The sequence below is a fragment of the Phaethon aethereus genome (genome assembly GCF_964289735.1).
Source record: "Phaethon aethereus genome assembly, chromosome: 17".
In the NCBI taxonomy this organism is placed as follows: domain Eukaryota; kingdom Metazoa; phylum Chordata; class Aves; order Phaethontiformes; family Phaethontidae; genus Phaethon; species Phaethon aethereus.
Genome location: NC_138593.1, coordinates 11,221,931 through 11,340,163, shown reverse-complemented (window position 1 = coordinate 11,340,163; position 118,233 = coordinate 11,221,931). Strand labels below are relative to the sequence as shown.

At 43.1% G+C, this 118,233-nt stretch overlaps 1 protein-coding gene across 2 annotated transcripts; it reads left to right on the top strand.

Moving 5' to 3' along the window:
* Positions 1-3,883: 3,883 nt before the first annotated feature.
* Positions 3,884-102,493, top strand: BCR (BCR activator of RhoGEF and GTPase; the record flags this gene model as incomplete). 2 transcript variants are annotated; one of them, XM_082007712.1, is made up of 24 exons in its annotated part: positions 3,917-4,175; positions 4,323-5,432; positions 53,842-54,026; positions 64,239-64,343; positions 64,864-65,049; positions 68,701-68,808; positions 70,522-70,582; positions 71,505-71,557; positions 71,910-72,050; positions 81,434-81,555; positions 82,756-82,924; positions 84,301-84,420; positions 85,358-85,433; positions 86,031-86,135; positions 86,982-87,056; positions 88,216-88,313; positions 89,022-89,153; positions 96,874-96,933; positions 97,071-97,180; positions 98,017-98,156; positions 99,611-99,745; positions 100,337-100,442; positions 101,496-101,658; positions 102,404-102,493. In XM_082007712.1, 24 exons carry the CDS (start codon positions 3,917-3,919, stop codon positions 102,491-102,493), a joined length of 3,909 nt encoding a protein of 1,302 aa, XP_081863838.1. The 2 variants fall into 2 exon arrangements, with proteins under 2 accessions (XP_081863839.1, XP_081863838.1); XM_082007713.1 differs by having other exon boundaries at positions 3,884-5,432.
* Positions 102,494-118,233: the final 15,740 nt, after the last annotated feature.

Sequence of the window (118,233 nt, the reverse complement as noted above, 5' to 3'; positions counted from 1 at the left end):
GGAAAGCACAAAGGAAACTAATTTTGGTGGAAAAATAAATGTAAATTTGCAAGTTCTTAAATGTTTCCATCTGATCTATGTTTTATCTATACATGTTAATCCATTCCTACAGCAACTTAATTGTTTTTGAACAAGCCTTAATATTGTTGAAACCAATGTCTGAAAAACTATTATCTCTAAACGAGGGTAGTCTAAAACACGATTTTTATACCAGTTGAAGTCCTCACAGTGATTATGGCAACAATTGCAGTGTCCACTTCCTTGTGGAATTTGCAGCTGAGAAATTGGATAAATGAAATTTGGAGGCAGTGTGAAGCAAAATTAAAAAGCAATTGTAAAAATCAATTTCCCAAAAGAAGTATTAATGTTATGCTGTTTCTTGTCTTAATAAGTAGAAGCTAATGTATTAATGAGTTCCTGTTTAAATAAGTATGCAGATCTCTGAGCAAAACAACTGGTAATGGATAAAAAGCCAAAGAAACAGTCATGTGACAAGCAAAGTTAATTTCTTACTATAAAAGCCTTTCCTTTTAATTTTTAGTGATAATGTTTCTGCCTTTTGAGGGATTATTTGACACTTAGGATATTACTATTTATATTCTTATAGGTCGTGTGATTCAGATCTTTCCTGTTGGTTCCCAGCTCAGGTTCATCTCATTGTGGTATGACTGGAGGCCGTTCTTCATCAATAAATTTGCCCCCTTCTGTGTCTTTTCAGGTTTTCATCGATAGTTAGAGGTCGTTCTAGGGAGTATAATATAATGCACTGGTGAGTGAATGCTATAAACTCCTCTCTGTATCGCATCCGCTGCACATGCAAGTTAAAACGAAATGTTTGGCAAGTTGAAGTTGTAGCAGAACCTGCATTTGGTAGTGGAGATGGTTGATGAGTTTCTTGTATTTTTGGCCAGAAGGTTGTTCTCACAGCAAGAAGCTGCCATTCTCTGAATTCTCAGAAGGCAAGTTCCCATTTTTCTGGGTTCATAGAATGATATAGACTGGATAGGACGTCTCAAGACTTAACTGGCCTTGTCAAACTCTACCACAGCTTTGTACTACAAAAATATGGTTTCTTAGTTTCAGCCACAGATTAATCAGAAATCATGTTTTATTTCTCTTTAAAAAGACTCCGTTTATGTGCTACCATTTTTTTTTTCTTCTTACAAAATCTCTGATTCTCTCCTGTGGGATCCTGCTGAAGAAACAGTTCAGAAGCGGCAGCTCAAGAACTTTTAAGACTAAGCCGACTGGCTTCTCGTTCCCGCAAGAGGGAGCGCTATGGTCACTGTAGGACTAGTTCCGTTTCGACTGAGAAGGGCTTTGCACTCGCCTGTAGGCCGGCAGAGGGTATGTGAGGGGCAGTCTGTAATTTAGCCCCCTCATCACAGGATTCCCAGTTTCAAATCCAGATACGTGTCTGCCACCATAGGCTTAATGAAATTTTGTATCCTATTAAAATAATAATCCGTTGAATTATTTCAGAGATCCCTTCCATTCCCACTGGAATTTCTGAGGTTGCAGTACTTCAATAAGAGGGTGCAGGTGTACAATTCACTAAAAGTTAAGTGTGCATACAGAAATCCCTCCTCTGACTCATCAGAAATCTTACTACCTCCAGGAAGGGCACAATTGTCAGAAAAGTAAACCCAAATAGAAAAAACTTTAGACTTAAAAAATCATAATTGTGAGACTTCATTAAAAGTAATGTATAAATTCAGAACATATCCCTATGATGTAATATACCTGTCATTATTATAACCATGCCAGTACAATCTTAAACTTCATATTACTAGAAATACATTGCATGTCAGAATGTTGTTGTTCAAACTGTTAATAAGGCAAACAAATAGCAAACACTGTCAATGATGAAAAGCCAATTTATTTTAATTCTGTGAAAGATTCAGATGTCTTGAAAGATTTATAGAGGTACTTAGTAAACGTATAGATTTTATTATGATTTAGATTATAATCTGTTTTCCATATAGGTCAGCCAAGGCCTGTAATGTGTTAAAAGCTGAGGAAGCAAGTGCAGGAAAAGAGGTTAAAGCCAGGAAACAAAAAGCAAGAGGGATGAACTATACATGATTAGCCATTTGTTACAAGTCTGACAATATCCGAAAATATTTTGCTCAGCATATAAAAAAGCATGAAGAGAAAGAGTGTTTAATGGATTATGAAACATTACCTATCTCAAAGGTAAGAGAGCTACTCCTGTGGACTTGTGCTTTTCATTCTTTTGGGATTTTATTAGTTCTTATTGGAGCTGTATTCCAACCTCTTTTCTTGTAACACATACCAGAAAAGATATACCTCACTGCAGATGTGAAAGAAGCAGGTTTACATATCTCACATTTTCCTATCATCCAAACAGTCACGATGGACCTTCAGGTGTATTTACCACTGTTTCAGAGGTTGAATCAGTACAGGGAAAGGACATAGGGCTTGAGCAAGATCTTGTACTGTGGTTTCAGAAGGAGTAATACTTAGCAGCCACACTTTTGTTTAAAACATTTGCTGCCCTTCACCTGGAGCTGAGGGGTGGGACTCCGAGTTATTGGGGCTAGGGTAATATACAGGACAAAATAAGACTAATGGCTGAACAAAGCAGCCTTTATTGTTAATATCATAGTGATTTTGGAGTACCAGTTGCCCATTACAGAAATCCAGCTTGTCATTTATGGGCAAGGGAGGAAGGATTGAGTGAGTGACAAGCCTACTACTAAACAGCGCTTGAATTCATGGGGTAAAATGTGACCTCTGAAGGTGAGCTGCATCAGTGCCTGGGGGAGAGTGTTGCTGCAACACAAGAGAGGGTGCAGAGACGTGCTGGTGTTTACACGTAATAAGAGGGCATGGATGTATGGACCAGAATGGATACCTCCGTGCACATAGGGAGAGTGTATTAGAGGTTCTTGCCCAGGCTTAGGTGTCGTCTGGCTGGCTGTGGTGATGTCCAGGCCTGTGGCTGCAAGTGAGAACAGCCGTGACTGTACGCGGGCTCGCGGCTCTACGCCTTTGTCTCACCGGCAGTCGCCCCCGAGCGCCCCGGGGAAGGGCGCCGGGCCAGCCCGACCCCAGCCCCGCGGGTCCCGCAGCCGGCCCAGGCTGCCCCTTTAAGAGGCCCCCGCGCCGTGTCCGTCGCCGCGCCCGGCTTCTTCCCTCTCCTCCCCTTCCGCAGCGCCGCGGTTCGGGCCGCCGCCGGAGCCGGGCCGTGCCGCGCCATGGGCAGCCGCTGGCAGCCGCGCCGCCAACTGCCGCCGCGCCGAGGGTGCTCCCGCGGGACCGCGGGGCGCTCGGGCACCGAGGGGTAGCGGCAGAGCTCGCCGCGGGACGCGCCGCTGTCTCGCCGCTCTGCGCGGAGGCTCCGGGGAGCGTGTGCTCTGAGGGACAGCACAATAGCCGGGAGGAGGAGACAGGGAAAGGGGCAGGGGGAAAGGAGGAGAGAGAAAGAGAAAGCACAACACGGGGGCTGGCGAGGGGAGGACGGAGCGGAGGACTCCTGAGCCTGGCCGTCTTGAAGACCGTGCGCAGGACGGCAGCGGCAGGAGGTGGGTGGGTGGGGGACGATATTTACCTTCCCTCCCCCGCCCCGAGCCTGCTCCTTTGTCTACCCGCTTTGAAGTGCTCTGGGATCACTGGGGTGGGAGCGTTGTTCGCTAGCAAAAGATCAGTCATGCCGAGCAGGGAGTAGCGAGCTTACGCGGGGCTGGGGCCGGCAAAAGCCGAAGGAGACGAGGAGGAGAGACTGCTCCGAGGATTGCCGTTTGCCTGCCGGTTCTCCTGCATGGACCGTAAAAGAGACGCATTGGGTTGACCCTGACGGAGCTGTTTCTGTTTCTGCTTCTACATGTGAGATCCAGTTGGTTTATTTTCTCCAGCCTCCTTCCTGTATTCTCCCCTTACGCCTGTATGCAAAATGGTGGACCCTGTGGGGTTTGTGGAGGCTTGGAAAGCACAATTTGCAGACTCTGAGCCTCCTAAAATGGAGCTGAAATCTGTGGGAGACATTGAACAGGAGCTGGAGATGTGCAAAGCATCTATCCGGAGACTGGAGATGGAGGTCAACAAGGAGAGGTTCCGCATGATTTACCTGCAGACTCTTCTGGCAAAGGAGAAAAAAAGCTATGATAGGCAGAGATGGGGTTTTAAACGTGTTTCTCAGTTGCCTGAAGGGGGTGCAGAGCAGCAGGTCCAAGACCTGCATCATCACCAGTCTGCTGACCAAGATGAATATGAAAAAAGCAAGTCACACCACGGGGAGGAAAAGTTCAAACCCAGGATACCCTCTTTGCGGAAGCTGTCTACCCAGAGCGATGGGTCAGACCTGTCGCCTTTGGACAGCCCCCATCATGGAGAGGGAGAGCAGGACAGGTGTAAGTACTACGGTGAAGAGAAGCTGAAGAGAGTTGTGGAAGATACGGAGAATCGCTGTGATGCAGATGGCTCTCCTTCAAAACACAGATCGGCTTCCACTCGCAGGCTAGTGGGATCTGCTGAGAAGGAGGGATCATTTGAACCTATTTCTAAGGAGAGAGGGAACAGCGCCAGTGTGGCAGCCCTAAGGTCCAATTTTGAGAGGATTAAAAAGGTTAATTCACATTCTTCTGGAGATAACAAGGATGTTGTTGAAAAGCCCTTTTATGTGAACATGGAGTATCATCATGAGAAGGGTCTAGTAAAGGTCAACGATAAAGATGTTTCTGATAAAATAAGCTCTCTTGGTAGTCAAGCCATGCAAATGGAACGCAAAAAGTCTTTGCACTCCCTCCCTTCTAACATGGTACCTAGCTTCAGTGAGTTCCAGAGGCCTGCTTACAGGGGAAGGTCCTCGGAGAGCAGCTTTGGCTATGATGGAGAATATGAGGATGCTGAACTGAACCCCAGGTTTCTCAAAGATAACCTGATTAATGCCAATGGCAGCAACCGCTCACCTTGGCAGCCCATGGACTTTCAACCCTATCAGAGTATCTATGTTGGTGCAATGATGGGGGAAGGAGAAGGGAAAGGACCTATTCTGCGAAATCAGGGCACAACAGACCAGGAAAAACATCTCACGTGGCCGAGGAGGTCTTATTCCCCCAGGAGTTTTGAAGATATTGGAGGAGGATATACTCCTGACTGTAGCTCTAATGAGAACCTTACCTCCAGTGAGGAAGACTTCTCTTCAGGGCAGTCCAGCCATGTTTCCCCCAGCCCCACCACTTACCGCATGTATCGGGATAAAAGCCGTTCTCCCTCCCAGAACTCTCAGCAGTCCTTTGACAGTAGCAGTCCACCAACCCCCCAGTCTCAAAAACGGCACAGGCAGCAGCAGGTCATTGTGTCTGAGGCTACTATTGTGGGTGTACGAAAAACAGGACAGATCTGGCCAAGTGACGGAGATTTGCCTTCTGGGAGATGTCACCAGGACAGCTGCTTCCATGGGGATACAGGTGTGTACCAGCTTTTTGTTTAGTCTTTTAAATGTATGGAGCAGGAAATAACATCATGGAAATGAATGGCAGAGGTTTTCTGGATGACCCTGGATGAATCGCTCTAAGGGGCCAACTGTTTAATGTGGGAAGTCTGTGGTTATTTTGTAGTTGTCCTGTTTTAGGAAGGTCTTGCAGAAGTATATGTCAGACTGCATTGTAGGAATACAGATTTGATTCCCGGAAGGGTTGATTCAGGCTTCTCTTGAGAGGATCAGTGGAGTCCCATGTTAATAAGTTCTTAAAGTCTCAATGTGAACACTGAGGTAAAAAGGGGCCAGAACTGTTCAGTATTCACCACCAGATCGTTCCCTCTCTTGCACTGAGGAGTAGTTAGACTCTACCTCAGAGGTGGTAGGGTGCCAACATGCTACAGCCTAAGGGTTTTGCTGGAGCTTTACCAATAATGATGCTGCTCCCACAATCTTGTTTTTTCCTGTCTGTATTAATTGGAGTGCTAGTTTCCATCTCGTGTCATTCTTCAATTAGAGCTGATTGGAGGTGATGATTGTGCAGCCCTATTCTTGAGGCTTTCTGCCATCACAAAGTGAAGGAAGAACTTGGAATATCAGGAAGCCCTGAGCGAGAGCTGTTAATGTGAATTTTAGCAGAGTAAAAATTTTTGTTTGGGAAAGAATGGGCAATGTTTGAACCCATTCTGATGTGAGCCATTCAGGCATGCAGGTGTGTCTGTGGAATTGCAGTGGATTTATAGTTGGTGGAAGAGGCAAATAGTTGTTGATATATGAATTAACAGAAATATGTTGATTCAGATAGATTTATTGAATGTATGTGGACATCTGAATCTATTTAGCAAGGCACGTAACATCAATAGTATCTTGTTCTAACACCAGTAGTCTTCTATGCGGTAAATGAAAAACAAATCCAGGAATGAAAAAAACCCCAGTATGGTATTTTGATAGAATTCTGTCATTCTAAATCTGTGAGGTACCTTGTGGGGGGTTTTTGTCTCTCTGAATCTGTTTGAATAAGGGGTTAACATGTTATTTGTCAATGTGACTGAATTCCTGAAGTAGTAGGTGAATTGAGAGGCCTATCGGAGATGTTGTCACTTTCCCAGGTTGTGTGAGTTCAGTGTATTAGTTCTCAGAAGAGTAACTTTGTTGGAAGGAGATGTCTGGTTTTACTTTCCCTGCTGATTGCTTTTTGCGAGCAATACTTTTGGGAGCAACAATGGAGGGAGAACTCTTCCCTGCCCTCCCTGCCATCCTTACATCCCATCGTTGTATTATTGGAAGGCTGTATGGTTTTAATGGACGTTCACTGTATGTGAAACCTCAGCACCCTGTCCTCACAGTGACTGCTTCCTTACCAGATTTTATATACATGCTTGTTTTCTGTTTGGGACTACTGCATTCTTATTCAGGTTTTTTTTTTATGAATGTGTTTGTATCTTACGGGTAGTACTTGCAATGCAGGGGAGAGGCTGGATCTTGTGCTGATTTAAACTGAGCTGCAGCCATCTGTCTGTGCTCTTGTTTATTGATGCTCTTTAGATGACTGGGAAGCCTTCTGGCAGTTGCAATTTTTGCAGAAGGAAACAAAGGGGGGAAAAAATAACAAAGGTTGTTAAAGCTTGAGGGTAAATTCAGCTTTCAGAAAGGCAATAGATAATTTTAATTTTAAATAATTTAGCTGGGATGCAGTGATTAAAAAAAAATGGACTGCTGAAAAGTCGGAACATTTAGAATTCCTGGTTGTGCTGGAAAGCTTTGTTTCTTGTTCCTAAGGATGACCACACAATTGCAGGCAAGGACAGAATGTAACTGATCCACCTTCTGCTTTCCTCAGCATAGGGGGTAACACGGCGCTTAGCAGGAACCTTCACCAGATGGCTAATCACTACTGTCTTGCACGTTAGCTGGTGGCAACTTTTTACTTAACCAAAAAGGCTTATGCCTTCAGGAGGACGGTGTTTCCGATTAATTCCTACTGAGCATCAGTTTATATAAATTTTCTTTCTTTCCTGATTAGGAAGAATTTTGATCTGAAACCAATTGGCAGAACTTCTTTTTCATAAAACAGACAAAAGGCGTGAGAGATCGCTGTGTGATTAGCTGGCTGGCTACCATTCCTGACTATCATGCTCTGATGCAGACTGTTCTCCATCACCATGTGATATGAAAGCAGTTCACAGATTCAGCCAGCTTTTCCTGCACCTGTGGTTCAGTCACTGGTTCTGCCAGGCTTCCCTGAAGTTGTGCTTGGACAGAGAGTGCAAGTTTGAATCACAGCAGGTTCTGGCCAGCCTTAATGTTAATTAGCATCAGGTGGGATTCGTTCAATAGTATTGGCTTCTTTGTGCATTCAGATTTTTGTATGCTTGCTGGCTCTGCTTTTCATGACTCTGGCCATAATAATGCTGAATGTGGTGTGGACAGGTGCGATGTGAACTTCCTGTCTGGATCTGCCGTCGCAGTGCGTCTTGAGCTTGACCAGCAGGCATGTGCTGTTTTGTCCAAAACTTTCTTGAGTTCACAGTCAAGTGATAATTTCCTACTTTTGTATTACAAAAAAAGAACTAGAAAGAGGTCACGTAACTCTAAAGAGAATGGTATCCATGCCAAAATTTGAATCTGGGGTCTTGGAGGTGGGTTATCAAAAACCTTAAAGCAGACCAAGGTAGTAGGCTTTCATTTTTTTCCAAGGAGCAAAATGAGAGCTTCAGGGTTGAGATTTGGTAATAACTGTACTTTCTACTAAATGTCCTTAATGGAGCCTGGGCAAAGATATTTATGACGAATTTCACGTCATGGGAATAGAAAAAAATCCTATCTTAACTCTGTTTTAAACTTGAATATTTTTACTATGATTGAGGAGTAAGAACAAGATCATTTTAAATTTGGTCTACTGTTAAACATTAGTTGCAGAAAGAGATAGAAGAGAAGCCACCTGTTGTGGATTTCTGCTTATAATCAAGGGGAGAGTTGCTTAGTGCCGTTACGCAGTGATGAGGCTTTGCAATGGCCTCAGTTGGGTCAGTTTTTTTAACTAGTATCAGTTTGTTAATTGAGGAGCACGCTGGAGTTATTGCTTGGCTTTATAGCTTGCTTCATAAAATCAGTGCATGCTCTCTCACAGCTCTGTGTGTGAAATATTTTATTTTCTATCTGCATGACAACATGGAAGCTCTATCTAGAGTCAACATAGATAATATTTACCTGTAAAACTGCTTCCTTAAAGGTGCCCCAGTGATGACTTCTGTTTGCTTGAGAGGACTTGATAGTGCTCTCCAGAGAGTTCTGCCAGGCATTCTTTATAGAAGGCTACCAACAGCAGTAGTGCTCAATATAAGGTCAGTTTGGGGATACATGTAATTTAATTCCATTGGGAGTAAAGTTTTACTTATTTTAGCCTCTACTAAGCGTGGGAGTGTTGAATGTCCCTTTCTGAAGAGCATGGAGCGTTCTTTATATTTTTAGCGAGTTTGATGTAGACAGAGGAAAGAGTGCTGGAATTTATCTGTGCATGTGAACTGCAAGACTCAAAATTCCTGTTATCTCAGTTGGGCAGAATGCCATTTTAATGTGCATGCTTAATTAGAGCTGTAGATTCTTCAGCTTTTGTATGCCCTAAATACCTGACCAGATAGGCAGGCATCTGAATTTCCTGCTTTTAAGGTAATCCTTGACGGTACTTAATTTTAAAGTCCCAAGAAAGCATGCAATATGTTGTCATGGAAGGACATTGTTGTGTACCAGTTTCTGCAAGGGTCTGTTCCTGAGTTGCTTTCATGTTCTGAGATCTTGGACAAGTTTCTTAATTCTGCACTTCTACCAACTATTGTATTCTGTGGAATTTACAAGATGTAATTTGAAAAGTGCTTTGCAATGTTTTAGCAGTGCAAAGACAGCTCTTGAGGGAACATGCCAGTGCTGTTTAGAAACACAACTTTTCTTTGAGCAGCTGAGGCAGACTGAAGTCCACTGTGTAGTGATTCTTCCTTCTGAGCATCTGAAATGTAGGGACTTTCATAATGTGCAGCTGGCTTGTTAATTGTAAGGGCTGCTGGCCACAGGTCCTGCTGTCAGTCTGTGACTTATATCAGGTGAGGAATGAGGTTTAAATTTTCTGACACTTGTTCAGTTCATTTTGCTATTACTTCTTAAACATGTTTTAATCCTTTGCTATGATGATCAGTGGATTTCCTAGAAGCACTGGTGACAAGATACTGTTTAAATGCCCCTCCCCCACTTTCCCCCTCCTTGCTTTCCAGCGATTTAGTGGCTTTTGAGATTATCAAGATGCTTGTGCTACCACTCCCTCTTAGTCTGGGGGAGTGAAGAACTCCCTCTCTTTCTCTGCCAGATTTCTCTTTCCCTTCAGCTGAGTTTAGTGAAATCTATGGAGTTTCTGCTTTATGTCCCCAGTGACTATAGTAGACTCTGTAGTCCTGTTTGTTTTGTTCCTTCTTCCACAAACAGGTTCTAACCTTTACCTCAGGTCTACCATAAGTAATGGCACGCAGATAGGCTTTATTTTTGCTTTCCTTAGGTTTACCTAGATCATGGAGTTTCTCCCACCTCAACGTTCAGGTTCTTCTGCAATCGCAAAGCACCTGCCTTTGAAATGAGAGTGTAAACCAACCCAGACAGTAGTTGTCTGATACTGGGAAGCCCTGAAGAGTGCTGATGTCACCTGATCTGTCTGTCTGAAGCTCATTTTTGTGGTCCACGATGGAGATATCGAAGTGGGACTGACTTTCCTATGGAGTAAGTAGACAGAGCGCTATGAATTCTGCAAGTAATGGGTTAGGTAGAAAGCTTATTGTCATCCATGCATAATTCCCAACAGTTTAAAAGTGGTCTGTCTGGCAGTAGAGATGAGCCCACTTTGTGCAGCTGCCATTGCTGTGTGAGGGCCTACCAGGAAGGCAGTGACCTGTGGCTGGGCATCTGAAATATAATACAAGCGCACACTTAAAGTTTGAGAGTGTTGTTGGAACTCAAGGCTAGGACCAAGCTGCAACAGAGCTATATGGATATCCGTGCAGACTAGAATGCTGTTTCGTATGCCAAAAGAGTTGGACCTAGGTGATTTCAAGCATAGTGATTTCACAGAGCCAGGGGCTAGAGCCGTAAAGCATTACAGTGAATGCCACACAACAAGATGATAATGCCTTTCATTTGAACAGGAAATGTGTAGGCAAGTGGAACCACAATATTAAGTCTGTGGCTCAGGGAGCTGCTCCTATGGTCCTTACTGACTCTGTTCAAAGTACTGAAAAAGCACTGGTTTATGGCCAAAGCAGTTGAACTTACAGATGTGTATGAACTGTGCACCCACTCGGCTTCACGGTTGTCAGCCTCTGTACAAATGGTTTCAGAGGAGAAAGACAGAGAGGTTGCTGGTTTTTTACAGAATTTTGGTCCTGCCCTGAGGAGTGGCAGGGAGGGTTGGGGGCATCCATGGGCTTACTGCCTGCCTCAGTGCACTAACTCCTCTGAGGTGGAGGCTTCTTTCTAGGTGGCTGAAGGAAAAAGAAGAGAAGAAGAGTTGAAAAACCTGATGTCTTTGTACTTTATTTTGCACTGGCTTCTGTTTCTGGATTAGAAAGCTTTTCAGCTGTTTTTCCCATGCAGACCCAAAGGCAAGCAAGGGAGTGAAGAGCTGAGGATGGGGATGAGCATGGTAGAATTGCTTAGGGTTTGGAACTAATGAAGGGACTGGGCTGGTGAAGTGAAACTAATTTCTGTGTGGAGGGACAGGTAAACATGGCGGGGAAGATGGATCTGTTGTTAGATTGGTATAAGCACTGACCATGGCTTATGAAGTGATTTACTTTGCATGTAGGTGATAGACTTTTAAATCAGTGAAATATGTTGGGGAGTGAGGTCTCCTCTGTTTTTTCATATCTAGCAAAGCAGTTGCACAAGTGTGTGGTTTTAACCTTGAAGGTTTTCACTGTTTATTGTAAGTATACACACCCTATGTACAGACTTCCAGAGGTGCAAAACTGCAGTGTTTTACTTTTGATTGTTGCATTTATGCTCTCTGAAGCTCTGTTTAGACAAAGAAAACTAGGAGTCTACTAAGTAATTTGTGGAATTAATTGCTCCACCCCCTTTCCTAAGTGCTTTCATTTGTCTAGTATCTGTGGTTTGGACATTTGGATAAAATGCTACGTACTGTGTTCAGCCACTCCTTCATTGAGAGCTTGCTTTTCACTGTCACCAGAAAGTTTCACTGAAGTGTGAGCAAAGGTAGTAAACTGAGCTGGGTGGAAGAATGGGGAGGAGGCATCCTGAGTAACAGACTTGGGAGGGGGAAAAATAAGGTTTAATTAGAAAATTTGCTAAACCTTCAAGTGTGGGTTAGGAAATGCTTATTTGAATACTGGGCAGCACACTATAGCTCATGATATTGACTCTTAAAAGAAGTGTTGGGGGAGGGTGATTTGTAATCCAAGTTTGGCTTTGCAGGCTGTCTGAAAGGTGGGCTGGAAAGGGAGACAGAAGCCTGTGAAGGTTTGGGTCCCAGTAATAGCCTGGAAACAGGTCTCTCTCTTCCAGTTCTAGCATGTCTCGCAGTTCCCTCTCTAATGCCCTCCCTCTCTCCCCAACCTCATAGGGATGAACAGTTGTCATGCAGAGGCAAGGGGGACCTGTATTTCAGCTTCAAGGAATTTTGGAGGTCAGTCCATAAAGGTTAATGAGGTGAGACTTGGCAAGCTGTTTGAGGAGAATTGCTCTGTTTCAATTACCATAGGGAAGCATATTGCTGTTCATGAAAATCGGACTGTTGATTGGAAGCACAACTTATCTTGAGCTTGTTTTCCCCCAGAGAAACCAAGACTAGCAGAGTTTTTTTGACTGTCTCATCTTTGATTTGTTCTGCCCAGTCAGATAAGCATGGAAGGAACAATAAGGACCTGATCCTATTCTTTCCCTGGTGAAATACCATAGACTTTAGTAATCTCTTGTTGGCACATGTAGGAAAAGAAAGGGTGTTCTGGTACAGGTTGAACAGCAACTTTGCTGTGCAGATAGAGGGGTAGACTGCAAGTGACAGCAGAAATGCTGGCATGGATTGGTTTGGGTGAACTGCATGTGAATGAAGTACTTCCAAAACAACAATTTGAACGTCTTAAGTTACAAAGCCGGTTTTGGCCAGCTCACTGATAAATAGATTTTGCTTTCCTGATATCTTTAAATTACATGTGATGTTAAAGTAACCGTAAACTGCAGGTAAATCTTTGAATGTTGATCCGTCCTACTGCTGAGGCAGTTTTACAAATCCGTAACTTCTCCAAACTTGTTTTGGCTTGTACTGTATTTGTTTTCAAACAGCAAAACTGTCCCGTGTAAGACCAGTGTGGTGTATTTCTGTCACAAAATCTGGTTGCAGTTTGCAAATCTTCCTGTTACTAAAATAACAAAAGCATGTCTCCCTTTTGTCTTCTTCCCAGCTGCCAAAATGGTATCTCTCAGACCCTTTCTTAACCAGGTTATGGCTGATGTAGTAATCAGATTATTGGAAATGTAATTGGAATCTCTGTTTCAGAGAAAGCTGTGCCCAAACATGGCAGTTGAAGCTGAGTTAGTTGCTCATGGCTACACGAATACACAAGGCATATGTGTGTGAGAATCTACAACAATTGCCCTGTACAAAGAGCGAGTTAGTGAAGTTCAGTCTGTTGGTTTATACTACTGAATTGGTATTGCAGGCTCTTTGCCTAGTTATCTTCTGTTATTTTGTTATTTGCAGTCATTTCACCAGTCCCTGTTGCTTCGGTTTGTTTTGGGCTTTTTTGTTTTGTGGAGAGAGGAATTTTTCTTTGAGGGAGAATAAATCCACCAGGACCTTCCTTGTTTTAAAAATAATATATAAAAAACCCCCATCCTTTTCTGGATCTTCTGCACAGGTTAGGCCTCACTCCGGACTATCCAAAAGTCCCAAATTACTTGCAGATTGGTCTGTGACAACAGGATAGTAACAACTGTAGCAGGCTGCTGTGGATCACACAGTATTATCTGAAATCTAAGATGACAGCTTTTGCAGTAGTTACTTAATAGTGAGCAATTCGTGTGTTTGGACTTGGCAGCTCCTCTGTGTTTGTGACCTGTCCTTGATGGTGTGAAGTGCACTGTGCAGCCTTGGCTCACTACGTCTGTTTACTTCTTAAAGACTTTAGAATATTATACTCTCAACACTGAAATGCAGCTGCTTTTCTGATGGGATATGTGCCAGCTATTATGTTATCAGAAATTATATACTCCCTTGGCTGCAAAGCAAGGTAAGGAGTGCCCATTTTGAACCCACAATATGGGTGAGGCTGGAGCAGGCTCTAGTTATTAGGATAGATTAAAAAAAAAAAAACCCAAACACGCACAAAAAGCCACAAAAAAAGCCAACAAAGCCCTCGTTACCTACAGTCACATCTGTGTGTTCTTTTAAAAAGGGCCGGCATCTTCCTAGAATAATCTGTTCTGAAGAAAAATACCTCATTCCCTGGAGCATCAGGCTTTAAACATGTCTGAGCTGCTAAAAAGTAAATGTGATTGGTCTGTTGTTCACTAGGGAGGTGTAACATACAAACATGAACTGTATCTGCTCCAGTCTACGATTGCATAGCACGGTATGATTTTCCCCAGGAAGATAGTAATGGCCTTTCAGCCTGGCTGGGCTCAGGGCTTCCCAAAAGAGATTAGGCTATGGTGCTTGGTATCAGCCAAGGCACAGAAAACCATGTTTCTGTAACTGTTAGCATCCAGCTGCCTCAGTTCATAGCAATCATCATTTTCGCTTCCTGCTAACCTAGTTGTGTTCCTGAATTTTTTTTTTTTATAATGGTCAGCACTGACATTACCACATGAAGCTTCAGAAAATAATCTGCTGAGAAAGTGAGTAGATCACTTTTGGAAGACTTCTGTGTGTTCCCCTGGTCCTTGCCCTTTACCTCTTCTGCAGACTGTCCCCTTTGTTTGAATCTTTCTAGGTTGAATGTTTGAGTATGGGAGGTCCCTTCCCTTTCCTGGGTGTCATGTATACTTCTTCCTTTACATTCACCTGACGTGGTCATTGGACCTCTCAGTCTGATAGGGATAAAATCACTGTCATCAGTCTAAGAAAACCTAGTAGTGCTTCAATCTGGCAATGTTCTATCATTGTCTTTGAGGAAATTGTGGTATTTGGATGACTATATCTGTCTTTGCTGGTTGTACTAATTACTTACGTGAATTTGTGGATTAGCTAGAAGAGAACATTTTGTTGTGAACTTCTATTGCAGTTCTCCTGTATAAGCCTAATTGTGGTGGATCCCAAGCCCAGTGCTTAGCTGTGATTAAAGGTGGTGTGCAGCCTTGCACCACATCAGTGACTGCAGTGATGAGCAGCACATCTTACAGTCTGTGCTTTGTTTTACTTTTCTTGGTTTTCCTGTAATAAAAAGCTGATAAGTGAAATCTGAATTGTAGAGAGGAAAAAAAATTGTGTCAAGCTGTAGTCCTGATGAAAATACATTCTTCAGCCTTGGGACATACACCACTTCTCGAGTCTAATATTGATCATCCATAGGGTCTCATACGGGGTATATGGATATCAGGAAGAGACTACTTTAGCTGAGTCCAAAGTATTGTCTCAGAGGTGCTCTTGGCTTCCTAACTTGCTGGAACAAGTATCTCTCTGCTCACATAAGCATGGTTCTCAAAGGCTTTCAAGAGCTGCTTCTAGCTGTGACAGAAAACTAGTACACTTAACACAAGCAATACGTTGGGGCTGGCAGTCACCTGTATAATAGTTTGGGTGAACTTTTTGTTCAGCCTTTTCTCTGCTAGTTTCTTTCCTAAGGAATTTACCCATAGGAATGAAGTATGCTGAGAATCACGTAACTAGTTTGGGTGCTCCATGGTCTGCTGTTGCCCTGTTTCCTAGGAGACCTGTGGTCCCTTGATTGTAATGAGATCAAAAGGCAGATGTTGCTGACAGAACTGCATGACAAGCATGTATCTGATCAGATGGAGGGTATCCTGGTTTTGACTGGGATAGAGTTGATTTTCTTCCTAGTAGCTGGTATAATGCTGTGTTTTGGATTTACTGTGAGAATAATGTTGATAACGCACTGATGTTTTAGTTGTCGCTAAGCAGCGCCTACACTGGCGCTGAAAAGTCAAGGGCTTTTTCAGCTTCCATGCTCTGCCAGTGAGGAGGTGCACAAGAAGACAGGACAGCTGATCCAGGCTGGCCAAAGGGATATTCCATACCATGTGATGTCATGCTCAGTATATAAACTGGGGGGAGTTGGCCGGGGGGCCACAGCTCAGGAACTAGCTGGGCATCATCAGCGGGTGGTGAGCAGCTGTATTGTGCATCACTTGTTTTGTATATTCTTTTATTATTATTACTGTTTCCTTTCTTTTCTGTACTATTAAACTGTCTTTATCTCAACCCACCAGTTTTACTTTAAAAAACAAAAAAACAAAAAAACAAAAAAACAAAAAAACCCCCCACATTACTCTCCCCCATCCCATCTGGGAGGGAAATTGTGAGCAAGCAGCTGTGTGGTGCTTAGTTGCTGCCTGGGGTTAAATCATGACAGAGGGATCTGGTGTGGGAGAGAGGGGACTATGTGTTTAGTCCTCAAGTATCTTCAGAAGAGCCAGTCTGTGCTCCCCTCAAGAGAGAGCATGGGAGCCACTTGCTGTCTTACACTTCATGCAACAGTTCAGTTTTTTTCAGCACAAGGGCCTTTGGCAGACCTGACTGATGGTCCCCATGCTCTTTTCTGATGAATAGGGATCAAGAAAATTTCCTGGTTTTCCTTGATATTTCAGGTGGAGTATTGAGCTACAGGACTGGTTGCTGCCTTTAATTGACCTGTTCTTAATGACAGTAAAGAGAGGCTGATTGCAATTTTGAGACTGTTTACATGGTCTGATGCTCTTGTCATTCAAGTGAGGGCTGGGTTCTGCTTCGTGTGAGTGCAGAAGCTCTCGTATCTTGTGAATTTAGATCAGGGCATATTGAAGAAAATAATTTTCCAGTTTCCTGTATTCCTAAATGATGTTTGAACACATAGCCCAGAGAATGCAGACCTGTCACTGCAGCCATTTAATCTTTGGAGAGGCAGTTCCTCAATTTGACTTCTGAATTTCTTGAAGGTCCTCCTAAGCACAGCTGAGCAGTTACACAAACCTGTAAGCCTTTCCCTTTGCAGTTGTTGAGAAACCACCCTGCTTTGTACAGAAATATATACATAGGCTTTATATATCCCTTTGAGCCTTTCTAATCCAAATTAATTTTGCAACTTCTGTATGCACTGAGTGAAATAGCTTTATATTAGTAAACTGATGGTCAAAGTAAGCTAAAGAGTTGGAGCTATTGGAGTACTACTTACCATGAAACCATATGAGAAACTTCAGGTTGATGCTGAACCCTCTGTACTTCAGTATTAGGGAAGAGAAGCTGATCTTGCTGCTCCTCCAGTAGTAGCACTTGTCCATCTTGCTGGCGGTAGGAATGGGCAGCACCCTGAAACAGAGCTGTAGCATCTGTAAGTCTTGGGAGGAGACAGTATTAAGGTGGGGGGACATGTATCCCAGGAAGATGTAGGAGATGGAAGGTTCTGTTGCAGCCTCTACGTCAGTGTGAGGGGTACATCTCAGCCAATCTCATCTCAGCAGAGTTTTAGTAGGTGGTTGATAGTATCATCATGTTTCTTCTAGTACCCCCCACTATTAGCTTGAGAGCTCCATGACAATATCTGCTCTTGTTTGTGTTCAATGTCTCTCACCACTGAAAAATTCTGCATTGTACTGAAAAGTTCCACCAGGGAGGTGAATGAGGGTGAGATAATGCTGACCTCAGCAGAGGAGAAAATCTAGCACTGCCTAATGTAAATAAAGAACTGGCTGTGCCTAGATGCAGCAGGTGCCTATACCTGTGCTGTGGAGGGCAGGCAGGTATTGATGCACCAAACTCTGATTCAAAGGGAGCTCCTTGAGTACATCCAGGGGAGTGGGGCACTGAAGCACCTCCGGTAAAATCCACCTGGTATGGTGGTAAAAGTATGAATTTTTACCATGCAGTCACAGAGCTGAAGTCAACTTGCCATTACCAGAGTTTTCCTGTATTGCTAAAAGGGTCAGGGTTCTCATCAGGAAAAAAATAGTATCCTAATGGAAAAGAGGTAGTTTGGAATAATCAGCAAGGAAGGAAGGAGAGAGCTTAATGAATTTTGATTTTTTTTGTTTGCTTGGATTACTGTTTTTGTTTTAAGTTGGACACACCAATGGCTACTTTGAAAGCTGTAACAGTATCTCAGGAAAGACTTGATCCAGGACTTGCTGATGTCAGGGGATTTCTAGTGACTGTTTTGCTGTGGCTGAAGCTCCACAGTACTAGCTGTACATTTCTATATAACTACCTGAAGCATAATTTCCCAAGATATCTTGATTTTTGAAGTGTGGGCTTGATCCCTGACTTCAAAAGAGCTGATAGGGTTTTCATAGGCCTAGGTTATAAATATTTTAAAACTTACATGCGTGCAGCGTATGCTTTCCAGTTCCAGTAGCAATACTGCAGATGTGGTTGAGAGCTGTCTGTGAGCTATACTGGGCAGGCAGTTCAAAAACCTAATTCTGTTTTAAGGTTTCTCTTACCTTTTGGAGAACTGTTAGCTGTCCACCCATGCCTCCTGGATGGGTGCTATGGAAACACTAATGCAGTTTGGAAAGCATTTTTACTTTATTTAATAATTATCTTAGCACCACTCTGCCTCTGCCATCTGAAGAGGCAAAAAGGCAAGGGAAAGTGATAAAATGGTATTTACATCAAAACATCAAATCTGCTTTTTTTAGTTTATCCAGTCCTCTGAGGTAGGACTCTCTCAAAATGCATTTGGTAGGTTTGTGGGTTGTTTTTTTTTTTTCCCAGTATGCATGGAGAGAGAAATATGTCTATTATGTTTTTAGAGTATCTGAAATGGCAGAAGAAGATGCCTTCCTTTCAACTGGGCAATTGTCTGCAACAAACTTAAGCTCTGTTACACCATTGTGTGATCTTAGCTGTTTGACTATGACTGACCTGTCACGTTTGTGTTCAGCAAACATGCCCTAGCCCTGACCTTGACCACCCCAAATTTATTCAGGCTTGAGCACTGATCTATACATAATTTGTTATGGTCTCACCGTCTGGTCAAACTAAAATACAAACTAATGTGATCTAAGCTCTGCTTTGTTTTGTGCTTGATGTGTAAACATAATAAAACTCATACTGCAGATAAAGGGTTATGCATCTTTCCACAGTTAGTGCCTGTCCTCCATTTCAGTACTTGTATGAACTCAGTATCTCCACTTAAAGCAAGGAAGGAGACTTGATTATCTGTTATGCAAATGCGTTCCAAATATGTGTGCACAAGAAAAATCTGAAGAAGAATTCTTGAACTTAAATCTTTTATTCTGTATGTGTTTCAGACTGGTTTCAATGTATGCGCAAATACGCACTGATGCAAAGATACAAGCACCCTTATAAAGTTCGACATGAACTTTGTAATAAGCTTTTACTTGTAATTAGATCCACAGCTGGTTAAGGAAACATTCTGATGCTAAAACTGCTTCTTCCCATTAGTGGGCACTTGCCACGTAGGGCTGATGGACATTGCCGGTAGCCTTGTTTAATAGTATTTGATAGTTGGTTGTTTTATGGTTGTGTTGTGTTTTGTTTTTTTTTTTTAAGGAAACCAGTCATTTGCAAGTTTTTTTTCAAACATATGTAAAGAATAAAAAGTGAACTTTAAAAGAAAAACAGCCTTGCATTTATAACAAGCTTTTATCTTCTATAGTGGTTTGCATAAATAGATTTCCAAGTGTTTTTAACAAGGAATTATGCAGCTCAGGCTTTTGAGATGTTGAAGCTCAGGCTTCTAGCTGAATTTTGGTGAGCCCCAGTGTCCTGGGATCCAATTTGGTGCATTTCTCCTGGATCGCGCTTCTTTTAGCTGGAAAATGGATTAACGTCCTCTATCTGTACATGTTTAGAAATGAGTTTAAATTCATATATAACTTTTAAAGGAAAAATACTGTAAAAAAGAAAAAAACAAAACATGAAAAAAACTCAGTTCTGTTGCTGGAGGCTTGCCCGTTCCCTGATTTCTAAAATTCATATATTTTCTTCCACTACCTCTTTCTTTCTTCTTAATTCTGTGTTCCTATTAACTCATTCAGTTTCCCCTTTAAATAATTAAGTTCAAAATCTGGGTTGCATTTGCCTACCTATGGCTGTGATTGGTTCCGCTTCTCTGTTGATCTCTTTTTCCACTTTTTACTTTTTTTGTTTATTTATTTGTTTAAAAATTGAAGTACAGGCTGCCTTGTCTTACAACATGTATTTGTATATGTCTTCCAGTATTTTCATATTATGCCCCTTGAGGCTAAGTCTTGATTTAAATTGTCTTTGGTGATAATGCTTCATGCTGTGGCATGCTGCCCTGTCAGTTGTGCCAACAACTGTTCATTTGTAGGTTCACACAGAGAACTGGATCAGGGAATTTATCTGTGGTGTTTTTTTTTTTTTTTCTCTTTTATTGTCTTTCTTTCCAAGCCAAAACCAAACAAAAATCACAAAACTCCCCAAACCAAAACACAGAACCCCTCTAAGCATGGATCCTATCCATCCTTCCCACAAATGTTTGTGTTGGAGCAGCAACTGATTGGTTGGTTTTGGAGGGGAGAGAGTATAACGCCATGAAAGACAATGTAAGCTTAAACCCGCAGTCTGTTGGGACTCTGAGGTTGTTAATTCAAATAACAATGGGAACATTAATGCTGAGAAATCATGTTTAACTTTAGCAATTTCACTTCTGATTAGCCGGCTGCTTTGGGATTTCAGGAAGAGGTCTGGGGTATCTTTGAGCAGGGTACCTCTTCCCTAGTCAGATGCTTTGCTTCTGCTGGGGAGGGGAGGAGTTGAGAAAAGGCAGGCTAAGGGCTTGCTGATGTTTGAAATAGATTTATTCTACAAAACAGACACTAAGTAGAATGCTAGAACTGGAAATGGGGGAAAATACGTATTTACAGTCAGTATTGTTTGCAAGACAGACCAGATGGCATCCTAGTCTATGTGACTGACTCCCTTTTCACTTGCCTGTGTTAAGTACTTCATGTTTTTAATTATTACATCAGCAAATACATTGACTGTTTATGGCCAGGAGAAAATGGAAAAGAACATACAATTATTCCTTTTTACTAAGGGTAAAAAAAGTCTCTAACTTCTGCTAAAAGATTGTTTAGGTCATAAGCCATCTGTGAGGAGGACTGTGTGGATGTCAGGTCAGCACAGCTTTTAGAGGAGGGTGGATCACCTTAAGTAAGTTGCATTTGGTTTCTAGGAGTGTATGTGTAAATGTTCGTGGGCTAAGGTTTCGTATTATTTTTTATGATGTAATTACTGTAATGAGACATTGCAATATTATATCTTACAACTACGTTGTATATGAATATTTTTCCTTGATGAGTATTTTTGGGGAAGAGGAGTTTTAGATGGTATTGCTAGGCCTTCTTATACTTGTTTGCTTTGAAATACAAAACGTCATTGTCCTGGCCTAATAGTGCAACTAAGACTTGTATCAAATAGCATGTTTTGCTTAAAAAGCTTAGTCTAGAACAAGGAGGGGCCAAAGGTCATCAGGAGAAAATCTAGGTAGCTTACAGCATTGAAACATCGTTACAGTTTTTCTTTTCAATTTTATTTAGGATGTTTATTTGACTCTCAGACAAGACTTCTATTTTTACCTGTGAGTGCCGGCTCTGCAGAGATTTGTGAGCTTTTCTGACTTAACCCTACTGATTTCCTGCCCATATAGCAGCCAGGTGCTAGATTTCTGGTTTGCAGCTTCTTTTGCTCTTTCGGTTCCTGTTCAGTCCACAAACATGGAAAAGAATGCCCCACCCTGCTGACTCATTGTGCCCAGAGCACTCCCTGTAGTCCTGAAATAGGATTAATACCTGAAGCAGTTTGAACAACTCAATAGAGATGGGTCTCGTTCTTTTCTGCTGAACGTCTTTTTAAAATAGCTTGTTTCTTCTCTTAGGCCTATCAATGTTGTCTACGTGCTCTACCAGGCCTCGGCCCCAAGGTGATTTCTTTACCTTGTATTCATTTAAAGGGCTTTTACAACAAATACAACTGTCGTAGAAATCAACTAGTATGTAGAATAATCTTTTTAACGTGGATTTAACTGCATTGTTTAATATGTCCTTGAAGATGGTTCCAAATGAAACCTGCTGCTGTCAGATTCTGTCATATCTCTGTATGCATACCAAGTGTGCCTGGGCGATGTCAGGCAGTGCCGTAGGCATTGGGGAGGGGTTGCTATTTATAGGGGAAAACTAGGAGTAGCAAACCACTTATGCTGTTTACCATTGTGCTGCCTACAACTTGGTCTATCAGTATTCAGAAAGTCTAGTGGCTTCTGCAAGGACTCAGAAGTTATTTCCCTGTTACAAGGGCAAACTCATGTTCTCCTGCCTGTTCTCTTCTCCACCTTACACAGCATGCAGTTGTCTAGTGGCTCACTCCAGGGGCAGCTGCGCTACTGTATGTATCCCTTTAGCTTGTTTTGCTTTGGGATCAAAGGACTGTGTGAAGGCAAATGTCAATTATTAATTCTTGGCTTTAAAAATACACAAAGTGACATACTTTTTCCCTTTGATTGAAGTAAACAGCAGTCTACTTCTTCCTGTCAGCATACTGTGCAGCCCTGTTGTAATGTCTCGGGTTTTCAGTTCTTGCAAACAAGTGCATCCTGCAAAGGGCCATATTTGGCAGTGAAATAGTCAGTAAAATGCCTGGAAAAGAACGTTACAACCTTGAGCACAGCCCTTTGGAATGTAGCAGGTTCCTGATAAGGCAAAAATTGGGTGGGTGAATGTTTTTCAGAGAACCAGGCCTGTGGAAAGGAATAATGTTTAAGATGTTGGGAGTCCTGTCTTTCAAAAAATCTTGGCTTTTTTTTTTTAAAGTATACTGAAATATAGTTTTAATTATATTAAAGTCTCTGCGAAACTTGTGAGTAGGGTCAGTTATTTATTTTTAAAAGGATAACTTGTCATTCTAACATTACAAAGTGCTGTTTTGGAGGTTGGCTTTAAAAAATGCATGTAAGAATCCTGTCTAGGGAGTGGGGAGGGGAAAACTCAGTCTAATATTTTTTGCACAAGAGGAAGGATACACACTGTTAAAATGGGATTTTTCTTTCCAAATCTTCTCTTGCACTATCGTAATGATATAGGCCAATTTGCTCTTGGGCTCTGCAGGTGTTTCAGAAACAAGGATAGATTCAACTATCAATAGCCTGTTCATCCAGGGAAACTGAGGCTCTGATAATTCCAAATAAAATGTCCAAGATCAGCTACAGATGATAGGTCTGGGATCTCAACCCTGAAATTTTGTTCTTAATTCTAGAACTTAATCTCTAAGACAGTCTCTACTACATACATCTCATCTGTGAAATGGGGTGGTAACATTGATGCTAAATAAATTTTATCCTGGCTCATCTCTGTCTGTGGTGGTTAGATAAGTATGGTTTAACCTTAGCTGTTTTCACCAGTTCTACTAGAGCCCTGCAGTGGACAGGGCCTAAAGGGAAAAGCTAGTTAAATCCACATAACCATCTTGTCTTTCCATTATTGCAGCCTTTTTGTTGGCTTATTCCACAGTTAGTTGAATGATAAAGAACCATACCAGTGACAACGACTTCTTTTATGTAACCAACCAAAAAACTATTTTTAAATTACTAATGAATGTAAATGTATTGAAGCTATAAAGTAGTTTGTGTGTCATTACCAGACTCCTTACTTGGAAGCTCTTCTGTCTTTGTCTTTCTCTCCAAAGATTTCTATGGCACCTAGGACAGTAGAATCCAGGGGTTTGACTTTTGTTCACTTACTACAGTGCAAGTGACACTTCTTTTTGCCTATAACTATGGCTAATGGAATGATACTTTGTAATACAGAAATTATGTGGTAGGAGAATATTTCAGGGAAATCCAGTCTATTCCTCCCCGAGTTTGCTTAAGAAATCAACCCAGCCTGTAGCTGGCAGCAATAAAGGAGACAGGAATTAAAAAAAATTCCAGTTTTCCTGTGCTACAGGATTGAATTCTAGACTAACTGGCTTTTCTTATTTACGTTTCTCCAAAGGCAGATCTGTATGTTGTTTTTTTTGGGAGGGGGAGTGGGCTGATGTTGTGTAGTTTTGTTTGGGTTTGTTTGTTTGTTTTTGTGGTGTTTATTTTTTAACTGCTTGGAAAAGTGCATTTACAGTAAAGGTCACTTGTGTTTCAGATTGATTTACTAACCAGTAAGTTCCTGCCAAAACAGTACTACTCTTAAATTTTGAAGCCCTCCAGGTAGGTCTCATTAACATTCTCTTGTAAGATCAGTGAGAGAAGCTGGTGTACTTACTGAGCAAAGGAATGCAACTGTATTGTGACTGTGGTATACTAGCGAAGCCTAGAAACTTTCAACGTTGTCTTTGCAGCAGCTTTGCCCAGGTTCTCACTGTGTGGCGGTCTATTTACACTCCTTGTACCTTCCCCCCCCCCCCCCCCCTTATTATTTCCAAAGTTCCTTTACTGGGCTCTCTGCTTATTCTCCCTCTTAAGGAGAACTTTAAAATCTTAAGTTGCTGATGCTCTGAATCAGCAGCTCCCTAAACTACTCTTTGTGGTGAGTCTGTTTACACTAATATCAAGAAATAAGGTGGTACTGTTCAAAGGAAAAAGAAATACCCAGCCCTCAGGGAACGTACCATCTGAGTGGAATAGTACCTACATACAGCTCTCTTGACTTTCTTGTGAATAACCCTGCAGTGTGAAGCCCTCCTGTGTATGCACCACCTGTTACTCATCACAGGCTTTTAAACCATCAGAGTGCACTCTGATGCACAGGCATCAGTGTGATAGACTTCCACAGTCACGCAGTTCGTTAGAGAGGACTAGGCTTCTATTTTGAGCTGGTGTTGGTAGGGTTCCTGCCCTTCCTAATGCAACGGAAGGGAGAACTTGATTTCTGCATGGGGGAATTGCTTTTATCTTCAGGTTTATTCTCCCTTTTGCCCAGCTTTGCAGTCTGAGCTGTCAGATACTGAGTCTAGTCTATCTCCTGACCCTTTGCTATGATTTTAGTTGCTTTTTTCTTGACCACTGAGACATATCCATTTTTTCAGTCCCATAAAGTAAGGTTACTTCTGCCCCATGCCTGGGAGCAGAAATGTATCTTCCTCAGAAGTGGCTGCAGTCATCTCAGATGCTGACTTCCCTCTTTGTTGACAGAGTTGTTTGTTGTGGTGTTTTTCTCCCTTCTCAGTGTCCTTTACCATTCCAGTCTCTCTTGGTCTCCTGTCTGTACATGCCATCCATGGTTCAGTTTCACGTGTGATTAGTTATCTCTTTGGTGTTGATCTCTCTATCCTGAGCCTAATTAAACCCTAATTACTTTCTGATACCTGGGTAAGAATCCTTTCTGGGTATGATTTGCTGCTGCATGAACCCACACTCACTCATTAGACTAGCTTAGCCACATAATTGAGCCATACCCTCAGCAGTCTTCAAAAACCAGATGCATTTTATTTCTGAGTCTTTGTGTCCTTGTCTCGACATTTTGTTTTTTAGTGTTTCCTTTCCTTACATCCCCTTCCCATCATCTGCTGCTAGTACAGTGCATTGTCACCTCTGGGGCAGCCCTGGAAATGAGACTGGGAGGAAGGAGGGGGGAAGATTGTAACTGTAGCAGCAGCCTTGGGGAAGCTGTGCATCATCTGAGTAGGAGCCTGTGAACTGTTGGAGGAGGCTAATGGACTTGGTGGGGTTGCTTGTAGCTAAAATGGTTGTTGTTTGTCCTTCATAGATAGCACATGTGTTTGAGAGTCTCAGGTGACTGACAGGAGTCAGACTATAGTAAAGAAGAATGTATGAAGGGAGAGCAAATAGCTTGAGATACCTGAAAGGGTGTTAAAACAGTAAAACTGCCCTTTATCCACTCAAAGCCAGTTGTTCTGTTACCCTGAACCTTTGATACCCCATGTGTTTGTTGTTCCCAGGGGTCACTGTACTTCTCCTATAAGTTGCAGAAGAGCTGCAGCTGTACTGAGTAGCAGTGTAGTTGTAGTAACTATACTGCATCTAAGTTGGTCACTAAGTACAACTTTCACCAAGAAGGTTTGTGAGACTGCCAGGGAATTTATAAGCAAAGGCTTAAGGAAAGGGCAGTAGTTCTGTGGACTGCATCCTTCTAAATTGTTGCCAGGACCTCCCCTTGCACCTTTTCCTGACTGCATTTTTCTGAAAATTGGGCACCCAGTACTGAGGTGTCAGGGAGACAATGTCTGGAAATCAACAGTATAACAAGAAAGGAATATCTGGGCTTTATGCTTTGGTTCCATCTCTAAAAACTGCTGTGGCACCATTTCTAGCTACAAGCTATAGGCGGGGGTTTTCCAGAACAAGTTGTTCGTGATGCAAAATGGACCAGCCAGAGGGGAACATAAGTAGCTGTCACAAACCAGGATGCATACATTATCCGTCTGATCTGTCCTGAAACGTCTGATGTCTGACCTGTCAAAGCCATCAGAATCTGAGTATATGCTGGAGGATAAGCTATATTTACAAAACGTCTTGGAGGATGTTCCAGGGAGAGGTGAGGTTGAGGGGGGAAAGAGGTGACATTTAATCCCTTGCTTGCTGAACCATAAAGGTTTGCTTTGTGTTGATCTGCTCCCCTGCACTTCCCTCCTACTTTAATGGCTGTGATGAATGACAAATGGAGGCAGAGCAGTGAAAACAGGAAATATAATCCCTCAGAAATAACTGGTGGGAAAGGGAGGGGAAAAACCTGTAAATAAAGGAATGCCTGCTTTCAAGGGGCAGCCCCACAGAGCAGCTAGTGGCTTGCCAAGGAGAAGGAGCTGCTGCTTCTCTGAGGTTACCAGGTGGTCATCTTGAACTCCTGGTAGGGAGAGGAAGGCCTAAAAGTAGGGGAGCTGTTGTCTGTCCTGTGTTGGTTTTGTTTTGTGTTTGCTTCTTCTTTTAAAAGAAGGTTTAGAACCACTTGTCTTGCCTTGACTACTACTTGAGTTTTGGGTGGGATGTCATTTATATTTCCATATTGTTTATAGGCTGCAGAGGCCCTCGGTTTTCTCTGGCTGTGAGAAGCTGGTGTTGCTTCTGTGTTGTCATTCAGTTATTTGAGAGCAGAAGGGGTGGAGGAGAGATGACTGCATTAGCTGTAGCTTTGTAGGGAGGCAGCCATTTAGAGTGGTTAGGGGCTGCTCAGCAGGAGCTGTTTTGACTCAGACTTTATCACTTTGCCTCTGGGCCCTGCTTATTGATTGCTACCATGTAAAAGGGGATGGGAGATTCCCAGTTTTGTTGCACACCAGCAGAGTTACTGTTTGCCAGAGAGTGGACGGAAGGAATTATGATGGGCACAACAAAAGGCTCTCTGCCTGTTGAGCGTTTCAGGAGGCATTGCTGGTTGTTGAAGTTTGCAGGTTACCACAAAACTAGATGAGTAGCTGTTGGAGCAGTGAAGCCTGCCTACCTAGAACGCTCCATTCCAGCCTCCCTCAGCTCCCATCAGCTGATGATGTTACTGGGGTCTGTAAAAGGCAATTTGTGTTCTGACTGCACAGAGTCCTGTTGCACTGTAACACAAGAAAGCCTGAACTGAACGGCATCCCTTCAGTATGGCATGGTACAGTGGAAGAAAGTGGGACTGTTGAGGGGGAATGTGCTTTGCCTCTTTGCACTTCTGTCATCTTCTCATGGAAGATGAAGATGATGATTTCCTTTGTAAATTGGTTTGAACTTTACTTAATGCAAAGGGAGACAAATCCATGCCAGAACTGCCTGTGGGTGTGGCTGAACTCCACCCCATGGCAGCTCTCTTCATTAGGAACAGCCAACAGCACTACAGAGCCCTGGCTGGGTTCACTTGTTCCAGTTAACTTGGGATGCCTTTCCTGAAGCATGCTGGGCATAATGTTTTGTTTGTTTTTTGTGGGTTTTTTTTTTTAAATCTGTATGGATAAGGCAGCTCCAGCAGCTGTATACTATCTCCTCTGTAATAGCTACAGGGATAAAATAAGTTATATGGATCGGTACTTTGAGCTTTTTATTCCAAACTGGAGCCCATGTTAATGGAAGAAGCAGTCTCACACCTGTGCACGTGAACTGCTAGGTGAAGTTTGATCGGTAGTTGCGTGGAATGTGGCAGTGACTTGGATGCTGCAGAGTCTGGTCTCAATAAAGCGATACAAGAAGGGTAGGTGAAAAATTGGATAACCTGCCTGTTTGTTTCCTGTTTTCTTATGACTTCTGTAGGTAGAGTATGGATCTCTAGCAGTGTTTATTTAACTGTAATTAAGTCAGTGTTAGAGAAATTTACCTGTGTATATTTTTAGGGAATTTCAGCCTTTTTGTAATGTTTGTAAATGTACCATTTGGGTGACTTTCTCACTCTGGCCTCTGTGAAACTCTGCTTCCATTCTTGACTTCCTCAGAGTGCTGGTGCTTATGTATTTGCCCCATCTAACCCCTGTTAATCCAAGAGTTTAGTGCTCAAACTTCCGCTGCCTGGCCTGCCTCTTAAGTTTGTAAGGGTACATGCAGAAAACAGCTGGTAGACCAGCTGACAGCATTAAAAAACAGAAGGTGCTGTCAGAGCTGAGCTGGTGTTAATTAACTGAGTTGTGCTGTAAGAGTGTATCTCTGTACTTAGCTTGAAAATTGCAGGATGCGCCAGTGCCTGAGAGGAGTGTGGTACGTCTACATTTAAGTTTCACTGCTTACTTGTGTTTTAGAGTGATAGTGATCGTTTAGCTAGGAACACAGAGAATTAGGGAAAGGTGCAGAAAATTTTCAAAAAGGGAATACATATTGTAAATGTTATCTAAGCAGGTTATGTTGATTCTCCTATTGTCCCTCTGACCATCACTATGTTAGTTGTGTGTACCATTTTCCTTTATGTTTTAAGGACTGAACTTGGAGGACTTGGCTCTGGGGCAAACTGTAGCTTTTCCTGCTGCTAAGATTTGCTTGCTGCTGCCACCCTCCTAACTTGCTGTATTCTGTTCCAGCTGGGGTCTGCCGAGAGCTTTCACCTGTTCAGCTGCTGCTCCCCTTCTGTGGCTTTTTAACTTGCCACTTGTTCTGATCCACCTGTTGCCTGTGGTATGGGAGCCTGCTGCACGCCCCATCGTGGTATCTGCATGCTAGCTGCCTGGCTGTGGGGCAGGACTGAGATCCTCCGGCAGCACGCCAGCGCTCGCATAGTGCTCGATGGCACTTTTGGTTTGTTCCAGTCGTTAGTCACCTGGATCTTGCCAAAGGCTGGCTGATGGAAGCTGTGGGTTACTGTGGCTGACTAAGATGCTTTGTCAGACAAGCTTTTCTCCTCTCCTTATCCCAGAAAGGCTGCAGGCAGGCTAGGTTGTACTGTGCTTCACTTTTTCTCTTTTAAATTCTCCAGCCTTAGGTGAACTTGGAATTTCCCCAACATTAAAAATTAGCCCTCAGAATAAATAACTGCAAGCTGAAAGGAAGGAGAGGACATCAATACATGGGCACCTGTGTCCTTGTTCTGTTGCCTCCCCCGTTTTCTTGAGTCCTTTTTTCCATGCTTGCTGATGCTCTCCCCTGGGTGTGTTAGGGGAGAACACCCTCCTGCCAGCCCCCACACCCCTCCCCTGCAGCTGCCAAATGAGAGAGGCACAAAAGACGTCTGTCTGCTCGCTTCGTGGGCGCAGCTGACAGCTCAGCAGTGCCTTAGAAACTTATGCTCTGCTACAGGTGCTGGGGAAGGGAGGGAGTTGGGGAGGGTAGGGGTGAACACTCTGGTGCTGTTTTCTTGGGGACTGGGAGGAATTCCTGAATTGTTATCTGCTGAAGTGAGGAGTAACAGGAAGGGTTCCTCCTGCCACGTACATACTATGAAGCCTTTGGATCTTTGGCCCTTTTCTGCCCAATGTAGCAAGATGAGATTTCCTCTGCCAGCTACACAGATCTCTTTATGAAAGAACTGTAGATGGATTTTAGAGTACAAGTGCCTTTGTCAAGGTTGTTGTGCATGTCTGGAACAAGGGCTATTTCTTTTTTGAGGGGAGGATTTTGGGGTCTCGTGTGCTTTACAAAAGTTCTGTGCATTGTCTCAGATGTGACAGGTACTCTGTCACTTGTAAATATTCATCACCTTCAAAGTGATTAGTGAAGGTAGTTTTGAGCCTTTCATAAGAAACCTGCCCTAGAAATACATGTATTTTTAATTACACATCCTGAACAACAACACTGTGAATTCTTCTACGCAAAGAAAGTCTATTTCTTTCTAGACAGAAAATGTCTTGGAGGCTGCACGTTCAGCTCTGATTAACAGCCACTTGGATCAGTTTGGAGTAAATTAAAGTGTACAGGCAAACTTTGTTTTTCCATTATTTGTTTAGATAGGGAAGGCTGGAGGGTCATGGTAAGTAGAGAGGAGTATGGAAGACAGAATACTGTTTTTGATCGTGATAGGGATGCCAGGAAGTTCTTTGTGTAAAGGCTGGGGTAAAGGAGCAATTATCTTTGATAATAGAAAGATTTTCTGTCTGTAGTCCTTGTGTTTAGGTACTGCAGAGAGTGTGCTATCTCCAGTTACAAAGGAGTGATCTAAGGGTAGTGTAAAGTGACAGAGAATTTTCTGTTTGTGTTTTAAGAAGAAAACTGTCACAGTGTTACATGAATATAGTTTGGATGTATAAAGCTTGAGGAAATTACTGCTTGGACAGACATTCACTGAAAGCTCTGAAGATGAAACAAAACTGAAACTTTCTTTTATGTTTGTTTTTGCTGATAAGCTTCATGCATCATCTGCCAAGAAATTACCATTCAATAGGAGTAGAGTGATGGCTGTCTGTCCTCAGGTACGCAGTTAATTCTGTAACTTTTGCACATGTGAGATCAGTGCCACTCAATATAACAGTATCTGTTACCACGGTTTTCTGGTTTTAGTTTAGTTTTGTTCCTGTCTCCCTGGCAAAACATGAGGTGGTTCTTGCATTGGCTTGATTCTTTGCTCCGGTTTACTGGTAACCACACCCAGAGTTCAAGACCAAATACACTTTACATTCCTAATTCTTTAACTGCTGAAATACTGGCCAGAAAGTGCCAATAAATTTGTTTTGGGGAGTATGGTTTTTCTGCATGAGTTGAAGTATCTGGGAATGCACTGTAACCTGAAAATCTAAACGTGTCATGTACACCTATGAGATCCTAAAAAAGAAGCTCTGCCTAGCATATTTGAAGCATTGTCTTTGTGAAACTCAGTGATTTAGAAAAGCCTTGTAGTGCCAGCTCTGAAATCCTATTCATGTCTCATGTGTTGACTTGTGCATGTGAACATAACAGAAACAAACTCCTTTTTGCTCAAAAGAAGTTGGTCTGCAGAGTATGACAGCATTTATTTAAGTCTGATTCCAGAATGTTTTAAAGCTAAATTGTTACAACTGAATCAGTATGTTCCCTTATGATGATGGTTACTTAGGGATAACCTTTTCATGGGAGACTGTCCTCTTTTAGCTGCAAAGCTGGATTTATAAATTAAAATTAATGAAAGAGCTTGATGGAAAGTCTGCATCTTTTGGTTTACTTTTCTGTAGCATTTCTTTGTCAGTGCAATCCTACAGCTTAATCAAGGTCAGGCTTCATACTGAAGCTGAAGACTGGTACGAGACAGGGGTTGTTTAATAAATTAATTGACTTTGGGAAGGCCTCAGAAACATGATTTGTCTCTGAGCAAGTGGCCAGACCGCTTGTGCTGGTACAGCAGGGCGGTGTTCCCACAGCGCTATCCAACTGGACTGGTGAGCTGTGACCTCTTCTGCCAGGAGCTGCTCCTTCCTGCCTTTTGGTGTCCACTTCTCTCTGGGAATGCAGTTCTGCTGTGGTCAGAACTAGGGCTGTAGAACTACCTACATAATTTCTTAATTCCATGTGTCAGGAGGTAAGCATATAAAGCATGTAATGTTGCCACTTTTTTTCCTGTAGTGATTTGTAATCTGTGAATATGCACAGACCTGTCAGCAGGCAGGGTTCTTCATTTGAACTGGCATCCATCCTTTTTGGTCTGTATTGCCTCTGGGGTAATTGTTTTCAGAACCATCTCTTTGCCACCCTCCCACTCTATAGATGTCTACTTAAACAGACTTGTGGCTCATCCATTGTCCCTTCAGCTTGATGCCCTTGTTGCCACTGTAAGGTGATATATAGAGGGAAAGAGGTTTTTATCACTTCAGTAATCCTCAAGTTCTTCTGGTGATGAAAAACTACTTCATGCTCTCCAGGAGGCTAATGTCTTCAGAATTTATGGAATAACTGTTATGACTGCAGCCGTAATAAGCTATGATTGCAGACAAATGCATGTACAAGTTGGTGGCTGACACCATTTTTGTGCATGCATAATATCCTTATCTGTGTTCTTTTGGGTAGCTGTTGCAGTCTGGTCATACTTGGTCTACTGTACCGATGTTGAGAGGCTCCTTCTATAGGAAATCTGGTTTTATAATGTTTTAAAAGTAAGATAGATGTACTGCTTTACATATGCTATAAAAGTTGTAGTTCTGACATTACAGTTTGCTGTGCACATTTTATAAAATGTTTTAAATGTCTTACAGAGTGTGTTAAACTTTTTTTTTGCATCACAATGTGCAAAATATTCTGTGGTTCAGCAGTAAGACTTTTTCTCATCGCTTTTATGAGTGCATAAAGTGTGAGTTCCTTTGAAACTCTTGTTTCAGGAAGAGATACACAATCTGATTCATTGACACACTGACGTTTTGGCATCCAGTATCGTCCATATGCATATAATTTGTTTAGTCAGCATAAGAGCTCTGACCCTATAAGTCTTTGGGACTGCATAACTTTTTCCTACTTACTAAGTGTGCAAGACTTATGTGAAGCGGTTTGGTCAGCTGGAGCATCATGTCTTCCTCTGCCACAAACACCCATGCAAATGTCATGAAGGTGAAAGTTATCCTTATTCAGGGCAGAGTCTGTGCAAAGGCTAATGTATACCTTCTCTTCCAGAGTCAGTGTAAGGAGGCAAGGGCTACTGCAGAGCTTCATGCAGGCCCTAATTTCCCTAAATATTTAATTGCATGGTGTAGGTTATCCATTGATGTGTGTGCCGTGTGATCTTCCTTATCTGTGCATGCTGCACAAAGTGTACTGCTTGTATAGCCCCTGAGCATACTGTGTAACTTGTCAAATCTAAACCAGTTTTCAATGATTTGCCCTAGGGTTACTCCTCTTCCCCACTGAAGGGTACTTCCCTGCTTATTTTAATTACAAGTGTTTCTTCATTCTATTTTAAATAAAATACCGTATCTTTTATTTTTTCTAATTTGACAAGCAGTCTTGTAGCACACGGGCGTGGCATTGATTGATAAGCAAATCCAAATATTTTGTTTAAAGTGCCTTATTTTACAGAAACATTTTAAAGAATCAAAATAGATCAAATGATCTGCCGATCTTAGCTGTGCCTGTTTGTACATACTGAGAGCATCTTGCTTTCTGTGGTTGTGTTTCTGTAGGATTGGTTTTGTTGTGTTTTAAATTGGATTATTTTGCAAATTACTTTCTTGTCTCTTAAGGAGCACATGCTCCAAAGCACTGGAGTGTGTGACTTTTTAGTGTTTCTTCTAACCATACATTATGACATATAGTCCCACTGGCTTCAGTAAAAAGAACTTTCTCAAATTAATTACAAGAATCTTTTTTTTTAGTAACAATCTCTTTTGTATTTCTTTGTCCAGGCCCACAAAGATCTCAAACTTTTAACTGGAGGAAAAAAAACAGTTTCTGAGGGAGATATCAGACCTGTAAATTTTTAAGCCCGCAGTAAATATTTCAGTGCCTTATGTGTAGGGATCACCTCAGGAGTTCAGATTAGATATGTCTCTGAAATGTAGACTATCTGCTGAAGATCAGTGCTGATGAGCATCCAACATAGGATTTGATTTAGCGGGAGAAACCAGCTTGGAAGTGATAGCATGGAGAAAATCTGCATAAAGTACTAGGCAGCATTTTGATGAACAGAGCACATTCTTCCAGTGCGGAAACATTGTCTCAGCTGTTTGACTAAGAATTTCCAAATGTTTGATAGTACAGACTTGTTTTCTTGCTTCTCATTTCTGAGACCTTATTTCATCTTAAGTCTAAAGATGGAACTCCAGTTTTATAATGGCAATTGCCATGCTGATAGCTGTCTTTAGGAATGTGGCAACAACTTAAAAGCATTGGAGAATGCAGTACATGAGCATAAATGAGAATCACAGTTGCTGAAATGGGTTTAGGAATTCTGTTAATCTGCTTGTGTATTTCTCAAAATGCCGTCTTTTTTTTATCCCTGGGACAAGCTTTTCTCTAACAAGAACAGCAGAGTGACATAGATACAAGATATGAAACAAAAGCAAATTTTAAAAGTGCATCTGTTCCAATATAGCTTGAGGTGATAAGAAACCAAGACTTTACGCTTCCATGCTGTTTGGAATACAGTTTCTTTGCCTGTGGGCAACAGCATATGCAGTTAAGGTGCACCAAGTAACTTCACACACCCTTCTTAAATCATACCATTGTATTTTGGGACAAAATAAGAGGCAGGACTTTGGAATTTCCTGGCATTTGTTGAAGCACTAGAACTACAGTATATTTTTAAATCCTCCTGCTCTTCTTTTTTTGCTCAGTCCCCTCTTTGACACTTTTATGTGTTGCTACTAATGCCTCCCTACAAAGGATGAGATGGCAAAGCTTCCTCATCTGTTAGACTGTGGTCTTCGAATTCCTTTGTGTTAAAAGGAATTAATGTGGCTAAAGGCTGGCTTAAAAAGCTTTGCCAGTACATGTTGCTCTCCAAAGAATGGTTATGCACATCAGCTTTTGCTAGGGAGGAGAACTAATTTTCTTTCCTGCGGAATTATAAGGTTTGATTACTTCCTGAGCGTAAAATAATGTGCCCTGTTGCTTAAACCCTGTTAGTGAGCTCAGACTTGCTGAAGAAGCATTTGCTTCTTCCAGTCCTCAACCTGTGAAGTTTTCGGATTATCCTTGCTTGTGTTCTGCTGGTAGAGAACAGGTGGAAAATAATAAAGCCCCTGTGCTTATCTGTGGTCAGCACTGACTGAAAAGGAGGGCTTATCTCTCTTCCCCATGTGTCCTAGAGGAAGCCAGGCTGAAGCAGTGAATCCTGGTTCTTAACAACAGGAAAACCCAGAATTGGACTTAAGGGGGATGATTGATTGGAGACAACAAAAAAAGACACCAAATAATTGGAATTGGTGTCAAGTGGCTGAAGCTATATTTGTGGTCTGCTGAGGTATGGCAGTGACCCAGCTGCCCTCCCGCTGCAAATACAGAGCTTCCTGAGAAACTACTCGGGCTGAACCAGCAGTCTGGTCATTTGTGCTGGAGGTCAAAGAGCATCACCCTACAGATTTATTTTTATTTATTTATTGAAATGTCATTCTGTGGAAGCATGCATAGCAGGTTCCAGCTCAGTGTAGACAGTGAGACTCCAGATTGTCTATATACAGCCTGTGTGTGTGAGCAGAGGGATATATACAGGTGCTGGGTTAATCTTTGTCTTTGTTAAGTTTCCTCATGTTGCAGTACCTTGACAGCGGATGTGTTGATGTATTCCAGAGCGTGATTTTAAGAGAAGTGGAGGATGTGTGAGAGGGATGCCCTCATACAATGACCTTCCTACCTGTAAGCTCTCAAAATAATAATGCATACATGTTCAAGAAGATGCCAAGTCAATCACTGTATAACCTTGTCCAAAGACTAGCTGCTGGGACTGGCATCCACGAAATCACAGATGAAGAGAGTGTGTAGGGGTAAAAACTATAAACATTATGAATTTGACTAATGCATTTTTTTTTTTTCATGCCCTTGCAGAAGCTTTGATTAAAGGGTTGGTAGTAGGAAAGGTAAAAGAGGAATGAACCATGGCATCCATAAAAGCTTCATTGCAAAACAGTATACTGTGGCTTGGTGATGATGGGGATATATGTAAGATTTTGAGGGTCTTGGTTTTATGTAATTCTGAAATTCTGCTAGTGTGTTTTGCTTGTTTCTATAGTAACTTAAAGGTGTATAATTTTCCTTTCCAGTCTCAGAAAGCTGTTCCTGAATGATGCATTGGAATTTCCCCTCTTAGCTAAGGACTGAATTATTCAATTGCAATGTAGACTATCCTAATTCACTTACCAGACCCGCCCTGCTATGAAAATAGATTTGTTGTGTATGTACTTTCTGGCAAGTGGCTAGCCTGAGAGAAGTTGAGTTAGTGTCACCTGTAATAACTGACTTTTAGCCAAAGATGTCCAAATATTCTTTTTTTTGTTTAAAGTTCTGAGTATAAGTAGATATTATGTCAGTTTAAAAATGGAGGAAGTCAAGACATTGCTGGATACTAATCTGGTTCTTTCTAGAATCTAACTGTTCGCTTCCTGAACAAAATACCCTGATCTCCTCAGCTGTTGTCTTTGTCTCATGTCCTGATAGTAATGAATAAAATAATAAATTTGGCACATCTGTACATTTTAGAAAGGTAAAAAGTAATGGAAAAACTTGGTCATTGGACAGCCAGCCGTATTTCTAAAATACTGGGGCTCATCCCTATTGCATGAAAGGAATTGCTGTTCCAGATGGCTAAACATAAAGGGATTAGATATACAGCAGGATTTTGTGCCTTGTATTGCCTTAGTAGCCATGGTGCCACGCTGTCAAACCTTGCAAAAGAGTTTCCTAGACACTTTTCCAGTGATTGCTGTGAATCACTTTTTTTTTTTTTTTTTTGATCAGGCTTTGTACATATGCAAGACACAGAGAAGTATATGTTTGCTCTGCCACTTCTCATGAATAATGAACTGCCCAAGTGATACTGGAAGTAGTGATAGGTTTTACCAGTTTCCAGAGCAGTCTGATTGCATTCAGAGCGCTGTAATGTCATAACTAATTGAATTTAAGTTACTGGAATATTCCTAATTTCCAACAGTCCTGGAGGCATGGAAAGTGCTTTTTGCTTTGGATTTCTTGCATGCCAGGACTTCCTTTCTCCAGCTGTCATTCTCAGAGAAGACACCTTCTGTTTGGCATCCTGTTCCTTGGACCGAATTCTCTGTTTGTCACCAGCTCTTCTACTTTTGTTTTTCTCCTCAGTTTAAATTTTTGTTCCTACCCTTGCAGAGAGGAGCTTACCGAAATTAGTCTTTAGTCCTCCTAATTCGCAGCTCTAGCTCACTCGGTGTAAATCTATTTCCTTGTAAGTTGGTTTTATCTGTTGTGGTGGAATTTTGATATAATTCTTATGTTACCAGGATCATCCATTAACTGCTGCCAGGAGAGGCATTAACTCACATGGATGTATAATCTGTTATGCATCTGACATTAGATGTGTTCTCCATGTAAGGAGGAAAAAGGTTTCAATTCCTCTAATGCAGTAAAAATCTCTGTAGCTAGGAGTTCCTGACCCTTTGGATGGAATACTGAAGGAGCATTCAGAAATTAGGAGGATTGTTTGCTTGTGCAGAAAAAAAGTTGTTTGATTGGTTTCTGTTTAAAGCAACTGCTTTTTTACAACTTCTATTTCAAGCCTTTTCTTCAATCTCTTCTTCCATTTATTCTGGACAGTACTGCAGGATGTCTGTGCTCCGTTTCTTGCAAGTAATGACATCCCAAGAAATATCACTTCTTTTTACATGTGCAAGCTCTTTTCATCACTGATTGAGAACCTTGCTCTGTAGGATCACTCTCATGGGCTCTGTTATTTAAAGAATGGAAGAGTGTTTGGCATTGGGTGCCATTGTGTATAATACTTTTTGTCCGCGGTATGAGAACAGAGAAAAATATTAGTACTAGGAACTGGGAAATAGGTTCAACTAGACCTGTTGTTGTGTTGTAATTAAATACATAAAATAAGTAGCTGTAGTAGTGGACTATGCTAGTTTTTAGTTACACATGGTGAAACTAAATGGGAACTTGTTACCACTTGAAGAAACTAAGCAGGAGGGTCTTGTCCAAGGTGGTTCCCTCCTTCCCTTATATTGAACTCAATAATCATGGGCAGTGGAGAGGCAGAGATTTAAAATACTCAACAACTCCTGACATAAAGGTTTTTATTCATGGCTTCTTCCCCTGCTGCTTCTCGCTTCCCTTAAATAGATATTTTATACACAACATTTGGGCCTATTAGTTGAGCTGGTTTTGGTAGGTTCAAAATGGGAACATGGTGTTTTGAGGGTAGGCACTAAACCACAAAACTGGCTGAGCTGATTGCATGGTGCCTAAAGCTTCCTGGCACATGATGCAGCCTTGGCCTCACATTGTTTGCAGGCCTCCAGATGTGGAGGGCTATGTACACGACCCTGTTGCGTTCTTAGGATCTCAGTAATGTGTGGACAGCATCCAGTAGGAAAAGTGGATTTTTAACAGAATTCAAAGGAGGTGAGAATCTTTACTGGATGTGTCCTCAAAGTTTCTTACTAAGCTGCGTAGCACGACCTTGCTGTGTTGCAGATCAGGTGTCCTGGCATATGTACAGCTATAGGGCGTAACATTCTTCTTTTATGGAAATGCTTGGGATAGTGAAATAGGAATATTCACATAAAAAAACTTTTCCAGCCTTAACTTCTTGGCAGAACTTGTGGGCTAAGCAAGAGCAGTCTGAGGTTCTTGGAAGATGCCAGGCAAGAAGAAGCTTTACGTACAGGTTAGAGAGAAGCAATGGGGACAGGCAAGTCTGTCCTGTCTAGGGGGCAGATTAGAGAGAAAACGCCTTTACTGGGAGAGAGGGACATTTTAGTTCTGGACTGTTTATATGCCTGAAAGATGAGTCTGGGTTTGAATAAGAAATTGTATATCCAGAGGGAAGCTTATTTTGCAACATAGCCATTCCAAGTTTTTGCTGAGAGGTGGATTTTAAACACCTGTCTTTTGAACGCATAAGCTTTCTTCATGCCTGCTAGTGCACATCTCTCCACATTCCCCAGTGTAAGGCACAGCATGATTGTCTGCGTTCCTATATGCCACTAGTATCTGCTGGTTGTTTACATGCACCTGGTGAGAAATGGCATCGATGAATAATGACCTTGTGAGACTAGTTCATGGGATGCCAAGACGTGTGATGGTCTCTGGTAAACACTGGTTCCACTTGTGCTGTTTGCTTGCCCTGGAGTGGAGGGGGTGGTGTCTACACAGGGGGCTCCTGTGTTTAAGGGGTGCTCTGGGGTTAAGCACCGTTTGGTGCACTGCTAGTAGCTGTAGAGTTAATACTGCCGTGTGACAAGAGGCCCTGTGACAGTAACTGCTTTTCCCTGATTCTTGAAGGGTGTTCATCCATAGTGGGTGCATGCTGGGTTGTTGTGTCTGTTACCTAGTGTCTGTGTCATCTCCTGACACCTTCTGCTGGGAGAAGTGCCAGCCTCATGTAAAGAGCCCCCTCTGAGAGTGGCTGATAGCCAGTAATCCCTTTAGAAAAGTCTGTGTGCTGTGAGACTGCTGTGCTGCAGATCCTGCTGTTACTAAATTTTGCATTTCACTCTTGGCTTTTTGCCAGGTCCCATGGGGAACTTGGTTTTCAAGAAGCAGTTACAGAAAAGGAATAGTGGCTGCTCTTTGCTAGGGGCCTATCAGTGCTCATCCGTCCCTGTGAGAGGGAGACAGCCATGGAAAGAGGCTCACATGTTAGGCTCAAATCTTCATAACGAAGACACAACAGCAGCAGGAATACTTTGTGGTACTCTATTAAAACAGTCCCTTGTGTGAGCATTTCAGGTCCTGAGACTCTCACTGCCTTTGGTCCTGTGACCCTTTGTACCTCTTTGCAGCAGAACAGCTGGTGTGCATGACTTCAAGATAACTTCAGGTTCAATTTATGATTAAATCTCCAGGCTTTGGAAGAGGGACCTGGTGGTTGTAAGGTCTTGGTGCAAGGTTGCAAGGTGGTGTTAAAAGACAGCTTACCCTTTATAAAATGATCAGTTGGTACTGAGCTCCAGCCTATTTTTATTTTAGTATAGAAGAAGCATGTTTAACTTCCTGTAGCTCCTTCTGTGTCTAGCCACTTGCCATCCACAAGCCCTGTGTTGCTGATGTGAAACTAACAACTTAGTTGTAATTATTAAGAGGAAGAAAGTGCCTGAGGATTTTTGTCATCTCTGTTGTGTGAAATGTATTTCTTGCATTACTACTTGATGTCATTCTCTGTGGCATCTTTAACACCTGTTGTTTTTATAGTCTACGCTTTTTTAATTGAAAGTTTTATTGGCCGAGGATCTAGGCAAAAATTTGCTCAGGTAGCTTCGGTCTAAGACTTATTTTCATTTATTACTTGGGCTTATGAGGTACCAGTGTGGTCCCAAAACTTTAACCCCACATCCTGTATCAGTACTCCCCTTTTAATTCACCTCCCCAAGATACCTTCCTTCTTTTCTATTTTTAATGTTTTTGGTTTTAGGAGGAGAAATGAGTATTTGGGACAGAAAAGGAGCCTCTTGATGATGGTTGTTGTTGTTTTGTGGTAGTGATGTTCTAAGCAGGATTTCCATTGGCACATACAGCTTTTGTAATAAAATATGTGCCCACAGTGCTGGGTGGGTGTATTTTATGAACAATATTAAATCTGTACTGTGGCATCCACCACTCTGAGGAAGTAAAACAAATTCCAGGTTAAGGTATTTTTTGGGTCTGTTTTCTATTCTGACTAAACCCAGCTCTTGGGGCAGGAATCAGCTTTGCACTTTATGTGAGTGGATACCCTGCTTGGCACGTGGGATAGCTAGTCCCATATAGCAACTTACATAGTATTTCTGTCTTTCTGCTGTAGTAATATTGACAGGAATCTTGTCCCACTAATTCTTCAGTTATCTCAAACCTGTTGAGATGCGAGTCTGTCAGTGTAGTTGTTGTTTAAAAATGCTGCTGAAACTTAAAGCATTAATCCAGGAAATGTAGCGGCGTGCAGAGGTTTTGTAGAAAACAGTTACTGTGCTGTTGAACAGTATCTGCTCTGTGCAGCTTGCAGTCTAAAACGTCAGAACTTCTATTTCAGGGCTGTGTCAAATTGCTTAAAGCTTTTTAGGGCTGGACCAAGCATCAACACAACATCTCTTCCAAGTTTCTGTAAAAGTCCTAGTAAAGCAGTATCTAAATATAGTGCTGATGTACAAGTGTTCCTTTATTTTTCCCCTGTTGTGTTTTACTTGCTTCTGGTCGTATGTTTATTCTGTTTAAAGAGGGTTAGGGTTTTCTCTGAAGTTTTCACTTGAAGTATTTGATTGCCTACAAACACTATGTGAAAGACAAGAGATTAAAATAAATAAATACATTTCCTATAAAAGGAGTGAAGATATGAGGCATCTAAGCTTTAGAGCCTCCAGCAGGCCACAGCTGTGCCACGTGGAGGAACGCAGCCATCCTTCTGGGTGTGTGCTCTGTTACTGGCACAAAGATAGCTGTACGTACAATTTACTCAGTTCAGAGTAAGTATCTGTGCCTGGCTAATCTTCTTCCTTTCCAAAATGGTCTTGTCAAGTCAAAAACCATGGCCTGGATCCTTTCCCTCTGATGGGAGGAGCATAACTGTGAGGATTTCTTCTGTTGTCAAGGGATTGATCCCCTTCATTAAGCAGTTTATCTCATCTAAGATTTTTGTCTGCTTCCGGACATGCCTCTGGACTATATAAGGAGTTTAGGTTGACGTCACTCCTAAATCAGTTGTTTGGGGGTAGGTGGGGTGAAACCAGCTTCCAGTGCAATACAAACTGATGTGAGTTTGTATTTCCCCACCTCTGTTAACTTGAATTGAATGAGGCCAAAGAATCATTTAGGTCTCTATTCTCTAAGGTGTCTGGTCAAGATGCTGAGACCATATGTGTACTTGTAATGTATTTGGGCACAAAGTTCTCTTAAGTCTTGCCTCACACAAAGGGCTTTTGGAAGCTCTGTGTTCAGTTTCACGATTTTGGATTTTGTCTCAAAAATTTGAGATTTTCCTCTTTGTAGCTGTAGGTGGTCTTCCTTAGGGTTTCTTTTAGTGGTTCTTGGATTTGTAGATTCTTTTTCCTGTCAAAATGCAGATTTCAATGTCAGTTCATGAACAGTATTGAATAGCCAGGGTTTCCACGACTGCTATTTAGGTGCCAGCCACAGGCATTCAGGCCCACTCATTGCTTTGGCTGAGCACAAGATGCTTTTAAGCCCCTTGTTTGAGCGCTGCAGTGACCAAAGGGATGAGTTCAGTGGTCCCTGACACAATGGGAGCTGGTTCTGATCACCACTTGCTCTCTGGGAATTGCCCGGGGCTGTTCACGAGCGGTTGATGGGGTGGTACTGTTGGTGGTTGGTAGCTCATGCAAGACAGCCCCTGTTCCAGCTACTCGCACTTACTTTCTTTTTTAATGCTTTGTTCTCTAGCAAAATGTGGCTTGTAAAGGGGGGAGGGAGGCGATCACAGGCTATTATCTGCTAAGTAGGTCGTAATTCTGGTAAATAATTGATTTCTTTTTTTTTTTAGGCTTGAAATCAGAAGCAGGTCTTAAGTGCCAGTGTCAGACCACTGTGATTATCAGTTCTTCTGGAATTTCAGTGCTTCATCTTGGGTTGTCTGGCTCTTTTGGGAGAGCGATGCCACTGGAAATAAAAGGAGAAAGTAACTCTAAAACCACATGGAATTTCTTTTGCTGTTATGTTGTTTTTAAAGTTTCCTTGCTTTGAACTAGCTCCTCCGGGGTAAAATAATTCTCTAGGTCTGCTTCTGGCTTGTGTTATCCTCCAGACTAGCTGCTCAGACTCTCTTTACCTGTTTTTATTAAGCAGTGGAATATGGGAATGAAAGTGTTAACAGTAGCAAGCATCATCATTGGCTGTGTCTGCTCTGTATGTGAGTGTCCATGTGTACTGGTTAATCTTTTAAAATCATATCCTGCTATGCGGACTGCCCAGTAGGAGTCTGGTGTGGATTCCTTGGGTTTAGCCTGTATTTTGGCACAGCCAAATCCTGTTCCCAGATAGTTGGGACAACTGATCAATCTTCTACTCTGGGGGGCGCATGTGTATATATATGTATGTGTGTATATACACACACTTGGTGTATATATTTTGTGTTTCTTGACACTTTATGTCCAGAGTGTTTCCCTAACAATCTTCCTTCCCCACTGGGGAAGGAGAAGGTCTTGTGCAGGAAAGTGGGGTGTGGGGACACCCCCCCCCCCCCAATCTGTTTTATTTTGTGATATTTTGGGAATGGGTCCTTACTGTTGACAATCCTTATCCACATCATCTGCAGTACAGCAGTAGTGCAAAGGCTTTTCTAGGGCCTGCAGCAGAGAGCTGTTTTCACAAGTAGGTCTCCTTCTTTGCCCTCTTCTCCTGCACCATCTTGATCTCAATTACAGCTTCTGAGTGCCCTTGAAGAAGTGTGTGTGTGCGGCAGTCACAGATGTCTGCACAGGCAGCCGGGCCCTGATCCTGCCTTGATCTGTGTGCTTCTGCATATCCATAGCTCTCCTTGAAGCATTAGGGAGCTGCAAGAGCTCAGTTCTTGGCTTTGGTGCCAAGTTACCGTATGAAACTACTTTGTGACTTGCTGGGCACAAGGACCAAAATCGTTTGGTTTCAGACCTACTGTCTGAGCAGGGGCTCTGCTTTGTATATACAAGTTTGTGTACAGAAGACAGCTATTGGGGGACACCATCATCGACATGTTGCATCTTAGTTGGGACTGCTGTGGTCCTGTTTTGCTTTGGATGAAATTCATTGGCATTTTCGTGCTTCCCCTTGGCATGGCTTCAGAATCACTTGTTGGCTCATTCATGCTGTGGGATGGCAGGGCGTAATGAAATGGTGGTGTAACACATCTGTGTTACCAAAATAAGCTCCCTCTTGTCCCATATTTTAATAAAATCTGAACAGCAATGAATCAGTCAATGATGCTGAAGTGTAAAACAGTATTGTTGGTGTCTGATGGAGTACACTATGAGCTCAGACTGAAAGGTCTTTCCTCTCAGTTGCTCTTCAGCTTCTCTGAGAACTCTGACCAGCACCACTGTGCTGCTGCTTCTTGAATTATGTTTTTCTAAATTTATTTTTCACAATCATTATAGTCAGAGGAGGACTTCTAAAAGCAGATTCTGCAAAAGCAGCATGCAGTTTGGGAGGAAAGGTGGTATGGTATGTCAGGTGAGAACTTACTAGCCCAGAACAAACCTTGACATGTGACCCCAACTACCTTCATCTTATCTAGTAGTTTCAAGGGAAAAGAGATGGGGAGTAGATAGTGTCTATTAATGCTGGTAGGGAGTTGTGTTCTACCTTCAGCATCTTCAATTAAAAAAAAAGAAGTTTCTATAACCACCTCGCCATGGTTTTGAATGACACAAAACTGTTGTTTCTTCCAACCAGATGACAGGAAGACACTGTGCTTGGGCAGCAGCTGTGTTCAGAAAAGGTTGTTAGCGGTGTAGGCAGAGCCATCTGCCTAGCAAGGCATTTGGCTTGGGTTGCTTGTTCTAGGCCAAGATAGTAAATCAATAGCTTATCTTTTACAGTGTAACAAGTAAGATGTCAATGGCTAGATTTACAGTGTAAACAGGAAAATGGTGGCTAGCTTTATTGGCTTCTTAGCTGCACTGGTGAGAAAACAAAGCAATATGAAGGGAAAAAAAAAAAAAAAAACAAAGCAACTCATCCTGAAAGAGGCTGAAGATCTTGAAACAGAACAGTACTTTTTTCAGGCATACTTACTGGCTTTTTGAATACCCTCTGCTACCTAGGGCTGGTCCTCCCATTCTCACAAACCTGTCAGTTCAGTTAAACTCTTGTTTTAACAAGTGCTTTCCACTCTGCATGGCAGGACTTTTGGTCTGCTCTAGTTAAATACAGGAAGTGGAATATATACACCGTGGGTTTTTTTGTTAACAGATTGTGCTGTGACAGTTGGTCCATTCTGTTTCTATTAATTTTCTAATCTCTTCTACTTTTGTGGAGACTCCTGTTGCAAATGTTGTTTGAAGTGGCTGCAAAACACAGAGACAACTGTAAGGAACAAAATAGTAAATAGTATGCTGATCATGGTTGGAATTTTCACCCATTCACCTGAAAAATGATAGATCCACACTAGGTATGAGAAGCAGCCCCCCAAATGTAGTTAGTACATGCACTTTCCTTTTAGGCTCTATTACTAGATTTCTTTTTAGAAATGAAACCAAGGCTGTAGTTTGAGCACAGTAGTAGTGCTGACCTGAACAGCCACACTTGCTCCATCCCACCTCTGTGCTCAGTTATGCTGATGCATTGTGTGGAGATGATCAGTGAAATGGAAAAGGGAACTGCTCTGGCTTATAAAATAAGACTCTTGCCAGTTATTTTTAGCTTAGCCAGCTCCTGCTGTGGTTGCTGTGCTCCACGCAAACATGCCTGTTATGAGACAGAGGGGAAGACATGGACAGGAACCTACAAAGAGACTAGAAACTGCTTGAATCCTAACTTTAGCTCTCCTAATGCAGCCCCTGCTTTTGGTGGAAAATAGTCTGACTTCTAGAGTCTTCTCCTTACAGCTATATGTGGTTCATTGTTCTTTACTTGTTTGGTTTTGTTTTGTTTTTAACGTTATTTTTAATGGAAAACCACCTTTTTTAAATAAAGAAACCTTTTCTCTATTTCAGTCAGCTTGCACCTCTGATCTAGTCAGTGCTCAAGCTCCTGTTGCCTTTGCTGCAAAGCTACATGTACTTATGGATGTATCTGCCTGTCCATGTATTTTTATACTGAATAAAGTCTTTAATCCTGAATGACCAGGCCTAAAATTTACTTTCTGCCTGTTAGCCTTGCAGTGAATGAGAACAGCTAAACTTGGTGCACAATCCTGAGTAAGGAATGGAAAAGAAAACTGGAAAGGCGTTCAAGTTTGCTCTGGGATTTACTTTGCCAAGAACATCCAGTGGCCTGACTGCCAACATGAACTGAACGTGGAAACCTTTCCAGCCCACCTGGGAAAACCTAGAACAGGAGAGGAGTTTAAAGACGTAGACGCTGGATGGAAAGAGATTCACTTTCTGCTCTCTCTTAAGGCAGGAATCCGAGAGGTATTCATCCATGTTATGGGGTGTTACATTGTACCACATGACTTAGTGGTAAACATTTAGGAGAAACAGTAAAAAAAGAAAAAAGGCAACAGGAGTTTCACTGTTTTGGGCCCTCGCTTGCCCTGTGAGTTGCATATTCTCACACTCTTCCTGGAATGGATGGTACCTATGTAATTCAGGCCTGACCAGAATTTCTCTGTCTTTACCTTTTGACAGCATATTTGCAGCCAGTCATGCTGGGAACATACTTCATTCATATGTGCCTGTGTTTACTCACTGATGTTTAGGGCTCTAAGTGATGGCTTATTAAAGCTTTTAAGTGCCTTGGAGGGCATGTAGCAGCCAGTAGGACATGAGCATTGTCAGCTGTTGTAGATCAATGTTAAAGTCTTGCTTTCTGCAGTATCTGTGGGTAACTTACTTTCCTAATATTAGTTACATACAGTGTCCTTGTTTATCCTAAAATTTACAAATTGCTTTGGAGACACCTTGTATTTGAAAGGCCACATCTTCTAAACATGTCACCTGTTTTCGTCCTAATCACAGCTGTTATCATAAGTTGGACTCCTCTGTCTAGTTTGCGGTGTGCAATGGTTGTGCTTCCCTCCCAGTATTTCAGTTTGATTGAAACTGATCCAAGTGTCAGATGTCTTAGAGAGATGGGAATTTACACCTCTGCTGCTCTTCCCTTGCTGACCTCTGTGGCATGCACTGTGTCAAAGCCTGGCTGAATGTAATGTGTGGATGACAGCTTGGTCTATGCTCCTTAGCATGTAGCACTCCATGGTTGCTAAGCCGGAGTTGTCTGAAGCAAAGATGAGCAGCAGGGAGGTTGTGCTGGCTGGCAGAAGGGGAATCTTTGGAATTTGCATGCTATGGTGCAGTCTTGTCTGGTCAAAGATGGACTCTCCTGGATGATAAAGGTTAGCTTCCTGAATTTTTTTCTCTCAGTAACCTTAGTGAGCAGTTCTTTCTTCCTGTGTGAGGATCCCTCAGTAGTCCCAGCCTTCACATCGTGGCTGGATCATGGAACCTCACTCTGCATGGGTACTAGGTCTGTATGAATGTTAAATCTGTCCCCAGAAAAATGCCAGTCACAGCAAACTGCTGTTGCAGTTAACAAGACTGCTACAAACAAATCAGGCCTGTCCTCTAGTCTCTGCATGAACTCTTCATGGAATATATGGGCAGATTAAAGAACTCTGATCTTCCTTTTTAGATGTTTAATGGTCTGGGTGTGACACACCTAAAAGATTAAAAGTGGACTGCAGTTAATTCACCTCCTAAAGACTTAAGGGTGCTGTCTGCTACAAGGATAAAGCTCATCTGTGGTAGAGACATAAGTTTCTTGGAGTCTGGTTAACATCTATGGCCTGAGATCCCCTGGGGGAGGGAGGGTAGAGAGAACCAGCAGCTGTCTTTCTGCTTCCATATGCAAAGTACATTGCTTTCTCCTTCTTCATATCAAAAATAAGGTGCAGTTCTCAATCTCTATGTCCACGAATACACATGCTCTCACATGCGTGCACAAAAACACACCCTTACCCTTAAAAGAAAATGAAACATTGGGTGAAATGTATGTGTGACAGATACTTGTTTCTGCAGCCGCTTAACACGCTGCAGGAAGATGACCTATTACAATGGGAGAGGGGGGGATGCAAACCTGAAATGGATATGGTGATTTCAGGAAAATCTGTTGAAGTTTTAGATTCACAGAACTCCTTTTTCGGTTGCTGTATAAGCTGTAGTTGTCATTTCAGTGTCCGGCTATGTATTTAGAAACCTCCCCTCCTGGGGTACTGTTGCCTTTTCGTCTTATTCCCTAAAGAGTGTTTCATTGCAAGTTGTCAGCATACAGCACACTTTCAGAGCCTGTTTCATGTCTGCCTGCAGAAGGGAAACTGCAGCTTGGCTGCAGTTAAACTGCTTGTTTAACTCTGCCTTGGTTTTGTATGCCGATGGGAGTTCCCTGTGGGTGGGCGGTGTTATGTATTTCACCACAATTCTACTTCTGCGCCCCATGCTCCCAAACAGCTTGTTCAGCCATGGTAAGCAAGATCATCCTCTGTGGACATGTTTCTTCTATGGCAAATAATGGCGTGCCTCGTAGGAGTCTATCAGTTAGCACTGATAGTTGGATTCTCTTCATGTGCTTAATGGAGAAATGCAGTTTGAGGCCATAGGCAGGCTTGGAGCGAGCTTTTCTTACTTTTTGCCTTTCTGTTTTCATGCTCATCTAATACTGAAGAATGAATTTGCAAACTGATGGGATTTCTTGTTGCTAAATGAATTGGTTTTGTATTTGAGTGGGGGCTTCAGGTTTCACTAAACATCTTTACATGTAAATGTACTGCCTTTAGATAGAGAAGAGATACAGAGCATGAAGGAGAGAGTTTGTTTTGAATCTGTTTAGCATCCTAGCAGAGCCTTTCTTCATGAATCTAAAAAGAATATAGCCACAGGGATTTGACATGGCAAACATATCTATTTTTTTCCTTTTGATAAGTGATCTTTGTTCTGGGATAGGCTCCTGATACAGGTAATCGGCATAATTACTGTTTTTGGAGCTCAGTTTTGTGCAAAAGTGTACAATGTATTGAGCGCACTATTTCCTGGTTTTGGAGATGATGATTCAGAAGGTGTCAAGGAAATAAGCAAGATGCTTAGTTTTCCATAGTTTAACTCTTCTGTTTTTTACAAAGTGCTGCTGTATTGCCTAGGCAACTGCATTCACAGCCCGTCCACACTGATGTACTTCTACATGTGCTCAGCACTGGGCCTGAATCCCTGATACTTCTCCAAGTAGCCTGGCCAGCGTTAAGAAACAAAATTACATGATTTTGTATTGTTTATCACCAAGCAAACAAAAGTGTGCAAAAGCTGGAGCTAAGGTTGGTAAGGCATATGTAGTAATTTAAAGGTTACCCAAAAAACCCCCCCAAAAAACAACAACAACAACAAAAAAAAAAACAAACCAAAAAACTGTTGCATTCTGGTAACTTATCCCCAAAGCAACTGTGTGTAAATCCCAGGAACTGACTAAGCTTCAGCCTAAAGGAAACTCAAGCAGTGTTTTGCTAATATGATATTTTCAGTTGCAGTACAAGCTTTTAAGTATACAGCCCTGAATCACCATGCATGTATCCTTTCAGTTTGGCTTTCTGTGCCATGAGCTAGATCAGAGAGCTGATCCAGCTTAGAAGGGAAGTGTCAAAGATATTTTTCTTTGAGCTGGCTGAGTTCTTTATCTGGACCATAGGCATCTGTGGGATTGCAGAACTAAGGGGATAAAAGGGGAAAGGGCCATGCAGTGGTTTATGGCTTGGTGGGGGAAACCTAAAACCCCTATTGCTGCCAAGACAATGCATTGTCAAACTATGGCCTCACACATTCCCTGGCCTAGAAACACACAGTCAGAGGCTGCAAAATGCCTTAGCTCTCTTCTGCTCTGCAGCTGCGGGAATGTTTTTGGAGTGAGTATAGACATTACAAACTTGTGCTAGCCTTGGTACCGTTTACAACAAAGCCACAGTGATGTGGGGCTTTGGCAGGAGGTGCAACGCCCTCTCCCCCTCCAGGATCCTAGGTATTTACTTAGGCAGGCAGGTCTGAGCTGCTGTGGCTTCGCTGCTCTTTCAGTGGGATTAGCTGGAGCACAGCTAGTTTAGGAAGCTTCTCTGCATGCTGGTGCTAAGCCCCTCAAGCAGCTATGGATGTTGTGATGCTGTGAAAGTATGACAACATGCGTTTGAACCTCTGTGTGGCCCTGGTGCAGCTAATCTTTTTTTTTTACTTGTAAGTTAATTTCTTTTTCTCTTGCTGCTTTCAAATTAGATCTATGACTTGATTTCGTATCCCAAAGAATGGATGTGGCACCCAGCAGGAAGGGTGTAGGCAACAGGACAAGGGAACAGTTCTGAGTGCCAGTGAATTTGTGACTAACTGTAAATTTGTTCGATTCTTCCTTATACCCCAGCCAGTGAAATTTTAGACTGTGAGAGAAAAGAGCAGTTTAGAAGAGGGGAGGGTCAGGAAAATGAGAAAAGGAATATTAAGTTTGAGAAAACCAAAAGAAAATGAAAAGGGGACAGAGATCAGAAAGGAGGTGAGAGGATGGAAGCAGTAGCTGGGGAGGGGATGGTAGAACAGACTCATAAAAGCTGAAGCAAAGCAAGGCCAAAGAGACCATTGCTGTCAGAACCAAAGGTGGAAGTAAATGCTTGAGGTCTTTAGTAGAATTGTGACTTGATGATGAGCCTTTGTAGTTCATTGTACCTGAAGATCATGCTAATGCAGGAGAAGGGTGTTGTTAAGGGAATGTCAGAGGGCCAGTAGAAATAGCTAGTCTTAAGTGCTGAGAGTGCTCGTTTCTGTAAGTCACAGCTATTCTTCTCTGTGGGATGGCATCTGTTACAGGTTACCCAAAGGGGAGGAGAAAGGGGGCCTGCTGGTGAGGTGAGAGAAGCATGACACATGTGGAGTCATGTCTTCAGTATCTCTCTCTGGTATTCTCTCAAATGTCTCAGCCCATCATCCTTGTATGCCTACCCTTTTTCCTTAGTTGACGCTTGTCAGCAATTGTCTGTTGTTCCTGTGTTTCATCTTTCTCTGGCTTTGATGTCTCGGTTACTGGTGGCTTACTGGCTGGCCCTAAAAGGAGACTAAGAACCCTCTTAATGTTCACCCTTACCTGAGACACTGGCTAAGAAACCAAGGGCTCTTGCTTGGACCCAGCCCAGCTGCTGTCCCCACTTGCCATCTACAATAGCAGCACCCAGAGCAGCTGGAAGTGTCTGAGTAGGTGAGCTCCTGCCTGTAATCTCTTTGCTCTAGTCTTTTTGCTCCCAGGTAGAGCCTGAACAGCCTGTGCAGCATTGTGCTGGGTTTAGGAGATCTGAATGAATAATCTAGTTTCCCTGGCAACAGTGGTCTCTTTAATCACAGAGATGCAAGTCTACCTCTGTTATTAGTGTTAAGACTTGAGTAGCGTATCTGGCTACAGTAATACTTTGCTTCTGTTGGGAGAAAATGGTAGAATAAAAGCACGAAGGGCCTTCTGCCTTGGAGATAATTAAAGTCTCCATAGGTGGATTTTGGTGCTGTATGCAGCAATAATAGAAGGAAGAGGGATTATAACTACTTCTAAGCTTTTTAATGTGTGAAGGATCCCTGGAGGATACAGAAATAAAGTTTTAAATTCTGTGTGGAGCTTTCTATGCACAGATCTCATGGCAGTCGGTGACACTGATAAATTCATTCCATGCTGAGATGTGTTATTTTCATTTTTATGGATAGGGAGACAAAGTGATTCAAAGGTAGGCTGAATCTTGTTGCAAAGCTAGAAATAAATCTCCTCTTCTGAGCCCAAGTCCTCTACCTGCCCTTCCCTTCAGTTTCAGATAAAGGTTTCCCTGTGTAGTAGGAGACAGAATATGTTATGGAAGGTAGAAGTGTGAAGCCTGCTTTTTAGCAGAAGAAAGTGAGGAAAGTGAAAATACTGTGATTCACTGCAAGCCTTTCTGCTAATATATTTTAGTCTGCATTCACTCCCCCATTAACAGAAGGGGAGCAAAATATAAATTTTGAAAGTGAGCTTTGGGAGTGAAAGAAATATTCCTGCCTTAATTTCTGCAAAGCAACATGGACTTGTTACTGCATGTGGGCAGGAGAAACAGGTTTGGATAAGAGTAGTTTGAAAAAACCTTCTGAAGGAAAAAGAACTCTTACCTGATCAAAGGCATGAAGCCTCCATAAGTGCCCAGTACTGATGTTCCTCCTTGGATAATGCCAGTGTTAAATTTTCAGTAATATCTCGCAGGCTTCTTGGGTTAGAAAGTTGCACAAGAGAGAGCTGATTGGAAAACAGATATCTGCAATGACATTATAAGATGTTAGTGTTTTGGGGGTTTTTTTTAATTATTATTTTTTATTTTCTATGGCATAAATAGTGCAGAGGTGCAAGGAGACACCCATCCTCCTTCCTATTTATAATTCTGGTTTCTGAAGTCAAAACAATCCCTTAACCTTCTGGCCAAACAGAAGACCATCCATCTTGTGTGTTAGGAGGGTATTTTTACTTTTTTTTTTTCAGTGTTTCCTTGCCTGTTTGTGTAGTGCAAGGTCGGGGCCATGCTGTCTTCTCTTCCACTTCTGAAAATTCCAACATGAAATTTGTTTGGTTTGCTGGTGTTGTAGACATCATCCAACTTTGGGATATCTAAAAATCTTTTGTTTGTGACTGAGCATCCTTATTTCAGCAACTCCCTTTCAAGCCTCCATTTACGCAATCAACTTACTAGGGTGTCTTCTAAATGGTTGGGGAGCTCTGGAAGATCCTTAACATCTAGACAAGAGTCCCTTCCCTAGAGCATGTACCACCTTTTTTTGTTGTTGTTGTTGTTCTTTTTTCTTTTTTCTTCCTCTCCCATTCCTGTGGTCTTGCACAATCTAATGAGTCTTTTGAGGAACTCGGAGAGTTTGAGCACAAGGTAATACCATGAGCGGGTGGGTGATATAAAATTCATTGAGCTTGTTAAAATAATACTGCCATGGTCCTTCAGCAGCCTAAAGGCCTCGTATACAGCTGTTATTTAGCTGGGTGGTATTTGGTACAAACTGAGACAGAGGCTCATGTCTACAGTGAGTTTATTGTTGGATTTTCAGTATATTGTTTGTGTAAATTCCGTAGACCGGCTCTCACTCCTGAATAAGCCACATGGATCAAGTTTTATTCTGTTCCACGCAAAGTTCACATCCTTTACTGGAATGAGTCATGCTTTAACTGAGTTTACTGTGAGGGAGGAAAGTGGGCTTTAAAATGTTACTCCTCCACCCTGCCTTAGTGATGTATAACAGGATTATTAGTATGCTTGGCAGCTGCTGCTTATTATTTTCACAGAACCTGGATATACTGTGAAAACAAGTAAAAATTGATTCTACTTGTGTTCAAGTGTGAATTTAATGTGTAATTTTAAACTTATAAGACAAAAAAGCTATTCTCTTTTTTGTGGCTTTGTCTTGCCTGCTACTGTAAAAGTGGACCTAGCTTATCTCCCTGTGGTTATTTTTCAGTTTTGGGAGAAGAGTGGCATTTTGCGACTTGTAACTGAAAGAGGAGGAGGAACTCCACCACTTTGTGTTCAGTGGCCCATGCATGGTGATCATTGTTACACACAGGACACTCCTGGGCATTGACAGGTTTTGCTTCACAGGCACATGTAACTTGTACGTAAGGTTGTCTCCAGCTTCTCTCAGGCAAGACGTATGTGATGCAGTGCCACTGTGTAGAAAGCAGATTTTGGTCTTCTGTGTATATTTCTTGTGCAGAGAGGTAAAAGACCTTTTAACCTATGGTAGAGGGAGCTGCTCAGTGTGTGTCCTTAATATAGATTTTTTGCAGAAACAGTCTCTGTGCGCAGCTATTAAAGATACCAGAACCAATTTTACTACTGACCTTTCCTGCAGAAGTTCATTGATATCTCATGCAATAAGGGTTAATTTGACTCTTCATACCACCATCCTTCTTGTTTGTTTTCTGGTTGTGGGTTTTGGGGTTTTTGTTTGGTTTTTTTTTTTGGAGGTGGGGAGAGAGGACAGGATAGGAGGGAGCCAGGTGGTGGTTTATTCCTTTGTTTAAGGAGTTAGTCTCAAAATTGAGGAGGAGCGGCAGCCAATAGGAGAGGGCCTCTTAGGATTTTATTTTTGGCAGTAGGCAGGTTCACTTGACACGTAAGACCTTTCTTTCATAGTCCTCTTGTTCCTGAGCGGTCTGGAAAGAGTTATACTTCTCCCCTGAGCTATGTATTATCTATGATTGCTAAACTGGCAGGGGCATCATCTGTTCCTGTTCTACAGAAAAAACAGGGTCTGTTACCCTAACCCACTACATTCCTAAACTCCGACTGCATAACTTTTATGGAGCCTGCAAAATAATTTATTTTGATGCTAATGCTTTTGAAGGAAAACTTGAGGGAAGGAGCTGTAATTAAATGAACACCAATGTTAGACATTAGAAGGGACTTTAACTTTTAGGACTTAGAATGAGTGAAGTGAATGTTTGGTGACAGCATGAGTTTAATTAAATTTACGCCTCCACTTGATCTATATTTAACTACTACTGACTCTGGGTTTACTGATAAGTAATCATAATAGCTGGGAGGCAGGCTGTGTCTTGGTTGACCAGCCTATCTCCTGTCCAGCTTGACTCTGACCAGACAGATTTTTCTCCTGTGTTTTACAGATGCTTCATTCAGTGGCACACCACCTAGCTATGCGTATGATGCAGACCGTGCTGAAGAACAGAGGCGACATCATGATATGATGCCCTATATTGATGACTCGCCATCATCCTCACCCCATCTCAGTTCCAAGAGTCGGGGCAGCCGAGACACCCTATCTTCAGGGTCTCTGGAATCTACAAAATCAGTGAGTCCTTTCCTGCCTTTTTGGAGTTAGCAAAGCCTTGCAGCTTTGCAAGGGGTAGACTGCTTTAACAGGGAGCGAAGATGGGGACTACCAGCACTGTAGGGCAGACTACCTAACATAATATAGCAGTGCCTGATCGATATTGTGTATTTAAAGCTAAATTGAGGCTTCTAGCTGATACTAAGCCCAAACTTCAGGGATGAGTGTTGTTTGGATGATTTTTAAGCCTCAGTTTTTCACCCTTTGTGAATTTTAATGGAGAGAACTGGTGATTAATTTCTGTCGAGAGAGTCTCTAAATATGAGATATTTTGGAAAGGAGACTCTGGGGAAAAAACATTCTACACTATGATGTTCATGCATCAGTGTATCTGGGTTGTCATTGCCTTTCACAAGGGAAATAAGAGTTATTTTGGGTAGGTTAAAGGCTTTGATAAAACATCTAGAATATAAGGTCTGTTTCCTTCGCCCTGTGAAAATGGAATGAGGGAGATTAAAACTGCTGGCTCCGAGGTACGGTGACTTTGGCTGGGAGCTGGCCACTTCTTATAGCAAATTTGACTATTCACTAAATAGCTATCTATATAATATAGCTATATATAATCAATTATGGTAGATAAAAAGTTCAGAACGGACCACCTAGCCTGACCTGTGGTTTGATGTGAACCTTCAGGCTATCTTGCTTTATTTTTGCTTCAGGTTCAGTAGCATGGCTAGAGCTTGGAGCTTAAGGAAAACTTCTATTTTTGTTTTTAAAATAGTCTTAGTAGAGAGTTTGCTGCTTGCCTTGGTATATAGCTATTGACTCTGCTGTCTTCACAGTCAAAATGTCTTAGTTTCAGCTTGAATTAATCTGTTTGACTTTCAACCTTTGTTCCTTTTGCTTCCTAGATTGTAGAGCAATTCAATCACAAGTTGCTGCTTCCCTGAATATCTTTGTCATCTGCAAACTTTCGGTTTCCCCAAGTCATTCCTAAAAATGCTTAATAGCATGAAGACAACTGTCACTTCCTTCCTACTGTATTTCTGAGAAAGTGTAGCCAAACAATCTTGAATTCCCACATTGTAAATGACACTTTGAAATCTGTCATTTAAGTGGTTTAACTTATGTGTTGGCTCTATATTGTTCTGTCCTATTAATTAAGATATCATGGGAGAAGAAGATGGATATTTTACAGATATCACTGTACATGTAAATCAACGCTATCACCTTTATCAGACAGTTTTATTTATCTTCCATCAAAACAATTTCAAGAGTCTGCCAAGTTCCACAAACCATTGCTACTTAGCATTCATTGTATACACTCTTCTGTTACTCTTTATTGGTTAGTGCACTATCCTATGCTTCCTTAATTTTTCTAGTATGAATGTTAGATTAAGAAGCCTATTTGAGGCAATGTTCTTGATCTTCTTTCTCATTTATAAAAATGCATTATCAAGATCCCTTAAAGCATTATCAAGTACATATATTGTTGATGTTTGCTTAATTTTATGTGACTCTAAAGAATGGAATCTAGTTAGCTGCTTATGCTTTAGTCTGTTAATTCTGAGATGCTTTTTTATCTTTCAGGGTGAGAATTCTTGTGATATGTAAGAGGCTTTTGAATGAAGAAATGATCATTAGTAAATTCAAAAGCTCCAAGAACATTTTAATATTGGCTTGAGATTTCCAGGTTATGTTTTTCAGGATGAAAATGCTATGTGGCTATAGATGGCTGAGAGTTATCTTCAAAGAACCAGTTGCCATAGTGCCTTGACTGAAGGCCTGGAAGAGACATTGCCTAATATTAAATCTTGTTCTTTATTTGTTTGAGTATTTCCTCATAAGCATTTAACAGTAATTAATTTCAAAGTTACCTTAATAATGCTAGAAGGCTGCCTTTTTAAAAATATTTTTTTAACATAAATAGATGTTTTCTTCTCTCTGACTGTAAAAAGATGTTTTATGGCTTCCAAAAGAAAGAGGTGTCCTGATACAGATTAGACTTTTAATTGTGAACCTCAACCACTTCAGTTCATCCTGTTTGTAATTAGTCCACAAATGACAATGCCAGTCATGAAGGATGGTCCATGACAAGGAGGAAGAGACTAATTTATATAGGGTGGCAGTATTTCCCAAACAAGTTAAACTTTGTCATCGCGAGTTGTTAGATGGCTTTTACTGTATTTGTGTTTTCAGCTGTAGTGGAAAAGTCATCAGTAACAAAATTAAGTGTCAAACACTGCTGACCCAAGCATAGAAAGTATGTTGGACCAGAAATACCAGAGTGTATGTCTCTTCTATTTTCTTTTTCACTACTCTTGATTAGCAGAAAACATTTTTTGTTTACATGTGTTTGCTTGTATAGTTGTCTCCTTTGCCCTTTTACTCCTTTCTTAGGTGCCTGCAATTACTTCTGAAAAATTTAGATTATCTTTATGAGCAGTGTGTCTGCTCTGTGTCCAGAGTCTAGAAATCAAGTTAATTGTATGTAACAACACAACACATGCACTATATACACCACTTTGACAAAATATTAAGACTGTGAAGTCATTCAGAAGTTTAGAAATTACTATGGTCATCCAGCCTTGCCTTGTGCCTATAGCCTTGTCTTGAATCTTTATAGTAACTTCCAATTATGCAATCAGGTCCTATTTTTGCTACGGGCCTCTTGCATTGTTCAGTGTATATAGTGAATGATACTCACTGGCTTCAATATTTTTTCTTGAGAGCTATGTGTACACTTTATTTACAGGACACTGCAAACTCTGCTCTGAGTACAAAAGTACTCATTTCCTTTTGGTGTGACCATTAACTCCAAATACAGTTGGAATGCTACACAGGTCTTAATCATCCTTGCAATGTTCCTGTGAGATGAGAGGATGGTATGTTCACTAACCACAGGTAATCAAGGCAGACAGATTATAGGAAAAGCATCTGCTGATTTTTGGGTGCTTAATGTGAGATGCGTAATGTTCTGCAAAACCAGATTCTGACTTTTAGTGCAGTTTTCTTCACATTTAAAGTAAAATCCCTTTAATTTCACTTGCAACCAAGAGTTAACAACACTCCAGTCAGGCACCCATTGCGAACAATGATTTATTTATTTATATAATTAATTCTAAGTAATTTGCTTAGCATTACACAGACATAGCAGCATTTTAGTGTGATGTTCATCTGCCTTATACATGAGACCAGCCTTCCTCTTGGAGACTGGGTTGTTGCTCTCTGTGTTGAGGGTATTTTGCTTTGACTTATTTTGTGGGCTTGCTCTGGGCTTTTTATTTTTATGCCAAGTGCTGACTATGTCCTTGCATCTCCTTATAGCACCTATAGCCTTTGGTTGGAATAGTGCATCAGGGTTCCACCTGGTCTACCCAGCCACCATAGAGAAAGTGCTGAGTGGCAAAAGCAGTGTCTCTTTCTAAAAGAGAATGAAGGGATACCCCCTGGACTACTTGTGGAGGGGCTTCATGTTGTTTCCTCAGTGTGTAGGGTAACTAACTCCTGGCACCTCATGTTCTGTGTTCCGGGAAGTGAAGGCCACCATTGACTTCCAGTAGGTTTGTGGTGTTCTAGACCTTGTCATTTGGGAACTGTTTTCCAATCTCCCCTACCACCTGCATCGTATAAACAGACTAAAAGATGCTGACTGGTCTGCCTCGAAACTGTACCACTTCAACCAACTCTTACGTATTCGTGTTCCACCTGCTATGTGCCCATTGCACAAACATCTGTTGCTATCCAAGGAGGGTGACAAGAGGTGCACCAGCATTAGTTCTGTCTGTGACCCAGAGAGGACATAATCAACAAGGGCTTTTGTAGTGTGGATCTCAGCATCCTCTGACTCATCATTTTTGTGGTAAGGAGGCCTTAGTGAATGCCTGCATTGAGCAAGCTAGGTTGTACCCCCTCTTCTGGCTCTTCCAGAGTCTCATGCTGAGATGCTGACGCGTGTCCTGGAATAAAGCCGATGCTTTTGCCAAACTTTTGACTGTTGCTCTGAAGCAAGCCTACAGGGAAGAGAGGAAAAAGGAGAAATAGGTTCCACTAAATGCTTAAGTTGTTTGTTTATTTAACTTGAGGAGTGATTTAATTTTCCTGAACCTTGCTTTCTGTAACAGTTGAACTGTTGTGATTGAACTTTCCAAAAATTCTGGAAAGCTGTCTTGGAAAATGTCAGCCCAAATGTTTGCCAAATAAGACAGTGCTGGTAGCTTCAGAAGGTGTCAGACAGTGTTTGCAATTAATGGTGATAATTCACTCCCAGAAAGAGAGAGACTGTGTCTGTCTTCCTCATACAGCTGGTGTGAAAAGTGAAGATGCTTGGGTAGTTAGAGGACAGAAGGAGAGCTTGCTACAGGGCAAGCTCTTGCTGGTGCACAGGGAAGTGTTGGGACATATGGAAAGTTAGTGACTGACACCCTTCACTAGAGAAGAGTTATTGCCAAGAACTTTGGAGTGGGTAGCCTGCAGTTTGGAGGCTAAAGAGACTGAGAGAGGATGGGAAGCTTCAGTCATGATACTATTATAGAATCATAGAATAGTTTGGGTTGGAAAGGACCTTTAAAGGTCATCTAGTCCAAGCCTTCTGCAATGAGCAGGGACTATTGCTGCTACTGAGGTAGGGAGAGGTTACAGCAATGGGAAGAGCAGAAATAAGAAAGGCCTTTCCGGATCTGCTCCCCAACAAAGCCGGGCTCAAAGACATGTGTGGGGCTGGGGGTGTGGGGCTCTGTGAAGGTGGGCACAGGGCAGTCAGTGGAAAGGTAATGCTGGTTCCATCCCCCCAGGAAATGAGGGGAGTCACTTTCCTAGAGTTTAGAAGATAAGGTTTTTTGCCAAAATAGATCTCTCCAATTCTTGTATATATCACTCGCAGCGAGGCTGGAGGGCTAAAGCTGAGCGACTAACTCCTGCTTTCTGTTCTGTTTGGAGGGGAAATTGGCTAGTACTTAGAGATTTCCAGGTGGAATTTCTCTTTCCTTTTCAGCTGTGCTGTCCATGGTTGGTGCAGCATTAGCAGCCGTTGCTGGTCCTCAGACCGGATTCTTTTGTTCTCGCTGTCTGCCAGCTATGTGGAAAGCAGTGCTGTGGCAGAGCAGGTTGTGGACTTTTCTCCTAGCTTCGTCCCAAGGGGATCCAGAAAAGTTGACCTTTGAAGCTACATCAATAGACAGGATTACTGCTCTGCTTGGTACTATTGCTAGCTTGTCCTTCCCTTTCCAGCATTTCCAAATCCTCTCCGTTCTTCCTCTCAATATTTGGGTTTGTTTGTTTTGTTTTACTGTCACTTTCCCTTCACCACCCGCAACAGATGTAATTTTTCCTTTTTATTCTCTAACTCTTTGCTCCTTAAGGGCTCTGCCTGGATTTACAGCCGTTCTTGAGGGGAACTGGCACACCAGTACTGATGTTATAAATAATGCTGGCTCCTCTCCCTGCTCCTTCCCCTCCCTGCATGGAGCAGGGAGAGGAGCCAGCATTGGCTTGATTAGAGAATTTGCCCTGTTTTATATCACCAAGACAATGAGATACCTCCTGCCTGTTTAGCAGACGCTTTCAAAGGTATTTACACTTTAAAAATTGAAGTGAATATGTTTTCTCTTTCATAGGCTGTCAGCTTCTCTATGAGATTCTGAGCTGCCCTTATGGGAAACCTCTGCTTTGAACATGTTCATTGCACAGCATATGAACACACTGTACCAAAGAAAGGTCTGAGAGTTAAAGTACTTTTTATATGCCCACTTTGAATCACCGATTCTCTTTACAGAGCTGTGCCAGCAGCAACCACTTTGCAAAATTTTATTTGTTGTGGTTTCTAGATTCTTAATCTGTGTTCTTCTAACATATGCAAGAAAACAATTATTGCTGTTAATTTAAGCAACAACCAGAAAGCCCCAAGTTCTTTAAGCAAAGTTGGGAAGAGCTGAATCTGTCTAATCCTTGGAGCTGGTGAATCTCAGGCTTGCAGTAATTGAATACAAAATGCAATGCCAACCTGGTTAGTAAACTAAAGTACTTAGGCTGACAAGCTGTAAACACATTCAAAACAGCTGTGGCTTGGGGCCAGTGTATGCATGCTCTCTAGTGTCTTCACTGCTTCTAACCACTTTTACTGGCCTTTGTTCAGGTCACAAGATTGCACTCATCACTGTGACTCAATCTTTTGGTTTTTAAGTCTTTGGAATAGCAAGAAGCATCACCCAGTTGAGAAGAAAACACAAGAACCTCATAGGCATGAGATACCTGTGAAACTTCCTTTATACTGCTTTCCATCTTCCTTTTTGTTTTCTTTTTTTAAAATGTAGTTCATGAGGAGTGGGAGCAGAGCACTGATTTCTTGCTTTCTTGTTCAGAACTGGCCGGGTGTTGGGTCCTCACAGCTCCCATGGCAGACAGACAGGAATGTTCTGGCTGCTGCCCCATGATAAGATACATTTATTTTGAAACGTTGTGGGTAGAGAGAAATGGAGAAAGGCTAGAAATGGATGCTAGCATCAAAGAGGACAGAGACAGAGTCAGAACATGAAATACTTGTCAGACTTGTACAAGTAAGAAATGGGCTAACCAAGCTGGGTAGTAAGCATGGGATGGACTGCTGACCACCTGGCACTCCCTGCTGAGTGGTTAGAGTTTGCCAATACAGGCTGTTCCCACATCCTGCTGGGAACATCCCATCTGCACTTTTAGTTAATAGGTGTATTTTCCCCTAGCTAATATGGTCTGGTAGATGTGGAACCAGCTCCTCCCCTTGCCACAAGCAGCTCAAAGATTTCTGACTGCCAGGGCAGGGGAAAGGAGTCCTCAGCCTTGGCGGGTCCCCCTGAACCGGTGGGGAGCTTGATACCTACGCCCAGGACGTTCCTTCTCTTAACTGCCCTTCTGCCTGGAGTGCAGAAACAGCAATCAGGCCTGTGGTCACAGCGTTGGTCTTTTTTCCCCCCCCTTCTTTGTCCGATATGGGCAAAGCAGAAAAAGCCCCTGGCACTGGGTGCATCACATCTTGGTGTGCTGCAAGGGGAGAGTGGAAGGACAGTCTCGCAGTATCTCTGCCTGCTAATTGCTCTCTCTTGGGTGAGCAGATGAGCCTGTTCCCAATTCTGCAAGTGAGGAATGTTTTAATACCAAATAATAAATTTGCTCCTCTTCTTCCTGATGTTGGCACTAGCTCCCAGTGAATTTCTCGGTCCTGGAATGTTTCATAACAAATGTGACTTAAGAAGCACCCTGAGGCTGAAGAAGCACAGGGGCTGTTTTCCAGACGTTCATCCAGCAGTAAGAGCTGCTGCTCAGAGCAGCCCCAGACGACATTGTCAGAAAAGGCCTCCCTCAGCAGGAAACTCATGTCAGGGCACTGGCTCTCGGGCGGAAATACAGAGTGGCAGCACAATGCAGACAGCAGCGCTGTGGTGTCGTATTGATCCCTGACACAGCAGGAACAGCAGGAGATCATCTTTTCACATATGAGGAATCTGTATGTAAATTTGAGGTACTGCATTGGAAACCTTGTAATGTGCGATGTGATTGTTGGATGAAATACCTTGAGGGTTTCTTCAGCAACTGCTGTACTGTAGCTTAAAGCAGCCAGGCCCAGCTCTATCTGCATCTGAGGCTAGAGTTTTACAAGCATCACGCTTGGAAAATGCTCCTATTAAAAAGTGTTAGGACAATGCCGTAGACTTTGCAAAATGACCTTGTGGTAATGGACAGGAAATGGCCACACTCTAGTGTGTCCTGGGAGATGTTTGTCTCTCTGAAAGCACATCTCTTTTAAAGAGAGGAAATTAACATTCAGGCAGAAAATGCTGCTTCTCTCAGCTGAGGGTGCCCAGCAAGAACTGGCTTGTAAATTAAAGCTTCTATTTGTGAAGAGGAAAACTGTTCTCAGTGCTATAAGGAAAACTGTTGTGCCACTGTTGATGGGGAAGTTTGAATCATTTAAATAACTTGTCATTGTGTGCTGCTCTTTACAGATGTTACAAACATACCCAGCTGGTTTTAAATCCTCACCTCCTCCAAGAGAACCTGCTAAAGATAATTATAGTGCTGTGTCAATATTGACCAGTTACCTCATCCTCAGCAGTGGGGACTTTGCAGCACTGTTAGTTTTTCCTCAATGCTTCTTTGTGAAGCTGCATTTTTCTCTTGTAAGTGTTGTAAGAAATCTTTGGAAACCAAGAGGTGTTGTGTTTTTCTTGCATCAGGGCTGCTGATGCAGACAGCTACATCCCTGCCTCTTTAGACGAAGGCAATCTTTGTTAAACATCTTGGGACTGTCTGTCTTGATTACGTGTATGTACTATGCCTTAAAAAATCGTCCATGAGGTGGACATCCAGGCAGTACTGGTACAGAAATCATAAGGAATGGTCATAAAGTTGTTGCACATTTCTGACTGAGCTGCAACAGGCAGTCACACGGGTGCTCTGTAGGTGCACAGAATCTGTTGCAGCATTCATTTTACTATGTAGTTTGTCACTGGTGTTTTTCTGAAATCTTCTGAACATGACTGCTGAATTACAAATCTCTAGCTTCTTTGAGATGCCCTTTCAAGATTAAAATCTTGGCACTGTGGTTCTTGCTGAACCTTACCGAAGGGTGGGGTGCAAAGACAGGTTCTTTCTATGTAGTACCTGATGTGTGTGTAAATTTTACTCATTTCTTTACAACAGCTTCTGTCTGCCACTTTTATTTAAGAGGTGATGGTGGTATTTGACACATCACAAAATTTTTATTAAGTAGTTGCTGCAAGGTCTTCTAGCATAGAAAATAGCTTGTGAAATGTAATAAAAGCGTTCAAAAATCCGGATGGTTATGTTATCGATGGGACTGAATCCAGAAATATCTGGGAGCGTGAGGATCTGGTTCTTTCTTCGTCTGGTGCATAGGCTCAAAGTCACACTCAGAATGTGAGAGTTACTGTAAGCTTACCTATAGCCAAGATACCTTCTCTCTCCATAATGAACCTCATATATACCTCTGCAGGTTCAAAGCACAGGACCCTAAACTAAATGGAACTTTTTTTGTCAGCTATAGAAGGGTTTTAAGTTCAGCCAGTCCTCCTGCTGCTGAAATTAATAGCTGAAGATTCCTCTGGATATTAACAGGAGTAGGATGGAGCCCCAAACAACCTACCCAAAGCCCTTGAAAAGTATCTACCCTTTCAGATCCAACTACTGGCTCTATTCTTAGAGACCTTTAGCAATATAAAAAGGTTGCAAGAATTGTAAAAAGCCATTTCTGTGAATGACAGAAATAAAAAAAGAGAACTGGAAATAAGATTCTGTAAAAGGGAGGTATTTCTCATTATTTCTAACCTTCTTTGTTTTGACACATTTTCTTCACAGTTTGTGGAAACATTCAATTTTAATTGATCAGGTTAAACATTTTTCAGGTAACAATTTTGAGAGGAAGGATAGCTGAAAGTTCAACTGAGGGGATTACTGCTTCTCTTACACTTGATGCTAGTCTTCCCTTGATGTGTGCATTTGCCCATTAGTGTATTTTTTCTTCTCTCTTTCTTCAGTTGTTTTGGTTAAGAACTCCTTCGTGGAATCCCAATAAGAAAATCAGCATGTGCGTTCCAAGCAGTGCTGCTTATTCTGTCCTCTAACTAAAAACAGATATTGTGCAAGCTGGCGATGAAAAATAATTTAGTGAATAGTAGAGAGTAGGAGAAAGAACAGCCACCTTTAAGAGCCATGTCTGCTGTAACTGCTGTATATTCATGCACATCTGTGTAGATGCAGGGGAAGTGATCCTGTCTGCATAGAGAAACGTGGCTTTGGAATAAGATCATAGAGAACTCTCGTGGGAGGAGGGATTGAGTTGCACACAAGCAAGGGTCCCTAAGATCTGTATGGAGGATAAATTCTGAATTTTTGTTCTGTGTGTTGAATTTTGTGAAGAAGTCTGGGTACCTAATTGAGGCACCAAAGTTAGATGACTAAAGCTAACATCTGTAAATAATCTAAGTGACATCAGTTGCTGGTAAATAAAAATTTCTTTAATGCTTTATATTTGTATGTTTCTAGAAACAGGACACTAAGCACAAGTGCATTTTTTGTTTGGTTGATTTTTTTAGTCTGAAAGTAAACCAAAAAAACAAGTTGTGGTCAGCTGAATGATACCTTTTACTCTCTCCATCCTCACTCTTGTTTTTTTTCTCTCCCTGCCCCCCCTCCCCCTTTTTTTTCTTTTTTTCTTTTTTCTCCTTAACAACTTCTTTGTAGAGTGAGCCAGACCTGGAGAAAGGCCTGGAGATGAGAAAATGGGTCCTGTCAGGAATACTAGCCAGTGAGGAAACCTATCTGAGCCACCTGGAGGCTCTGCTGCTGGTAAGCACTGGTGACAGACACCATTTCAAACGCTGGTACTTGAATTTTCACTGCTGCTTCCATCCAGTGTTTCCCAGAACTTCACACACCATGGGTTACAAGTTGCTGGGTGCAAAGGGTACCTGTTACTCCTCCAGTGGAGAAAGAGAGGCTTAAAGAAAAGACTGGATATAGCACAACCAGGGAGTTATTATATTAGCGTGGTAGTATCCAGGAGCCCTGTCTTTCAGTATGCTGTGCTAATTATTAGGCATGTTGCTGTACAGTTGGACAGAGATTAAGGAAATGGAGTGCAAAGGGATTTTAATCACACCATTAATATCCTGGGAAAATCCACATACCAGGAGTGGCTGGTCCCCATGAGAGAATTTGTTAATGTCTAGCTTTCAGGAGTTGCATGAATGCAAATATCACTTATTAATAGGATGAAAAACAACTCTCTGGAGGGACGTGCTGTAATGGGGTAAGGGTGAACGTACTTGGTTTGCATGATAACGATTTCCTTCATTCTTCATTTCAGCCTATGAAGCCTTTGAAAGCAGCTGCCACCACCTCTCAGCCTGTGCTGACTAGTCAGCAGATTGAGACAATATTCTTCAAAGTGCCTGAGCTCTATGAGATCCACAAAGAATTCTATGATGGGCTCTTCCCCCGAGTGCAGCAGTGGAGTCACCAGCAACGTGTAGGGGACCTCTTCCAAAAGCTGGTGAGTCAGCTACCATCACCAAAGCTTCTGTTACCTCTCATTCATGTAACAGGTGCTGGTACAATTCCCTTTGGTGACTGAAGGGGTGAAAGCCCATAGCTGGATTAGATGAGAGGCTTCTAGCTTTGCCTCGCTGCAGTGAAGGGCCTCCAGCAAAAGTGGCTGTTTCATTGCTTTTAATTAAAGACTCCAGCAAGCTGTGCTACTAATACAAGTACAATTTCACAGAAATGTTGAATCTCCAGGTGTCTGCAGTGTCGTCAAACTATTTTGCTTTAGAGAAAGGTGGGAGATTAGGAGTGTTAAAAAGGGTACTTTTTAACACCGGCAGCCTAAGTGTTTCTCATTGTTGCTGAGCTCCCTCGCACATCCTTCCTTCTCTCTATTGTGCTTTGCTCTGTCTTGTGCTGATTTTCTCTGTTTTACGGTCATCACCATCCTGGCCTTTGTATTCCCCTTGCTGCAGTCAACTTGCTGCTGAGAATCCTTCAAGCAACCTCAACAAAATTCTCTGAGTGCAGAAAAGGACAAAGACATATACAGCATATTCCTGAGGCTGAATTAAAATGCTGAGTTTCTGAGCCAGATGACAAATTGTTTGCATTCTAGGAGATTCCTTTGCCCCTTTAGCCTCTCCCCTAGCATGTGCAGAGGGCAAAGGATTAAAGGAGCTGTTTTTTCCTTTTTAGAAAAGAAAAGAATCTCTGCATTCCTGAGGTGCCTCTGATTCTCAGGGTAGGAGTGACATTACAGCAAGGGGTTTACTGGATGGGGAGTGCACTTTACCAGGGTCGCTCAATTGTTAGCAGCTGTGTAGCCCAGCACCAGCCCCATCCCCTATGGAGCAGGGGGCAAATGGGCCTGGAAGGTGATGTTTTCCATGCATGCCAGCGGCTCAGGATCAAAATATGGGAATCTGCTTTTGACCGCCAGCATGTTTTAGCCAGGAGGGGTCAAGTTGGTGCTTTGGTGGGTAGTTCATGGTATGCGATTTGAGCAACTGGTTTAAGAAGACAAAACCACCTGCTGCTGGTTTCTGAAGCAAAAATACAGAAGGCTGCTGGAAGTGGAAGCCTCACAAACTGTATTGAAAGTGTAGTGCAGAACTGAAGATAGCACTAGCTGAAGAAGAACTGAATATATTCTCTACCACTGCTGGCTGTTGAGCAAGCTTTGACTCTCTGTACACCTACTTAGGCCTTTGTTTAAGACCATTTCTTGCTGATGGTGATCACAGGTCCAGGAGTTATGCCCTTCTGGCACTCCATTTTTATGTTCCCCTGGTTTTTATGTATTTGTAAGAGATTTGTTTATTTTGTTGGATTAGTATTGGAAACAAAGGAACAAACTGCCCTAGTGCAGGAAGCTTTGAGCTAGCTTAGCAGTTTCAGTTTCTGGGGGTTTGATGGAGTATCAGTGGGAATTGCGAATGAGATGGATTGGTGCATGAGATAAAGCTAGTAATTTTTGGCAGGCAGTGGGAAGCAGCTAGATGAGAGAGACAGCAAGAACATCAGGCATTACAAGGCATATATACAGGGTGTACATCAAATCTTTTGGAGCAGACTGTTACTTGTGGTCATGTCATGCAGTCTGATGATAAACACTGGAATCCTTGTTATTACCCTGAGGTCCCTGGAGACATTAATTTTCTTTAATATTGTGCAAAACAAAGCACCGTAGATTGAAGTTATAGATAGTGCATGCAAGGAGTTTTAGAATTTCATGTGGTCTGGCACAAAGTATGATCCATTTGCAACAGTAGTGACTGTTCCACCTTTTTCCTGCTGAAACTAAGGAAAAGAAAAAAAAAAGATGCTAGGCATGTGGGAGTGAAATATGCTTCTCATTTTGGGGGAATATTTTGTATGTATTTTTTATAACTGGGAAGGAAACACTTTAGAACTGTTTTTAGAAATGAAGAAATATTTAGCAAATATCACTGATAGTTTTCAGGAATGGAAAAAAATTTAACCAAAAGACAATTATTTCTACCAAAACTTGTTTAATTTTCAGTGTGCTGTTTTTAACTGAAAAAAAGAAATCTTAAACCAGTATGAAAACTGTGTGTGAGCATTATTGCTTTAATTAGAAGCTCAGTTTTTAATTAAAAAGATGTTTCCGTGATGGCATGTTTAGAGGAAGAAAACGAAAGCTTGGAAAGATTGCTCAGGAGTAGCAGGAAATGAAAGAGCCACACAGGAATGGAGAAACTTTGAAGCTCTGCCATGTTAGCTGGCATCATCCAAACACAAATGTCATAAGCCCCGCAAATGATCAGTAATTCTAACAGCAGCTTCTTCACAGAATCGTGCCCAACTGGCAAATTCAGATTTTATTCTCTCCATACTGCTGGGGCCAGGTCATCCCTGGCATAAATGAGCACAGTTTCCTTCAGCTTAAGTCATAACTGTGTTATTTTGCATGAGGGTTGAGGTTGGTTCCTAATCTTTCAGTAAAATGTGCTCTAGGAAATAGCTCGCTGTTTCTTAGCCCCTGTTAGCTAAAGAAATTTGTGCAGGGAATGTTTGCCTGAGTGGCTTTTTCTCTTCCATCATCTCTTGTACAAAGCTCCATAGAGAATGGGGAACACAATGATTATGAGAGAGCAGGAAAGGAAAAGAGCACTGTCTGTGGGAAAGCTAACTGCTCTGCCTGTTGCACGTCTGGGGCAGAAGTGTCAGGGAAGTTTCAGAAATAATAAGGTAAGTGCAAGTTCTTCTGGTAACAAGCTTCGCTTTAATGGAGCCTTTTACAGCACTCCACCTGTTGGCTAACTACTGACCATGCACCTTGCAAGCATGTTCAAGCTGCTGAGGTGTTTACAGCACAGCCAGTGCAGCTCTGCAACACAAAACCAGCTCTGCAATCCGGACAAGCTTGGAAGCTACCCAGGGATTTCCCAAGCTGGATCCTATGTTCTCTGGCATGAATATGGCTGCATTTCCTAAGTGAGCAAACAGGATCAGTGCTAAGACTTGGTGATAATAATGGCTTAATTACTACACTCTGAGGCCTGCTCCATCTTCACCTGGACCAACTGCATAATCCTTCTGCTGGAAAAAATGCCATTTTCTGTCACCTAGTGCTGCAGTCACTGCCTTACAGACAGATTGCGCTCTGGATCTCTCTTCTGTATTTTCAGCACTCCGATGCCCTTATAACGATGTTCACTATTACAGATACGGGTTAATATCTGGATTTGATTTAGTGTGTCCATCATGCAAAAGCCCGCGAGTAGCTTACTGGGGTCACATTTGTGCTGTTGGGCTGAATCATTCCTGTCTGATTCATATATTGTGGCAAATAGCCAGCAGCTCCAGTTACATCAATGAGCTAAAATATTAATAGATACTAATCTGGCAGCTCAGAAGGGAAAAATAGATGGCAGTAATAAGGATGTGTCATTCTCACAGGCTTCCACATCCTTCACAAGTGAACTTGTTCAGCATAGATGGAACTGGGTGCATGGGAGCACCTGACCTGGTTAAGCAAAGCTGACAGGTCAGAGATGTCTTTCTGGGCCTGCTCAGCATTCCCTGTGATTCTTTGGCATGAAGGAACATGACCCGATGATTAGATGCTGAGGCTGGCCATCCCAAACTGTCTTCTTCCCCAGCATTTTTTTTTGTTTTGTTTTGCTTCCTGCAGGCCAGCCAGCTGGGAGTGTACCGGGCCTTTGTGGATAACTATGAAGTTGCTATGGAGACAGCAGAGAAATGCTGCCAAGCCAATGCTCAGTTTGCTGAAATCTCTGAGGTAATGTCATGGTACTCAGACACACGAGCCGTCTGGATCTGACTAATACCCTGCGATGTCACTCCTGTCTGTCCTCCAAGTATCTTTGCAGCCCTAACTTCTGGAGGAGTCGTGAGCTCCCGTAGACTCACGGCTTCAGCTCATGTTTCTACAGCAATTTATACTTTGGGCTAATGGAGGGTATCAGATAGACAGCCTTTTTGTGCTGGCCCCACCCAGGGGATCCTGTAAAAACTGGCATTGGTTTGAACTTCTCAGATCTGTGCCACCTTCATGCATTTCTAGAAGGGAAAGCTGTATTTGGGTTTCTCAAATATTTCTCTAGCTAATGATGATGCTGACTATGGTGTAAAAAAAAAGTCCTTAATGACTTGCATTATGGCTATCAGTGGAATTGCAGGCTTCACTGGCGTGGAGAGGAGGAGAGGGTAGCTCTCTGTTTAAAAAGACAAATGTGTCAAGCATAATCTGTAATATTATCGACTGGGCTGCTCTGATTTCCTCTCTTTAAGAGGAATACTTTTTGGGGCTTTTTCCCAGGTCAGCAGCTTTGCCTGCAGTGCATGGTCTCATTGACTCTTTGTATTGCAGTCATTATATCTTGAAGAACTCAGTTGCCAAGAAAGTACGAATTTCATATGTTTGTCCTTAAAAACAAGCAGATAGGTAATCAGAGCTGAATAATACTGGGGGCATTTATTGCTCTGAAAAAACTCCCGAGTACATTCAATATTACATGTCCCTTTAGATTTTTATGATAAAGACATCTTCCTTCTGTGAAATGAGGGAAGCAAGGCTTGCCTTTTGGGATCTGCTGTACTACTCATCAGAGTGCAAATGTCTTCTAATCTCTCCTTTCCTGAGGATTTCCATCAGGTTCTGGTCCTTTGCCTGACCACTTCTGTGCTCTAGTGGTGTCAACTCATTAGTAAAGTAACTTCCCCCGTGCTTACTTTTCTTTCAGTACTAAAATGCATTTCATAGACTTTCCCATTTATTAATAATATGTATAGATAGCATTATGGTAGTCCCTAGAAGACAGATTAGAGATTAAGGCCCCAGGGTCCTGGGCTCTGTGCAAATGGCATCCCTCTGTTTTGCTGTTTTCTGAAGGATAATGCTGAAATCATGCTAGTATCTACTGTATTTGGAGTGATGTGATGATACTTTTGCATTTGTATCCTGGTGAGGCTTTCAGAGCTTAGCACACTAATGCATGTAGCTTCATAGTCCATGTGCAAAGAGAAGAGTCAGAGGCATTTTTCCTTTTCTGCCTGAGAGAGGCTGACTTGTCCAAGGTCACCCATCTCTGAGTACAGGTGTAAGGAAGTATAACCTGGGGGTACTGAATCCCAATCCTGTACTTTATTTATTGGTGTACACATACTGTGGCAATGGATGCATCCTTATGGATGTGTCTTTTTCCTTCTGGTGATTTAAAAACTCCACCATCCCTGTTCTGCTACATCTCTATCAATGCACTTCTAAGAAAATTGCTTAATATTTGAGATGTGTGGGTGCCTGTGACATGGCAGTGGTGGATTTACCAAGAAGGAAAGCACATTTTTCCTTCATTGACTTGAACTGTCACAGGGCTGTCCTCCATTCACACTTAGGCCCTCCCTTGGAGGAGCAGATAATCTCTTACATCCCCATGTAATATATTTCAAGGTGATTTGACCATCTGCTACATGGGTTTTCTTCTTCTTTCAGAATCTAAAGGCTAGAAGCACAAAGGAATCTAAAGATCAGACGACGAAAAATTCCTTGGAAAGTGAGTGATCCATGCAGAGGAGACTCTGGTTTGTCAGGACTGGGAGGGAGCTGTTGCCAAAACTCCACTCTCCCTTTTTCTTTTTAAATGCTGGAAGGTTATGGAGTCTTTGCTTGCTCTACCTGGGAAATCACTTGCCTTTTGCTAAGTAGCAGAGCTCATGCATAGTAAGCTGCATGCGTGCATGCATGCGGAAGTCCCTGCCCAGCTCCTCAGTCCCTTTGGGCAAAACCAGGCCAACCAAAGGACTGCTGTGATTTTAAGAGAACATCTGCTACCCAGTGGTAGCACAAAACACAATCCTAGCAGTTATTGTTATATGGTTTTTGCCCTATGGTAGCATCTAGAGAGCCTGGTCAAGATCAGGTTCCATGGTGCTTGTCTTTATGCACATAAATAGAAGGCAAACCCGTGTTACAAGAAGCTTCTATACTCACTAATATAAGAGCCAATCCCCTTCCTGTTTTGGCCTATTATCGGGATTTGGAAGCACTCAACATGTCATGCTGAACGCCAGGAGGAGGGATGCGCTGCCAACCTTTCAGGGACCTCCTTGGCAACTTTAAGAGTGCAAGGCCTGATTCTGACCTGTGGGACCAGGCAGGTTGCCAGGCAATGGTTGGAAGTGTGCCATGCTGTGTGCAGTTGTTCTGTAGTACCTTGTGTGCCCCTCAGCCCCTGGCTGGCAGGACATGATCACAAGTGAACATCTGTTTGCTGTGGAGCATGTTTATTTTCTCTGTGTGTTTGTGTATGTTTTATTGGCTGTGCAGCACATAAACCTTAGAGAAGGGAATTTTCCAATAGCTCATCAGTTTTTAAACCTGTGTTTGTACATACAATTGCACTGGACAAGTTTCTCAGTAGGGGTTATATTTCAGTACCTCTTCCTCATGTTCCTGCTGCTTTTTTTTCCCCACAGCTCTATTATACAAGCCAGTGGATCGAGTGACTCGCAGCACGCTTGTCCTGCATGTAAGTATCTGAAGCGCAGTTTTCAAACTTTAGGCCCATTTCCTATTTTCTCCACCCTTCAAATTTTCCATAGTGCTGCAGGACTGGAAAAATAAACCTGTCATGCTGCCTAAGAGCCTCTTACCTTTACACTAAGGGGAGGGAGTCCATAGATAGGACCCTGCCTACCTCTTCAGTGGTGTTACCAAGAAGTACAGAGTATTATCCTCTTCGTCTAGAGGGAAAGCCTTGCTTTAATCTGTAAGAAGAGGCTGGAGCATCTCATCCTACAGCTCTGGTTAGGGGCCCTGAGACCCTTCTGCTTTCCAGTGCTGCTCATGGTTCTGTTCTTTCTTTCTGTTTCTGGTGTCAGGATTTGCTCAAGCACACTCCAGTGAGCCACCCTGATCATCCACTCCTGCAGGATGCACTGCGGATCTCGCAGAACTTCCTCTCCAGCATCAATGAGGAGATCACTCCTCGCCGGCAGTCCATGACTGTAAAGAAGGGGGAGGTGAGTCTTCCTGCTTTCATTATTTTCTCAGTTTCTAGATACTGGTTGTGCCTTTTCTGTTGAGCGGTCTAGGAAGTTACACTATTAATTTGTTCGTTGCTAAGATACAGTTCATGCAGTGTCCTTGTTCTCTAAAGGATGTGGTACAGCTCCTCTCTGTTTTCTGTTCGGAAACCAGTTTGGAAACCCAGAAGAAAAGTATGATTGGAGTTTCGTCCTTAGCATTGTTATAATTATTTGTCATACATAATTTCTATGATGTATATTGCTATGCACTAAACGGATTTGTATTTTACCTGCAAACTGAAACCAAACAAGAAGCCTGGGAGGAGAAAAAAGTGAGGAAACGTCAGAAATCATAAAAGATTAGGAAGAGCTGTTTTCCAGAATCTTCATTCTTGCCATATTTTTTGCATCCTCATTTCTGAAGAAGAGTGTTGTAAATGGGACTAGGAAGCAAACCAGATGGAATGGGTTGGGAAGGCTAAGGGAGGTGATTGACTCCGAAGGGTGTAACAGAACTCTCCTTTGCTCTGCTAGGAGATGGACTACACCTAGAAAGTTCTAAGATATGCAGGTAAAGGAACTGCACACAATGTTGTGCAAGGAGGGCATAGAGCTACAGAGCAGTAAAGTGCTGCATGCCTCGATGGGCTTGGTTCATATGCCTCGTAATTTCATTAGAAAGCAATTCAGTCCTTCCTGATGAGGAAAGCCCAGGACTGAAAGCAATACTGAGAGAAGGACGTAGGAGATGGTCAAAAGAGAGGTGCAGCTCAGATAGTATATGTGTAAGAGGAATTGTGGCAGCATGCCAGAGACACTGGCTGATCAAAAGTGACCCAAATTACCCTGTACAAAAACATCTCTCTCAAAATGTTAAGATACCATGAACCTTCATGATGTACTCCCAAATGCTGTCAGATAAAAACTGATTTTCAGCTGACAAAGACTTACTAGAAGCTGCAGTACTGGGAATTTGGTGCACTTTGTCCTGCAAGTCTTGCTCATTTTGTCAACTGAGGAAGTCTGCAGCTGAGAAAAGGAGAGGAGGGGCTGAGCAATTGGAGGCTGAGGTAGAAGCTCAGACATCAGTCACTAGGGCCTCAGTGATAGTAGATGGCCTCATTAAAGTGGATGCTGATTGAGTTGTAGCAGAAATCACAGGCTAGAATGCCCCCTCGCAGGGGAGGGAGCATTTTGTGTTCTCTGATTGTCTGTCAGCATCTCAATGAGGGATGCAGGCTTTGAAAAGTGTCATGCAGAATCCTAATGAGGTGCCAGAGCCCAGGCAGAGGGGCAGGCTCAGGAGGATGATCCTGATGATCTCTTTTTGGAGTGGTGTATTTGTTAGATCTTAAAAAGCAGGTAAGGGGAGGCTTGTCAGGGCTGGGCTCAGCAGGCCTGTTCACACTCTCACTGGTCCTGCGGTGACTCCATGTATAATATGGGGAGGGAAAGAAGGGGACATACCCAAGGAGAGGGCTGTCAGTGTGCTGGAGGGGACTGGGAACCCTTTGTGCTCTCCCTCACTGCGCACAGCTTGTACTGAGCCCAGGGAAGAAAAGGACTTGCTTCCCAGAGTCTGCCTTCCACTTTGGGAATCTGATAGTGGATACTTTAAGTCATTTGTCGCCAATATCCCATTTTTTTCAAAGCAGCAGTGCCCCAGTTGACACAACTCTGTGTCTAGAGAGTAGGTCTGTTCACACTCTGCATAGTAATCCAGAGACACAAGTCTGCTCCCAGCTACTCTGTGTGGGTTAGTGATGGCTGCTTCTTCCTACAAGCTACTCAGCCTGGGGTCATAGTTGGGTTTTGTTTATGCCTGTAAATCTTTCCTTTTCTGCTTATCCTTTCCTCTCACTCGCCTTGCTTGTGCTTCCCCTAGGGTGACAGGACAGTGTGCAGTTTGCATCTCCTAATTGACTGCTCTCAATGCATAATGCATTTTTTATTTTAATGAATCACCAGCTTGCTTTGATGGCTTTTTTTATTTGTCTTCCTCCCATTGAAATTTTCTTAGTGGAAAGGAAGGAGGGAAAACAGCCCTTTCCCCTCATGTATTGCTTAGGTGCTAATCTCAGTTATCATTTTTTCCCAGTCCTTGCCTTTTATCTGGAATACTTTTCCCCTTTGAGTGCATTGTGGGGAGGAGTCAAATATCCTTTACCAGCCTCTTGCTCCAGCTCTGTTTTGCAGGATTGCTTTGAAGTGAGGAAAGCAGCCAGTTGTTAATCTCCCTAGTGACAGGCTGCTAAGGAGAGGAGTGCAGGTCAGGGGAGAGTACAGCCTCATCAGCACAGTATTCCTCCCTTTTGCAAAAGATGATTCCCTGCTCCAGGAGCATCAGCTCAGTCTGACCTGCCTGCTGTCTTCCTGTGCAATGTCAGGTGTCCTTGCACACCAGCCCCCTGGTTCTGCTTGGCTCAGTAGGTTTTTTGTAATTCTAGACTTATGCATATAAACTGACAGTTTTCTGTGACATGTGGACCTGGTTTAATATGCTGGGCTGAATGAGTATTTCATGTAGTGCCAAATAGATGGCAACAAAGGGAGTAAAACCACTCACCAGAGGGCCAGAAGGGGCTACAACTGCCAAATACAAGGCAGTATTGGGTTAAGAATTGCTTATTCATAGGGTTAAGCCTATGAACATGTAGTCTGGTCCTTGCTGCCTGCTAGGATTACTAGCTAGTCTTCTCTGCGTTGTGGTTTGCTCAGGGCTGCGGTACAGAGGAGTCAGGTGAGCACCAGCCCCAACCTAACAACACAGAGGAGCCAGGAGGGCTTATCTGGGCTTTTGGGTCTGTTTCCATTCACCCTGATCTGCTACATTCTCTTGCTCTCTCCTTTTCTTTCTATCTTTCTACTTTTGTGGTTTTACTTTTTTTTTTTTTTTGGTAGATTATCTGCAGGTAACCACTTTGCCAACCCTCTAAGTAACTAAACAAATGCATGGAGGGAAAGGGGGTCAGAGTAGCACTGTAACTTCTGACTCAGAATGCGAGTGGTGGAGAATCTTCCATCCCTGACGACCATGGAGCAGGCATCTTATTTGCTCACTGTTGATCCTTCTTCACCGTTACCCTCTTGACTTGAATAGAGAGCCAGTTTAAGGTTCTACTGGGGATGGTCCCTTGGCGAAGCAGGAAAGTGAATGCTTTGAGGTGAAAGATGTGCCACTATTATGTGCCAGAAGGAAGGGAGTAATAATCTTTCTATTCTTATTAACAGAGAAGCTATATGGACTGTGTGGTTGTTCTCAACTAAGCCTGGATGCAAATGACTAGCGCTTGTGTCGTCTTTCCCTGCCTGAAGTAAAGGCTTGTGTTTCCAGCTAATTCAGCCCATTCTTGTAAAGCAGGAATTGATGAAACTGAAAAAAACTGCAGCGTTCACTGGGAGATGGTGGTTCCTTTCTTGACTACTGCTCGTCTAATGCTCTTTGCAGGGTGTTGCTTCAGGGAAATTCAGACCAACCTGAGTGGTGGTGGCCCCTGGCCGTGCAGTCCCACCCTCTCTGAAGCATTCACATTGGTATTTGTGTGATCCTATAGTGGTGTGGAGGAGTGGAGCTGCCTAAAAACAAGTTTTTGAGTTTTGGGTCACTCAGCTGGATAAGTGGCTTAGTGTCTGCTCTCATCAGCACCAGTCCAGACACAAGAGGGCTGACAGGCAGTTCCTTCTGGGACCAAGCCCACTAGATCACATGTTGAATCAGCTTATGCTACTGTGCGCCTTTTCCATTGCCCTGGAGAGAAGAGACTGCTCGGCAAGCTGCTCTGCCATGTTTCTAAATGTGGTTTTAAACTGCCATCAAGGGACTGGGTAGGGTTGCCTTAGGCTCCCATTTAACTTAGTAAAGACCAAGTGTGCTAGGGAAGAGAAAGGACAAAGGATATTTGCAAGGGAGCAGAGGTGCAAACTAAAGCCTTTTGAAAAGCTGGGAGCTAAGCTTAGATACAGGCAGCCATGAACAGCTTGAGGCCTGGTGCCTACTGCTTCTGGAGGCCTTGGGCAGATGTTGGCAACAGAGCAATCAAAAATTGTCTTGGATGCTTCATGCTCTGTCTTACAGATGGAGTCAGAGAGCTCCTGGTGACAGAAACTTTGGAAAACAAAAAGAAATGCTATTAAAATGCTCAAAGAGCAGCCAGTTTAGCTCCCTAGGCAGAGCATCCCTTTATTCTGCAATACTGGTCTTGCAACACACACACACGAGGAACCATTTTCTTCCTACGCTCTGCAGAAAGCCAAACCACCTCTTCCTCACTGACATATGCCAATACCCATCTCCTGCTTTTACCCTTTTCTTCCTGCATCACACATGTTCCAGTCCTTCCCAGGGCTTTCACCCACACACACTGCAGACCTCTGCTGTCACCACATTGGATGAGCTCGTTCCTCAGCACACAAGTGAGGAGAGGGCCTTTTGTACAGCTGTGGTTCTGGATGAGCAGATTTTTAAATTCCACTTTTTGTAATGTGTCTTAGACAAGCTGGTCTTCTGCCACACTTCCGGGAGTTAAACAGTACGTGACAGCAGCAGGATTTATCATATGCAAGCAGCACAAAAACACTGTAGGATGAATAGATTAGCATACAGGTAGTCGTGAGGTTGGTAGCAGAGGAGGGGGAGATGCTCACTGACAAAGGTAAGAGGAGGAGGACAGCAATAGGCAATCCAAAGAGGATATCCAAGCACTGAAAGATGTACAGGGAGAGCTCTTCTGTCCAGAGCACTGAGGTGGGTGGGAGAAGCAGCAGATGAAAACATGCAAAGGAAAGCAGGGGGCCTAGAAAGGAGACTTGGGACTTATACTGCACCAGTACAGGAGCTTTGCAAGAGCCATGGAAGGTAACAGTCTGTCCAGGCCCTGTTTGAGAGATAAAGATGATCCTAATTTACTCCGTTATGATATAAAATAGGAAGTTTTTCCCCAGGCCTCCTGGAACATCTTTCTATAGCTGAGCTGAGCTCCTGTGGTGGACATCTGACTGTCCTGGAGCTGTCCGTGGAAGAGAGGGGATCACTCTGCCACTCTACTGCCACTCTGATTCTGAGAGTATGTTTTTTTTTTTATGTTTATTTGGTGTTTCTGTAGTCTATATGTCATTTCAGGGTATTTTAGGAAACCTTTAGCACCTTTGGTAACCTTAGCAAACAGAGTAATTTTGGAAACAAGATAGAGAGATGATTTCCCACACAGGCTATTGTATGTTATGTACAGCAGGATCACCCAGCCAAAAGACCTCATGTTTCAGGACACCACCAGAGAAATAGCTTTTCCTGGCCCCGGGGTAGGAGAAGTTTACCAAAGTGGGCTTTGGTTCCCAGACTGCTAGAGAAGGCCTGTGGAGCTGCAGTGGCACGGGCATCTGACCTGCACAAGTCCTGTCTGAGGGGGCTGCTGGCTCCCCCAGGGTGGGGTAGGATGAGCTGACTCATGTCGGGAGGTCCAGGAAGGTGCCCTACACTCCTTCACTGTGGGGTTTGGCAGGGATCTGGTAAGCCAGTTGGGAAATCCTTTTATTGTTTCCCTCTGACCTGCTGAACCCTCCCAGCAAGATGAACGATTTGCAGCAAAGGATGTGACCCTTTGCTGGAAGCGTTCCTCCTCTGCTCCACTGCTGCTGAGCAGCCTGGGGCATGCCTGTTGTGCCCAGCCCTAACAAAAGTCCTGTTTTCCAAGAGAATCTGGTAGTTATATCTAGTATCAAGCTCCACAGCCCTGTGAGGAGAGAATTTCTGATGTGATCCACAAACCTTTTCTCCTGTCCTCTTCTCCCCTGATACTTGGTTGCTTCTGTGGCAGTGTACCTCTGCTCCTCACAGAAGGGAGACTTCCCAATTAGCTCATGACCAAGAAGATATGAAGAATGAAAGGTCTGGGAACCTCAGTGTTTTCCTCTGAGTGGCTGACTGGAATACATCCCTTTCACCTCTTTACTTCTGTTCCAGTCAAGCTTAGGAAGTACAGCCTTGTCATCTTCCCACCCAGCTCTCTTTCTGGGACATCATGCTGCCCAAAAACTTTTTGCTGCCCCATGGTAGCACTGTGTCTTGTCAGTCAGGGTATTTTGTACGCAGGAGTGCTAGCCAAAATAAACTCTGTGCAAATGAGTGGTACCTCAGTCCCAGATGGGAAGTATGAAGGCTATTGAATCACATCCCTGTTTTTGTCATTGTATGGCTGAGCTTTCTGCGTGGGTTTTGGGGAGATGCAGGACATAGAGCATGGCTGCTTGGAGAAAGTCTGCTTGGATGGTGACAGCCGAGGACTGTGCAGTGGCAGGTTAGATGCAATTTCAGAAGGCAGAAGTGGTGGCCTGGTTGGACCAGGCAGGCCATGTGGGGAGGTCTGTAGCCTTGCTGCAGGGAATACTTGATGGGCTCTTCTTTTCTTGCTTCGTGGAGGCCTGTCACAAAGGTTTCCAGTCACTGGTGCCTCTTGTATGGGTTTCCCCTTCACTTGAGGACATACTTATCTTCAAAGTACTCTGGTCTAGGTGATAGTACTGGAATACTGCCAAAACCAGGGGGCTGATCTAGGGCTGAGCAGTAGTCCTTCACAGTCCTCCCAACAGCTCTCATGGGCCTGTGCCCTCCATTGCTTGTGAAGAAGCACGTTGCCGGCCATGTTGTTGGCCTGTCTCTGCCACCAGAGAAATATTCCCAGAACAGGGTGCTGAGTCTGTGCTCTGGACTAGCCTGGGGTATTTTTCAGCTAGGAAGTCTTGGCAGGGTGCTGAGCTGGGGTCTCGGCTGATCTCACACACTGCCAGTGCCTGTCAGAGGGTAACAGAAGGCCAGGTCACGACCATGCCATATCCCTGCCAGATAGGGAAGGGATAGTGCCACGTACTGCTGGGTAGCAGAGATGAGTGAGCTGTGAGAACATCTTTACACCTATGAACAATGAGCAGAGGTTGAGCTGGCAACAAGCAGCTATTCTCATTGCCCTGGAGGAGCTGAGCTGATTTGCAGTGTAATTAATATGCATCAGATCTAGAAACCTGAGATCAGGGTTTTGGCTTGCTCAGAAAATATCTTTCCCTGTTTCATTATTGCTCCCAAATGAAATTCTTTGCAGGTGTGGAGAGTGTTTTTGCTACTGACAGCATACCTCCGCCTTTTTATTTATTTATTTTTAAAGTTCAATGTTTCTAGTTTCCTACCTGGGGTTTATTCACCAGGCAGGAGGGGGAGGCATGCACAAGTGCACATCAGCAGCAAAGACATGAATGCAGGCAGGCATCCTCTCCAAAACCACTGAGGAGAAGCCAGGAGGATCACGCCCACCTAAAAATAAACATTAACATATGTACAGGCCTTTCTGAGCCTGAATCACTGCTGAATACCAGAGCTGCACAGACTCCTGCTCAGAGATGGTGCAACAGTCTGCTAGGAAGCAGCCTTGTTTCCTGGCACTGTGGGAAAGGTGCAACTTTTGCTTCTGCTCACAGATTTCCAGGACCTTTGTGTAATGGAAGGCACCAAGGTGAGGTGCTGACACTGTGATGTGTGCTTTATCAGCTAGCTGTGGGGCTAATGCAGCTGCAGGCAGGAAAATGCAGACTCAGTCCATGTCAGGAAGTTTAGGGTGCTGTAGTACAGAGTGTGGAAAGAAGAATTGTGTCTGCAAGGGCATTTCTCTGCCTTGTGTTCCTTGCCATGATGCCTGCTGGGCTCAGGACTGATGTGGTTTGTTTTCATTTTGGAGAGCCAAGATGGGAAGGATGGTAGGTGGAAGGAGAGGCAGCGTGGGGTTTGCACTCCCACACCCTCTGCAGTAAATGTGTTCAGGGCTTGTTAAGTCACGCAGCAAACAAAACCCATGGGGCATAACCTGAGAAACTGAGACATGAATTCTGGTTTGGAAGTCCTGACCTTGTTCAGGTTAACTGCTTTCCTGTTGCATACTGCTGCACAGCTGAGCACAGCTGCCTGTTGGAAAGGGACAGTTTTTGTGTATGTGTTTCCCACCGTGGGGATCACAGAGATGCTGTAGGTCGGGAGTGAGTAGAACTGACAAGTCCCGAACATGGGCCTGGAGAAGGCTGACAGTGAGACAGCAGCAGGGGGTGTTGGTTAGCGCTGGACAGTGTTAGCAGATCTGTCCTATCCCCAGCCATAGTGCTGTCTAGGCATATATGGTACGTGTAACGAGTCGCTCACCCGTTGAAATAGTGGAAATAGTATGGGTCAGGAAAAAGTACCTTAGCATACCTGTGTGGAGAAGCTGATGGTTCCTGCTTGTACTGGCTGTGAAGCAAGGCAGCACTGACAGTTATACATATTGGTGGGAATAAAATTTGCCCCATGTTGAATACTCCTGCCTTCTGTCTGAAAATCAGTGGGAGATACCTGTTCCAGATGTGCACTCAGATTCCTACTGATCCTGACATCAGAACAGAAGGCCTGAGTGTAGAGCAGGGCTTGAAACTCCTGGCTTCGTCACATCTGTCTCAGTGCCAGTGCTACAGCCTTTTTGTCTGTCATCTACAGAGTCCCTGTAAGGGAATTAGGAAACCAATGCTTCTGCCTAACAATGTGGGCCTCTTATTAAAGAGATTGTAAAGCTCCCTGGGACTAGAAACAGGAATAAAGGCATCAGGGTTGTGCAGCTTCTTTGCATCCTCTAGATTTGGGGAATGCTTATATGAGAGAGAGAGAGAGAGATATATACACACATATATATCTATCTCAATCATATGAGAGATTTAAACAGGCATGGGGTGGGGGCATATCCGGATGGTCCTATTTAAACACAGGCTGATAAGGGACTACTGAGAAGTTTGCTAGATTTTGTTCAGGAATCATCCCTTAACAGCACTTGTAATAAAGAAGCAGCAATGGCATTCAGCCGTTAATGTTGGCGGACTACTGTTGGGAATGGGGAGCAGAGGTGTTGGTGGAGGTGTTCGTTCCCCTTTCTCCTTGGTGGGGTAGCTTAAGCTGAATTCAGTGGCTGGGCAAGTAACTCCTGAGAAAAGTGGTGTTTGCTGCTCTCTGCTGGTTTGTGGTGGGGTGATGTGCTGTCCGTGATTCTGGCCCTTAGGTACGCAGAAGCTGGGCAATGACTCACAATAAATTACACTTGGGCTCAGGGACAGGTGATGGAGAGAAGCCTGAAGTCTAACCCAGAACCAGATAAGAAAGGAGATGCATGGCCATTTGTGCCCCTGGAATAGAGGGGGAAGAGCAGAGCTTGCAGCAAGGACCACTTAACAGCCTTTTTTTTCTGAATTAGACCAATTTACTGAATTGGCTCTGGCAGGAGTCATGTCTAAGGAATGTGTTGCCTCAGTGCCAAATCTGGGGTTCATACTGTGCAAATTAAACCACTTTTTCTGTTTTTGTTTTTGTTTTTTACCAGCACCGGCAGCTTCTGAAGGACAGTTTCATGGTGGAGCTGGTTGAGGGAGCTCGCAAACTACGACATGTCTTTCTTTTTACTGATCTGTTCCTGTGTGCCAAGCTCAAGAAGCAGATTGGAGGGTGAGGTTTTCCTTCTGGACTATGTACTTTGCATCTCAGCTTCAGCAGAATCCTGGGTTTAGCCAGCAATTTTAGTTGAATATGAATACCTCAGACCTGGGTAACCATAATCAACAAGATGTAGTTAGACAAGGAATGATCAGCAAGGCAGCACTGTCTATTATATGAGACCTTGGCCAAGTTCTGATCTCTCAGGAAAGGTTAATTCCTCCCTCCTGCCCTGAGCCTTCCTAGGAAAACAGCATATGTTGTAGCTGCTGGTATTCTGGACAAATGCTGTTTGTTTTTCTACCTCCCCTTTTTTTTAATAGGTGACATTCTTCACTTTGTTTTGTTACTAAGGTTATTAATTTTGGCCTTGCAGCTACAGCCAGTTAACAATTTTGCAGAAAAATGGAAAAGGTACAATGAACAGGTTATGTGTCAACCCCAAAGTGCAGCTATACAAACAGTTTTGTTGACATATTTCACAAATGAGAGGGGAGCAACCTTTACAGACATCCCTGCCTCAAAGAGGGCTGCTCTTCATTTGGTAGATGTTCTGCTCTGGGATAGCCCTCTCATCTTCTTGCCCTCCTCAAGCAACAAGTTGTCGCTGCCTCTTTTGAAGTACATGCTTGTGAGGAATGAACCTTCAAAAGAGTGGGAGATTCCCAGGAGTGGATGTTCTTGACAGGAGAGATGGAGAAAGAATAAATCACATGAAACATTTGAAATGTGAACTGGTTATCCTCATGAAAGCACTGGAGAGTGGCAGTCAGGAGCTGTAGTTTCTGTCTTCTGGTTGGATTACACAGAGCTTTATAGATACCGGCCCTCCTAGCTCAGGCAGGAGAGACCCGCGTTTAGACGTGTAGCAGCCAAGACAGAGGCATGGCATGGCTTTTGAACTTTGCTTCTATTGGGGCTTCAAAGAGAGGGCACGCAGGACTGGAAGGGTTTGCAAAAGATCTCTATGGTTTCTTAGGATGAAAAGAACTAGGTAACAAAACAAGTTGCTTTGTTATGTGCTGTACTGGCTATTGGCCCTTCTAGGCTTTCTTGCTGGAAAGGCCCTTTACCAGACTTTTTCTATGTGGGAGTCACAGTGAAGTTGTGCCATTTCTGTATCTTATCCACTACAGTGGGGAAGGGCTTTTGGGAGGGGGAGAGTTGCTAGACACCAGTAACAGTAAAAGGTTTGTACCTTCTGTCTTTCAGAAAAAGCCAGCAGTATGACTGCAAATGGTACATCCCACTCACTGACCTTAGTTTCCAAATGGTGGATGAGTCTGAGGCAGTGCCCAATATCCCACTGGTACCTGATGAGGAACTGGATGCCATGAAGATCAAGATATCCCAGATAAAGAATGACATCCAGCGTGAAAAGGTAAAAGGGATTAAGCACTCCATGCCAAGTACGGACTCACTCTCCTGAGATGAGGTGCTGATAGAAGCGGCATTCCCAGTGCTGTACAGCATGGGGAGTCATGCTAAAACAGACTGTTCAGCAGAGGCTTGTGGTGCAGCTCTGTTGTTAGTGATATCCAGATGCTCTGCAGCCCATTGTTGCTTGTCCTAGTGCACAGCTTGAATGATGGTGTCCTGTGAGGAGGCAGAAACAAAAAGACCCTGTAGCTGTAGCTCCTCTACTTGCATGGGACCGCCTGTGACTGCTATCACCATGTGGAGGGTGGGGCTCTTATGCTGGCTGGGACTTATGCGAGAAGGACTGGGACTGTGGTATGCCAATTTCTGGCTGTTAAAGTATGATCTTGCAAGTGATTTTGGTCAGAAGCCATGTACTTGTGGATTTTTGCAGGCTTAATTATGCTTTTGAAGCTTTTTCTGACCACCACTGTCAAAGAACCAGCAAATATAAGGAGAACGCTAATTATGTTGACTGGACAGTCTGACACAGATATGGTGTCCCTGGCCCAGGCTTCTCTTTGCTTGCAAAACATGTTTTCTCAGAGGTGTTAGACCCCAAACCTTCCTGGAACACAAAAGAGAAATAAGAATTTGAAAACTGAAAGCCTGTTTGTAGAGCAGGATATGAGTAACATTGTTTGTACTGTGAGAAGTCTATCCCCCACACTTCCAAAGAACATGCTCCTGCCTCTCTGCCCTGGCTGGCTTTCAAGAGAGGGCTTCCTGGAAAAAGTGAGATATTAGGAGGAACACCGTGTGGAAGCATCATACTCACAAGGTGAAGGTGTCTGATTCGTATTTCAGTGGATCAGTGCCAACAAAGTACATGGTTGGGTTTGTGACTGGGTTTTATCTAAGAAAAACTTTCTTTTCAGCTGACCTCTGTTGAAAATGGATCGGTGGTGGGTGGGAGAGAGTTTAGGTGACAGAGTTGTGGACAGCTTCTAGAGAAGTTTCTTACGCTCTCCTTAGGTCCTCCACAAGCATCCTTAACTGGCAGAGCTATGGCTGCCCAGTTACATGATGCTGCTGCAACCTCTGGAACAGAAAGTACAGGGTATAGCTGGGACAGTGGCCACACACCTCTGTAGCTTTGTCTGGGGCGTCTGGAATTGGGCAACTGAGCCAAGTCTGAGTGTAGGGATGCTGCAGGTAATATCTTCCAGAGCAGCTGGGAGCCCTGTGGATCCTGTCGACAGCATTTCTTCTGCCTGGGGCCGTTTGGCTACTTGGAGAGGGAAGGGACTGTGGATCTTAAAATGTCTGTCAGTGTAAATGGAGGCAAATGTTGGAGGGTAATGTGTCCTCTGTCTCCCTCTCTCCCCCACCCTTCAGAGGGCCAATAAGGGCAGCAAGGTCATTGAGAGGTTGAAAAAGAAGCTCTCAGAGCAGGAATCCCTCCTGCTGCTGATGTCTCCCAACATGGCCTTCCGGGTACACAATCGCAATGGCAAGGTGAGTGGCTCTTCTGGTCGCCCTCAGTGTACGAGTCAGGGGACGGGCATGTGTGTGTTTGTATATGCTGTTGTACCAGGAGGTCTTCATGCCCTCTACTGTCTGGCCTGAAAGCACTTGCCAAGCAGCAGACACCTAGCCCTTGCTAGACCAAAAGTTATGATGACATCTTGTAAGGCTATGACTACTTTGTATGCAACACTGGCATTTAAAAAATAACATTAGAAATTAATCCCCTACCTCAGCACCTGCACTGCCAGAGCAAGAGGAACGGCTCTCGTCACCTAAGGTAACTCTGCAGCAGTTGCCTTCTAGACGCCCTTCAAGTTCAAGGCTTAGCGCACTCAGGGCTGTCTCCTCAGGACTGTAGGCTGCACTTGGCACCAGGGATGCCGAATGGTTGTGAACGATCTCCTTTAGCACTGTGGGATGCTGAATGTGCCAGAGGTATCCCCTGCTCTGGCAGTGCTGTAACCTGTTACTGGCCTTTTCATGCACATGGCAAATGATTTTTACAAGATCCTGTTACTACTCAGCAGTGACCAGCTTGTGAATTTTCACTTCCTCAGCTTGTCTTAGTGTCTAGGCCTGTGCTGGAGGCTTTCAGGTTTCCCAGTGCAACTGTTGTGAGGAATAGCACAGAGCTGTCATGGAACCTCATGCTGTCAGGGATGTAGCTGCTGTTTGCAGGGTGGAGCTCTGTGAAAGCTCTGATGGCAGGAGCCTGTGTTGGTACCGCTGGCACATTGCTGAGAAGGCACATTTCCAGACTCCTGCCTGTCACTGACAAAGCTGTGATGTAGGGCAACTGGCAGGAGTACTAGAAGAGCAGTGTATCCAACAATCTCCACTGGATGAGGGTGGGAGGCAGGCAGGCCTGCTCTCAGTGGTCAGTCAGACTAATGCATACTCCATTTTCTTCTCTTTTCCTGAGTAGAGTTACACGTTCCTCATTTCATCGGACTATGAAAGGGCAGAGTGGAGAGAGAACATCCGGGAGCAGCAAAAGAAATGTGAGTGTCCCTCACCTGGGCATTGCTACAAATACTGTGATCTTATTGGAGAGCAAGAGTCCAGAGGATGAGGTATGGGGCAGAGTTCCATGCAAAAAGAGGGATGTGCGTTAAAATCCACAGCACAACATGGATGTCTTCTGTCTCTTCACATCTGAGCCTGTCTGGGGGGCTTTTGTGTGCAGCAACATGCAGGGAATGTATAAGGAGAGCACGCAGTAAGTGAGTGGAGAGATTCTCTCCTAGAGATCAGAGCTCTGTGCAGTTCCAAGTAGAGGGATCAGCTGCACCCTTTTGCCTGGCTCCAGTCCAAAGAAACTTACTTTCTTTTTTGGTATGGGTGTTTTTTGACTTTGCAAGAAAATAAGAGTCCCCCCTTGTTTCCTGTAAACCATCTTGAGACTTTTTACTCCAAAGAGTAAGTAAATATGCCCTGAACAGAGCTGGGCTGCAGCAGCAGTACAGACCTGAGCGCCACAGTACTGTTGTTGCGCATTGCCCAGGGAGCAGCTATCCCGTGTGTGCCCAGAATGAGGGAGCATGCATCCAGCCTCTGCTTCAAATTTTAGTTCCTCCCTCTTTGAATCTCCTTGGCAGGCTTTAAAAGCTTCTCGCTCACATCGGTGGAGCTCCAGATGCTGACAAACTCCTGTGTGAAGCTTCAGACTGTCCACAACATTCCCCTCACTATCAATAAGGAAGGTGAGACCTTTGGTTTATGCTTCCACATGTTGCAGCTGCAGTGAAAACCTACCTCTGCCTGCCTTTGTGCATTTCCCCTAGAACTGCTCTTACTGTTTCTTCTTGCTACAGGTTTCAACCTGGTGATGAGTTACAGAGTTCCTGTAAGAGGGGGGAAAAAAAAGAAAAGCTGAGACCATATGTACCCAACCTGTGTAGTTTAGTTGAAGTAGATGATAACATACAAGAAGAGACCAGCAGGAACAAGAGCAGTCAGTCATCCCAATGTCATTTGCTGCAACACTAAAAATACAAGCTCCAAATTATATGGCTACATCTAAATTAGTAAAATATTCCTGGACATCCTCCAGGATCCTCATTGACTATGAAATGGTCTTTACATGCAGCCATCATTCCAGGGATTGGAGTGCCTGGTGGAATCCTAGCTTGGGACAACTTTGAACCAAAAAACCTTTCTATACCTGGGAAATCTTTTTGAAGAACACTAGCTGGCCACAGTTGTGTCAGAAACTATCCTAAATTACTATTTAATCTGCTAGTAAAGACTTAGCCTCTATGTTTTACTTTTGCTCCTTTGAATTTCTACCGTGCTCTCTTGCTGACCCTAGAAATGGCATTGTAAAAGCCAGATGTTGCTAGGAAGTATTACAGGTGAAACCAACACGGAACCTGGAACGGGAAAAGTCTCCTCTTTTGCTGAAATGGCTAGATTACATGCTTCTGCCATCCTTTTTAGGAACAGTTTACCCTCTGCTTATTAACCTCTGTAATATCAATCTCGTCACTCTCTCTTTCATTCTTGGCTTCTCTGTGAACGTAACAAAATTCCTTGGGTCTTTTGTACAGATGATGAATCCCCAGGTCTGTATGGATTCCTGAATGTCATTGTCCACTCTGCCACAGGATTCAAGCAGAGTTCAAGTGAGTTGCAGTTCTGTAATATACAGAGGTATTGACAGGGGTTAGGTAAGTCAGGTGCTGTGACAGCTGGGCATGGACTGGTTTAGGCTTGTAGCATCTGGGATGATAGCGAGGAGGAGAGGTGATCTGCGGAACTCTAAGTGACATTGGTGTAAATTTAGGGGAATGCAATTTTCTAATGCTACTATTAATTCTCAGAAAGATATCGGGATCAAGCATGCATCTTTTTTTTTTTTTAGGCCTACCCTGTTGGTATGTTTTTTAAGCAGTGTTTGCTAATCACCCAGCAGTTTTAGATACAAGTCAGGCATTAATTCTTTCAACTGTATTTTGTTTTGCAATGAAAGAACGAGAAGCATTCGCTGACATCCAGAATTTTTGGTGTGAAGAGGTGTTAAAATTCAGGGGAGTGATTTGACAGAAGGATCAAAAAAGGTGAAAAAATAGACTGAAGAGAACATCTGTAGAAATAAACATGCTTCTCCGCCATTGATGAGGATAATCTAGGAAAAACTGCAAAACTTACCTAGCCCTGTGGCTGGGGATCCCGTTCCTATCTTAGCTGCATGTGCAGGAGGAAAGGAGTGAACTGGATGTACATGCTTTCTGTTAGCCTTCCTCCTGCCAAACCGATGACTTCCCAGATGTGGGCTAACATCACTTACAACATAACTTATAAATAAGGGCAGTGTCTACAGCTCATTACTAGCTCTTCAAAAATAGATACCACATAATTAATCACTTTGTGAAGATAATGAGGCTTTGATGGCTTACTCTTAGGGATATTATACTGATGCTGTTCTCAGTGAAATCGGTTCTGATGTGTTGGTGGGGTCCAGTGTCTACCTGTGGAAGTTTCATTTCTCATTGGTGTATGCCTTCTGCTCCTTGTGGATTGATTTGGGAAATACCAGATAATAGTGTACACCTGACTCTTGATAGAGGCTTGTCTGTGCTGAGGTTATTTATACAGCTGTGCTGGTACTTCAGCTTCATAAAGGCAGCTCTGCTGGTCCATATGATGAGATTTGTGCTCGATACCGTTACTGGTACTAATACAGAGAAGATACAAATGAATACACACCCTGAAAGTGATTAATGCAACTTAGGAGATTCTAGAAATTTGTAAAAAGTTTCTGTCCCTCTCTCCCCTCCTCAGATTTGTACTGCACGTTAGAGGTGGATTCTTTTGGGTATTTTGTGAACAAGGCTAAAACTAGAGTTTACAGAGACACCACGGAGCCCAACTGGAACGAGGTAGGTTGGATTTTTCTTGATATGACTTGTTCCATGTGCCCAACATCAACACATGATGGACAAAAACCTGCAAATAGAAGAACTTGCTGCATGCTCAGCACTTGTGCTGCATATGCTGCCTCTCAGAAAACACTGTTATGCAAGGTTCATATGGCTGACAGGGCTTGTAGAAGATTTTCCTCTTGTGTTAGTTATAGTTAAACAAACATTTCAGTACAAATGAGTCTTGTCCAGCATTTAATCATTTAAACAGATGCACATTTGATTTTTTTTTTTAAAGACACAAGTTGAAATATGTTGAAGAAGGAGATGTTTCTGTCTGCTTGTTGTGAGGGGAAAGAATTAGCTATAGATATTTTGCCTGTTTACAGCCAACTCAAACCTGCTGGGGAGCAAAATTAAATACAAGGAAGGTGGGTGAGTTTGTTTCTTTGAATGATGCTTTGCTGAAACTCAGTGAAACCTGATTAAGGAGTCAACCATCTTAGTCTCTGATTTGACCACCTTATATATACAAAATACAGTTTCAATTTATTTCAGACCAAGTCCATTAAAGAGATGGTTTTGGTCAGTCCTTAAGTGCTCCCTCCTGATGATTTTTAAGGAGACTATATTGATTATTAAGAGACTAGTGTCCTGCTGTGATATATTCATTTCCTTTCTTGCCTTTCCATTTTTTCCATTCTTTCCTTTGCTGGTGCCCTGCAGGAGTTCGAGATTGAGCTGGAAGGTTCACAAACTCTGCGAATTCTGTGCTATGAAAAGTGCTACAACAAAACCAAGCTCGCCAAAGAGGATGGAGAGAGCACAGATCGCATAATGGGGAAAGGACAGATCCAGGTAAGACTGTGCTTAACTCATTCCTACTACCCTTACTGCAAAACGTAACAGGACTTTTGAATCCTGGAGTGTACCAGGGAGGTTTTTTTCCTCTGCCTTCTGATTGTCTCAGCATTGGGGATTTTTCTCCAGACAGTGTGGTATACAGTGTGATTCACAGGCGGGAAGTCAGCAGCTTTTTCCCTGTTGCCTTGTCCCCTATGCCTGCTTCAGTACCCTTATGGAATAGATGCTTTTTCATGAAAATTAACATTTTGATCTCTGATTTGCCGGTCAACTTCAAAACTTCCAGCACAGTGTGTAGGAATTGCACTGTCGCTGAGCCCTGGGCACTGTTGAGAATGCTCCATTTGTGACAAAAGAGGAAGCAGTGAATATACTGTGTCCTCTGTAAATAATGTGGAAGAAATGCTACCTTCTGTATGTGCTGGAAGCTGATTGATGTGATAGCAAGGCCTTGGAGGGCAGGCTTATTGTCCTGATAACTGCCATGTCCAAAGTATAGTGTCCGTGACAGCAGGCTGCATCTGATAGACAAAGTGCCCCATGCTGATTCTCAGTGGTGGAAATCTCTATGTGGCAAATTTGTCATACACTAGGGGAGGTGATGAGATGATTGCAAATGGATGCTGCTCTCAGGGAGCTGCTGTGTGATAAAGCACAGAAGTTCCATGCAGGAGAAATCAGGTCATCAGTGGAGGATGACATGGAGAACACATGTTCCCCCTCTTCTTCCAGTTTGTTGCACTGTCTGTCCATAGCTTTAGGAGGGTGTTTAAATGCTGGCTCTGATGACACATTCTTTGTGTTGGACTGGTTGTTGTACAGAGCAGAGACCCTGTCCACATACCTTTCTCATTCTGGCATGCTGAAAAATACCACCACTTCTCCGTTTACATTTGACTCTTCATCACTCCAAGGATGACAGCTTTCTTCAGCATTTCAGTGATAGTCGTGCAGGCCAAGGTCTTTTGTGGGATTTCTGAAACAGCTCTGAGGGCTGCCTGCATGATCATATCTTCCCTTTACTCGAGGAGGGCTCATTGTCTAAATGAGTTTCATTAGGCCTGTTCCTTTCCCTCCCTCCTTGCAGCCCTGAGGCTGCCATGCTGTTTTCAGGGAGAGCTTTTTTCTCCAAATACATGGTGGATGTTTGAAAGAAAACTTGTGTACAAATCAATAAATGCTAGTGCAGGGTGCCTCCTATGTATGTCTCCCAGGCTAACCAGAAATCTCTGTGTCCCTTCTGCTAACAAAAGCTTATTTTCCATGAAGCTGAGCAACTATAAAAGAGCAAGTTTCCAGCCCTGAAATGCCCTGGAGGTTTGTGTGCTCATAATGGAGAATCCTGAAATCACTGACCCTCTAAATTCTTCAAATATTTTACATCGAATGATTTAAAAAAATGAATAAAATCTTTAAAATTTTTAACAATTTTTCTTTTCAACAAGAGCAGGAATTTTTATGCACAGCACTTGTACATTCTGTTAGAACATTTTATGCTTAAGTTAATGAGTAAAAGTACTCTTTGGTGACACTTGAATATTAATTGCATCTTGATTCTTTTAGAGAAACCTAAACAGTGGAAAGTAGAAAAAAAACAACAACCAAACAAAAACCCCCAAACACCATAGTACAATGTTTTTGATTAATGTGCAAAATTGCATTCTGTTGTATCGTAAAAGGCAAATGCAAAAGTTCTCTTGCTTTCAGTAAATCCCCCTTGCAATTTATAAAGAAACTTGGTGAGCTCTCAGAACATCCTCTTAATTCTCAGTGATTTCTCTCCCATCACACAACCTTTTAACACTATTGAATAACTGCAAAGAGAAATCATAGGAGTCTGGTAAGATTTTGGGTTGATAAGAGTTATTAAAGGTTTGTATTTTGTTTTCTTTCTAAAGCAAACACTATTTCTCTATTAAGAAATCATAATAATGCAACAACAAAATCGAATTACCACCTGTGGCTGAAGGTTAGCTGTATTAATGCTGTTAGTATCTTTTCCGGTCACTGGTTTTACAGTAATTTTCTTTCAGGATTTGCCCAGGTGCTTTTACATTAAATTTTGTTTACTTTAGAGTTGCTAGTATATCTAGGGCTTTCTGTTGTTGTTGTTGTTGTTGTTGCGTTATCGTTATTCAGCCAAAGTCTGTCATGTGTAAAGACAAGATCTGTGAAGTTGGATGAGGTGGTTTTTTTTCCTAAATTCCTTTTAGTTAAAAACCCTGGAAACATGAAGAGTCAAGAGTCATGTCTGCATCCTCCTGCTGATAAAAACAGGGAAATTTCTGCATTGGCTAAATTGCATGTATTGTTAAGCCGTGTATTATTGTAAATCTGCAACTTCCCACTACTGGGATTTCTGACTCACCAAATTCCCTGAGCTGCAGTGATGAAGACAATGCATCAAGGAGACAGGACTGTTTTGGCTGTGAAATGTTTACTAAATCTCTCCGTTACATAATGGCACTGCAGGAAGGAAGACTGGAAATTGGTCCATGTGGTCAGAAGCTTCCAGGAATGGGCAGCAATTTTAATAGCTCCCATTGCTCATATTTTCTTTTCCTATGGAATATTTTATTTACCTGTTTTTACAGCCACATGCAAGAGCTTCATTGCTTGCCAACCTGCAAGTTTCATCCCTTAAAAATAAAACCACAAGGCTTTAGTGTGGAAGAACCTCCTGTAAATGGAGAAGTGAAGTCCTCATCAGACCTTCTCAGAATGGCAGCACTGGATGTGCAGTGTCTTAACTAGCCAGCACGCGTGGTTGTGGGCTTCTGTTATGTCTCAGGGTGCCATTCCTGGGTACACAGTGAAGCTGAAATTATTGGGGTGTTTGGGGGAAGAAGAAATGGACATCTTATAGGAGGAAACATGAGGTTTAATTCATCTGTAAGCATCAGCTCCTCTCATTTTGAACTCTCTTTTTTCTTTCGGTTATTACCTTGCTATCCACCTTTGGCACTTGGGAGGCTGGCCCTTCTGCTCTATAACATTTTGCACGTCATGTGGCAGGCACGTCCCCATGTTTTGAGTGTAGCAGCCTTTTGTTTGGTCCTGAGACTCTGCATCTAAGTGGGCACATATGTCAGCAAAACTGGCCTCTGCCTTGGGAACAGACTGCATGAGTAAACTGATACTTCATCCTGTGATCCATTCTCCTCCAGTTGGTGCCTCCTGGAAATGCTGTTTCCTTTGGTTTTTGTTTTGGGGGTTTTTTTTCTGCATTATCAGCTCGGGCAAACCATTTTCTTCTCCCTTACAGCAGTGCTGGAAAATCAGAGAGGATACGACCTTAGATCAGTCATTTTGTGGTAGCAGTGCAACACCGTTCCTCTGTTGCCATGCGAAACAATTGCTCTTATCTGCTTAATTATCTGGGATGTCTCATAGCAGTGCACATGGCTATTTCAGACATCTAGGTTGTTTTCCATGTAAAACAGATTGTCACATGCTGTACCTCCCAAGTGTCAACTCAGAAAACCTTTTACACACTTGAGTTCATTTAAACAGTTTGCTCATGCAGAACAGTATCCCAGCAATGAAAACAGGGTGGAAATGAAGAAGGCAATGGGTCATGTCTAAAGGATGATGGTGGGAAAGATTAACGTGTCTGTGGGGAGCTTTGAGAAGAATGGGGTTATGGCTGGACAGGGCGTTTACAGCAGCAGTGAGACTGACACCAGGTATGTCACATCAGTTACAATTAAAAATTAATGGAGTGTAAAGTTGCTAGGGAGGTTTAATAAAGGGAGGAAGTAATGTGAATAAATAGCATAAAACACACTAACCTTAAGGTTGCCTTAGTCCTTGCTCCCAGGCATTTCGTTTCTACTGATGTGTCTTCATTTTTTTTTCTTCTTTCTGAATGTTTTCTCTTCTCTTCGGGGTGGGGGGAAATCATTAAACTTTCTGTGGTGTTTTACTAAGTCAGAGCACTGACTCCCTCCTTAGTGCCTGGCTTGCATTTGCTATGGACCAGCACCCTCAGTTTGGCTTTTTTCCTAGCTCCCCACCACTCTGCACACTCAGCCTCTACTGACTGCTATACACTAACTATCTGTCTTAATTCAGTGCTAAGCTGCTTTGAGGGCCAGAGACTTGTGCTCAGAAATCCCCGTAGTGCAGAGCTGCTTTGTTCTGTTGTGTTTTGTGTAGGATATAGAGGCATATGCTTGGGTCATTGGTGAATTTGCTTGCCAGTGCAAATGCCAAAGAACAGGCCACAAGGGGACTGGAGGTGCTGGGGGAGTAAAGAAAAACTGATTTGTTTGTATTTTTCCTGTGCAGCATGCACTTTTGATGGGGACTGTGCAAACAAGCCCATGAGATACCGTCTTCGAGGGTTTTAGCAAATCTGTCCTATTTGTATAGGAAACAACACCATTTTTTCACAGTTTCAGTGGAGGTGGGACAGGTCCTTTTGTCACTCAAACCAAGCAACTGTTTGAAGGAAATGTTTCGAGGTGCAGTAAATGTCACTGTCAAATTAATGCAGAGGCAGCCATTTCACAGTGCTTCCCCCTGCCTGAGCTGGCAAAGCAAGCGCTATGTGCTCGCTCGCTCGCTCGGAGCAGCCTTCTTTTGGCACGCTGGCTGTAGATCACATTCTTCTACTCAGTGTTCCTTCCTCCAGTTCCTTGATCTCCAAATCAGGCCAGAAGACAGCATGACCCCATTTGTCACAGGCCTTCTCTGTGCTGGAGCATCACACTCACTAATTCTCTTTGTCTTCAGTCTGCTTTGTCACCTGTCTGCTCTAGCTGCCCTTTCCCTGTGTTGCTCTTGCTGGCCTTAGAAGGTCAGTCAGCTGTAGGGTCCTGGACTGAAAGCTTGCTCAAAGTCTAAATGATGTTCTTAGTTTCCTGTTGATTCTGTTATTTCCTACTGTGACTTTATCAGACTGTTAGACCTGATCTTCCTGTCTCACTCAGTGTTGCTGAAAGCGTATTCAAGCTTTGCTCTTTTATTAGCTTCCAAAGCACTGGGGGGGGGGGGGGGGGGGAGTGGAGTGTGTTTTTGTTTTGTTTTGTTTTGTTTTAAACTGCTGTGGTTATTGCTGGTGACTTACAGGGGGTTGGCTCAGGGTCAGCCAGACCCATTCCCTGGTGCTTGTTCTCCCTAGTTGTCTCCATTCAATGCAAGCTGCTCCCCAGCAGCAGTCAAACAGCAGGAGAGGAGAGTGAGGTCCTGCCAGCCCTGCAACAGAGTTCAAAGATAAGGGAGCAAGAGGTAGCAGCAGGTACACTCGCAGTCGTTGCTCAGCTCTAGTACTTACCCAGCGAGGGAGAGCCTCTCTGAGCTCTCAGCTGCAGCACACTGCTTTTGCTAGTCCTCTGCAGCCATGATACCCACTCGTGAGAAAGAGTAGGACTTTGTTTGGCTCGTACTTTTTAACAGCTGTTTACTTGCTTTTGTTTTGTACAGTGGTAGGAGTTCCCTGGTCGTCACTGAGACTTAACCAGTGATACCTGTTAGCTTAAATAAACTGTAACTGGACCCTGCTGGACTCTTAACTCTTTTGGAAAATATTCAAAACCCTCTTTCCCCTTCAGTCTTAAGCAGTCTCTCTCTGCTATAAATAATACACTCTCAGTGACTCTGTTCTAGAAGCATATGGAAGAGTGCTTCCGAGCTGGAGGATCGGTTGTGACTGTGTCTATCAGCAGGACCATTTTGGCAGCTTAATGAAATGACTATTTAGGCAGCTGGAGATCAAGCTTTCAGGAATACCAAGCATGGTTGCTCTTCAGAGGAAACCAGACACTTCAGAAATGGTTTCCTCTTGATTCTGGGAAAGAATGCAGTTGTTGAAAGAAACCAAACTTCCAGTACGGAAATTCAGGGGAGAACAGCCTACATTCTGACCAGCTCATAGGGACCTTGGCCAGTCGCAGAGGCGGGGCGGATCTGTTCTGCCAGAGTTATAAGCAAACCTTCCTGGCAAGCAATCTGTTATTTGGGTTTGCTGAAGCACTGAAGCTAAGCACTGCTGTCCATTGGCTTCCTGGACCTTTGTGCAGTCCCAAAATGTGGGAGCTACTGGTTGCTGACTATTCCTTACAAGGGGTCTTCAGGAGTTTCTGCCAGAGTTGCACCTACAGGAACCGGTCCAATTCGACAGGAAAGCATGTGTGTGCTGGCAGCATCCCACTGTGGGCTCACGTCCGTAACAAAGTGCGCAGAGATAAGGTTGGCCTGACTTGCTTGTCTGTTGCTTCTTGGGATCTCTGCAGTGTGAGCAAGCAGGGAGAAACTTTTCTCTCTGATGGTTGGGTTTTTTTGAGGAGTGGGGAACAGTGCGGGGGGACTTGTCTCTGTAACTGTCAGCAGCATTGGGCTAGTTTGTTGATGATTTGAAAGAGTGTGAGCATGATTATGTCTGAGATCTCCTAGAATATGCTGCAGCTGCCATTGTTTCAACATTTACCCCTGCCTGTCAGGGAACTCTGCTTTTGCAAGGAGTTCTGTGAGAGGGAGGAGCTGTGCTGCAGAAATAGCTCTAGTGACTGAGTGTCTTTTTGTTTGCTGACGACAGTAAACTCAAACCATAGAGTCTAGTGCACTTGCTGCCTCCTGGTCTTGCTGTGTCAGTGTTCGAGAGCCAAGTGTTACAAAGCCACCTCAGGAGGCACCGAAGTCAGCTTGCTTTGGCTGGTTCCGATTGCTGACAGAAGTCCCCATGCAGACAGGTCTTTTCTCTCTTGCCAGTTTAGCTTGAGCTGAGTGCCCCTCTTCGTGCCTTCAGATGTGTTTGGACTCTCCCGGGCAGTATGGGAATGCTGGGTGATGTGAGTACTTGGGTGAGCTGCTCCCCAGCCTCACAACTGTCCACTCAAAAGAGATCAAGCAAAGCTGAAAATGGGAGATTAGGGCTTTGTATCAGAACTTGTTTCTGCTTAATGAATTCTTGCAATAGCAGGGCCAGGTGTCTTCCTGCCTCCATGCTCAAAGAGAAATGAAAAGGAATAGGCAGGTTGAAGGAGGAGAACTTTCCATGATTTCTGGGCCTGTTTTCTCAATTTCTTCTCTGTCAGATCCTGACAGAGGTTTGGTTTGTTTAAAGTTACTTGTCTCTGTATGGATCACTTATTTCTCTTCCTTGATCTCACTGTTAGGGTCATTATGTCTTTTTAATTCAGTGCAACGTAGTCCTTCGTGGAAGCTATTAGCTTCATAGCCAAGAGCTATGAAGTTCTCCAGTCTGGCTTTTTATTTCGGTGCAGTAATTTCACACTCATCCAACTTCACCTGTCTCTAGAAAACTGCAGAGGGAGACAGTTTCCTCTATTTCAAATCAGAGTTATTTCGTAAATCTCTCCTCCCCTTTTCTGACTCCTAGCTCTATGGGATGGGACAACTTTGTTAATGTGCCTCTTGTGCAATCTCTCTTTCTGTGACAGCTGAGGTTATTGGCTTTCAAACATTCCTTTTGCTCACTGAGGTTGCCTTTGTTGTTGAGCAGACACTGTACATATGTTGCTGGATTTTCCATGTGTGTCGGTCCTCACCAGCCCTGCTTAGAGAACTGCACGATATCTAAGTGTCCCATTACCTGAAACCTGGGAAACCTTGGAATGTGTGTTTTCCTATGGAAAAGAAATAACACGTTGAAAGTGGTAGTGCGCTCTCTGCTCACTTACAGAATTCTTTCAGGCTAGCTAGTTTCTTTGAAGTCTCTTCCTAGCTCACGGGTAACTTCCGTGTTTTTCAGCTGGACCCACAGGCATTGCAGGACAAAGACTGGCAACGCACAGTCATCTCAATGAATGGAGTAAGTATGGAAAACAGAAGCTGGCGCTGCTTCTGTACCTCTTATGTGCTTTATTTCTTTGCTCTTCATTGCAGCTTAAAAAAAAAAAAAAAGACATTGAAATATTTGAAATACACCAGCTGTTCTCTTTTATTCAGGTTGAAGTGAAGCTGTCAGTGAAGTTTACTAGTCGGGAGTTCAGCCTGAAAAGGATGCCGTCCCGGAAACAGACTGGGGTTTTTGGGGTCAAGATCGCTATTGTCACCAAGTGAGCTGATGGGTCACATTTCTTCCTGTTGTTTTTTAGAAAGCCAACTGGCCAGTGGGTTGCGCCTGTCTTTACCTCACTGAGGGATTTGTCAGTCCAATCTGCCACACGTGGGTAGTAGCGTAGATGGCTGTGGCAGCAGAAAAAAGGTGCTGTATATTCTCTGCGCTTCATTTTTTGCAGGGGTAAAAAACAGTGTGCACACAGGCTTTGAAACCCAGGGTGTTTACTTACAGCATATCACTTTTCTCAGTTCCGGAAATACCCCTTGCCCCATTACTCTGTAGTTAGCTGGCTTGGACACAAATTTCCAAAGCCACGGAAAAGTGATGTTTCCTTTCCATAATCGGAAATGTTCACGTTCTTTGGATCCTGGTGTATTATTTTAACCCCTGATCTTTTGTCATGAATCGTTTGCCAGAAGAAACCTGTTTGTTCTGTTATGTGGTTTGGGAAGTGTGGTATTTCCTCCCCATGGAATCGCATTAATTGGAAAGCCACAGTGTTGCTATGTATCCAAGGACTGTTTGGGAATCCTCTGACTACCTGCGCAGTCGCAGACTTCAGGCGCACTAGGACCTGGCCAGAAGCAAAAGTGCTCGGGGCAGCTGCAGATCAGCCAAAGCCATGCTGAGACACTCTGAAAACCCTTTCCAAGTTTTAAAAGGTGTTTTTTAGCTCAGTCTTGATTGACTGCTCTGACTTGCTCCCACCCCATCTTCCAGAATAGGTTTACACAGCAAAATGATGGGGTGATTTTAGCCAGCCGGCCTGGCTGGGGTAACAAGCATTGAGGGCACGGGCTGCACTGAACTCTTCTATCTGGCTTTCTTAAGGAGAGAGAGATCGAAGGTCCCTTACATAGTGCGCCAGTGTGTGGAGGAGATAGAGCGGCGTGGAATGGAGGAGGTGGGCATCTACCGTGTCTCTGGGGTTGCAACCGATATCCAAGCTTTGAAAGCTGCCTTTGATGTCAGTAAGTATTTGTGTCTGATGTTTTCCTTTGCCCTGTGAGAACCTCAGTGAACTCCCTGTCAGGTGGCTACGCTATTTTTAATCTTATGTTCCCCAAGAAGCATTAAGAGGTAGATATTCTCGCACAAGGAGAATAATTTTAACCGTGGCTGCATGTTCTATTAATATTCTTCAGCTACAAGACACAACCCAAGACCTACAACAGGATGGCTCCTTAGACTAAATAATGCATTTGTTATTCCTCCCAGCAGACATGAAATGGTGGGTTTGCCTGCCTTGCCAAATCTTTGTAAATGGCAGACACCTTCGTTAGGGGAAGCAGCAGCAATCAGAAGTCGTAATTTCCTCACTGTGTGAGGTGTCCAAATTAATAAGAGCCCCCAAAAAAATGTTCTAAGGTTGTCTAGGAAGGGTGTTTACGAAACTGGAGTTGGGTGGTCAGGGCTCCTGAGTTCTGTTCTTAAGTCTGTCTAGATTGATGTGCGCAGATTATAAAATCAGGTCATTTTGACCAACCTTTGTAAAGCCTTCTTTGATCTTGAGCTGGAAAGGGCTCCTTACTGATGCTGCCTTTAAAAGAATGGCATATATGTCCCAAAAGGCATCCAAGATCAGGCAGATGAAACGCCTCCAAATTTTCACAAAAAGTGCAATTCTGTCCTACTTCCAGCCTCCACATGGTGGTCCAAGGACTGTTCAAGCCACACTCGAGCTCCCTTTTGATGCAAGCAGTCATGAGGCCTGTGCCAGGTGCCCAAATTCACCCTCCTTGCACTTGTTCTTCACTTATTTTGTGAAATGTCTTCCTTCTTGCATTTTCTTTTCAATCCCCCTAAGCTACCAAAAGCATTGATTTTTATGAACCTTCACTAGTGCAAGTAAGGGTGTTTCACATTCTGAAAAAAAACTTTTTTTCATTTACATTAGATGTTATTTTACACTAAGCTTCATGAAACTAGCACTGGCTCTGCTGGTTGGTCTGTTTTAGGGGAAGTGGTTGGTTTTGTTGTTCTTAATAGTAAGAAAACTGAAATGTGAGCCCTGAATTGCCTGGGTACTCTAGCTACACTCAGTGGGGAGTGACCCTCAGAGTCTCTTACTCTAAGCTGTTAGAGGCAGGGAATTGGGATTCCAACTGTTGTCACCAACAGAAGTCGAAATGCATACAAATACCGTCAAGCAGGCCTTGCTGCAGATCAGGCCGCGGTCGCTGGCCCAGCGTAACTAACCCTGGGTAGTGTGCGGTTCCCCCTGCTTGATTTAAATCTAGACATGTTTGCAGTCATTTGTGCAGCGCCGCTCAGTTGTCAGAATTTAATCTGCAGAAATGTAAACAGGAAAAGTCTCAGCTGGTTGAGCAAAGACAAAGGATAAACAGAAAGAGCCAAAGCAAGGAAAAGAATGAATACAAGGCCAACAGCTTCTTTACCCTGCTTCCCCTCTTCCCTCTTTCAGATAACAAAGACGTGTCAGTGATGATGAGTGAGATGGATGTTAATGCCATTGCAGGCACCTTGAAACTCTACTTCCGGGAACTGCCTGAACCCCTCTTTACAGATGAACTGTACCCAAACTTTGCCGAGGGCATTGGTAGGTAGTAGCAGAAATAACCCTTGATAACGGAAACTATTCTGTAGGAGGCTGCTCCTAAAGCAATACAAGAAACATATTTATAATGTTGGACAGAAGCCTAGAACGAGCTGTTAGGGAGGTGAAAGAGAGCTCAGAAATGAGCATTGGACTGACATACTCTTCCTGTGAGCTTGAAAATGGGCAACTGCCATGCCCTTCTGTAAGTTGAAAATGTCTGGGTTTCTGAAGGATAGGTTAGGAATAGAATGACAGCCTACTCGTCGAGGCTGTGCTTGCTGTTTGCCCCATTCAGTCCTCCAGGGAAGCCCCCTTTGGGGGGGTGGTACACATGTCTTGTTGCAGGGGAAAACCATCATAATGGCTGAAAGTCTGAAAGCACTTGAACTGCTTGAGAGAAAAGGATTCTCTACATATCTATGAAATAAAGGAAAGAGATCCTGTAGGGTATTGATGTGCAACTCTGACCTTCCAACCTATGATGTAATTACAGTCCGTTCAGGACCGTCCGTATTTGTTGGTTTGGGAAATTACACAGTCAAATTGTCATTCACTGCCTGTGGTGATGTTTTGTTATTTTCTGTCTTGTAGCACTTTCAGATCCTGTTGCAAAGGAAAGCTGTATGTTGAATTTATTGTTATCGCTTCCAGAACCCAACCTTGTGACATTCCTTTTCCTTTTGGACCACTTAAAAAGGTAATATATGGATCCTTTAGACAGGTATTTGATGTGTAAAGCATCATCATTTTGAAAAGAGGAGCTTTTCCCTTGAATTCATGCTGAATCACACAAATGAAGAAGCATTTGCTGATTTGCTGTGAATGCTCATCAGATAAGTATTGTCTCATACTTCACTTAATGAGGCACTAAATCCTGAATTCCTTTCCCTCTTACACTGAAAGGATTAGAACTGAAGGAAAGGGGTAAAGTCTCAGGGCTTGTCTAGTGCAAATGCAAATTCCTGCTGCAATATTGCTGCAAAACTGTGCTTGCATCTGGGTACAAAGATCGGGAAAGGCTTTAGTATAAACCATGAAGCTTTGGCCATGTTTAAGGATTTATGAGCCCTGTCTTAAAAGGTATCTGCAATCTAACATGATGTATTTTTAAAAATTCCAGTAGTTCTGCTAACTGGAGTTGTCAATTCATTGCTTCGACTAGTCTTTCTGATCTTGTCTATCTCTTTGTAATACAGTTATAACTGTGGAAAAGGTATTTTGTGTGTTTGATATTAATGCAATAAGCTTGCTTAATAAATGCACAATGTGTTAATTTACATGTGTATTTTGTACATACCAGAGACTGTCACTAGAAAGATGAAAGATAATCTTACGACTGAGGTTCTGGATTAAAATCCAGGAAATCTGGGGTTTACTTGTGTTTCTGCTACAGACTTTTCTGCCCTTGGGTAAATTTTTTAACGTTTGTGCCTCAGATTCTCATTTATGAAACTGGGATGAAAAACATTCCTTTATTGCTGTCACACTTCTGCCTGCCCAGACAGTAAGCAGCAGTCCCTTTCCCAAGTTTAAGCCATGTCTGTAGAGTGCCTGGAGAGTGTGGTTGTGTCAGGCCGAGTTATTACTTATATATAAAGTTCATTTAGGCACATACAGAGTGAGTGGTTGATTGAATGTATTTAAAGCTTTTTACAAAAGGAATAAATACAGTTTCTTACTTAAGGACACTTCCAAACTCCAAACTCAGATATTTATAAAGATCTGCCTTGTTCATTGTTACTTCTCCCAGGGTTGCTGAGAGAGAAAGCGTTAACAAGATGTCCCTGCATAATCTTGCAACTGTCTTTGGACCAACGCTGCTCAGACCTTCAGAGAAGGACAGTAAAATCCCTGCTAACCCAACGCAGCCTATCACAATGACTGATAGTTGGTCACTAGAAGTCATGTCCCAGGTAAAATCCTAGATGTGCTATTGAATCTTGTGAAGACAATATGTGGGAAACTTCCGTCTTCTAGGAAGGCCTGGCTCAGCCATCCTTCTATGTTTTCATGACAGTTTTTTTGAGAACCATACAACTTTCACCCTTACATAGACATTTTAGACTGACTGTAGAACTGTGATTCTTCAGGCAGTTCAGTTTGCATCTGTGCTAATCCAACTTTTCATGGAAAAATGTCAGTATGCGTGCAATCCTGCATGTGTCGTGTTTGGGCATAGTAAGATTTTTGAGGGCACATACTGCCAGCCTGGGATAAAAGGACGGTCAGTGTTTTTTCTGCGATGCCCCTCAACACTTAAACCACCTTCACTGATGCACAACAAAATTCTTTGCTGAATTCGGGTTTCGCTGGCCACTGCTGCCTTTTGAAGGCAATGCAGAGAATTCAAACATAGAGGCTGTGTTGGCTGGTCAGGCTGTTTTGTGCTTTCTTGATTGAGTAATGGCAAATTCCAGATCGGATTTTTTCAGTGCAGTGGAACACCACCGCCATTGTTATACCCTGGAAGCTGAAACAAGTGTCTCTGAAGCGCTGCAAGTTTTAGTATCCCTGACATTATACAGTGTATTAAATGAAATACGTAACTGCAAGATGTTCCTGTGGAGAGAGCTGTAGGCATGTCTGCCAACTCTCAAATAGCAGGGATGGGAATGAGTTGACAGAGCTTTATTATTACCTCTTTCTTTCTCCTTCCAGGTTCAAGTTCTTCTGTATTTCCTTCAGCTAGAGACTATCCCTACCCCGGACAGCAAGAGGCAAAGCATTCTCTTTTCCACAGAGGTGTAGGTGCCTGTGACACCAACGGGACACAAAAAACTGCTCTTGGCATTAATCTGCCACACCTGAGAAAAAGACAACTGGTACTTCTCCAGACATTACTGGCCTGTTCCTGTCCTGGGGAATTACGGCCCTCAGTGCTTCTGCTGTTTGTAACCAGAGACAAGCCGAAGAGACAGGAGAGAAATCTCCTCTTTTGGTTGGTAGGACCAGAGCTGCCCTGGGGAGGGAGCCGTGCAGAACCTCCGCTAGAAGGAGCAATAGACACTTGAACAAATGAACCGCAGAGTGTGGCGATTATTCTTGCTGGGACTGTGACGGAAGGTATTCCTCGTTTTACGGACTTAATTTATCATAAAGAAACTTCAAGATTTCTACCGGACCGCTTGATAGAATACCCCTTTTTGGGTGAGGGGGAGTTAAAGGATATATCACAACCGTGTCTTTAATAACTGCTGTTTTTAAAGTACTGTTCTAGGCCGTGAAAAGAGTGTTGCTTTGCAAGAGGAGAGGAGAAGGGAAGGGTCTGGGATCAAAATGAAACAAAACAGTTTTGTGTACAACTGGGAGTGTTGGTTTGTTTGGGTTTCGGGGGGGGCGGTTCCCTCTCGTACACCCCTTCCCTTGCAAATGTTTACACAGCTCTGGGGAAGGAGATGCCCTGCTCTTGCCTATGTTGCACTTCTGATGGGTTTTTTGGGTTAAGGGAGCCAGAGCCAATGCTGTTACACTATAAACAAATACAGCAAATTAAAGAGGCAGGGAGGGTTAGAGTCAGTGATTCTGTCTGCTTGCGTATAAAGACAGGGGCGATATTATCCAGCAGGATTGCTAAATTCCTTAGACCCCACCAAACTTAATGAAAATTAATTGAGAAGACTGCTAATTCCCAACACTCCAAAGAAAAGCTGTTATCACTGCAAAAATAATTGAAGCATTTGTGGACAAACCGAAATAATCAATTGGTATCAGTTTGGCTGGCTGCTTACTCCAAACTTTTATCAGAACTTTTTTTTTATACTTGAATTTTTGGAGGCTTTGTACATTGCTTCTATAAGAGTCTTTTTCTGATAGATTCAAATACTTTGATAAAATGTGTCAGAATGTACTTTATGGACAATCTAGCAAGCAGCATGCATTGTGTGTTCTCCAGAAATTCCAACCCTGTTTTAAATAAGAGCAGTGAAGAAATTTCTATTGGAACTACATCGAGCAGTACAAAGGGTCCAGCCAAATACCAGCTCTGTGTTTCCCCGCCTCCATCGGTAAAAGCCACAGGGGTTACACAGGCGTAAAGGGCAGCAGTAGTTGTCTAGGGAATTGAAAGCGTAATCTAACTGCTGGTATCCAGGCTGTGAAGCAGCTGTGCCAAACATCTGGGGGGAGTGATCCCGTTTTCATAAAGTACTCCAGCCCCCTTTACCTCCTACCCAGCTCTGCAGCATCCATGTAGTGGCATCTGTCCATCACCATCCTGGCGAGAAGAAAAGTACAGCTTGAAGTCAAGGGAAGGAGTCGGCACGGGAAGGGGAGGGACCGGGGGGAGAGATGTTGACAGGCTGGTAGAGTTAGGTTGTCAACATCGTTTGAGGAGAAATACGACAAAGAAGCAACCCTTGAAATTATGCTGAATTTCACATTTTCTGATGGGTGATCTGCAACCTCTCAATTGAAAAAACCCCAACAAAACAACGGAGTCTTTCAAACAAATGGAAAGAAAAAAATTAAAGGAAAATTATTTTGTAATCACTGTAATTCTGACTGCTGCATAATATTAGAAATTCTTGTACTGTGGAGTTGCAAATTCAAAAAAGAACAAATATAAATTTCAATTTTGTGAGTATCAATATTTTGCATGCTTTGTAAGGATTCTTATAGGAATTTAATATTGCTTAGTACCCCTCCCTCCTTAGGTCTGGGAGCAAACCTCTTTGTATTGTAATGTACAACTAGAAATTCCTTCTCTCTTGTATGTATTTCCACTACATTCCAACTTCTGAACCCGTAAAACAGAAAAAGTGTTTATAGTAGGAGATGCATTTTTGGGCGAGGGAGGGAATGAAGGCAAGGAAACTTGAAGGCTTAAGATTTTGCTTTTTCATTTTTATCTTGTTGTTTTGCCTTTTTGAAGATAAAATTAGTCACAATCCTGAAAAACATTGACTTCAGAAAAGTCATGCAGACCAGTAAACCACACTCTATGGTTTTGTTTTTATGCATTTGCTCTCATTTTTACACAGCGGTTCTCTAGCAATCCTTCTACTGCGAGCTGCACACCTACCCATCCCAGGCCGTGGTTTGGTACATCTGAGGCAGTAGCAAAAGGGAAAAGGGAAAAACCAACCCCAGCCAAGCGACGCCAGGCGGTCGGGCGACAGCCTTTTCCTTTTGGTGTTTGGAATCTGTGGCTGCTCTTCGCAGTGTTGAAACTGGAAAGCAATACCATAATGACTGTGCCAATTTACTTTTGCCCAACTTTTTTATTTTTATTTATATAGGACGTTAATTTTAATATTAAATTACTGATCTATTGTATGTAACCATGAGAAGATTGCTTTTGCTTTGGTTACTGTTACAGGTTGTTGCTGTTAGCCTCTCATTACAATGCTCATTTCTAATGTAACGTTATCTAACATGCAGGCATGTGGATCAGGGAAAAAAAAAAAAGTTAATTTAACTTAACCCGTTAATTATTTCTGTTAAGTATGAATATGTTTTCCCCAAAGCTGGTAATTTTGGGCTGGAAAAGGTAGCGCATCTTATTGCTGATGATGAAATCATGAACCGATTTGAAATACAAGAATTGATTTCTTGGATTTAAGTTTTTTCAAATAGTCTTATGTTATCAGAAATTAAGTATTTCCAGAAGGCTTTTATGTTCTTGTCCCAGGGTTGTTGGTTGGTTTGGTTTTGTTTTGGGGTTTTTTTACTTTGTTATTTTTTTAATCAGCCTTATCATACTTAAACAAAAAGGGAGTTGCAAAACTTGGCTTTAGAGAAGGCCTTCTGATTTCTACTCTTGTATATTCCCTTGCGAGTTGTGTCAGAAAACCTAACTCTTCCATTTTCTATATTAAAAGGTGCAACATAACATAAGAGCAAACTAGCAAAAAATTACCCTTTACATGTGTACTGGGAGCTTATGCTCTTTCCGTTTCTGGTGTATTGGAGAGACCTTTCTAAAAACGTAGCTTTCAGTAACAGGAATCTGAAATGTTAAAACTTTCATCTAAAGAAATTCAGGTGATTAGGATACTCTGTGTATCTCCAGTGTAAGGAGAGGAAAAAGCATCAGTTTCCTGGCATATAGAAACTATTTTAAAATTCTCATGGATTTTTTTTTTAAACACTGAATAGTTTTTTAAGTAAAATTTTAAAAAGTTAAGTAAAGCAAACTATGGGAAACATTTTCAAGGATGGAAAAGAAATAACATTTACTAGATCGGTTTCAGCTTTGTGTTTGTGTGTGCTTTGTGTGGGAGGGGAGCGTCTGAAACCAAAGTGAAACACATCCATTAAAATGCTGCTGATGTTCTTCATTCTTGCACAATTTTAGCAAGTTGAGGTAGTAGCTAAGCTATTTCAGGCTGTATTTTTAATGCTGCTATTTTTCAGTGTATCAGCTAAGGGCAAAACAAAGCAGCGTGGTGACTATATTTGCTGATGCCCGCTGCCTGCCTCGATTCTCACCTTCAGTTGCGAACACAAGGCAATCAGCACGCACCGTATGAAGCAAAACTGCAACTTTTTTTGTTGGCCACAAGGTGGTGGAACCAGAGAGTATGTTTATGAGAGATGCAGTATTTTTACAGTTTATTCATTCTAATTGTTTAAAAATCTGTTTTACGGTCATTTGTTAGTTTTCTATGAGTTTAAACAAATGTACTGTTCTTTAAAGCATACGTGGATCTTCAAATTTGTTTGTCACCCTTGTAGCACTGGAAGGCATCACAATGTGTTCATTTACCTTAATGTGCCATTCTTTCAAGTATGTATAAAATGTAAATTGACCAACATGGCTTTTAAAAATGTTTAAAAACTGATGGCAAAAAACCAACCCTCTCTGATTCCTCACTGGTTAATCTTTTTGTTTTGGTGCTCGGTCATCTACTGGGATAACATTATCAGATGTGACATTCTTGTTATGGACATTTTAGTAAGGAATGGGAAGTGTTTCAAGAAAACCCCCTACCCTTTCTCTTCTTTAATGCAAGAAGGCAGGGACTTGTAATAACAGAAGACCAATACATTCATGCTAGATTTAAGGGCTTTGCTTCTGTTCCTTGAAGAAGATAAATCTGAAAGGGCAATTCCTAAGTAGATACGATCAAATTCTTGGTGTAGTTAGTAAGTCACATGTTTATTCTCTCTTAAAATTGTAGTCCAGGTACGTTTTTCTCTGCTAACATTGTCATAGTCCTGTTATCAGAAAAGTAAGTCTGATGTCACTCACTTCCCTTAACATAGGGTACGTGCAACCGAGATACTGGAGCCTTAGACGAGTATTAGCAATTCTCCATTCTGAACTGGAATGAAATAAATGTTCATGTATTCTATGAAATTTCTCATTGAATAGAATTGAATTGAAGGGATTGCCCTTAAAACCAACAGAAGCTCTAAAGGAAGCACTCACAGTTAATGATTATTCCTCAACAAGGTTTTCGGGAAGAAAAGTAACACAAATGGAAGAGAGAAGCATAATTAGGAATCACTTGGATCATGTGGGGGTGGCTTGTGCCCTAGACAACTGTGAGCAAAGACTGTCTTGCCAGTTAATAAACATTAATATAGGAATGCCAGGAATTGAGCCTCCCAGTTCTGATGTGCTGCTGAGAAAGCAAAGCTTATCACTTGTTCTCTTGGGTTTTTTTTATACCCCTGTGGCAACAGATAGGTAGGAGCAGTAGAGTCCAGGTGAAACACCACTGCGAAGAAGGAAGGTGCTAATAGAACCAAGAAGTTAGGCTATCATCTAAGCTAAAGCAGTCTGTTCTGGGCTGCAAAGATAAAATGCCACAACGTGCTATAATGATGAAATGACTGAAGCGGTAGGACCGAAGCAACCATGAGTTAATTCTCCTCTTTCCACAACCATATTGCTAGATTTAGGCCTTCCAGGTCAAGCAAATACATAAATGCTATAGCCGAGAATTAGAAAATTATTAAACGTCTCACGTTGCCTCCACTGTTGATTTTCTTTGTGTTACCACCTCATAGTGGAATGGGGGGAGACTGTTGTAAAAAGGTGCAAGTATTTTCCACGACATTTATTTCCTACTGTCCTGTTTCACCTTTCAGTAAGAAAGACCTCTCCTTTTCCAACAGCAACCACTTCACATCGTCCTGTACTCTAGAAACTACCCCACGGGGAGGTTCAGTTTGTAGCAGAGCTATCCCTGGGGAGAACTAAAATATTTCCAGTCTTCTGGTGTGGAATGCTAAAGCTCTGGGCTGGTCTAGGCCTATTGTGTGAGTTAAGTAAGACTCTTATTTACACCTGTTCAAGCATAGTTGGAATTAATATGATGACAGAGTCCCCAAGCCTAGCAGAAGTGTTTGCTCTACTGCTTTGTTTTAATTGCAGTCCCCTTCAAATCCTCTTGTCAAAACCGGAGTTCATCAGAATGGAGAAAATTTTTTGTTTTTTAATTTCCCACTAGAGCTTTTGTTGGTGTAGATGTAGCGGCCTTTTTCCCCTGCTGGTAAGATGTTCTGAGAACCCAAAACATTCTGCAGAGGAAACATTTCTCTCAGCTGCAGAATGATTTATCTGACAAGGCCATGTGCTATCCCTGTGGATGTATGGAGGGGCAGGCTCCTGTACAAAACAGCTTCTCCTGGAAGGAGAATACAGCAGCTTCCTGCAGCTGACCCCAAATGAGGATCACAACCAGCAGAGCCCACCAGGGAGCAGATGACCTTGGTCGTTAGATGCTTGCATCTCACCTGCAGGGGTTTGAGTGAGGCCCAGAAGGCAGTTCGGGAAGAGACTCATCCAATTCCTTCTTACTGTGCCTCATTGAATGATCAAATGCCAATCTGCATAGAGTAGCACAAATTTCCTCCATTTCAATCCCATTTTGGGAGAAATTTGGACTACACTAGGGATTACAGAAACACCTGAAAATTGATCCATATCTTAAAACTATTTCAAATGTAGTAGGTGGTGATGTGATGTAAAAGCTGCCACAGCAAAAGGACATTTCTTCACAACAGCCTCTTCTAATCCCTTTACTGCTTCTTACATCCTAAGAGAAATCTTGTTTCGGGCTCCGCAGTTGCCTAGTTACCACTCAGTAATGGTAATGTATTTGGAGCCCTGGGTAAGACTTGGCTGTGCAGGGACAGGCGTTTCAAGAGATTGGGATATCACTACTACCCCAGGCAGCAAAAAGAGGGTAAGGAAGTGGTGTGTTGCGTGACTGAGAAGCACCACAATGAAACGGTGAATTTAGATATGATCTCACAGCAGGACACTGAAATGTTGTTTTTTCTGTGTCTGTCCAGCAAAAAAAAAAAAACAAACAACTATGCCTTCTCTTGCCTATGTAATTGTGTAGTTTGTTCTTATCTCTAGTATTGCAAGTGTTTATAATCCATGAAGAATTCCAAGGAAAGGAGTTAAGACTATTTATTGAAACATAAATGCAATTAAATTATATAATTAGTGCTAAATTATCAGGTGTAGAAGACCACTTGTTTGGATAATTTTGGGTTTCATCAGAGTTAATATTGTTGGCATTGTTTTAACACTACAGTGTTACAGAGTTGGTTTTTGACATTTTAGCCTGCTGTTGCTAGTGCTTTTCATAGTGCTTTGTTTTTGTAAAAGAAAATCCTAGTAGTTTAATACTGAAAGTGTTGAAACTGTACTGCTAAACATCTCTCAGTTTAGGCCCAAAGAGAGGAAAAATGGAAAAAAGGGGGGAAATACTGTCATTCTGGATTTTTTTTTTTTTTAATTTTCTGAGAAAAGTGGTATGAAAAAGGGATCCAAAAACTGTATTTGGGGAAAAAAGTCTAAGGCATTTGTAGCCTTCCTTTGTACACAATGTTAAATAAAATCTCCTGTATCTATGTCTGTCAGGTTCTTTTGGTCTTATTTAACTAAAAACTGGGCCTACGTTAAACTGAATGTGTGAATTGCATTCAGTTGAGTTTGCTAGAGGTACGGAATTTAACACTGGTGTTTTAAAAATAGAAGATATTTCATATTTTACAAGGTAAAAGCTGTATCACTTAAAATCTAGAGGTTAGTACAGGGTTATTGCTGAATTAAACTAAAACAACTATAATGTGTGGAAATAGCTTACATGGAAGGTAGAGAGGTAGCTGGGAAAAATGGTCCATTTTCAGATCTGTACTACTCCTTTGGCTGCATTTTGAAGCAGTGTTCCTGCAAGTCTCAAACATCATAACCTTTACCTTTGTGTGCAGGGCAATTTAGCTCTAGTTACCTATTTGCTAGCAATGAGCTCTGGCCTCTAGTTCTTTATGAATTGTATGAAATTAGTGGGTTTTGTAGGAATCAATGTGGAAACTGAATCAGTTGTTTAAATCAAGATCTCTGGGTGCTTTACTTAAATATTATTTAAATTATTAATGTAATTAAAGAACATTTATGTTTTAATATAATCTAAATTTAATATAAGATATAAAACTCTCTACAATAAAAAGATACCTGCTTGAAAGCTCTCTAACTGATTTTTTGTGACTGTCATCATAAAGATGACATGTCTCAATGGCAATTTCCAGAGAAAAATTTAGCTGACTGTAGAGTGTTTAAAACTATGAGATGCAGGTCAAGAAAAAAATGTCATGCTTACCCCTAAATTGGGGAGAGAAGGAGAAACTCAATGCCTATTATTAATACTTCCTACCAGTGGTGTATCTGTATAATATAAAATAGTTTTAAGATAGTTTTTTGATAGCTTCAATGTGGAATTCTTCTGCAAAATGGTTCTCACTCAATTAGAAAGCCTACCTTTGTAGTGCAATCACATTGAACAGTATTAGGATGCCCCTGAGTGAGCCTGGAAGGTGTCACAGAACATCTCAAGTTGGAAGGGACCCAAAAGGCTCATTGAGCCCAACTCCCTGCTCCTTGCAGGACTACCTAAAACTAAACTGTATGACTAAGAGCATTGTCCAGACGCTCCTTGAACTCTGAGAGGCTTGGGGCCATGGCCACTCCCCTGCAGAGCCTGTTCCAGTGACCGACCACCCTCTGTGAAGAACCTTTTCCTAATGTCCAATCTGAACTTCGCCCAATGCAGGTTTGTTTCATTCCCTCATGTCCTGTTGCTGATCACCAGAGAGAGGAGATCAGCACCTCCCGCTCCACTGTCCCCCATGAGCTAGTTGTGGACTGGGATGAGGTCACCCCTCAGCCTTCTCTTCTCCAAGCTGAACAAGCCAAGTGACCTCAGCTGCTCCTCGTCAAGGCCTTTCACCATCTTGGTCACCCTCCTCTGGATACACTCTCGTAGTTTGATGTCCATCTTACATTGAGGTGCCCAAAACTGCGCACAGTACCCAAGGCAGGGCGGCACCCGTGCAGTGTGGCGTGGGCCAGTCACCTCCCTCAGCCAGCTGGTGATGCTGTGCTTGACACACCCCAGGACGCGGTGGCCCTTTTTGCTGCCAGGGCATGCTGTTCACTCCTATTCAACTTGCCATCAACCCAAACCCGCAGATCTCCTTCCGTGGGGCTGCTCTCCAGCCTCTCGTCCCCCAGTTTTTATGTATAACCAGGATTACCCTGTCCCAGGTGGAGAATCCTGCACTTGCTCTTATTAAATTTCATACAGTTGGTCATGTCCTACCCCAGGTAGGAGCTCTACCAGGAGCTCTGCTCACACAGCCACACTCCTACTGCATCGAGCTCTTCACTGACTACCAGGCTGGTGATTCTCAGCTGCTTCTCCTAGCTGTTTTCCCCCACTTGAAGACCCTGGGTGAGCAACACTGCCACTGGCTTGAGATGAATTGCAGAGTGCAAGCTTGTGCAAATTCAGCCGGTATACATGCAGGGTACAATACTTCCCTGTAACGAGACAGACCGAACGAAACGTAAGGCTGGAGCAGGATGAGAAAGAACATGAGTGCATAATAATCATGGCTGTTCTGTGCAAATTGGTACATAGTTCCCCTCCTGAGCAGGTGTCTCTTCGTTTTCCAGGCAGCCCTCGCCCTGCTTCCTAAGGCTCAGACAGGCTGCCCCGAGGCAGCTGCTCCCAGAAGCCCTGCAGGACACAGCTATCAGTCTGAGACAGGATCAGCTGTACCTGCCCGACTCCCAAGAGACATTTGTCTGCTCTTTGTTAGAAGCCTCCAATTATGGAGATTCTGTAATCCTTTTGGGCAATCTAATCCAGAATATAATCACAATGAGAAAGTTTTCCTAGTAGACAGTTGAACCACTCTTGCACACATTGCAGGACATAATGCTGCAATATTATGCAGGTTTTTTTCAGTGACCTTTTTAAGTTCCTGAACTAGGATATCAGCTGTATGCGCTGTCAGCAAGCTCATTGATTGACTGAGCTGAATGAACCACATTCTGTTTCCTGCTAGAAAACAGAAAGCAGAGCCCCTTTGTGGGCTACCATGAGAAATACAGTGTACAAAACAAATGCAGACATTTTTCACATGCCTAATACAGAAGTAATGCTGGTGATTGCGATTGAAATGCCATTTTTTTTCTGACAAACAACGTAAAAATCAATCCAAAGGTAGAAACACAGAACAACGTTTTGTTGAACATATCATGGATCAGAAAATCTAGTGGAATGACACTGGTCAAACATCAGAAATATTACCTAAGTATAAAGGAGCCTTTCAATGTCAAACAAGTATACCATGTCTGTGCAGCAGCCTTCCAGGGGAATCCCCACTGGCAAAGAACAGGCAGACCGACAGAGAAACGGATTGGAAAGGACATCTGAATAAAATGACTGACTTTGTAAGATACATAAATAGTAAATTTTTCCCACAATGTAAATGAAACTATGTTGCAATGAAGCATGCATCCTCTTAGTTTTAAAGGGAACTCTGATGAAATACAGATGTCATTTACTTTGATTTACCATATTAAAAATTAAATTTCACCCAAGATAATGAGGGGACTGTAAATCATACTTGCCCTCGCCAGTCTGCAGCCCTATGAATTCTAGGAAGGAATGTACCTCAAGGGAGAGGCTGCAATGCAATCTTACACTGAATCATTTCTTTTGATAAAACAGCCGAATTGCTGTTGGGAGAGAGGCTTTAACCCATGGTTTGAGCTAAACAGAAACCCTGATGGGGAAACTTTCACAGGGATATGTCAAATCAGCACATTTTCTTACTGTGTTCATAGCACTTTCCAGCCAATGCCTGTAAATACAGGCTCTGCTATACCTCCCACTAAAGCACCAACACTGTAATTTGGGTTTATTAACTGCAGTTGCTTGTTATTCATGACAAGTCATACATCCTGCATAACAACGAGCCACAAAAGCTAGCTTAGTGCAGGCTTTTGAAAGGAGCTAAAGTCTGAAAGCTTGTGTTCACACTTCTTGTAAGCTAAGAAGACAAAGCTATTCTCTCCAACATTTAAATATTCTCTCCAACATTTAAACTGCCTTTCTTTAGTCTTGTCTCTCCATCAAAGTCTGTCTTGTCTCTCCATCAAATTAAAAGCTATAATTAATCTCATATTGTACCGTAAGGCAGAGGCACATGCTTAGGAGACCCACAGCTCCTCCACGCCCGCCCCGTCCGGGTCGCGCTACCTGCCTTGCGCATGCTCAGTGCTCAAGCGGCGGCTGCCCGTTTCTGTGAGCTCTCTTCGATCGTTTTGGCGGCAACGGCGACGCGAGGCCGCCACCGCCGCACCTTCACCCCCAAGCGTTGCTACACACTCGCGGGTTCCCTCCTCAAGGTTTCTCTGAAGCTTAAAATCTACGGTTTTATTCCAGGGGGAAGAAAGGGGAGAAAAAAAACCCAAAACCAACTTTTTTACCAGAGCGAGACCCAAGCCTTGGGCCGGGGCCGCCGCCCGCCCTACAGGCCCGCCTACAGCCGAGGGGCGGCACGGCCCCCTCAACGCCGGGCCGCCGCAGCCGGGGCGGGCAGAGCCCCCGCGCCGCCTCGCCGGCGGTTATCCCGGGCGCCACCTCCGCAGAGCAGTGCCCGGGCGCCGGGGGAGCCCCAACCGGTTGCCGTCCCCTCCCCCGGGGCAGCACCCCCGGGCCCGCCACCGCCCTCAGGTACGGTGCCGCGCGAGGAGCCTCGCCCAACCACGCCCCCTTCAGGTGGGGCGCGCGAGGCGGGGAAGGGGGCGCGACGGCGCATGCGCCGCCAGTGGACGCACTCCCCCCGCCCCTTCGGCGCGGGGTTGGCCTGGATGGAGGTTGGCGCCTGCGCAGTGCGGTGGCACCGCCTGCGAGGGGCGGGGTGGAGCGGAGGGGTCCCTGCCATCCCCGCGCGCCCCTCCGCGCCCCCTCCCCCTCCCGCCGGCGGCGCTCGCGGCCCGGCCCGGCCCGGCCCGGCGCGGTCCCCCGAGGCTCGGGCCGCGCCGCGAAGAAGCGGGAAGGAGGCGGCTGCCCGGTAAGCGCCGAGCGCCGGCAAGCCCAGTCCAGCCCCGACCCCCGCCCGCCCGCTGGGGGGTCGCCCAGCGGCCGTGCAGGCCCCGGCAGGGCCTATGTCCCGGGCTCCCGCCGCTCGCCTCGCTCCCGCCGGCTGCAGCGCCTCACCGCCGCGGGGAGCCGCTTCCCGCGCCGCCCGTCCCCGGGCTCGGTCTCCTTCCCTCGCCGCCGGCGCCCCTCGGGGCCGCCAGCCGCGCTGTCACCCCCGCCGCGCCGCTCGCCCTCTCAGCCGGCCGCGCGGTGACAGCCGCCCCGCTCCCGCCTCAGCCCCCCCGCGCGCCTCAGGGGCCGCGCGCCCGGCGGCGGCATCCGCCTCCCTTCCCTCGCTGGCTGTGCGCGCTGCGGCGTCCCTGTCACCCATTTTGTGGCTGTCCCTTCGCGGCGCTGCCGGCGAGAGTCGCCCCGGGGTGCCCCAGGGGAACGCCGGCTCGCCCGTCTGGCTGGGACGCGGTGAGGTAACGGAGGGCTTCGCGGTTCACGGTTAGCGGGGCAAGCTCAGGTTTGCCCGGGTTTACATCCCTCGGTGAAATAATTTGTTTCACGCTGCGGTCTTGTTTTAGCGGAGAGGGATGGGGGCAGTGCGTGTGGGATCTTTCTGAGGAGAAAGGTAGAGTGCCTGCACTTCAGCACCTTTGTAGCTAGGTTTTGGTGTGGTGGGGAGGACCTTTGTCTGGATTCTGGTAGCACGCTTGTCTGGAGTGCTGTTTTTATGCATTTTTACAGCTGAAAGATCCCACAAGTTCCAGTTTTGTGCCTGCTGTCTGCCTTCCTGTGTTTCACAGTATTCCGTCTTGCAAGCCTTCCATGACCTGGTAGTGCCAGGGATGAAGGAAAGTAGGTTTCCTATAGCTGTTTTGCCATCCTGTTCTAAGAGTCGTCTTCACTCTGTGTCCTCAGAGAGAAAAACAATGCAGTGCTGGTGCTCAGCAAACTGCATGCTTATTTCCACAACAGTATCTCACCATCTGTGATTGCATTAAGTGTTTGCCTGTGCTAGGATCTGAAAAACATAGCTCTTTTGTAGCTGAAAATTTGTCTTGTAAATGGTTCCACTGGGTGAAAAGTGTTCTGAAGAGCCATAGATTCTGTCAAAAGACATAGTCTGTGCAAGCTCTACTCACCCCAAAAGCAAACATAAACCTTCTCTTGCTGCTTCCTGCTTAGTTAATGGTGTGGACTTTGGCTGCTGAAAGGTAGGCAAACTAAAGCCAGTGGCTGCTTTTAACACACCGTGGATCATTATATAGTTCTGCAGTAGCTCAGAAGTACAATTTCTCCTCCCGCCTCCAGCCTAGTTGATTGTTGTTAGGTAGTAGCTAATAAAAATGAAAAGAACAGGTCATTGTAAACAGTCTGAGATTAAAATTGAGAAACTGAGATGGGAGCAGTCTTGTTTCTTGTAACAGTGCCACTTAATTTTCAGTTAATGGAAAAATCAGATTCTAGGCTGGTAGACTATGTGAAGTAAGGGAAGAAAAAACTTGATTTTTCAATGTTTTTGTATGTCTGAACATCTACATCTATTTTTCTTTTGTTATTGAATATAATATGTAATTGTTTGGAACAAAAATTCTCAACTATTTTTCATTTAATGTATCATTTATGTCAAATACAGCACAATCTAGATAAACACTGCAGTCCACATTTCCCGGTTCTTCTATCTGCTCAAGTTGAAGAGCCGTTGGTTGACATGAGTTTTGGTGTGATCATTGATACAGGTCTGTGTTCTCTCTTTAGTAGTATAAAGGACTGTTTTATTAAAAATTGATGCTGGTGTAACGTTGCAGTGAGCAAACCTCTGTGCAGGGATTTCCAGTTCTCATTGACTGTACTTTTTATTGTGTTTTGCAGCTTACCAGCTCTGCGGTATTTTCCTTTTCCTTCCTTGTTCTAAGGCAGTGTGATCTCTGTGGCCTTCCAGGCGTGCCACCAAAGGAGTCTTCTGCATCAGGCTTGAGGAGAGGCTTGAGCGAAGGCTTCCCTTAATGGAGAGTGTGTCCATACATAGTAGCAAATCCAAGAAAACTTGGGTGTTAGGCTGAGGTCTGGCATGTTCACGGTAATATGAATTGTCAGCATAGTCACTACTATGGCTTCACGAGGCCACGTAGCATTTTCTTAAGCCATATCTGGGTGTCATTCAAAGGTAGCAAATGCCAGGACTTCTCCAAACAGGCATGGCCACCCTTTCTGGGTGGAGGACAGGCGGAAGCGATTTTGGCTGTATAGTCACAAATGAAACATTGCAGGAGAGAGAACGATCTCTGGCCTGTGTTAGTTACTAGTATAAGGTAGTTTTAGAAATTTCTAAGTGCATATTGGAATAATTATTTTTATGCTGCAAAGATTTCCTTGTACAGAATAGATGAGGTGATGTACAGTTAACATTTTGGGTATGAATAAATATATACTTAGAAGTAACATGGTGAAGGGAAATAAGTTTGTGCCATTTTTGCTTTACTCTTAGTGTAAGAGGAAAATATATTCTCAGAAGGTGGAGACATGTGATGCAAACCTTCAGAGATCTTTCACTAACGTACTTCAGAAGTTCTTTTTTCCTTGCCTTGATCTTGCAATGTTGGAGCCTGTCTTGCCAACTAGGATCCAGTTCTAGAAGTGTGTAATGCTATTAATGTGACTGAACCTCTATTGCTCAGTGGGAAAAACAGCGTAAGAAATGTTACGCTTGTTCTTCCTGGCTTCAAAAATCACCCCATTTGATCTTATTTTTAGTCTTTATACTGAGAAAGGGAGAAAAAACGAGTGTTAGAAACTGAGTTAAATACTTAATCGTAGCCTTCAGAAACTAGTCACAAGGAACATATTACTTGTTTCTTTTGAGCTTATTCCAACTGCCATGATCTGAAAGCCACCATTTGGAGCATTTTACAGTTTAATGCACCCGGCAAGTAATCATAGGATACTATCTTTTAACATATAAATAATTCATCATTAGAGTTTTCACAGACACATGCATGATTTTCTTCGGGAAATAGGACTTTTTCTTTATACTGTAAAGGGACTACAACTTTTGATCTTCATCTCTATACATAAATGTCTCAGGAAAACTTAATTTTGCAAAAAACTGACACTGTGTTGCAAATAAGTGGCAGAACCAGTAGCTTCCCAAATTGCAGAAGAGAGTCATACAAGAATAAATTGTAAAGTGAGGTAAAAGGAGACCTTTTAAAGGGGATTGATCTGCAAGGTTTCAGTAAAAAAAAAAAATCATAATTTAAAACTAGCCATTTGTTACCTATTAAAAGGTTGTAAAGCCATTTAAGCACAATTTCAAGAGAGAAAATAGCTCAGTTTTACATATTTCAAGACTTGGTTTGACATTTATGGAAGATAAGGCTTGCACAATCCTCAGTTAATTTTATTTTCCACAACTGTTTGCAAGAATGAAGCCAAGCTAATGGTCACCTGCAACTAACTGGTATATATGCAGTTTTATTCAGGAAAATAAACTGAGCATCCACCATCTAGTATTTAAATACTATTAATAAAGAATAAAGGTAATTTTGAAGTACTTGAGTGACATATTTAATGACTGAAAAGTATTAGTATTTTTCTGATGCTGAAAACATTTCTTTGAATTTGGTCATTTAGCCAGGGTGGGATACATGTTCTGCCCAGGTACACGCAGTGAATAATGATTTCCTATGGGATACAGATTTCGAAGGGTGGGTGGAAAGCTTGACCAAGAGGCTGGCATTCCTAGCACTTTTTGAAACTTTCTGTGTTCTTCTTAATATATTTCTATATATGTTCTTAATTAAAAGCACACAGTGTTTTTGGCAGATGGAGCCTTCTTGAAACTTCGGCTACAGAATTTCCTTGCTGTGTGAGGATTGGTTCTGGAGAGGCTCCTTCAACCTATTTCACTGTTCATTGCTAAAATTTTAACAGTCTTCATATTGATAAGTCTTAACTGACATGGACAAGTTTATAAAAATGATCTATTTTTATAAATAGAGCTTGACCTTCTCTGTTTAGCCATAAGATTTTTAGTTTGTTTTTTTTTACTTTTTACTGAGTTGCCAAGTTGTACTGAGCTTAAAATTTCTCTTTTTTAGCAAGCTAAATGACACTGAGATTTTATAAAGGGTATGCATT